Here is a 144,179-nt window from a genome sequence, read left to right as displayed (position 1 = left end):
AAAAAAGTGCTGCGCCGCCCCCTTGCCGACATAATTGGAACGGCAAGGGGGTTAATGACATGAAGAGATCTGGGACCACAGTTTCAAAGATAACTGTTGGTAGAACACTATGCTGTCATGGTTTCAAATCATGCATTGCATTGAAGGTTCCCATGCTCAAGTCATCACATGTACAGGACCATCTGAAATTTGCCAATGACCATCTGGATTATTCAGAGTATGCATTGGAGAAATTCATGTGGTCAGATGAGACCAAAGTAGAACTTTTTGGTCTAAACTTCACTCGCTATGTTTGGAGGCAGTGCTGGTCGTAATGGAAAAATCTACGCTTACGGATCATTCCGCGTAATTTTACGCTATTACGCATTACGCAATTACGGTTACGACGTAGGCAATTTTTTACGGTACATCACTGTAATTACGCGTAAACTTACGAAGTTACGCGTAAGGATACCGTAACTGTCCCATCTAACTTTGCATCTCCGCGTAGCTATCGTAGCCGTATGCGTAACATTATGCTCGCATGCGGATTTTCTTTACGCGTTACCCGTGATTGTACCGCGCATGTGCGAACTAGTTTGCCAACGATGCGTATGGTGTAGTCGGCAAGCGTAAAGCCTTCCGTATTCCCCTCTGTAAGCACTGCGCACGCGCATGCGTACTTTGCCTCCGTACGCGTACGTACACGCGTACGTCACAAGCGGAAGTTTTGATTGGCTGATGCGTAGAGACAGGAAGTTGGCCAGAGCAGGCACCGGCAAACGCGTGGAGAGGACGCATCACACGCATCAGCATTGCCATCGCACACAGCACTGTCTGCCATCAACATGCCTCCTAAGATTCCCCTCAGGATGAAAGTTATGCTAATTGAGGTAAGCAATCTATTAACAGAATGTATAGTTTTTGGCTACTGTTTCTGACTGCATTTCTCTAATCTTTATATGTCCCATGTAAAAGGATATCATAGGTGTTGTAGTAGAGAATTGTTTTTAGTTTATCTCTGTAACTTTGCATTTTGTAGCAGTACTGTTGTTAATAGTAGAGTGAGACATATTCACTACAGTGACCCGTTTTTTCTGGGTCCAACCTGGGACAAGTGAAGGTGGGGGGTGGGCTGTGGACGGCTGGGGAGGGGGTCGCAGCGCGCCGGAAAACGGGCCTGGGGGGGGCGTGTGCGCCCCGCCAAAAAATGGGCGTGGTCATGACATTGTATGGGCGGAGCGTAACCGTAACCCCAAAGCAGCAAATATAGACATTTTAGCAGAAAACAAACGCAATTTAGGCCAAATTTTAGCAGAAAACAAACGCAATTTAGGCCACATTTTAGCAGAAAACAAACGCACTTTGGGCCACATTTCAGCAGAAAATGAACGCACTTTGTGCTGCATTTCAGCAGAAAATAAACGCAATTTGGGCCACATTTCAGTCGAAAATAAACGCTATTTGGCCCACATTTCTTCAGAAAATGAACGCAATTTGGGCCACATTTCAGCAGAAAGTAAACGCAATTTGGGCCGCTCACCCCCCTGTAGCCGCCGCTCACCCCCTCCTGGCCGCCGCGTCAGACCTCGATCAGGCGGCGACCAGCCGTGCGGGCGCTAGGACCTAGCACACCGCACTGATATGCGGAAGTGACATCACTTCCGCATATAGAGCGGGTGCGTCCGGCGCCCGCACTTACTGGTCGGGTCGCCGCTGATCGAGGTCTGAAGTTGCTGCAAGGTGAGGGGGGAAGAGCGGCGGCTAGAGAGAGGGAGGGGGCACCTGTCGCTCACTGCCTAAAGGGGCTCCCTGTCACTCACTGCCTAAAGGGGTCCCTGTCACTCACTGCCTAACCTGGGGGTCCCCTGTCACTTCCTAACCTGGGGGTCTCCTGTCACTTCATAACCTGGTGGTCTCCTGTCACTACCTTACTGGGGGTCCCTGTCACTACTTTACTGGGGGGGTCCTTGTCACTTCCTAACCTGGGGGTTCCTGGCGCTACCTAAACTAGGGGACAGCATTTACTTCAACCAGCCAAGCACAGCCCAGCATCACCGCCAGCCAGGTCACAGCATCACCGCCAGCCAGCCTGGCCACAGCATCACGCAAGGCCTTTCAGCCCGCACGTCATCCCCAATCCAAGCAAAAACAGTATTGCCAGGCACAACAGCCAGTAGAGGAGAATTGAGAATCCAGGTGAGAGGTGTCTACCATATTAAGGGGGCATTCTGCCTATTTATGTGAAATCCTGTCTATTTATGTGCCTCATGACTGCTGAATTTGTCTTGTTGGGGGCCTCATGATTGCTGAATTCATCTTGTTGAAGGCCTCATGATTTTTTGGGGGCCTCAAGATTGCTGAATGTCTTGTTGGGGGCCTCATGATTTGTTGGGGGCCTCATGATTGCTGAATTTGTCTTGTTGGGGGCATCATGATTGCTGAATTTGTCTTGTTGGGGGCCTCAAGATTGCTGAATGTGTCTTGTTGGGAGCCTGTTGATTTCTTGGGGGCCTCATGATGATTGCTAAATTTGTCTTGTTGGGGGCCTCTGGGAAAAGCTGAATCATTATCCTATAAGACAATAGCATTAAACCTACATTTTTGCTTTTTAAAACGGAAAATAAAACTGTGAGGTTCTAAAAAACGAATAAATTTTTCAGGAGTAGGATGAAAGAAATTGTTTATCTTCACAGTTTATTTTCAACTTGGATTTTCAATAATTTTCATGTATGAGTTAAAACGTTTGTATGAAGTTTTAAATTGCTGTTGCCACTTTGCGATAGATAAATTGACTTTTGGGTTGCAGTTTGGGCACTCGGCCTCCAAAAGTTTCGCCACCACTGTCCTAATCTAATGTCCCACATTGCTAAGTAAAAAATTTGTCGCCACCCATGGCCACACCCACATTCTGGTCCATGGCCGCACCCATTTTTGGGGGCGGCGCGTACGTGCGCCGCACAACATAACCCTCAGGTTTTTCGGCACACACATCTTCTCTAAAATTCCCTGCCTTTTTGCACCCCCCCCCTGGAAAATTTTGTGCGGACGCCCATGGCTATGAACTGGCACAAAGTCTATAGACGCCGCGGCCAGTTCATGGAATCCATTCAATTATATATTTGCTGCTTGCTGTCACAGGATCTTCTCTGTCAGTCCAATCACACATGAAATGAAATGATGTAGTTATTATGGCTAGCAATGTCAGCAGTTATAGGTGGCACTAGTCATCGTTGATCCCTAGTATCTGCCCGAAGTCATAGTTGGTTGCTTCCCACAATTTTTGAAAACTGTCATTATGAATAATATTATAATCTTTTACATTATGCTGTAAGTAAGAAGATTCTTAATTAATGAAGGTATAATACAGTGGTCATTAAGACTGTAATATTTCTTTTCCAGGAATTTACAAGAGGCCGGTATGACCTCACCACCCCGAGGGAGAAAAGGGACGTGGTGAGAAGGGTGCAGGGGATCCTGAGGGCCGAGTACCGGCGGGACCTCACCACCAAGCAGGTCCAAATGCTTTGGAGTGACCTTAAGAGGAGGGACCAGGACCTGCTCAGGCGGGTGGTTGCCCAAATAGGATGTAAGTCAGCAAACTATTAGTTTATGTATGTCTATTTTGGGTTTTATATGCTGTATGTATTTATCCTAAAAAATAATTCCATGGGCTGAATACTATAGAGTTGTGCAGTATGTACAGTTAAAGTATATATCCGTAAGGTATTCACAGTGCAGCACTTTTCCCACATTTTGTTTTGTTAGGGGCTTATTCCAAAATGGGTTAAAACATATTATTTTGTGCTCCTGTGTGGGCATAGTGATGATATTTGTGCAATATGTACTGATTATACTGCATTCATGCAAATAAAGTTATTAAAAAAAATGGGCCCCTAGGCTTAACATTGGTTTTTGATAACCACTGATGATCAATTAACTTTTTTTTTTTTTTTTGAAAAATTTGATAGGTGCTGTCGTCCATCTGGACCCTATATCCTCTCCAGGCCCTAGGCAAGTGGCTAGGTTTGCCTTGTGGATGGTCCGGCTTTGTTGCACAGCAATTTTTTTTAAAGATCTCTCCAGAGCTATTCAATCGTATTGAAGCCTAAGCTCTTGCTGGGCCACTCAAGGACATACACAGAGTTGTCTCGGAGCCACACCATTGATATCTTGACTGTGTGCCCAGGGTCGTATTCCTACTACAAGATGAACCATTGCCCCAGTCTGCGTTCCAAGTGCTCTCTTTAAAGTGATCCTTAAGCCTGTAAAAAAAAAAGAAAAAGATTTTGACTCAACTGTGGCTTCCCTGAGCCCCCTGCAGTCGATCGGTGCCCTCGCCGCCTCGCTCAGATCCTCCTGGACCCCACGGCGACCACTTCCGGTTTCGCTGTCAGGAACCGACAGGCATTGGGAACGCGAGTGATTCTTCGTGTTCCCAGCAAAAATATCGCCCCCTATGCTACTATTACGTCCCGGAGGCCGCAATAGCCGCAAAGGATCACTTTAAAGCCTATCCTAGTTTTATTTTACTGTATTGAAGAGTCATATTCTTTCATGTATAATAAATACATTAAAGGAATAAGAATATGATTTTTTGTTCTGTGTTTAGAGTAAGGTCCTTATCAAAGTTCACTTGAAAATAGAAATAAAAGTAATTGTAGTTCAAACAATAAAGTTATTACTTTGTATCCATTTTATCATATATTTTGATTAAATTGTATTATTCATTACTCCTTACTACAGCTGCAAGTGGTGCCCGCACTGCCCGGCCCCGGGGATCCTCTGCACTCAGGCCTCCTTCTTCGTCAAGGGCCTCCTCACCTGGCCCCAGCCATCATAGCCAGAGGGCTTATGTTAGTCGAGCCAGTACACCGCTTTATGGTAAAATTCTCTTACTGTATGATTAACATTGCATACTATGGAAAAGCAAGTAAATGCTATGTTATATGTATTACATTACAGGTTCTTAATTTTAGGGATGATCAATGAGATTGAAATATGTACAAGTTGATGGATTGCTGGGTTTACCTATTTTGCACATTTTTTTCTACAGTTCCTCTATCAACATATACGAGGCTGAGGGGCCAGGTGAGGAGGCTGACGAAGACGAAGAGGAGGCATGAGCGGGAAATCCGCATACTAAAGCAGCAGATGCTGGAGATGCGCCAGCATATGGCGAATGTGGAGGAGGAGGTCCGCCAATTGAAGGGGACAGGGGGTAGGGTGGACTGAGGGTTTTTTTTGTTGTTGTTTTTTTTGTTTTTTTTGGTTGAAGATTTTTACTGCTGGCAGGTGATGTAGCTGCTGCATGGTTTTTTGGCAGTTGGAAACAGCTGTAAACAGCTATTTTCCACAATGCAGCAAGGTTCACAGGCCTGGTGTTTCACAGCATCAGAACTTTGTTTCTCTTATACAAGCCTCATTTTTAGCTGTACAGAAGAAAACTGCCCGGGCATTTTGCCCCTGAATCCGGGCAAAGCATGATGGGATTTCTGATGTTGTTGTTCTCGTTCTGCTGTTTTGGTGCAATTTTTTTTTTTTTTTAACATTTTGAATTTGACATTTGAAGCCTAGGGTGTGCAGCTGGGAGGGGTGATCAGGACACAGGACAGTTGGAACTGTGTCTCCTGCTCCCTGTCACCTCCTTTCAACCAAAAAGATGGCTGCCCCCATGACAAAGATGGCTGTCCCCATGAATCACAAACATTTGACTGTTCTTTTAAAACAGGGTGGGTAAGAGATTATATTACCTATTTATTCTAATTAACATAACTAATGTAACTTAATGACAGTATATTTGTTTAGGCTGAAGTTCCCCTTTAAAAAAAAAAAAAAAAAGAAAAGAAAAACTTTTCACAAAAAAATAAATTTTTTTCTTAAAAAAGGATAAGTTTCTTCTCTTTTGTTGTACGATCTCTGACACTGACACATTGTGTTGGACTAAATAATCGCAAAAGAAATGCAATGACATTGTTAATACAATGCATTTCAAAAACATATATTTATGCAGAATACTTAGTTGTATGTGTCACATTGCTTGTGTGATGCAATCCCTTAATTTTGTAGATCTTCTTCTGTGTCCAACACAAAGCACCAGTGTGCAAAATAGACATTTAAAGTGTAAAGAGTATATGTAGCAATTATTCATTGCTTTTTAGTTCTCTTTTACAGCGCATGCAGGTTCAGGCTACTCTACTTTCTTCCTCCCCTCCTCTCTGTGGCACGCGTCATAGTGCACGGAACTATGATGCGATGCAGAGAGTCGGAAAATAATTCGAGGAGACAGAGACTGCGCATGCGCTGTAAGGACCCACAGACATCATTTTTCATGTTTCAGCTCTACTTTCTGTAGGAGCCATGTTTTCAATAGCATTGAGAGTGGGCATACCGGGATGGAGAGGGATTAAGAGAGGAAGTGTATACACTTCATATACACTTGGGTATACTTAAAGGGAGTCCAAGATCAAATTAAACGCAAAATGTGAACTTACCCGGGCTTTGCTGTAGCCCAGTGCTGGTCTGTAGTTCCCACGACGTACCTCTGGGTCTTCTCCCAATGCCTCTTCAGAAATGGTTGGCCGGCGGATCCTGGCGACACTCGGGCCGATTGTCGGGCTCCTTCTTCCGCATACATCACGCGTAACGTCATTACGGCGTCCGGCGTCACAGTATGGCGCATGCGTGGTTTAATCGCGCATGCGCCGTACTGTCACGCCGGCCACCGTGATGACGCGAGGCGGCCGGCGTAATGACGTTACGCGTGATGTATGCGGAAGAAGGAGCCCGACACTCGGCACGAGTGTCGCCAGGATCCGCCGGCCAACTACAGACCAACACTGGGCTACAGCAAAGCCCGGGTAAGTTCACATTTTGCGTTTAATTTGATCTTGGAGTCCCTTTAAAAACATACCCTGTGCCCCTGCTCAGTGTCCCTTTCAGGGGTTCTTTCTTTAGGGTGGGGGAGAAGAATTTGGGCCTGGTTTGCAGGCATTACAAAATACTTACCGAGCCTCCAGCGGCGTTTTGTAGCCTTACTGAAGCTCCTAGCATGCTCCTATTGGCTTTCCGACGTACTCTGTTCACGGCAGCAGGCGTATCACTCGACTCTAGGCAGGTCAGGTAACACGCCGGCTTCCATGCAAGGAGGATGGCAGAAAGCCGCTAGGAGTTTCAGGAGGGCTGAAAGATGTTGCTGGAGGTTTCAGTGAATATTTTGGAGCAGGTTTGCATTTTGTTCTGCTGGTGGTTCAAGTAAGCAACCGACAAGCACATGAATACGGCTTCAAGTGATCACAGCTGGTGGGTATTGGGGACATATGTATATACAGTATATGTATAAATAATATATATATATATATCTATATATATATATATATATATATATATATATATATATATATATATATATAGATATATATATATATATAGATATATATATATATATGCATCTGATAATAAATCTCCATGCATGTATATCTGATACACATATAAATAGAGGTAGCCAGACCTCTCCATCCAGTTAAATATAGGTAGCCAGACCTAATCCCCCACCCTCCCAAGTAATTCATAGGTACCCAGACCTCTCCCATCTCCCCCCAGTAATTCATAGGTAGCCAGACCTCTCCCCTTTCCCCCCAGTAATTCATAGGTAGCCAGACCTCTCCCCTCTCCCCCCCCCCAGTGATTCATAGGTAGCCAGACCTCTACCCTCTCCCCCCAGTAATTCATAGGTACCCAGACCTCTCCCCCCAGCAATTCATACGTAGCCAGACCTCTCCCCTTTCCCCCCAGTAATTCATAGGTAGCCAGACCTCTCCCCTTTCCCCCCACTAATTCATAGGTAGCCAGACCTCTCCCCTTTCCCCCCAGTAATTCATAGGTAGCCAGACCTCTCCCCTCTCCCCCCCCCCCCCCAGTAATTCATAGGTACCCAGACCTCTCCCCCCAGTAATTCATAGGTAGCCAGACCTCTCCCCTTTCCCCCCACTAATTCATAGGTAGCCAGACCTCTCCCCTTTCCCCCCAGTAATTCATAGGTAGCCAGACCTCTCCCCTCTCCCCCCCCCCCCCCCAGTAATTCATAGGTACCCAGACCTCTCCCCTCTCCCCCCAGTAATTCATAGGTAGCCAGACCTCTCCCCTTTCCCCCCAGTAATTCATAGGTAGCCAGACCTCTCCCCTTTCCCCCCACTAATTTATAGGTAGCCAGACCTCTCCCCTTTCCCCCCAGTAATTCATAGGTAGCCAGACCTCTCCCCTCTCCCCCCCCCCAGTAATTCATAGGTACCCAGACCTCTCCCCTCTCCCCCCAGTAATTCATAGGTAGCCAGACCTCTCCCCTTTCCCCCCAGTAATTCATAGGTAGCCAGACCTCTCCCCTTCCCCCCAGTAATCCATAGGTAACCAGACCTAAACCCCTTCCACCCTCCCCCCAGTAAATCATAGGTAACCAGACCTGAACCCCTTCCACCCTCCCCCCAGAAATTCATAGGTAACCAGACCTGAACCCCTTCCACCCTCCCCCCAGTAAATCATAGGTAACCAGACCTGAACCCCTTCCACCCTCCCCCCAGAAATTCATAGGTAACCAGACCTGAACCCCTTCCACCCTCCCCCCAGTAAATCATAGGTAACCAGACCTGAACCCCTTCCACCCTCCCCCCAGAAATTCATAGGTAACCAGACCTGAACCCCTTCCACCCTCCCCCCAGTAAATCATAGGTAACCAGACCTGAACCCCTTCCACCCTCCCCCCAGTAAATCATAGGTAACCAGACCTGAACCCCTTCCACCCTCCCCCCAGTAAATCATAGGTAACCAGACCTGAACCCCTTCCACCCTCCCCCCAGAAATTCATAGGTAACCAGACCTGAACCCCTTCCACCCTCCCCCCAGTAAATCATAGGTAACCAGACCTGAACCCCTTCCACCCTCCCCCCAGAAATTCATAGGTAACCAGACCTGAACCCCTTCCACCCTCCCCCCAGTAAATCATAGGTAACCAGACCTGAACCCCTTCCACCCTCCCCCCAGAAATTCAGTTTCAGTATATTTTTTTTTTTTTTGGGAGTGCTCCATGACAGTGGGAACACTACTATCTATAATCAAAAGAAGGTGGTACATTATAATAAAAAGTGTGGAGTACCCTAACGGTGGGGACACCCAAGAAATTGAACAGGAACAGGTGATTTTTTTTTTTTTTTTTGTGGAGTGCTCCCTGACAGTGGGAACACAGCTATCTATAATCAAAAGAAGGTGGTACATTATAATAAAAAGTGTGGAGTACCCTAACGGTGGGGACACCCAGGTGATTGAACAGGAACAGGTGAGGTTTTTTTTTTTTGTTTTTGTTTTTTTTTGTGGAGTGCTCCCTGACAGTGGGAACACTGCTATCTATAATCAAAAGAAGGTGGTACATTATAATAAAAAGTGTGGAGTACCCTAACGGTGGGGACACCCAAGAAATTGAACAGGAACAGGTGATTTTTTTTTTTTTTTTTTTTTTTTTGTGGAGTGCTCCCTGACAGTGGGAACACAGCTATCTATAATCAAAAGAAGGTGGTACATTATAATAAAAAGTGTGGAGTACCCTAACGGTGGGGACACCCAAGAAATTGAACAGGAACAGGTGATTTTTTTTTTTTTTTTTTTTTTTTGTGGAGTGCTCCCTGACAGTGGGAACACAGCTATCTATAATCAAAAGAAGGTGGTACATTATAATAAAAAGTGTGGAGTACCCTAACGGTGGGGACACCCAAGAAATTGAACAGGAACAGGTGAGTTTTTTTTTTTTTTTTTTTTTTTTTGTGGAGTGCTCCCTGACAGTGGGAACACAGCTATCTATAATCAAGAGAAGGTGGTAAATTATTTAAAAAAGTGCGGTGCACCCTAACGGTGGGGACACCAAGAAACTGAACAAGAAAAAGGTGAGTTTTTTTTTTTTAAGTCAGCAGAAGCCATTTTGGTGGCAGGTAGTAGGCAAAGTCCTAGCTTGTGGCCCTGAGAGGAGCAGCGGCTCAGTCATATAGTAAGTTGACCATCACCCTCAGTAAGCCCAAGCCATTTTGGTGGCAGGTAGTAGGCAAAGTCCTAGCTTGTGGCCCTGAGAGGAGCAGCGGCTCAGTCATATAGTAAGTTGACCATCACCCTCAGTAAGCCCAAGCCATTTTGGTGGCAGGTAGTAGGCAAAGTCCTAGCTTGTGGCCCTGAGAGGAGCAGCGGCTCAGTCATATAGAGTAAGTTGACCATCACCCTCAGTAAGCCAAAGCCATTTTGGTGGCAGGTAGTAGGCAAAGTCCTAGCTTGTGGCCCTGAGAGGAGCAGCGGCTCAGTCATATAGTAAGTTGACCATCACCCTCAGTAAGCCCAAGCCATTTTGGTGGCAGGTAGTAGGCAAAGTCCTAGCTTGTGGCCCTGAGAGGAGCAGCGGCTCAGTCATATAGAGTAAGTTGACCATCACCCTCAGTAAGCCAAAGCCATTTTGGTGGCAGGTAGTAGGCAAAGTCCTAGCTTGTGGCCCTGAGAGGAGCAGCGGCTCAGTCATATAGAGTAAGTTGACCATCACCCTCAGTAAGCCAAAGCCATTTTGGTGGCAGGTAGTAGGCAAAGTCCTAGCTTGTGGCCCTGAGAGGAGCAGCGGCTCAGTCATATAGTAAGTTGACCATCACCCTCAGTAAGCCCAAGCCATTTTGGTGGCAGGTAGTAGGCAAAGTCCTAGCTTGTGGCCCTGAGAGGAGCAGCGGCTCAGTCATATAGAGTAAGTTGACCATCACCCTCAGTAAGCCAAAGCCATTTTGGTGGCAGGTAGTAGGCAAAGTCCTAGCTTGTGGCCCTGAGAGGAGCAGCGGCTCAGTCATATAGAGTAAGTTGACCATCACCCTCAGTAAGCCAAAGCCATTTTGGTGGCAGGTAGTAGGCAAAGTCACCGGAAAGGTGGAAGACCAATAAACAAAACAGCAGCAACATCAGGGACAACAGTAAACATAGCAGGACATAGCAGTGCTCCATGAGGGTAGGAACACTGAAATACTTTTGCAGCAGGAGCAGAAAAAAATGAAATTGTGCAGTGCACTGTAACGGTGTGAGCAACGATATCAATAAAAGGTTTTTTTTAGAGCTCCATAGAAGCTCATAGAGCTCCATAAAAGTGGGAAGACTGCTGTACCTTTGAATCAAATTGTGCAGTGCACAATAATGTTGGGAACACAACTGAACATTAAATATTTAATGTTATCTTATAGACACATAGGTATATCAGAGGGAGTTGAAAGCGATCTCATTCAGTTTCTGTCTCTGAGGGCAGGGGCTGAGTATTCACCATCAATCCAGGACTGATTCATTTTTAAGAAGGTCAGTCTGTTCACTGAATCTGTAGACAAACAGGATCGCTTTTCAGTAACCACCCCACCTGCCGCACTGAATGCACGCTCAGAAATGACGCTGGAAGCCGGGCATGACAGAAGTTGAAGCGCATACTGCGCCAGCTCGGGACAGGTTTCCAGTCTGGCGGACCAAAATTCCATAGGGTCCTCTGTGCGCATACTGTCAGATGCACCAAGTGACCCCATGTAATCACTGACCATGCGGCTCACCCGCTGGTGAAAACTTCCTTCTACTGTTCTTGTTGTTATTGTTGGACGCTCAGAGAAGTAAAAGTTTCTCATTGCTCCAAAAAGGTCTCCAGGAAGAATGGGTCTGCTAGGCTCAGCTACTTGCTGGGTGCGATGAGTGGGGATAGCTGTGATCTCAGACTGTGGAAAGGCCTCCTGCACATGACGTATTAGGGCCTGCTGCAGCTCCCGCATCCTCTCCTCCTGCCGGCTTGCTGGAATGAACTGACCCAGTTTCCCCTTGCATCGAGGGTCTAAAAGGGCGGCCAACCAGTAGTCATCCCTCTCCTTAATGTTTTGGATCCGGGGATCTCTGCGTAAGCATTTCAACATATGAACAGCCATGGGGAAGAGATGAGCCTGCGCCTCCAAATCATCCGGTCTGCTCAACACATCAAAATCCTCTGACTGCTGCTGCTGCTCGTCCTGCCTTCCAATGTCTACCCACCCATGAACCACAGATGCCGCACTGGCCTGCTCTCCCTCCTCACAATGGTCAGGCACCTCAAGTAAGTCCCGCGTGAAAGTAAGCTCCTCCTCCTCCTCCTCATGTGCCTGAGTTTGGGTGGCTTGGAGCAAGCTTTGTTGTTCAAGCTCATCAAGCGCATCCTCCCCAGCTGCCATCAGGCTACTCAGACTCTCGTCCAGCATGTACACGAGAGGGATCACTTCGCTGATACAGACTTGTGCCCCACTTACGAATGTTGTAGCCTGATCGAATGGGGACAAGACACGGCAGACTTGATACATCAGCCGCCACTCTTCCTGGGTGAATCGGGCAGGTGCGCCCTGGGTGCCATGTCCTCCTCGGAGGTACTCTGCAACCGCCTTTTTCTGCTCGCACAACCTATTCAGCATGCGAAGTGTGGAGTTCCAACGTGTTGCACTGTCTGCAATGAGCCTATGGGGGGGCAGGCCATGTTTCTCCTGCAATTTAGACAGCGAATCTTTGGCATTTGAAGAATAACGTAACTTCGATACAACTCTTCTTGCATGCTGCACCACATCACTCAAACCTGGGTAGGTGCGTATAAAGCGCTGCACCACCAGGTTGAGTATGTGGGCAAAACATGGCACATGGGGGATGTTGCCCTGATTCAGGGCGGCAATCAGATTTGCTGCGTTGTCACATACAACATGACCAGCCTGGAGTCTTCTTGGGGTCAGCCACTTCTGCACCTGTCCGTTGATAATGGCCAGGACATTTGGTGCAGTAAGTCTCTGCTGCTCAACGCTGACTAAGCCCAGAACCGCCTGACAGCGTCGATGTACCACTCTGCTGTGGCCAGTCCCACGGGCACGCTTACTGGGGGCCTCAGCTGTAGCGGTTGTGACATGACTAGAGGCAAGTGTGGAACTGTTCCCCTTGACACCACGGGGCGGCGCAACCAGCTCATTGGCCGCCCCAGGACTGGAACCCTCCTGTTGACATTGGAGGGTGACCCAATGTGCCGTAAAGGACATATAACGTCCCTGGCCATGACTGCTGGTCCAGCAATCCGTCGTGAGATGTACCCTGTTGCCTACAGAATAGTCAAGGGACAGGGTCACATTATCCACAGTGTGGCGATACAGGTCAGGTATTGCTGTCCTAGCAAAAAAATGGCGGCTGGGGATCCGCCATTCTGGTATGCCAAACCTCAGCAGCTCGCGAATGGCTGTACCCTCCTCTACAAGACTGTAGGGCAATAACTGCTGGACCATAGCCTGTGACAGCAGCCCATTCAGCCTCCGGATCCTGCTGTGATGGGAAGGCAGTGGCTTTGTCGACCTTATCGACTCAGTAATTAAGGGCTGGGTGCTGTGAGCCACTGACGAGAAACGTGCAATTGAGGTAGCTGACATGTGGCCTCTACTGCCAGACTGTGTTGCGGAGTGAAGGCAGGGGGAAGGGGTGCCGATGTCAGAACCTGAATGGGAAGAAGGATGGGGCACTGTGCGGGGTATTTTACCCATTGCTTCCTGAACAAGCTGATTTTCTCTCTTATGCTTTTTTATGTGGGAGAGTGGTCCACCTGTGCCCGCTCTTGACAAGTCCTTCCCTAAACGCACTTTATGACCACAAATGTTGCATATGACAATGTGGGGATCAGATTCATCAACGGTAAAGTACTTCCAAACTGGGGCTTTCTTAGATGATTTTTTAACTGTTTTTTCAGTCTCAGGCACAACAATTTGGGAGAGCGTGCTTTCAGATGCAGGCTCAGGCTGTGGCTGCTGCCTCGTTTGAAAAAGCCTACCAGAGGAGCCACTGCTTCCACTAGGTCTCACGGTATGCTGATGCAGCCTCTGCGGCTCTGAATCATCTGAGCTGGCATCATCATGATGTTCAGGCGGGTCATAGTCCCTATCCAGATCATCGTCACTACATCCCTTATAAGAACCCAGCTCATCATCATCAGGATAATTGGGAGAAAGAAGGTTGGGAGAGCACTCATCCTGGATGTTATGTTCTCCCATTGAGGACTGAGACTGATCGCGGGCATGGTACAAGTTGTCATCATGATCATCACCCGCCAATCCCTCATCGATAACATTCTGAGGTTCATTAAAAAAATTCTGGGCATCAGACTCTAGGTTTAGGTCGGACTGCGAAAGAGCTTTGTCCACAAGGTCTGCAATATGTGCAGTATATGGAAGTGAAGGCTCATTTTGGATGTTGGTGGCAGATTTTTGAGCAGGCATGGGTGTGCTGCTGGTACTGCTGCTACTCTCCAGGGCCTGAAGATTGGGGGACTGAGAACCGCTATCTCTCGTCACAAACTCCACAATATCAGCAGCCTGGCTCTCCATAATGGGGCGTCGTGGGCCCTTCATCATCCTTGAATCGCGAATAAGGTTGTAGACTTTTTTTGGAGTTACATCTTCACTCCTCACTGTGCCTGTTGAGGATTGGCCACTACCTCGCACTGATTGTCCACTACCAACTGACTGTCCCCTGCCAGTTTTGGACTGACCCCTGCCGGGTACAGTGCATCCCCTGCTTGGTGCAGAGCGTCCCCTTCCTGCTGTGAAATAGGGATGTACTTTTTGGGCTGCTGGTTCTTGATCACTGCCTGTCAAGGTGTCAAACAAACATCTTTTTGCAGTGGGTTCAATTCCTCGGCCACGGGCACGGCCTGCTCCACCTCTGCCAGACATTGTAGGGAATATGTTCAGCAAGTGCCAAACGTTATTGTTTTATTGAAATGTAGGGGAAAGTGACAAATGATAAACGTATAAAATAAAATAAAAATAAATCAAATTAAAATTTCAATGTAATGAGGGAGGAGAGGACTGGAGAGCTAGTCCAAATTATATATCAATTGCTTTTGGACAACGCACTTGAAATAAATCCCCCCACAAAAAAAATGAAAATAAAATTCAATCAAATCAAATAATCAAAATGATAAAAAAAAAAAAAACAATTCACTCTCAGCACACGATCCCTGAATCTAACTGATTTCACTCTATTACATATCACAGGCCCTCTCTTGTCTCTACAATCTACGCTTTCACTGTAAAATCACAAGCCCTATAATCAGTTTTCCCTGCCTCTAACACTAAACAACAGAATTCTAACCCTAAACAAAGCCCTAACTACAATAATCAACTTCCTAACACAGGCTTACAATCACACAGATCAAAGATCTAAGAAAATACAATAGAATTGCACTTAATATGGATGTGTAAAACTGTATCACTCTCTGTCTCACTCCTTCTCCTCAGAAAGTGAAAGCAACCCACAAAGAACACAGATCATGGCTGACAGCTTATATACTAAAGGGCGGGAGAAGATACTATTGGTTGCTTAGGATGTAGCTCCCAAACAAACTTGATAACTGATTGGCTACTCTTGGAGAAGGGGAGTTGTGCCTACGAAATTACGCGTAAAATTACGCGTAATTCACCGTAAAATTACGCATCCCTACGCTATTACGGTAGGCGGCGTAATTACAATCCCGCTTTACGGCTTACGCGTACATACTTACGCGTAAGCCGTAAATTACGCGTAGCACTTACGCGTAAAAAAACGGTAAATTACGGTGCGTAATTACGCGCATGCGTAATTTCGGCCCAGCACTGTTTGGAGGATTACTTGCATCCCAAAAAATACCATTCCTACTGTAAAGTATGGGGGGGGGGTAACATCATGCTTTGGGGGTGCTTACCTGTGAAGGGGACCGGACAACTGTACTGTATTAAGGAGAGGATGAATGGGCCATATATTGTGAGATTTTAAGCAACAACCTTCTTCCCTCAGTCGGAGCATTGAAGCTGGGTCGTGGCTGTGTCTTACAACATGACAATAACCCGAAGCACACAGTCAGGATAACCAAGGAGTGGCTCCGTAAGAAGCATATCAAAGAGTGGCCTAGCCAGTCTCCAGACCTAAATCAAAGGCTTCTATGCCAAATACTACAGGGGCACTACAGTGAAAAACTGTAAAATTTAAAATATGTGCAAACATTTTTTTCCAGAGTAAGATGAGCCATAAATTACTTATCTCCTATAATGCTGTAACTTACAGTAGGCAGTAGAAATCTGACAGAAGTGACAGGTTTTGGACTAGTCCATCTCTTCATAGGAGATTCTCAGCAAGGCTTTAATTCTTTATAAAGATATTCCATAAAAAAAAATTTAAACAATTATGCAGGCCAGTGTCCCTGCTCCCTACACAGTTTTTTGGCAGTTGGACAGAGCAACTGCCATTCACTAAGTGCTTTTGAAAATAAATATATCCCTGAGAATCCCCTATAAAGAGATGGACTAGTCCAAAACCTGTCAGATTTCTACTACCTACTGTAAGTGACAACAACATAGGAGAAAAGTAAATTATGGCTCATTTTACTCTGGGAAAAATGTACTTCTTATTTGTATATGTTTGCACATATTTTATATTTTACAGTTTTTCGCTGTAGTGCCCCTTTAACACTGATTTTCTTAGGTGTTCAAATTCTTATGTGAAGCAGGGCAATACAAATACATTCTTTCGAATTCATACAATGTGATTGCCTGATTTTTTTTTTTTAAATGCAGTCTCTCACAGTGAGAATGCACCTACAATGTGTATTTCACCCCTCCATGATTTCTAAGTGGGAGAACTTGCAAAATCACAGTGTTCAAATACTTATTGTTCCACGCTGTACCTCTCACTTCTATTTGAAGCACTGATAAACAGCTGCCCTACAAGTTCAGCACCTTGGAAAGTTCTTTGTCAACTGAGCATATATGATCAGATGGTGACATCAAATAAAAAAAGAGTGGTACTGGGATGTTACTGCAGCCACTCACTCATGAAATAAACCTTATGGTAGTTTGGTGAATCAAGCAACCAGCAATGTGCAGTATCCTTTGCTGATTAATGAAAAGCATACAACTGTACAGCTAATTATTTGTACAGTAACAGTAAGGTAGACTCTGAGTGCATTCTTTACATTGCACTTGCCATGCCAAGGCTTTGGCTATTGTATATATTTTTTTATAAAGAAGCACTATTAGCTAGATCATTCTTCATGAATCATAAAAACAGTGACCATACAATTTGTTGTCTTTTTGTTACCCAAGGAAATGTTTCTTACAGATAATGTAACTACAGCATATTCTAGTTAGAAAGAATAAAAAATCCTAATAAAAAAAAAATCTTGCACTTACTTTCAGTATCTGAAAGGTCTACAACTTTCGTAGTCACTAAAGCTTACAAGGACATGTGCTATTAGTTACTACGGTAACATGAAACAACCAGCATGTTTATGTCCTTTACAAGGCCGAGGGGCTTTATAAAATTTAATGTAAAATGTCACATTAACCTGCCTGGCCTCTCTTTAAAGAACAATAAATGATTGAATAACATTTTCTGATGACTTTTTAACCCTTGCAAGCCTAGGCGCAGAGTGACCTTACTGTGCAATAAGATGATTTCATCTTACAATTCTTTATACGTACAAACGGTTTCACGGCCAGTCTGAAGATTTTTCCTTCCTCCAAACATTTTACGTTAAGGCTGTTTTGAGAAGCTGTTTTTGGTCATTACCTGATGAAAATTCTAGCCTCCTTACTGCAATGCTGGCCCTATGGCTAGCATACTTTGAATCACTTCACCATAACAACCAATTGCCAATTAAGTGTGTCATAAAGCCTACTCTGTATCAGTGGCATAGCAATAGGGGGCGCAGAGGTTGCGACCACACCGGGCCCCATGGGCCAGACAATGGCAGTATTAACTCTTTATTGGTCCTGTGCTGGTAATAATCAGTTGTATAGATCTTTGTATAGCGGTAATAATTAACAAACTGTCACCCATCCCCTTCTTGTACCTCTAATACTGTGGTGGTCCCTGCCAGGTTTTGGTGCACCATATTAATTGTTATGTATAGAGTACTTGGGGGGCCCAATATTAAACTTGCACTGGGGCTCAAAGCTCCTTAGCTATACCACTGATATTGACAAGTGGACCACAGTGAACCAGTTAAATTTGGGTCTGCAGCTACTTTAGGCTCTGCCATTGACCACAGGACATCTATTGGGCACAAGGGATCAGCTATTATATGCATGGCCGGATTTCAGGCAAGGCCACATAGGCCATGGCCTAGGGCCCCAGGAAGCCAGGGGCAGGCTGCAGCCTGGCACACTCATGCAGTCAACCTGCCAACATGTGAACTGCAGCAGGTGGGCAAGTGTCTGGAACTCAGGGAGGGAAAGAGCAGCAAACATGGGCAGCTTATTGTCTGTGACCTGAGCTGTCACTCATCAAGAGTCCAACTCCGCCCTCCACCATTTTTAACCTATCAGAGTGGAAAGTATTGATTTGGCCCATAAATGGAATAAAAAATATTAATCATTCCGATCATTTCAGATATAATCGATCCACAAAACAGACAGATGAAACAATTGATAGTTGGTCGTTTGTAGTCAATTGGCGCCATCAACACTGTTTTGTCCAATCAATCAGAAGGTTGATCAATCAGTAAAATTGCATCGTAAATAAGCATCTTTAAATACATTGATTACTAGGGTCAATAAAAGCGTGTATGTGTGGTAGGACGCTAGCTGTTCGTTAGGGGGCGGCTCGTGTTAGTGGCCTTGGGCGGTAAAAAGTACAAATCCGGCCCTGATTATATGTGCTGGTGCACAACTATTCAATAGTTCTGCTCAGCTACAGTGGAGCTATATGTCGACTAGCAGCTGTGGAGTACAGGGTGTTTATTGTGGATGCTGGCTATGCAACAGCTGATGCCTGGCAACAGTGTAACTATCGATGCATTGTACAGCAGTTGAGCTCCAAATATTGGTTTTGAGGCTTGGCTATCATATAGTCAAGGTTTGGATCGAGGTATAAGCAGAGTTCGGTGGGTTAGTGTTAGAGGATAGGGTACGGGAGGATAGAAGTTATAGTCAGGGAGAGGAGGTTAGTGTTAGGCACTTAGGAAGGACTTTGTTTTGAAAAGGTGGTTAGTGTTAGGCAAATGAATAGAGGTTTGCTTTCAGAGGAGGTTAGGCGTCAAACAACAAGCTGCTAGTAGAAACACAACATCCCGATCTCATGCTCCGGGGCCCCTAAGTGTCCGCCCCCTTACCAGGAAAATGGTTAAAGTAGGTTATTTTTGACCTCCTACCAATTTAGAAGTAATCGTTAAAAAAAAAAAAAAAACACTTCTTAGGGAATTTTAAACAAAAATAATAATCTGTGGTCTTCTTTATTCATTTGTATATTTTCTTCTGTACCTTCACCTTCTTCTGTATACTTCTATCTTCTTCTATCTTCTTCCATCATTTTTTTCATGTGTTTAATTGTTTCTTCTATTTTAATTTTCTTTTCTTCTGCCTTCTGTCTACTGGTATCTTGATTGTAGTGTCGCCTTCCAAGCTGCTGTTCCCCATCGAAATGTTGTACCTGCACCGCTGGGACCCTTGCCACGATGCCACTCCTTGCTGCTTCCTGCAGTAACTATTACTTCCTAATAGGTAGAAGGTCAAAATAATTCCCTTTACCCATTTATTTGGTAAGGGGCAGGCATCTGGGGGTACACTTATATTAAAGGCGCTCTTAGTTACCCCCACATCCCCAAGCATGAGGTGGGGATGAGCTCCTTGCCTACGATATGGACAAGAGCTTAAGTGGGTATGTGGGTGGTTGGAATGTGGGTATGTATGCAATTGCCACTAATCAGTTGGGCGCAGGGTGAACGGAATGACGGTTCACCCTGCTGCCACTGAAATTCCTGGTGGTGTCAAATACCATTCCTCATCCAAGTCATAGCAACTCGGGATAGAGGGGGTGGGACTAATTTGGGGTACAGCTAAAGCTGGCACCCGAGGGTGCAGACTATAGGATTGCAGGCAGCTACACAGTGCCCATATCAGGAGCTGCGCAGCCACACATGTGGCATATGTATCTATTTTACTTGAGGGGAGAAGCACAGGCTTTGCCACCCCTCTCTTCTAGCGTCCCCATATGATGAATGACAGCTCACCCTGTTGCCACTGAAATTCCTAGTGGTGTCCAATACCATTCTTCCTTCAATCAGGCAGAAGAGAGGGGTGCTCTCCGCTAGAGCCTCCAATACCATGGGCAATGTGGGCTGTGTAGCTCAGTGCTCTGGTTATGCCTGTCTGCATGGGTGACAAGGGGTTAAAGTGGCATGGGATGGGAACTTCACGTTGCCTGTTTTTCTTTTGTAATAATATGTATGAAAATAATTTGGCATTTAACTGTTTAAAAATACTTTTACTATTATAACTTTAAAATAGCTTATTTCAAAAACCATAAGATCTTTTTGATTTTGTTTCACTTGTTCCTGCTACTCTCCCTAACATACCTAGCAAATTTGGTGATGACAGCATGTATGCGGGTCTTGCTAAGTCTGCCTCATTGACTTTACTGTAAAATGCAAAATTTGGTCCAAAATCAGCCAACAAATTCCCCAAAAAGTAATTAAGCATGAAAGAGCTCGGTTCGCTGCAAGACCGAGCGTGAGAGTCTCTGGACCACTCATCCCTAATGGCGTGATCAAACACTAATGGGCTATAACCTTGGACTTCCGCTTGTTGCTCTTTGGAAGTTGTCCTTGGTCCATTGTCTACCATTCTCACCATTCTTCTGCCTTTTATAGGGTTTATTTTCCTCTTAAAGCCATGTAAGAAGAGGTTTGCTACAGTTACAATGACCTTTAACTTCTTAACAAAGTTTTCAGCTATTCATTGCAACATCAAGCTGCCTAAAAACAGTGTTACAGTGTTATCATACTTGCCTACAGTTTTCTTCTTTACCTTCTCACACAACTCAGTCTTTGGCTTTCTCTATCCACATTCAGTAGGGGCACATGAGATACCAGTAACTTATTTTCCCCATTTCGTTTTAAGGTTGTTTACTGAAGGAATAAACATGACATAAAAAAGTCATTAAAACACAGCATAATGTTACCCCCCCCCCCCCCCCCTGCCGGGAGGGCGAAAATGATAGTAACACATACAACCAAAAGTAACCTTCTTTGTTGCAAACAAACCACATTTTAAAATATACAAGGGAAAAGGTAGAGAGAGGAAAGGGATGGGAGTGTAAGAAGGGAAGGGACAGGGGGTTACGATTTTCAAAAACTGCATCAGCGGACAAATTGGAGGATCTTCAGTTAGACACCAGGTGCCTCTTAGCAGTGGCCATGACATGTTGTATAAAGCGATGAGTGGGACATTTTACTCCTAGAGGTTTGTTGGCCAGAAGTATAACATATGGATCTACAGGGGAGTGTATATTGAAAATTAAGCATATTCTCTTGCACAGGGCAGTTTCTAGGCTAAAATGCACCCAGGGCAAGGTTGTAAAAATTGTGCCCCCCCCTTGCCCACAGTATAGGTTAGCCAGGTCTAGTTGCACTCAGTATAGGTAGCCAGCTATAGGTCCCCCCAGTATAGGTAGCCAGACATAGGTGCCCCAGTATAGTTGCCCCCAGTATAGGTTAGCCAGGTAGGAGCCTCCAGTATAGCAGTATAGGTAGCCGGTATAGTTGCCCCCAGTATAGGTTAAATAGGCAGGTGCCCCTGGTATAGGTTAGATAGGTAGGTGCCCTCAGTACAGGTTAGCTAGGTGGGTGCCTCTAATATAGGGAGTCAAAATAGTTGCCCCCAGCATAGGTTAGATAGGTAGGTGTCCCCAGTATAGGTTAGTTAGGTAGGTGCCTCCAATATAGGTAGCCAGTATAGTTGCCACCAGTATAGGCTAGCTAGGTAGGTAGGTGCCCCCAATACAGGTTAGATAAGTAGGTGCCCCTAGTATAGGTTAGATAGGTAGGTGCCCCCAGTATAGATTAGATAGGTAGCTGCCCCCCCCCCCCGTATAGGTTAGATTGGTAGCTGCCCCCCAGTAAAGGTTAGATTGGTAGCTACCCCCAGTATAGGTTAGATAGGTAGCTGCCCCCCAGTATAGGTTAGATAGGTAGCTGCCCCTTAGTATAGGTTAGATTAGGTAGGTGCCCCCCCAGTATAGGTTAGATTAGGTATGTGCCCTCAGTATAGGTTAGATAGGTAGCTGCCCCCAGTATAGGTTAGATTAGGTAGGTGCCCCCCAGTATAGGTTAGATAGGTAGCTGCCCCCAGTATAGGTTAGATTAGGTAGCTGTCTCCCAGTATAGGTTAGATTAGGTAGAAGCCCCCCAGTATAGGTTAGATTAGGTAACTGCCCCCAGTATAAGTTAGATTAGGTAGGTGCCCCCCAGTATAGGTTAGATAGATAGGTAGCTTCCCCCCAGTATAGGTTAGATTAGGTAGGTGCCCCCCAGTATAGGTTAGATTAGGTAGTTGCCCCCCAGTATAGGTTAGATTAGATAGCTGCCCCCAGTATAGGTTAGATAGGTAGCTGCCCCCAGTAGAGGTTAGATTCAGTAGCTGCCCCCAGTATAGGTTAGATAGGTAGCTGCCCCCCAGTATAGGTTAGATTAGGTAGCTGCCCCCAGTGTGGTTAGATTAGGTAGGTGCCCCCAATATAGGTTAGATAGGTATCTGTCCCCAGTATAGCTGTCTCCCAGTGTAGCTGTCCCACAGTACCCCTGCTCCCCCTCCGAGTCTGACTGCAGAGTGAGCGCAGGGAAGCGCTGTATACCGACAGCAACTCACCTGCCTCCTCTGCCTAGCCGCTGATGCACAGACTGCTTCCTGTTTAGCAGGAAGCAGCGTGTGTATTAGCGGCTGGGCAGAGGAGGAGACCAGCGACAAGTGAGCGGCGATTGGAACGCTGGCAGGTGAGTTGCTGTCTGTGTATAGCACTTCCCTGCGCTCACTCTGCAGTTAGACTTGGAGGGGGGAGCACGGAGGGCGGCCCGCAGAGAGGAAGAGAGGGAGAGGTCGGGCTGCCCTCCCCGCTCTATTACAGCACCCCCCCCCCACACACACACACTCCTTCTGCGCTCAGGGCGGCCGCACGGGCCACATGGCCTAGAAATGGGCCTGCTCTTCCAAATGTAGTCAGAAAATGTATGTACTTCAGGACATGACCGCCATATATGCCAGAGGTCACTGGAAGTAAAGGTAGATGGAGTAAAAATGAGTGAACCATGGCTGGTCTATAGTAGCACCTATGTAACAGTTTCAAAGAGGATTCAATTGAAGAATAGTCCAGGCTATTTTTGATAAGAGCTGTGCAACAATGTGCCAATCTCTCTTTCTCTTAGGAGGAATACTAGAACCAAATATCTCATTCCCAGTCCAGTTGGAACTTACACTTTCTGCTTGTATCTATGGACACAAAGATAGAGTACAGGCAGTACTAGTCCCAAAGGATGAATAAAGAAGGGAGTCATTATTAGTTTTTAAAGATCTCAAAACGTGATTACGATATTTTCCCCATTTTACCTGACTGAATTGCTGGCTGCACTTAATTCTAATTCAACCATCTGGATTGGAAAAAAAAATGAATCCAATCATTTATGGTATAACCTTTTTTTGGTGTACCAAAAATATATGCAGTTCATTTCAAAATAAATTTATAAAAAAAAAAATACTTTCCAGACTACTTTTCTTTTACTAAATGACAAATAATTGGCACGCAGGAAAACATAACAGCTTTTCATCTACTCACATTTCAGTACGCATAAAGGACCCTTTCAATGACCTGTAAAGTAGATTCTTCTTTTTTCATTAATGTAGGTACCAACTAATCATGGCCGGATTACTGGCAAGGCCACATATGCCATGGCCTAGGGCACCAGATAAACAAGGGGCGGCCTGCAGGAAGTGGGCTTTATGTGCACATTAAGTTTCCAAACAAATGAAAGGGGTTGGGCTAACTGCATTATTAGTACCAGCTGGCATCTGCCTGTGCTGTGCAACAGGCAGCTGCACTCAGTTAACCAAGCATGTGCGAACAGTGTGTGATTAGCAAAAAGCCAGACCTGGTCCAATGACATAGCAGCAGCTGTGTGCAGTTACGGAATGCTGGGTCAGGCACACACGTGATGTGGGGGATGACAGGACCAGGGGCAGCACCAGCAAATAGTACAGAGTACAGAAGGCATCCTATCACAGTCCCCATTTCCTAATTATTGATTGGCCAGTGCTGTTACCATGGAGACCGCAGTGGGTACAGGACTAATTTTTGTCGAACACCCATTGTCCAATTGTGAGCCACTTTTGACTGTGTGGGTGTGGTGGACGGCTCCCACCACCCCCATCACCTGTAGATCATTGTTTGATTGACCAGTTCCCCCATGTGACATGATTGATTCACTTTACGTTGCCATGGAGACCTTGGCACTAACCGCAATAGTGGACACCAGCGGCCCAAATTGGGGAGGGGGGGGGGTGGAGAGAGGTGGTAGGATACTGTTTGGTCAGGGGCGGGGACGTAGGGGCCACGGTTGCAGCAGTCACCTGTGCGACCAGACCCTGGTTTCCTGAGGGGCCCGCTTGTCCTCCCCTCATGCAGCGTGGGGGGGATGCAGTGGCACGCACCAGCAGCGCCAGAAGGAACATCAAAAACTCACTTCACAGCGATCAAGGCGCTGCATCTACAAACTTCTTCCTGTCCTGCGTTCCAGCTCACAGTAAGGACGTCCGCTAGGGTAAGAACCTTACCACCAAGAGGGACTTTACAATCCCCTCCCACTTTTACAAACCAAGAGGGACTTTACAATCCCCTCCCACTTTCCATAACCAAGAGGGACTTTACTTCCCCTCCCATTTTCTCCACCGAGAGGGACATTACATCCCCTCCCTCTTCCCACCAAGAAGGACTTTACATTCTTTCCCACTTTCCACCACCAAGAGGGACTTTACTTCCCCTCCCACATTCCACCCCGAGAGGGACATTACATTACCTCCCACTTCCCACCACCAAGAGAGACATTACATCCCCTCCCACTTCGCACCAAGAGGGACTTTACATTCTCTCTCACTTTCCACCACCAAGAGGGACATTACATCCCCCCCCCCCCACACACACACACACACACACACACACTTTCTACCAGGAGAGACTTTACATTCCTTCCCATTTTCTATTAACCAAAGCAAAACTTTCATTAATATGCCAATATTAAATAAGCATCAACAGTGGCGTAGCTAAGGAGCTGTAGGCCCCGATGCAAGTTTTGCAATGGGGCCCCCAAGCATTCTATAAATAACAATTGATATGGTGCACCAAAACCTGCCAATGGCAACTACAGTGTCAGAGGTGAAAGAAAGGGATGGGGAACAGTTTGTTAATGATTACCACTAATCAACAAAGTATCTATAGAAGCAATGATTATGAGTGCAGGACCAATAAAGAGCAAATACTGCAGTTGAGGGAGGGCCCTTTGGGGCCCCTATGGCCCAAGGGCCCCGATGTAGTCGCAATCTCTGCAACCCCTATTGTTACGCCCCTGAGCATCAATACATTAATTAAATATTAATATTATGTATCAATTATATTACACAATTCATTGCCATGCATGAATAATTAAAGAGATAATGTAACAAGAAAAATAATTACCAACTCATTATTCATGAGCTAGTAAATTTCACAGAAAAAAAAACACTATGAAGTTATACAGTACACATGATTTGCAATTCATTAATCATAAATAATTAAATATATACATTACAAACAATTCATACTTATACTTGCACTTTGCCTTGGAGATGCTCTGTCTTAACACATGCTCTGCATCGCACATTTGAATATCATTAACAGCAAAGCAAATTCAACAATTAATACATCACACTTCTGTGTTTTTACACTTACTGTACATTCACTCCATTATCCATTAATCATGTCTTCTATACTGCATAGCTTACATCCCTGAACACACATAAGCCAAACAACCACCCAACCACCTTTGCATGCACGGAAAAACAAACACCACTGACATACTCTAAGAATACAATAAAAATCAGTCCCCCACAGTTCAAAAGACACCCACATTTAAAACATTAAGATGCATCCACATATAAATTCAACCTGGCCACCCCAAAAAAATGTCAACGCAACCAATGTGCTGGACAACATCATCTCAATAAGAAATACTCAGACAGCTCATGGTGACCCAGAACCACCTGGAAGGTATAAAGGGTTTAAAGAGACCAAAAAGCCCTCTATTAAAAAGCAATGTTAAATGCAATTTTGCCTTCTTAACCTCCCTGGCAGTTCATTTCTGTCTGGATTTATGGGTCTAAAATTTTTCAACAATATTAGGCCTCCAATTCTTAAGTCATAACTCACCAAAATATGTCAGAATAAAGGTCTCGTAGACATTATAATAAAAGACTAGAACACAAAAATGTTAAAATGATAATATTTATGAATACATTTAAAAAATAGTGAAACTGTACAAATAAGGCACGAGACTATACAGTATGTACAAATATACCTAATACACCTCCCGTGTGTGGTATATTTTGAAACAGGGAAAGGCACAGAGGGCGACATCACAATCTCACAATCGGGGCAGTAGAAGATTGATTCCTTTTGGACTTTTTTTCCTTTGCCTTCTTAGGCGACAGACAGAGATTAGTCAAAATCTCGGCAGAGGGCGGTGCAGGCGGCAGGCAGAGAGTAGTCAAAATCCAGGCAGAGGTCGATACAGGCGGCAGGCAGAGAGTAGTCAAAATCCAGGCAGAGGTCGATACAGGCGGCAGGCAGAAAGTAGACAAAATCCAGGCAGAGGTTGGTACAGGCGGCAGACAGAGACTAGTCAAAATACAGGCAGAGGTCGGTGCGGGTGTGTTAAGCTTGGGGGTGTAATCTCCACAGTCAGCATACAACACATAAGCTGACGTGAAGGAGGTACACACACCAGCACAAGGGATCAGGATATCCCCAGTTTAGTGGAGGAGAGGACTGACTCCAATAGGAGATTGTGGTGCACAGAGCCGGTGCAGATCTGAACAGCCACAAACCACTTTCGTAATAACGTCTCAGCGCAAAGTAGCGCTGAGCGCATAAACCAGGACTGAGGAGATCAGGACAGGTAGACAGAATGAACGCTTGCTAGCTAGCGATTACTCAGCGACAGCAAGCGTCCAAAACCAGACAGACTGGAATGAGGCAGCCAATGCGTTGCGGCGATGGCGTGCCTCACAAAGACAGGACAGGAGAGACAGGAAATAGCAGGATCGAGATAGATGAACGTAACACAGATAAATATACAATAAGTATGTTTTCCTAGCGTATTACAATTACAGCTATCAATGAAACTATTTGTAAGGTCTGACTAACATATGTATATATCGGCAATGAACCGATATATGACATAAGCAGGAACGCTGACTAGGACTGGAGTAATACAGGGAACAGGACTCAGAAGGATTCGCTATCTCTTCGCAGAGATGAACGCAATCCACAAACAGCAACAGAACAGGATTCAGAAGGATTCGTTATCTCTTCGCAGAGATGAACGCAATCCACAAACAGGACCAGGAACAGGATAACTAGCTCAGCACGGGTGTTCACGATACGCGCAAACTACCAAAACGTGCTGGAAAACTGACTAACTGAACACAGGAAATAAACAGTTCGTGTACGTATATATCAGCAACACTGATATATCAACGTAACACGGATACAAGGAAAATAACAAAATGCGCAAGTATGCGTATATATTGGCAATGAACCAATATATGACACAAGACAAGCAAGTAACAACTTCTAGAACAAGAGCAGAACTAGGAGGACTCGCTGACCCCTTCGCAGGAGTCAGCGCAGTCCACACGGACCAGGAACGAGGTGGGGCACGAGCAGAGTAACAGATAGAGTCTGAGACTATGGTAGCCCATGAGACATTGCAGGAAGCAGTTCTTTATACTGAGGTCATCCAATGGGAGCAGACCTGCAGATTCCCACACAAGTGAATGGTAATTAATCACAGGCTGATAGCAGGAAAAGGCAGACAATGATATGCAGCCTGCAGGAAAGGGACTGCCCCTCCACTGCAGCAGACAATGTTTGTTTACACAAGAGCATGTCAAACTGTCATTAATTTCAGAGTGACTGCAGATGGAATCAGCAACTAGTTCAAGTGCAAACCAAACTATGCAAGAAAATGCATGTAATGACATCAGAACTGCTTGGGTTACAATACCACTGCAGCCAGCAATAAACGCTGCAGACATGATCATAACATTACCCCCCCCCCTTAAAAGCGGATACCAGACGCTTTTTGAAACTGAAATTCCCAACAAAACAATCTGACTGATAATTCATGATGACCGGGACAGCCCGGCAAGACCAAATTCCAGAATCAGTCCCCACAAGACTGGACCCATCAGAACCAGAACCTACAGAACCATGCCCGTCAGCACCACAAGCCTCAGTGTGATACCCATCAGAACCACGACTTCCAGAGAAAAGCCCCCAGAAACTCTCTGAGCGATACCCACCGCCTTCTCGGGACTGTCCAAAAATGCCAAAGCCTTTGCAATGCCCACCGGAACTGTCCCCACCAACACAAAACCCACCGTTGAACCAGTCCAAGGTACCAGGACAAGTTTCCTCAGAGATCTCCCAGAACACTTGGAAGCTCCAAAGAGATCCCCACAGGTCAGAACGCCCCTTAGGTTCACATGGAGAACCATCAAGAACCCCTATGGAACCCAGGGCAACTCTAGAGTCAGGGTCACAAGGACAAACATCAAGATCAGGGTTTTTAGGGACCAGAACCATCTCCGGGCATGCAGGCCAACCGGCAACATCAGAACATGTCTCCACTAGGGAAGCGTGTGAGCACGCCAACACAGACACACTTGGGCACTCTGGCATACGAAGCACATCTGGGCACACTGGCACAAGAGAGACTTCTGGGCATGTCAAGGAACTGCAAACCTCAAAGTCAGTCAAGGTAGGACCGAAACCAGGACTGGGCAAAAAAAAATCATCATGACTAGACTTCACAGTTACTGGATTGTCACTAAAAAATGCAGGATTAGACTTAGATGTCTCTGATTCCAGCAAAGTTATTAACAAATCATGTTCAGGGGCATTTACAAGACAGGACAAATCTTCTGATGTATGCACCGAACTAGACAGGGTTCCCATAACTTCTTCTGGACTAGACAGAGACTCATCAAATACACTGGATTGGAGCTCATGAAGGGCTGCAAAACAAGTCAGTAGTGCAGCAATCCCCACTGAACTAGGCAAAACTGAGTAACTCACTGGACAGGAAGGGGACTCAGGAACTTCTGCCACACCGGCCAGAGAACCAGAATTTTCCAGGGTACAGGGCTGGGTTTCAGAAACACTCATTAACCCGGACTGAAATTCTGAGATTTCTATTATTTTTTCCAGCGAGTCAGAATTATCCATGTTACAGGGCAAGACTTTTGAAACATTCAGAGGACAGGGCTGGAGTTCCTCGGCTGTTACAACACTGGAGAGGGACTCAACAACATTGGTTAAATCAGACTGTGTACAGGGCAAGGTATCTAACACACTTGCTGACGAGGACAATATTTCAATGGCTTCTGCTTTGCTGGGCAGAAATTCATCAAGTTTTATTAGAGCAGACTGTAATTCCAAAACAGCTGCTAGACAAGTGAATATTACTGCAACACCAACTGAGGTAAGCAGTGCCTCAGACTGTTCTGCTAGAGGGTTTGAAGTATCCAAAGTACTAGGTGAAGCATAAGACTCTGTGACCACAGCTTCACTGGACAGGATCACCGAACAGTCCACACTGCAGGGCAAAACCATGGAAGCACCTGCTGGACAGCATAATGATTCTGTGACCTGAGTTTCATTGGAGAGATCTACTGCACAATTCATGGTACAGGGCAAGTTCACTGGAACATTTTCTGAACACGGTAATAATTCTGCGATTTCGGACTCACATAGCAGACGCTCTGAGTTATTCATGAAACTAGAGTGAGGTGTAGAAACAGGAAGATCAAAACACAATGTTTGCGCATCTAAATCACCATTCAATTGTGAAATTGGAAAATTCAGATGCTGGGGTTCTGAGATTTCTGGACAGGATTGCTGGGACTCAGAAACTGATGTAGTGCATCTATTGGCATCTGCTGGATCAGACAGGAGTTGAACTTTATTAACACAGGTAATTTCTGCAGAAGTGTTTGCAGAGACAGGCAAGATTTTTCTGGTGTCTGTTTCACTGAACAAAGACTCATGAGTACTGGCTAGGCTGGACTCAGAAGTCAGCAGGACCTCTGGGTCCTCTGCTGAGAAATTTGTGCAGGGCAAGATTAAGGAAGTATTAGTAATTTCTGTCTTACTGGGAAGTAACACTGAGTTATCCATGGTACAGGGTGGAATTACAGGAACTTCAATTTCACACAAAAGGAGCTCTGAATCACTCGCTGAATCAGCCAAAGGTGCTGAAGCAGGCGAGTCCTCAGGAACTGAGGAAGTGGAACAATCTCCACTTGACAGTGTGTCTTCCCTGGTATCAACTGATTGAATCGCATAAAATTCGTCCAGAATCATTCTCCACACATCGATCAATGGAGCCACAAAGTCATACCCACACACACCAGTTTTTATTAGGTTATAGGCAGACTTAATGCATGCATTCAATACTAATTCACTTTTTGCACTGTAAAACTGACAAAATGAACTTGCATCTTTCTTCCATTCATAGACCAGGGCTTCCATCTCTCCCTTCTCAAATGGAGGATCCCATGCATATTTAACAGCTGAGCATTCCGGCTGATCATAGTTTGCAAATGTGTTAGTGGCAGAAACATACATTGGGTTATTTAGCAGGTGATTGGCCGATTTCTTATTCCTAAGGATCTCCAATACCTGTAGCAAGTGTTGAACTGTAGTGTATGCAAATTTCCCTTGCTGCACGAATAAATTGATCTGTTCAATACTCTGTAATATATCTTCATAATCATATTCAGATAATTCATTTAAACAAGAACTTTTATTTTCCCTGGCTAGCAATGAAAGTTCATTAGTAGTTTCATAGGTCCATTTGACTCCCCTGAATGGTGACTGAATTTCATTATCTGCTACTGGCGGAGTCTCATTACAGATCTGATGCGCAGTCGCCAAGGGCAACGACTCCGCTGATTGTAACGCTTTTCTTTTGGAGCGTTTACGTTTGGCTTTAGACCCTGCTGCCTTAGCAGAAGAAAAGTTATCAGAACAATTATCTGCTTGCTGATTATTTTTGTAGGCAGTCGAAGGAGCAGCTGATTGACAAGCTGCCAGGAGCTTATCAAAAGGGCTAGGCAAATCGGTTTTGCGCAGCCAGTTATGGATCACAAACGCTAGAAATTCCAGTGGTCTTTCTTTTAAATTGGTATGATCCAAGACATCGTAGGCCCACTGAAACAATCTTCCCTTAAATAAAACATAAACTAGCTGGGGGGCCCACGTTGAAACAGGAGTAGCCTGGAGCTCAGGATTGGCCAGGAACCTGGCACATTCAGAAAAAAACTCATTTTCTGTTTCAGAATTGAGCTTCTCAAATTTCTTAAAGGAACAGGAACCATAACAAACAGTGTCATTTTTGCTGGGAACCCCCCCCCACAATGGGGATTGGTAATGGGGCTACCATAATGTTAAGCTTGGGGGTGTAATCTCCACAGTCAGCATACAACACATAAGCTGACGTGAAGGAGGTACACACACCAGCACAAGGGATCAGGATATCCCCAGTTTAGTGGAGGAGAGGACTGACTCCAATAGGAGATTGTGGTGCACAGAGCCGGTGCAGATCTGAACAGCCACAAACCACTTTCGTAATAACGTCTCAGCGCAAAGTAGCGCTGAGCGCATAAACCAGGACTGAGGAGATCAGGACAGGTAGACAGAATGAACGCTTGCTAGCTAGCGATTACTCAGCGACAGCAAGCGTCCAAAACCAGACAGACTGGAATGAGGCAGCCAATGCGTTGCGGCGATGGCGTGCCTCACAAAGACAGGACAGGAGAGACAGGAAATAGCAGGATCGAGATAGATGAACGTAACACAGATAAATATACAATAAGTATGTTTTCCTAGCGTATTACAATTACAGCTATCAATGAAACTATTTGTAAGGTCTGACTAACATATGTATATTTCGGCAATGAACCGATATATGACATAAGCAGGAACGCTGACTAGGACTGGAGTAATACAGGGAACAGGACTCAGAAGGATTCGCTATCTCTTCGCAGAGATGAACGCAATCCACAAACAGCAACAGAACAGGATTCAGAAGGATTCGTTATCTCTTCGCAGAGATGAACGCAATCCACAAACAGGACCAGGAACAGGATAACTAGCTCAGCACGGGTGTTCACGATACGCGCAAACTACCAAAACGTGCTGGAAAACTGACTAACTGAACACAGGAAATAAACAGTTCGTGTACGTATATATCAGCAACACTGATATATCAACGTAACACGAATACAAGGAAAATAACAAAATGCGCAAGTATGCGTATATATTGGCGATGAACCAATATATGACACAAGACAAGCAAGTAACAACTTCTAGAACAAGAGCAGAACTAGGAGGACTCGCTGACCCCTTCGCAGGAGTCAGCGCAGTCCACACGGACCAGGAACGAGGTGGGGCACGAGCAGAGTAACAGATAGAGTCTGAGACTATGATAGCCCATGAGACATTGCAGGAAGCAGTTCTTTATACTGAGGTCATCCAATGGGAGCAGACCTGCAGATTCCCACACAAGTGAATGGTAATTAATCACAGGCTGATAGCAGGAAAAGGCAGACAATGATATGCAGCCTGCAGGAAAGGGACTGCCCCTCCACTGCAGCAGACAATGTTTGTTTACACAAGAGCATGTCAAACTGTCATTAATTTCAGAGTGACTGCAGATGGAATCAGCAACTAGTTCAAGTGCAAACCAAACTATGCAAGAAAATGCATGTAATGACATCAGAACTGCTTGGGTTACAATACCACTGCAGCCAGCAATAAACGCTGCAGACATGATCATAACAGGGTGGCATGCAGAGAGTAGTCAAAATCCAGGAAAAAATTGTTAACAATAAGGCATATCAGCAGAAGCACTTAGCTCAGAAGCAATTGGGAACCAAATGGCTATATTGACATCCTGTGCTTTTAAATCAGCTTATCTGCCATCTCTGCCATGGCAGTCATGTCATCAAAAGGATTGGTTAGCACACCAGCTTCTCATTAGAGCTATTTATTCTTCAATTATGTGTCCAAACACCAAATGACAATTGTTTCGGGGCCACATAGGGTCCCTTTCTTCAGAACAGTGCAGACAACCATATGATACACTTTACATACAACATATACAAGCAGAGTAATCATAGTACCACCCATAACAAGTAAGTACCTCCCTCCTCTCATTACATGTAAACACACTATGTTTCTATAGATAGACAATAACCATGCTGCTCCAAGTGTAACAACCTGCCCAGGATATCAGTCTCCTACAATAGTCATCATCCGATGATCCATATCATATCTGTTTAACAGAGGAGCTTACCGTGAAGGAGATTACTATGCTTGAATATATTGTATGTAGAAGAAGGGGACCCTATGTGTCCCCGAAACAATTGTCATTTGGTGTTTTGACACATGATTGAAGAATAAATAGCTCTAATGAGAAGCTGGTGTGCTAACCAATCATTTCGATGACATGACTGCCATGGCAGAGATGGCAGATAAGCTCATTTAAAAGCACAGGATGTCAATATGGCCATTTGGTTCCCAACTGCTTCTGAGCTAAGTGCTTCTGCTGATCTGTCTTATTGTTAACAATTTTTTCCTGGATTTTGACTATGTGGCCCCGAAACAATTGTCATTTGGTTTTTTGACACATGATTGAAGAATAAATAGCTTTAATGAGAAGCTGGTGTGCTAACCATCCTTTAGATGACTTGAAGCTTTGGGATAGTGCTACAATATCCTTGGTTATGCACCCAATCTGATACGGAAAGGTGTGCCGCTCCTCAACTCTATACCTCTGCCATGGCAGTCATGTGACACGGGGAGAGATCAAATTGCAACTTGTGATTAGAGACAAATGAGGAGGAATTAGACAGGCTAAACTCTCTACATACAGGCAGCATTTCTTTGTTTACATTTTGACCTGTGTAAGAGTTCAGGTCCAGATGGGGGGATTAGGCGGGCTAAACTCTCTACATAAATCCCGGCAGGCGGTAGCATTTCTCTGTTTTCCATCTGTCCCTTGGAAAAGTTCAGGTCCACTTTAATCTCCTGCACCGGGCCTCAATGACATCACCACGTACATTTACCATGGCAGCACCGATGTGATTGGCCGTCGGAAACCCGGAAGAAGAGACGCGGAAATGGGGATCCTTGCGGCCGGGGAGAGAAGGCTGGAGTCCCATTGCACAGCACTGATCGCGCAGGACTTGAAATTGCAAAAATAAACAGATATTTACCTACCCAGAGCTGAGCTTGGCATTACTGCTCCGGACTATTTTTTCCTACCTCAAGCTTAGCTTCGGGTTTCCACCAGGCGGGTTAATAAAGATGGTATCTGCGATAATTCAGCTGTAAACAATCCTTCCAAGTGATGTTCTGGGATCCATGTCCATGCTGTAAAAAATCTTTTCTGTCATGTGTGTTTTTACATTTTTCCTGCGTTGGCTCAAGTGCGTTTTGTATGTGTTTTCCATGCATTTCCATTTTTTTTTTGTTTACTTGTTTTTTTGTCAATGGTGTTTATTGATTTTTCAAAATAAAGACTTAAGAACATGTCCAACTTTTGAGACGTTACAAATAGCAGCAATAATACAAATGGTCACAAATGGAATCCTACATTGGTTTGTTAACTCATTCATAAACAAGTAATATAACATCACAACAAATAATTAAAAAACAGTTCTGAAAAAAAAACAATAATATCCCATTCAATCACATCTTGTAGAGTGCCTGAGATGTGTGGATAACGGGAACTACCAAAAACCTATGGGAGGGCTGTCTTCTTAAGTAGCAGATGGCGAGTAGATTGGGAGTATTGAAACAGAGACTGTCAACAGACTTCATAAGTCTCTGCCACAGAACCCAGCACCAGCTGATTACTATTCTGCAGTTCCTCGGAAGCATGGAGTGTGAGTAAGAGATCCCAATCTGCAATTAAATATTACTCAGTGGTAGGGTCTTTGTTGGTTGGAAAATTAGGTACTTCAGGACTTGAAAGAGAAATAAACGATTAACTGAGACATTGTAGACTGAAAAACAATAGCAAAGAAAGGGATTGCGTGTGGGTGTGGCTGGGGGAGGGGAAGAAGAAGTAGAGAGAAGAAGAAGGGCAAAAGAAAGCTTGAGGTAGTCTTTTTTTGAAAGTGGTGAATATTCTACACCCTAATCTGAGTTATCAGGTTATACTCATACGTAATTGTGAGCCTCCCAAGGTGTGGGGTAGTTCCTGAGAAATTCACATGATAGTGGGGGTGGGGAGCATATAGTAGTAATTTTCATGTAATGGGGACCAGTGTTTTTCAAAAATGGCTTGTTTGTCTTCTAAGATCGCCTTCATTTTGTCATTGAACATATAATGCCCCAGGCCAGCTTCTGTTTAACTGACTCAAAGCCAAGAGAGGGAGGAACCCCAAGCATAGGTCATTGCATGTTTTGTGACTGTAAGAAGGCATGCAAATGGCTGGGTAGTGTACTGGTTAAGGGCTCTGCCTCTGACACAGGAGACCTAGGTTCAAATCTCAGCTCTTCCTGTTCAGTAAGCCAACACCTATTTAGGAGGAGACCTTGGGCAAGACTCCCTGACACTGCTACTGTCCATAGAGCGCATCCTAGAGACTACAGCTCTGGTGCTTTGAGTCCACCAGGAGAAAAGCGCAATATAAATGTTATGTGTCTTGTCTTGAAAAGATATGTCAGTTGATATTGGTTAGTTGTAAGGGTTTCAGATTTTGGAGGGCAACCTCATGGGACTTAGAGATTTGGGACCCTGATACTGTATAGAACATCTGGTACACTCTTTACCAAAGTTTCTGCGCTTTAGGGCATTCTCACCAGATGTGAAGGGTGGTTTGCTTGCGCCCACATCCTCAGAAGCATTTATCTGAGCACTGTGCATTAAATTTAGCCAGTTTGTCTGGTGTGAGGTACCACCTAAGCAGGATTTTGTAGTTAATTTCAACCATGTTGGAGCATAAGGAACGTTTGGGTGTATATGTCCATATTTTCTGCTGGAATTCCAGGTCTAAGTCTAATTTTAGGTCTTTTTCCCCAGGGCGAATGTATTCTGGTTTGGTGGTCATTGTGGGAGATATCAATGTAATCATCATCGCTAGGCCTAAAGGGTCTCGATGGCATCTATGTTCAAAGCCAGTTCTTGCATGACAAGAATCAACACGTTGTGCTAATTTCAGAATTACGTTTTTTTATCAGCAGGTATCAAAATACCTGCTGATACATTGTTTCTTATCCTGGAACGTCTGAAAGGATTTCACTCTTGTATCAGTCATAAGGTCATATGCTAGCATGGCTAGGTGAAGATCATTGGCTTTCCTCCAAGTAAAGTCCTGAGTATTGTCACATGCTGGTTTAAATGAGGAGTGGCCCAGCTTGGGGGACAATGGGCCACTAATAAAGTTCCCTCTGAGTTTGATGGTTTTAGTGGTTTATGCCATTTAGGCTCCATCCATATCAGGTTATGCAGTGTTTTAGGAGCACAGGTGCTTTTTGAATGTTACACCAGACAGGGGAATTTAAGTTTTCATGCCACATGGCTAATTGTGCAATTTGGAGTGCTTGGTAATATTTAGTGATGTTTGGGACACTTAAGCCTCTTTCGTGTTTAGGTTTGTATAGGGTAAGGGCTTTCACCCTAGGTTTAGTGCTGCCCCAGATAAAGGATGCTATTAGTTTTTGCAGATATCACAGTGCATGTTGTTGGTTTAAGACTGGGAGAGTTCTGAAGATGCATAGTAGTTTAGGTAAAACTACCATTTTCATTGCTGTTGTTCAGCTCTGGTTTTATTATCTTCTACTTACGTTGGTACTTCCAACACTCTTGGCTGCAGCACGGTCTGACTCACCTGCCCAATAGTGAGCACCGGGTGCAGTATAGTGTTGGGCAAACACCTGGATGTTCGGGTTTGCGAACGTTCGCCGAACATGGCCGCGATGTTCGGGTGTTCGCGCCGAACTCCGAACATGATGGAAGTCAATGGGGACCCGAACTTTCGTGCTTTGTAAAGCCTCCTTACATGCTACATATCCCAAATTTACAGGGTATGTGCACCTTGGGAGTGGGTACAAGAGGAGAAAAAAATTAGCAAAAAGAGCTTATAGTTTTTGAGAAAATCAATTTTAAAGTTTTAAAGGGAAAACTGTCTTTAAAATGTGGGAAATGTCTGTTTTCTTTGCACAGGTAGCATGCATTTTGCCGCCATGCAGTCATAAATGTAATAAAGATAAGAGGTTCCATAAACAGGGACCGGCAACGCTAACCCAGCAGCCAGCAGCACACGTGATGGAACAGGAGGAGGCACAGGAGGAGAAGGCCACGCTTTCAGACACAACAACCCAGGCCTTGCATGAGGACAAGAAGCGTGCGGATAGCATGCTTTTTGCCGCCATGCAGTCATAAATGTAATAAAGATAAGAGGTTCCATAAACAGGGACCGGAAACGCTAACCCAGCAGCCAGCAGCACACGTGATGGAACAGGAGGAGGCGCAGGAGGAGAAGGCCACGCTTTCAGACACAACAACCCAGGCCTTGCATGAGGACAAGAAGCGTGCGAATAGCATGCATTTTGCCGCCATGCAGTCATAAATGTAATAAAGATAAGAGGTTCCATAAACAGGGACCGGAAACACTAACCCAGCAGCCAGCAGCACACGTGATGGAACAGGAGGAGGCGCAGGAGGAGAAGGCCACGCTTTCAGACACAACAACCCAGGCCTTGCATGAGGACAAGAAGCGTGCGGATAGCATGCTTTTTGCCGCCATGCAGTCATAAATGTAATAAAGATAAGAGGTTCCATAAACAGGGGCCGGAAACGCTAACCCAGCAGCACCACACGTGATGGAACAGGAGGAGGTGCAGGAGGAGAAGGCCACGCTTTCAGACACAACAACCCAGGCCTTGCATGAGGACAAGAAGCGTGCGGATAGCATGCTTTTTGCCACCATGCAGTCATAAATGTAATAAAGATAAGAGGTTCCATAAACAGGGACTGGAAACGCTAACCCAGCAGCAGCACATGTGATGGAACAGGAGGAGGCGCAGGAGGAGAAGGCCACGCTTTCAGACACAACAACCCAGGCCTTGCATGAGGACAAGAAGCGTGCGGATAGCATGCTTTTTGCCGCCATGCAGTCATAAATGTAATAAAGATAAGAGGTTCCATAAACAGGGACCGGCAACGCTAACCCATCACAGATGGTCATTGTTCATGTTACTTGGTTGGAATCCAGGAGTGTTGCATAGTCGTTTCCAATCCAGGATTGATTCATTTTAATTTGAGTCAGACGGTCTGCATTTTCTGTGGAGAGGCGGATACGCCGATCTGTGACGATGCCTCCGGCAGCACTGAAACAGCATTACGACATAACGCTGGCTGCCGGGCAAGCCAGCACCTCTATTGCGTACATTGCCAGTTCGTGCCAGGTGTCTAGCTTCGATACCCAATAGTTGAAGGGTGCAGATGGATTGTTCAACACAGCTACGCCATCTGACATGTAGTCCTTGACCATCTTCTCCAGGCGATCGGTGTTGGAGGTGGATCTGCACGCTTGCTGTTCTGTGGGCTGCTGCATGGGTGTCAGAAAATTTTCCTACTCCAAGGACACTGCCGATACCATTCCCTTTTTGGCACTAGCTGCGGCTTGTGTTGTTTGCTGCCCTCCTGGTCGTCCTGGGTTTGCGGAAGTCAGTCTGTTGGCGTACAACTGGCTAGAGGAGGGGGAGGATGTCAATCTCCTCTCTAAAGTCTCCACAAGGGCCTGCTGGTATTCTTCCATTTTGACCTGTCTGACTCTTTCTTCAAGCAGTTTTGGAACATTGTGTTTGTACCATGGATCCAGAAGGGTATAAACCCAGTAATTGGTGTTGTCCAGAATGCGCACAATGTGTGGGTCGCGTTCAATGCAGTCTAGTATGAATTGAGCCATGTGTGCCAGAGTCCTGCCAGAATCCTCATCATCCTCTTGTGAGCGTTGTGATAGTTGTTGTGATGCATCATAGTCGTCACCTTCTTCCTGGTCTGCTTCTGCTGACCATTCGCGCTGAATTGTGGAAGTCCAACGTGCACCGCTCTGGCCCTCGTCAGTGGTGGCATGAAATTCCTGCTCCAACTCCAGCTGTTCCTCCTCCTCTTCTTCGTCATAGCTGCTGGGGCCAGCGTTTCCTGAGGCGGATGGCCTGATGTTGGTACCATCACGCTGATCGTTTTCTCCTTCAGATTCCCCCAGTTGCATCATGACAGCTGTTTCCTTGATTTTCAACATTGACTTCTTCAGTAAACACAGCAGTGGTATGGTATTGCTGACTGAAGAGTTGTCACTGCTCACAAGCAACGTGGATTGCTCAAAATTTTGGAGGACTTGGCAGAGGTCCAACATGTTGGCCCAATCGGATCCACAGAAGCTTGGCAGCTGTCCGGATGCGCCTCGGTACTGCGCCGTCATGTACTGGACCACTGCACTCTTCTGCTCGCAAAAGCGGGCTAGCATGTGCAGCGTAGAATTCCAGCGCGTAGGGACATCACACAGCAAGCGATGGTGGGGGAGATTGAAGCGCTCCTGCATCTTGGCGAGTGCCCCCGAAGCAGTACTGGAATTTCTACAATGTTTGGCCACTCGTCGCACCTCCAACAGAAGATCGGCCACGCCTGGGTATGTCCTCAGGAACCGCTGAACTACTAGGTTCATCACGTGCGCCAGGCAAGGGATGTGTGTCAGCTTAGCCAACCTTAAAGCGCGAATGAGATTACTCCCATTATCACACACAACCATGCCCGGTTTCAGGTCCAGCGGTGCCAGCCACAAATCCGTCTGTTCCTTTATTCCCCTCCAAATTTCCTCCCCTGTGTGCTGCTTATCCCCAAGGCAGATCAGCTTCAGCAACGCTTGCTGACGCATGCCAACAGCTGTGCTGCACTGCTTCCACGATCCTACTGCTGCTGGGTTAGCGTTTCCGGATGAGGTACAGATTTGAGATGCGTTGGAGGAGAAGGAGTCAGAGAGGTAGGTGCTGCTGTTGTTATCCAGTGGGAGGGACGGCGGTGCAGCTGTTTGCGGCGTGGGCAACACCCGCGCCGTAGCAGGTGAGGAATCGCTGCCAGGCTCCACAAGGTTCACCCAGTGCGCGGTAAGGGAGATGTATCGACCCTGGCCGAACGCACTCGTCCAGGTGTCAGTGGTGAGGTGAACCTTGCAGGCAACGGCATTCTTCAAGCTTCGGGTTATTTTGCTGACCACGTGTTCATGCAACTCAGGCACTGCAGAGCACGCAAAGTGGTAGCGGCTGTGAACCACGTAACGTGGGATGGCCACTTACATCATGCACTTGAAGCTGTTTGTCTCCACCACTCGATATGGCAGCATTTCGCAGGCCAGAAGCTTGGCTATGCTGGCTGTTACTGCCACGGCCCGGGGGTCATTTGCTGGCAATTTCCTCTTGCGCTCAAGCATCTCCGAGACAGACAACTGAACCGTAGGGCTGCACACTGAACGGCTGTTGGTTGTTGTGTTTGATGACTGGGAAACCTCAAGAGCACTATTCCGGAAAGTGACAGTGTCAGCGTCGTCTGATGTTTGTGAATGTTGTTGTGAACCACGCAATGGCTGGGCTACTGCTGCTGCTGAGGAGGCTCTGGTGGTGAGTCTGGTGATCCCAAGGGAGGCAGTGTTGCTGCTGGTACCCTGTCCTGGCAGCCACAGAGTGGGATGTTTGGATACCATGTGGCGAGTCATGCTGGTGGTGGAGAGGTTGTTAATATGTTTCCCCCTGCTCAGGCGGGTCTTGCACACCTTGCAAATCACCATGGTACCATCCTCACTGCAGTCTTCAAAGAAAGGCCAGACTTTGGAGCACCTGCCTTGCTGGCGATTTCTGTTTGCGCCTCTTTTTTGTCTCACTTGAACTTCCACGCTTGTGGTGCCTGAAATTTCGCGCTGCCTACCTTGTGGCACAAGTCGAACTCGTGCAGCAGTGGGTTCTTCAACAGACTCATCTGTGCTGCTGCTACGACGGCGATGTTCTCCTTCACATACAAAATCTGGGTCTCTGTCAACATTGTCCATACCCTCCTCCTCATCTTACATCTCCTCAAACTCGTCATATGTGATTGTGGGCCGCTGCCGTGGAGTAGAGCTCCCCACAACAACCTCTGCGCAGCACACTCCAACGTCGTCTTCAAGATCTTCTCGGCCGACCTCCTGCAACTGAAACCCCTCCTGCCCAACTTGCTCTGGGATTTGGGATTCCGAGTCCTCCTCGGACTCCCCTTGCATTTCAGTGCGCGGTGCATTTCCCACAGTCAATGGTTGTGAATCCGGGCACAACATTTCTGGCAGTTCCATTGACCTTTGAAAGGTGGAAGTTTGTTGGGCTGGGAATAGCTCCTGCGAATACCCCATTGTGTCCTGAGGAAATTTTTCGGACTGGTTATTTGGCAGTTGTGTGCGTGGTGTCGCTGCCGGTTGTGTCTGCTTTGTGCCCACTGGATCCTTGTAACTGGCAGAGGACTCGGACCTCATGCGTGATGTGCTGGTGCTGCTTAACCTACTGCTGGACGCTTGAGAGGTCATCCAATTAATTATCTGGTCCTGTTCTTTTGGATTTGTGAGGGTTGATTTCCTGGACAACATGGGCGGTATTGAGTGGGTTTTCTTCGGTGCTCCACTGTGGCCTGTACGTGAACCGTCAGGGGGAACACCTCTTCCCTTGCCCCTCCCTCTTTCACAGGATTTCTTCTTCATTTCACTTATCCGTAAAAGTACACGCTGACTGGCAGCAGTACAGTGGCAGTACAGAAATGCTATACAGTGGCGGGTGAGCGGTGTACTACTATTCCCAGCAGCGACACAGAGCACAATGCTATACAGTGGCGGGTGAGCAGTGTACTACTATTCCCAGCAGCGACACAGAGCACAATGCTATACAGTGGTGGGTGAGCGGTGTACTACTATTCCCAGCAGCGACACAGAGCACAATGCTATACAGTGGCGGGTGAGCGGTGTACTACTATTCCCAGCAGCGACACAGAACACAATGCTATACAGTGGTGGGTGAGCGGTGTACTACTATTCCCAGCAGCGACACAGAGCACAATGCTATACAGTGGTGGGTGAGCGGTGTACTACTATTCCCAGCAGCGACACAGAGCACAATGCTTTACAGTGGTGGGTGAGCGATGTACTACTGTTCCCAGCAGCGACACAGTAAACACAATGCTATATAGTGTAGGTGAGCGGTGTACTACTATTCCCAGCAGCGACACAGAGCACAATGCTATACAGGGTGAGCGGTGTACTACTGTTCCCAGCAGACACACAGAGTGGCAGTAAACACAATGCTATATAGTGTGGCTGAGCGGTGTACTACTATTCCCAGCAGCTACACAGAGCACAATGCTATACAGGGTGAGCGGTGTACTACTGTTCCCAGCAGAGACACAGAGTGGCAGTAAACACAATGCTATATAGTGTGGCTGAGCGGTGTACTACTATTCCCAGCAGCGACACAGAGCACAATGCTATACAGGGTGAGCGGTGTACTACTGTTCCCAGCAGACACACAGAGTGGCAGTAAACACAATGCTATATAGTGTGGCTGAGCGGTGTACTACTATTCCCAGCAGCGACACAGAGCACAATGCTATACAGGGTGAGCGGTGTACTACTGTTCCCAGCAGACACACAGAGTGGCAGTAAACACAATGCTATATAGTGTGGCTGAGCGGTGTACTACTATTCCCAGCAGCGACACAGAGCACAATGCTGTACAGGGTGAGTGGTGTACTACTGTTCCCAGCAGACACACAGAGTGGCAGTAAACACAATGCTATATAGTGTGGCTGAGCGGTGTACTACTATTCCCAGCAGCGACACAGAGCACAATGCTATACAGGGTGAGCGGTGTACTACTGTTCCCAGCAGACACACAGAGTGGCAGTAAACACAATGCTATATAGTGTGGCTGAGCGGTGTACTACTATTCTCAGCAGCGACACAGAGCACAATGCTATACAGGGTGAGTGGTGTACTACTGTTCCCAGCAGACACACAGAGTGGCAGTAAACACAATGCTATATAGTGTGGCTGAGCGGTGTACTACTATTCCCAGCAGCGACACAATGACCGGGGGACCCTGGCTAGCCTGGCTGGAAAGAGAACTGCCCTGCCTGCCTACCCAAAGCTAAACCCACAGACAAATGGCGGAGAAATGACGTGGATCGGGTATTTATTTAGTTCGGCCAATCAGAGCGCGTTCGGGTCCGAACCACGTGACCCGTTCGGTCAATCACAGCGCTAGCCGAATGTTCGGGGAACGTTCGGCCATGCGCTCTTAGTTCGGCCATATGGCCGAACAGTTTGGCCGAACACCATCAGGTGTTCGGCCGAACTCAAACATCACCCGAACAGGGTGATGTTCTGCAGAACCCGAACAGTGGCGAACACTGTTCGCCCAACACTAGTGCAGTACTGTCTGGGTCACCCGCTCCTCGGGTGAATCCGCTAATCCTAATTACTGTTACACCAAACACTATCTCACATTGGTAGTCTTGTATCTGGCTATACTAGCATTATTGGTGATTCTGCAGATCACCACATAATCAGGAATAGCATCTGTATTATTGGTGATACTGCAGATCACCAATAATCAGAAAATCTGTTAGCTGACACCAATCGTTACACATAGGGTTTAGTTGGGGTTTAAATATTTGCACATGATAAAAAGCCAATTTTTGTTTTTCATCTGTATTAAATATTGAAGATATAGGAAGTGCAATGCATTTTCCAATTAACAGAAGATACTATATTGTCTTCATTCTATGAACTGGTTAAAAAAAAAAACCCTGCGAGACAAAATGATTTATAAAAAATAAATGTGTATTTTCTCTCTCAGCATTAGATTGTCAGAAATAATCTTGATGAACAGATCCTCAGCTACAAGGCTGTATGTTCTTTCTTTTATGCTTTTAAAACCAAGGTCAAACAGTAGGCAACACGAGACCTTGAGAATGTCATTGACTGGAAAAGTATAGACGATGAAGCTACTGTACTAATTATTTACTGTTCATATCGTCAGAGATGGAAAGAAAGAAATGAGACAGCAGAGTAAGTTTTGCATTCATGTTATTGCTATGGATATTATTTGTCTAGATTTTAAAAAGCAAATAAGATATTTGGAAGATTTAGAAGGTTACACTTGTATAGATTTATTCAGCCCTATTTTTCCCAATTATTATACGACAAACAAAAGTGTAGAGTGATTAAACAGCAGTTATGCCTAAAGCTGAAATCCAGTCAAAATCAAGCGCATCTGCAATAAAAGTTGAGATATCAAAGCTGCCACACATTCACACATTGATTTCGCCATTTGATTTCCTGCAGATTTGATCACTCTAATCCAACTGAGTGAAATTCAGTGGAGACAAAAGGAAAACCGAGAGCCCCAACAGTGTAATACTGTTATTAAAATCACAGACCCAAAATGAACAAATGTTACAAGTGTGGGTTGCCAATTCTAGGCAACCACTATTCTCGCATGCAGGGAATTTAGGCCTGTCCCCACTCAGGCTAAGAAGTCGCTCTCTGTAGAAAAGAAAGGGTGATCACACCCATCCAGCCAGTGGATACAGATATTCGAGACAATTACAGAGGCGCCAAAAGGATAAAACCACCATATATTAAATACCATAAAAATGGGGGGACCTGGATGACTTACCTCCCCAATGATGACAAATTCAATTGTTCAAAAATAAATACAGTTTATTCTTACTCCATAAGTACACACTGCAACGCGTTTCACGGGTCTACAGCCCGCTTCCTCAGGCAACATAAAACTGGGAGCAACTGAAATACAAACATATATAGACCACTATGTAAAAAACCATCAGTAATATCTAAGATGTTAGTGGTTGGATAGTGTAATGGTTAAGGGCTCTGCCTCTGACATGGGAGACCAGGGTTCGAATCTCGGCTCTGCCTGTTCAGTAAGCCAGAACCTATTCAGCAGGAGACCTTAGGCAAGTCTCCCTAACACTGCTACTGCCTATAAAGTGCATCCTAGTGGCTGCATCTCTCGCCTTTGAGAACACCAGGAGAAATGCGCTATATAAGTGTTTGTCTTTAAGATAAAAAATGACCAAATGTCAATAACTTCTAGATTAAAATGCCAAAAAACAACATTCACCACAGTCCTATCTGAATAATATACTATCAAAGGAGGATATTCATCCTCCTAGCTGTGCCAACTATCAAGCATAGTAAAACATCATTCATGCCTTAATTCCCTGCTAGCCATCTAGATCGAATGCTTTAAATCCTCTTATATACAGTGGCTTGCAAAAGTATTCGGCACCCTTGAAGTTTTCCACATTTTGTCACATTACTGCCACAAACATGAATCAATTTTATTGGAATTTCACTTGAAAGACCAATACAAAGTGGTGTACACGTGAGAAGTGGAACGAAAATCATACATGATTTCAAACATTTTTTACAAATCAATAACTGCAAAGTGGGGTGTGCGTAATTATTCAGCCCCCTTTGGTCTGAGTGCAGTCAGTTGCCCATAGACATTGCCTGATGAGTGCTAATGACTAAATTGAGTGCACCTGTGTGTAATCTAATGTCAGTACAAATACACCAAGAAGTCCAAAGAACACACCAGACAGGTCAGGGGTAAAGTTATTGAGAAATTTAAAGCAGGCTTAGGCTACAAAAAGATTTCCAAAGCCTTGAACATCCCACAGAGCAGTGTTTAAGCGATCATTCAGAAATGGAAGGAGTATGGCACAACTGTAAACCTACCAAGACAAGGCCGTCCACCTAAACTCTCAGGCCGAACAAGGAGAGCGCTAATCAGAAATGCAGTCAAGAGGCCTATGTGACTCTGGACGAGCTGCAGAGATCTACAGCTCAGGTGGGGGAATCTGTCCATAGGACAACTATTAGTCGTGCACTGCACAAAGTTGGCTCTTATGGAAGAGTGACAAGAGGGAAAAGCCCTTGTTAACAGAAAAGCATAAGAAGTCCCGTTTGCAGTTTGCCACAAGCCATGTGGGGGACACAGCAAACATGTTGAAGAAGGTGCTCTGGTCGGATGAGACCAAAATGGAACTTTTTGGCCAAAATGCAAAACGCTATGTGTGGCAGAAAACTAACACTGCACATCACTCAAAATACACCATCCCGACTGTCAAATATGGTGGTGGCAGCATCATGCTCTGGGGTTGCTTCTCTTCAGCAGGGACAGGGAAGCTGGTCAAAGTTGATAGGAAGATGGATGGAGCCAAATACAGGGCAATCTTGGAAGAAAACCTCTTGGAGTCTGCAAAAGACTTGAGACTGGGGCGGAGATTCACCTTCCAGCAGGACAATGACCCTTAACATAAAGCCAGGGCAACAATGGAATGGTTTAAAACAAAACATATCCATGTGTTAGAATGGCCCAGTCAAAGTCCAGATCTAAATCCAATTGAGAATCTGAGGCAAGATCTGAAAACTTCTGTTCAAAAACGCTGTCCATCTAATCTGACTGAGCTGGAGCTGTTTTGTAAAGAAGAATGGGCAAGGATTTCAGTCTCTAGATGTGCAAAGCTGGTAGAGACATACCCTAAAAGACTGGCAGCTGTAATTGCAGCAAAAGGTGGTTCTACAAAGTATTGACTCAGGGGGCCGAATGATTACGCACACCCCACTTTGCAGTTATTGATTTGTAAAAAATGTTTGGAATGATGTATGATTTTTGTTCAACTTCTCACGTGTATACCACTGTGTATTGGTCTTTCACGTGGAATTCCAATAAAATTAATTCATGTTTGTGGCAGTAATGTGACAAAATGTGGAAAACTTTAAGGGGGCCAAATACTTTTGCAAGCTACTGTACTTTGTTTGTTTGTCCAAGCTGATCAATGGTATGTGTATTCCTTATATATAAGATCAGTTGTCATAAGTTATTGCATACATTTCTTTTCTTATGCACATAGCCTATTGGATATCATCCATTGGTATCCATAAAATAGGACATGTGATACCCAAAATAGAAATTTAGTGAGTGCAGCAGCGTTATGCTGAAATCCCCTGGTGACAGCAGCCTTATACTGAAACTAGAATACCATAAAAAAAAACCAGTGACTTACCTAAACTTGTCAAAGAGCGGGTTTAGCGCCTCTGTGTGTTGCTGGTGCCAAACCTCGCTCCTAAATAGTCAAAGGATCTGCCGGGGGTAGAAGACGAAGGGCGTGAGTTCACTCCATGCCGGGAAGTGACGCGACCGCCCGTACCTATTGACTGCTTGCGTTCCAGGCTCTACCCGGCCGCCTGCGCTCCATACTGGCCTGCGCTCCAGATACCCGGAACTACGGGTTGGAATGCAAGAGGACGGTGGCTCAGCGCAAGGGGGGAATGGTGGCCGGGTGTATATGCGGCTGTTCGCCTCCTGTGGCCATTTGATTCTATTATAATTAAGGACAATGGTGGTGACAGCTCTCACTGTCCCTATTAGTGACCACCCATATTTTTGCATTAATCACCTATTTCCGGGCGGATCAGTGAATAATGCCGCACAGCGCCTATGCATAAAAATGGCGCCGTATTAAAAAGATACGCTTATCGCTATTTATCGTTAGTACTGCATTATAATGGCGCACATGGAAAAAAGAAGAAAAATGGCACACACTAACGTTATTTATCAATAGTGGCACACACTAACGTTATTTATCAATAGTGCCGTTCATTTGCGAAACAGCAGACGTTATTGTGCACAGTAACATTATTTATAAATAGCGCCCTACATAAGCCAAACTGCAGACGTTATTTAACTGCAAAACGGTGAATGGATTTAATGTAACACTGTCAAGGTTAGGGTTAGGCACCACTGGGGGGGTCTTAGGGTTAGGCACCATCAGGGGAATCTTAGGGTTAGGCACCACCAGGGGGGTCTTAGGGTTAGGCACCACCAGGGGGGTCTTAGGGTTAGGCACCACCAGGGGGGTCTTAGGGTTAGGGTTAGGCACAACCAGGGGGGTCTTAGGGTTAGGCACTACCAGGGGGGTTTAGGGGTTAGGCACCACCAGGGGGGTTTAGGGGTTAGGGATAGGTACAGAGAGGGTTCTGTGTGTTAACGCTAAATAACAATAAGGCTTTAACGTTAAATAACAATAAGGCTTTAACGTTAAATAGCGATAAGCGGCAAACGGATTAGCGGCAACACCATGCGCCATTATTCGCAGGCGCCATTTTTAGATGGATTCATTTCCGAGGGGGAAAAAAAGAAGAAGAAGAGGATGAATTCTTCCATATGTTAACTTGAGATGCAATAAACTTTGGCGATAATGACTACACTTCTGCCATAATCACACTATGATTAATCAATTGTACTATGATTACTACACCTCTAAAGGGAGAGAGAGGGGGGAAACTTTTAAGTGTAGTCTTGAGAGAGAGATATCTAAAAATGGACTGAGTGTCATTTTTGTGCTGTACAACAGGAGCATATGTTTGGCATAACCTATACATCTTTCTCATTGGTCTTTCTGCCCATCAAGTGTATATACACACGTACCCACATCTCCTTCTATATGTGCACACATGCGCACGCACTCATGTGCAGACATGTATGCCCATATGTGTGCATACAAACATAATTGCATTCCTTTTGGGGCGTGGTAGAAATCGGAAAATAAAGAAAGGGGGGGGGGAGGGAAAGAAAGGAGGGTAGAAGGGAAAGAAAGGGGGGGGAAGAGTGAGGAGTTCACATTTATCTATGTATTAAATATGCATATGCATATCAGCATAATGACCTTCAATAAAACTTCGAGTGAAGCTTAGATTGAAAATAGGACTGACAAAAAATAAATAACATAAGAATAACAATAATAATAATAATAATAATGAAAGAAGATTATATAAAGGTATAAAAAGAGCGACTGTGAGTATACAATTCAACCCCCAAGGGATGATGCAGAGGATACATGTTAGTAAGGTTCTTCCAGTTGTTCATTGAGTCCATTGGGCACTAGAGTCCTCAATGTTTGAATCCAGAAGATTTCTTTATTTTTAGAAGATTAAATGTGTGTCATGGGATTAATGGATTCTAGAGCCATGAATGTCACTAGTGTCAGATAGAGATGTAGCGAAAGGTTCACCTGCGAACGGTTCCAGGCGAACTTTAGGGGTTCGCGTTCGCCTGCACCAGGCGAACTTTTGCGGAAGTTCGATTCACCCCATAATACATGATGAGGGTCAACTTTGACCCTCTGCATCACAGTCAGCAGGCACATTGTAGCCATTCAGGCTACACTAAGCCTTGGAGCCCCATCCCCCCTTATATAAGGCAGGCTCCGGCGGCCATTAGCCTCACTGTGTGCCTGCTAGAGGCAGAGTAGGGACAGCTGCTGCAGACTTGTTCTTCTAGGGACAGATTAGTTAGGCTCTTGGCTGCTTATCTTGCTCCTGGCTGATTGTTATTGCTTTTATAGCACACCTCTTTTCAGAGCTCATCCTGTACTTTTTTTTTTTCCTGTGTGTCAAACTGACACTTTTGTTGCATGCACAGCCTTGCAATTGATAGTGTGTGTGTGCCACTGGCAGCAGCCCAGCACATTCAGTGACTACCTGTGTGTGTGACAGGGAGCTGCACATTGTACTACCCAGTACTGCATATATTGCAGTACCTGTTGTGTTTACTTAACCCACCTCATCACTGCATCTTACTACGGGTTGTGTTGAGTGAACCCACCTCACTGCATCTAAGTACCTTTACTGTTCAGTGAACCCAGCTCACTGCATCTTACTACCTGTTGTGTTGAGTGAACCCACCTCACTGCATCTAAGTATCTTGACTGTTCAGTGAACCCAGCTCACTGCATCCTACTACCTGGTGTGTTGAGTGAACCCACCTCACTGCATCTAAGTACCTTTACTGTTCAGTGAACCCAGCTCACTGCATCTAAGTACCTTTACTGTTCAGTGAACCCAGCTCACTGCATCTTACTACCTGTTGTATTCAGTGAACCCACCTCACTGCATCTAAGTACCTTTACTGTTCAGTGAACCCAGCTCACTGCATCTTACTACCTGTGGTGTTCAGTGAACCCAGCTCACTGCATCTAAGTACCTTTACTGTTCAGTGAACCCAGCTCACTGCATCTTACTACCTGTTGTATTCAGTGAACCCAGCTCACTGCATCTAAGTACCTTTACTGTTCAGTGAACCCAGCTCACTGCATCTTACTACCTGTTGTATTCAGTGAACCCAGCTCACTGCATCTAAGTACCTTTACTGTTCAGTGAACCCAGCTCACTGCATCTTACTACCTGTTGTATTCAGTGAACCCAGCTCACTGCATCTAAGTACCTTTATTGTTCAGTGAACCCAGCTCACTGCATCTTACTACCTGTTGTGTTCAGTGAACCCAGCTCACTGCATCTAAGTACCTTTACTGTTCAGTGAACCCAGCTCACTGCATCTTACTACCTGTTGTATTCAGTGAACCCACCTCACTGCATCTAAGTACCTTTACTGTTCAGTGAACCCAGCTCACTGCATCTTACTACCTGTTGTATTCAGTGAACCCAGCTCACTGCATCTAAGTACCTTTACTGTTCAGTGAACCCAGCTCACTGCATCTTACTACCTGTTGTATTCAGTGAACCCAGCTCACTGCATCTAAGTACCTTTATTGTTCAGTGAACCCAGCTCACTGCATCTTACTACCTGTTGTGTTCAGTGAACCCAGCTCACTGCATCTAAGTACCTTTACTGTTCAGTGAACCCAGCTCACTGCATCTTACTACCTGTTGTATTCAGTGAACCCACTTCACTGAATCTAAGTACCTTTACTGTTCAGTGAACCCAGCTCACTGCATCTTACTACCTGTTGTATTCAGTGAACCCAGCTCACTGCATCTAAGTACCTTTAATGTTCAGTGAACCCAACTCACTGCATCTTACTACCTGTTGTGTTGAGTGAACCCAGCTCACTGCATCTAAGTACCTTTATTGTTCAGTGACCCCCATCTCACTGCATCCAACTACCTGTTGTGTTGAGTGAACCCACCTCACTGCATCTAAGTACCTTTACTGTTCAGTGAACCCAGCTCACTGCATCTTACTACCTGTTGTGTTCAGTGAACCCACCTCACTGCATCTAAGTACCTTTATTGTTCAGTGAACCCAGCTCACTGCATCTTACTACCTGTTGTGTTCAGTGAACCCAGCTCACTGCATCTACGTACCTTTATTGTTCAGTGAACCCAGATCACTGCATCTTACTACCTGTTGTGTTCAGTGATCCCAGCTCACTGCATCTAAGTACCTTTATTGTTCAGTGAACCCAGCTCAATGCATCTTACTAGTACTATGTAACGATCGGTGTAGCACAGAGAGGCTCTGATTACCGGTGATCTGCAGTATCACTGGGAATACAGATATATACCAGATTATAGATGATCTGCAGTATCACCGATAATCCGATATACAAGCTAACCTCTGGACACCTAAGCAGAGTGTTAGGTGCAAACAGTCGTAATGAGAGGACTGGGCCTCAGAGCAGTAAGGAGTACTGCCCAATTCCTTCTGGACTCTCCCGGAGGGAGGAGTCAGGCTGAGAGAAGGAACGACAGAATGAGAGTGACACTCAAGAGGGAGTGTCACTATCAGGACTGGGAACCGCCTCTAACAGTAAGGTCGGTTCTCGAGGTCGGACAAGCCAGGTCGTAAACACACGGACAGATAAAATACAGATTCAGAAGGCAGAGGCGAAGTCTGAAGTACAGGCAGGGTTCGGCAACAGGGTATCAGAAATATCGAAGTACAAAATCAGAAGGCAGATGCAGAGTCTAAGGACGAGCCGGGATACGGCAACAGAGTATCAGAAAGACAAACTACAGGATCAGAATTCAGGAGAATGGTCAGGCAGGCAGAAGGTCATAACAGATAATCACAATCAAACTAGTACTTTAAACTATCAACAAATCTAGCTAAGTGTAGGATTACAGCTCCAGCTGGTCCCGGCACACTTTCGGATCTGACTCAGGTCTGCGTGCTACCACGTAATGATCGCAACGCCAGACAACCAGCAACTGAACAGCCAGCAGTATATATACGCAGCCACTCTCCAGCCCCTCCCTAAGTGCTGGACCAATGAGAGGGCTCAGAATTGTCAGCTGACCAGCTTGGTCAGCTGACCTACTTCTGGCTGCTATATAAGCTTTGCCTCTGTGCGCGCGCACGCGTGTCACTCTGAATCTTGGAGGACTATCAGTTCCAGCCACACCAGTACTGCCTTGCAATGTATCCAGTGAACCAAGCGTGGGAGCCGCCTCTAATGCGGATTCCGCCGCCTCCAATGCGGACTCCGCCGTTCCCAATGCGGATTCCGCCGCTCTGCCTATGCAGCATGCGGCGGTTTTTCCGTGTTGTGACGTCATGCTGGACACGGAAACAGCCGCCTCACCCTGAGAGATGGCGGCTTTTCCGCGTTTCCTCACATACTACCTGTTGTGTTCAGTGAACCCAGCTCACTGCATCTAAGTACCTTTATTGTTCAGTGAACCCAGCTCACTGCTTCTTACTACCTGCTGTGTTCAGTGAATCCAGCTCACTGCATCTTACTACCTGTTGTGTTCAGTGAACCCAGCTCACTGCATCTAAGTACCTATATTGTTCAGTGAACCCAGCTCACTGCATCTTACTACCTGTTGTGTTCAGTGAACCCAGCTCACTGCATCTAAGTACCTATATTGTTCAGTGAACCCAGCTCACTGCATCTTACTACCTGTTGTGTTCAGTGAACCCAGCTCACTGCATATACCTAGCATCCCCCCTGAGATGGACAAAATGGAAAAACCAGGTAGAGGAAGAGGTAGAGGCAGACCCAGAGGAAGGCCACCAGGCACCGGCAGGTCTGTGCGAGGTGGTGTTGCTGTGATTTCGTGCGGACCTGGCCCAAAATACAGTGCTCAGAAGAAGGCACGTGCGATCACTTCCCAAGATCAGGATGTGCTTGACTATTTAACACAGAACACCTCATCTATCGCAGCCACGAGCGCTACAACAAGCACCACATCTGCTGCATTTGACACTTCGCAGGAGTTATTTGGTGGTGGTGGTGAAATCATTGCTTCACACCCACTACTGCAACAACAAGAAGAAGGCGCAGGTACACCACCTCATACGTCTGAGTTAGGTGGCAATAGTATGGACGTAATGTGTGAGGAGGGGGATGATGAACCACCTGAAGTTGGTGCAGTTGAAGAGGTATCTGAGGAAAGCGAAGCTGGCCAGGAGGATTATGATGACGATTATACGGATAACACATATATTCCCGGTAGAGGAGATGAGCAAGGGGGCAGTTCAGAGGAGGAGTCAGAGAGGAGTAGGAGGAGATGACTCCATGATAGAAGCAGAGATAGCTCATCCTCAGAAACAGCTGGAGGCAGTGTCCGGCGCCATGTATCGCCAGCTATGGCCAGCCAGCCAACATGCCCTTCAACGTCAGCTGCTGATGCCACCGTAGCGCCATCACCCCAGGGGGGATCAGCGGTTTGGACATTTTTTCACGTGTGTGTCTCAGATCGGAGCAAAGCCATCTATTGTCTCTGCCAGCAAAAATTGAGCCGTGGAAAGGCCAACTCTCACATAGGGACAAGTGCCTTACGAAGGCACCTGGAGAGAAGGCACAAACAGCTATGGCAAGAACACCTGAGGAAAAGCAGCACCCCTCAAAAGACAAACCACCCTCCTTCTCCTCTTCCTCCTTCAGGTGCATCGTCTTCATCCACTTTCTCCCTTGCACCTTCACAGCCACCCTCCTCCACACCACCTCTTCCCTTCAGCGGTTCCTTCTCCTCTGCCCACAGCAGTACCCAGCTGTCCGTGAAGGAAGTAGTTGAGCGTAAGAAGCAAATGTCTGCCAGTCACCCTCTTGCCCGGTGTCTGACAGCTGGTGTGGCGGAACTATTAGCTCGCCAGCTATTACCATACAAGCTGGTGGAGTCAGAGGCTTTCCATAAGTTTGTGGCCATTGGTACACCGCAGTGGAAGATACCAGGCCGCAATTATTTTTCACAAAAGGCCATACCCAAACTGTACCGTGCAGTTGAGAGGCAAGTGGTGTCATCTCTGGCACACAGCGTTGGGTCAAGGGTCCACCTGACCACGGATGCCTGGTCTGCCAAGCACGGGCAGGGCCACTGCATTACATACACAGCCCATTGGGTCAACCTGGTGACCGATGGCAGCAAGCAGGGAGTACGTGGCTGCGCAGCGGACCGACTTGTCACACCTCCGAGGCTTGCAGGCAGGCCTCCAGCCACCTCCTCTCCACCTGCTACCACCTCTTCGCTGTCGTCATCCTCCTCCTCCTCCTTGGCTGGTGCCACGATCTCCTCTCCAGCTACACAGCCCCAGCACACCAGGGCCTATGCTGCATGCCAGTTACGATGGTGTCACACAGTGTTAGACATGTCTTGCCTGAAAGCGGAGAGTCACACTGGAGCAGCTCTCCTGGCTGCTCTTAACAAACAGGTGGAGCAATGGCTGACCCCGCACAAGCTTGAGATCGGCAATGTGGTGTGTGACAATGGCAGCAATCTCATTGCTGCGTTGAATTTGGGAAAGCTGACACACATACCCTGCATGGCACATGTGCTGAATCTGGTCGTGCAAAGATTTGTGTCCAAGTACCCAGGCTTAAAGGACGTCCTGAAGCAAGCCAGGAAGTTGTGTGGGAATTTCAGGCACTCTTACAAGGCCATGGCACGCTTTGCGGACATTCAGCGTAGAAACAACTTGCCGGTGAGACGCCTGATTTGCAATAGCCCGACTCGCTGGAATTCCACCCTGCTGATGTTCTCTCACCTGCTAGACCAGGAGAAAGCTGTCACCCAGTACCTGTATCATTACAGTACAAGGACACAATCTGGGAGGATGGGGATGTTGTGGCCCAACAACTGGACACGGATGCGAAATGCATGCAGGGTCATGGAGCCCTTTGAGGAGGTGACCAAACTGGTGAGTCGTGATGAGGGCACCATCAGCGACTTGATCCGCTACGCCTACTTCCTGGAGCGTGCCATGCGTAAAGTGGTGGATACAGCTGTGGAGGAGCATGAACGAGAAGAGTTACGGCAGCAGGAGTCGTGGGAGCCATTTACACCTGAACCCGATGTTCCCACAACACCTGCGGCAGCACAGAGGGGGGAGGAGGAGGAGGAGGAAGAAGAGGAGTGGTGTGGGGAAGGAGAGGAGTCAGACTCCGATGATGGTGATGATGAGGAAGGTGTTTCTGTGGAGGAGGAAGAGGTGGCGGAAGAAGAACAACCGCGGTAGCCGTCACAGGGGGCTTCTGCTGCTCCACGTTCCCGTGGTATTGTTCGTGGCTGGGGGGAGGAAGAGGAGTTGCATCCCGTCACTGAGGAAGAGCAAGAGGAGATGGAGAGTGCGTCTGCATCCAGCTTTGTGCAGATGTCCTCTTTCATGTTGTTCAGCCTGTTGAGGGACCCCCGTATCAAAAAACTCAAGGGGAATGACCTGTACTGGGTGGCCACGCTACTAGACCCTCGGTACAGGCACAAAGTGGCGGACCTGTTACCAACTCAACACAAGGCGGAAAGGATGCAGCACTTGCCGAACAAGCTGTCGATGATGCTTTACAATGCGTTTAAGGGTGATGTGGCTGCACAACACAATCAAGGTACCACTGGCAGTAACCCTCCTCCTCCCAAGTCCATGCAGGCAAGGACAGGACGCTCCAGCGATCTCAGGGTGATGCCGGACATGCGGACGTTCTTTAGTCCAACTCCTTGCCATAGTCCTTCCGGATCCACCCTCCACCAACGCCTGGACCGGCAGGTAGCTGACTACCTGGCCTTGAGTGTGGATGTAGACACTGCGAAAAGCGACGATGAACCCTTGGACTACTGGTTGCGCAGGCTTGACCTGTGGCCAGAGCTGTCCCAATTTGCCATACAACTTCTCTCTTGCCCTGCCGCAAGCGTCCTGTCAGAAAGGACCTTCAGTGCAGCTGGAGGCATAGTTACTGAGAAGAGAAGTCGCCTAAGTCACGACAGTGTTCAGTACCTGACCTTTATCAAAATGAATGAGGCATGGATCACAGAGGGCTACTGCACGACCGAAGGCTAAGTCAGTCCCCACACACAGCATCTCTGCCTGCAGGCCGCTTGCCTTCTCCGCCACCACCAACAGGGTCCAGGACTCTAGGCGGATTCCTGAATTTTTAAGGCCGCTGCTAGCAGCGGCCGCTACACTATTTTTTCTGGTGTGTGTACATGCCTGCCTAATTTTTCTAGCTGCACTGCGGGCGGCTGCAACAAAAAAACAAAAGGCATGTACATGTGCCCATTCCCCTTCGTGATCATTACCTTGCCGCGGTGAAGGGGCTTGCGTATCACAATGAAGCAATGACCGCCAGCTATTTGAGTGTCTCGGGTGGGGGTGGCACACAAAAGATAATAAGGTCGTTGCTTCATTGTGGTCAGACCAAATTTGATCAGCTGGACAGTCACTGATGTTCTATCATTGAGCTACCACAGCCCGGCGACCATATGGGCTTGAAAAACGCCACGGCCTACACTCTGGCCATGTTGCGCACCAGTCCAGCACAGCCGTCACTACGCAAACAGTTGTTTGCGGTGCATTACACAGTGAGTTTGGTGTGTCAGTGTGAAGAGAACTCTAATTACACTCCCTGATTGATGTATACCCATGCAAGATGTTTGAAAGCACTTTAGGCCTGCAATTTAGCATTCAATGTGATTTCTGCCCCTAAAACGCTGCTTTGCGTCAAATCCAGATTTGTCCCCGGGACTTTGGGCATGTATCCCACTCCGCCATGCCCCCCTCCAGGTGTTAGACCCCTTGAAACATCTTTTCCATCACTTTTGTGGCCAGCATAATTTTTTCTATTTTTCAAAGTTCGCCTCCCCATTGAAGTCTATTGCGGTTCGCGAACTTTTATGCAAACCGAACCTTCCGCGAAGGTTCACGAACTCCGTTCGCAAACTGAAAATCGGAGGTTCGCGACATCTCTAGTGTCAGATCACTATTGTGAAATGTAAAAAATGTCTCAATAAGCCATGTGTGTAGAGTCCTTTGATTATGTTCCGCTTGTGTTAGCCGATTCTTTCTCGTAGCAACTGTGTTGTACGTCCAACATATTGTTTACCACAAGGGCAGGATGCTACATAGATTATGAATCTAGATTCACAATCTATGTATCTTGTTATCGGGTATTTTATGTTGTTAGTATGGGATATGGCGTGGTCAGTTTCTGTCCGAAAATTGCAGGCCAGACAGCTCCTCTTTTTACTCATATCGGAGCCCGCCGATTGTGTGTGTTGGTTCTGTGTAGTGGTTAAAGATGGCCCAATTTTCGGTTCAAGAACCCAGTTCGCGAACCTCCCGCGAAAGTTCAGTTCACGCGAACTTTCGCGAAGTTTAATAGACTTCAATGGGGAGGCGAACTTTGAAAACTAGAAAAATTTATGCTGGCCACAAAAGTGATGGAAAAGATTTTTCAAGGGGTCTAACACCTGGAGGGGGGCATATCGGAGTGGGATGCATGCCAAAAGTCCCCAGCGTTTTAAGGGCAGAAATCACACTGAATGCTAAATTGCAGGCCTAAAGTGCTTTCAAACATCTTGCATGTGTGAACATCAATCAGGGAGTGTAATTAGAGTACTAATTCACACTCACACACCAAACTCACTGTGTAATGCACCGCAAACAGCTGTTTGCGTAGTGACGGCAGTGCTGGACTGGTGCGCACCATGGCCAGAGTGCAGGCTGTGGCGGTTTTCAAGCCCATATGATCGCCGGGCAGTGGTAGCTCAATGATACAACAACAGTGACTGTCCAGCTGATTAAATTTGGTCTGTCCACAATGAAGCAACGACCTTATTATCTTTGGTGTGCCCCCCCGAGACACTCATATAGCCGGCGGTCATTGCTTCATTGTGATACGCAAGCCCCTTCACCGCGGCAAGGTAATGATCACGAAGGGGAATGGGCACATGTACATGCCTTTTGTTTTGTTGTTGCAGCTGCAGTGCAGCCAGAAAAATTAGGCAGGCATGTACACGCACCAGAAAAATTAGTATAGCGGCTGCTGCTAGCAGCGGCCTTAAAAATTCAGGAACCGCCTGGAGTCCTGGACCCTGTTGGTGGTGGCGGAGAAGGCAAGTGGCCTGCAGGCAGAAATGCTGTGTGGGAAGTGACTTAGCGACTTAGCCTGCAGGCAGAGATGCTGTGTGTGGGGACTGACTTAATCTTCGGGCGGGCAGTAGCCCTCCGGGATCCATGCCTCATTAATTTTGATAAAGGTGAGGTACTGAACACTTTTGTGACTTAGGCACCTTCTCTTCTCAGTGACAATGCCTCCAGCTGCGCTGAAGGTCCTTTCTGACAGGACGCTTGAGGCAGGGCAAGACAGAAGTTGGATGGCAAATTGGGACAGCTCTGGCCATAGGTCAAGCCTGCGCACGCAGTAGTCCAAGGGTTCATTGCTGTTAACAGTGTCTACATCCACACTTAAGGCCAGGTAGTCGGCTACCTGCCGGTCCAGGCATTGGTGGAGGGTGGATCCGGAAGTGCTAAGGCGAGGCGTTGGACTAAAGAATGTCCGCATGTCCAACATCACCATGAGATTGCTGGAGCATCCTGTCCTTGCCTGCGTGGACATAGGAGAAGGATTACTGGCAATGCTACCTTTATTGCGTTGTACTGTGATATCACCCTAAACGCATTGTAAAGCATAGTTGCCAGCTTGTTCTGCATGTGCTGCATCCTTTCTGCCTTCTGGTAAGTTGGTAACATGTCAGGCACTTTGTGCCTATACCGAGGGTCTAGTAGCGTGGCCACCAAATACAGCTCATTCCCCTTGAGGTTTTTTTATACAGGGGTCCTTCAACAGGCTGGACATCATGAATGACGACATCTGCACAAAGTTGGATGCAGACATACTATCCATCTCCTTTTGCTCTTCCTCAGTGACGTCAGGTAAGTCCTCCTCCTCCCCCCAGCCATGAACAATACCACAGGAACGTCGAGCAACACAAGCCCCCTGCAATGCCTGCTGCGGTTGTTCTTCTGCCGCCGCCTCATCCTCCTCCAAAGAAACACTCTCCTCATCATCAGAGTCTGCCTCCTCTTCCCTACATGACTCTTCCTCCTCCTCCCCCCTCTGTGCTGCCGCAGGTGTTGAGGAAACATCTGATTCTGATGTAAATTGCTCCCACAACTGTTCCTGCCTTAACTGTTCCTCTTCATGCTCCTCCACAGCTTGATCCACCACTCTACGGATGGCACACTCCAGGAAGTAAGCGTACGGGATCAAGTCGCTGATGGTGCCTTCACTGCGACTCACCAGGTTGGTCAACTCCTCAAACGGCCGCATGAGCCTGCATGCATTTTGCATCAGTGTCCAGTTCGGGGGCCAGAACATCCCCATCTCCCCAGATTGTGTCCTTCTACTGTAATTGTACAGGTACTGGGTGATGGCTTTCTCCTGTTCTAGCAGGTGAGAGAACATGACCAGGGTCGAATTCCAGCGAGTCGGGCTATTACATATCAAGCATCTCACCAGCAAGTTGTTTCTCTGCTGAATGTCCGCAAAGCGTGCCATGGCCGTGTAAGACCGCCTGAAATGCCCACACAACTTCCTGGCCTGCTTCAGGACGTCCTCTAAGCCTGGGTACTTTGACACAAATCTATGAATGACTAGATTCAGCACATGTGCCATGCAGGGTACATGTGTCAGCTTTCCCAAATTCAACACAGAAATAAGATTGCTGCCATTGTCACACACCACGTTGCCGATCTCCAGCTGGTGCGGGGTCAGCCACTGATCCACCTGTTTGTTAAGAGCAGCCAGGAGAGCTGCTCCAGTGTGACTCTCCGCTTTGAGGCAAGACATGTCTAATATGGCGTGACACTGTCGTACCTGGCATGCAGCATAGGCCCTGAGGAGGTGGGGCTGTGTAGCTGGAGAGGAGATCTCAGCACCAGTACAGTTGAAGTGCCACTCAGCCAAGGAGGAGGAGGACGACGACAGCGAAGAGGATGTAGCAGGAGGAGAGGAGGTGGCAGGAGGCCTGCCTGCAAGCCATGGAGGTATCCGCTGCACAACCACGTGCTCCCTGCTTGCCATCTGTCACCAGGTTGACCCAATGGGCTGTGTAAGTTATGTACCTGCCCTGATCGTGCTTGGCAGACCAGGCATCCGTGGTCAGGTGGACCCTTGACCCAATGCTGTGTGCCAGAGATGACACCACTTGCCTCTCAACTGCACGGTACAGTTTGGGTATCGCCTTTTTAGAAAAATAATTGCGGCCTAGTATCTTCCACTGTGGTGTCCCAATGGCCACAAATTTACGGAAGGCCTCAGAATCCACCAGCTTGTATGGTAACAGCTGGTGAGCTAACAGTTCCCGCCACACCAGCTGTCAGACGCCGGGCAAGGAGGTGACTGGCAGAAATTGGCTTCTTCCGCTCAAAGATTTCCTTCACGGACACCTGGCTGATGTGGGCAGAGGAGCAGGAACCGCTCAAGGGCAGAGGTAGAGTGGAGGAGGGTGGCTGTGAAGGTGCAAGGGTGAAAGCGGCTGAAGATGCTGCACCTGAAGGAGGAAGAGGAGAAGGAGGGTGGCTTTTCTTTTGTGTGCTGCTTTTGCTCAGGTGCTCTTCCCATTGCAGTTTGTGCCTTTTCTCCATGTCCCTTTGTAAGGCACTTGTCCCTACGTGAGTGTTGGCCTTTCCACGGCTCAATTTTTGGAGGCAGAGAGAACAGATGGCATTGCAGACACATTAAAACATTTCCAAACCGCTGAGCCCCCTGGGGTGATGGCACTATGGTGGCATCAGCAGCTGACGTTGAAGGGCATGTTGGCTGGTTGTACATAGGTGGTCGATACATGCCGCCGGACACTGCCACCAGCTGTTTCTGATGACGAGCTCCCATGCTTCTTTCAGGAACTCGTCTCCTCCTACTCCTCTCTGACTCCTCCTCTGAACTGTCCCCTTGGTCATCTTGTCTATTAGGAACCCATGTGGGATCTGTATCATCATAATCATCATATCATCCTGCCAAGCTTCGGTTGCATCAGACACTTCCAAAACTGCACCAATAGAAGGTACTTCATCATCCTCCTCCTCCTCACACATTACGTCCATAGTGTCACCGCCTAACTCAGACATATGAGGTGGTGTAGCTTGCTTAGTGCCTTCATCTGGTTATAACAATAATAGCTGTGAATCTGTTAATTCCCCACATATTAACTCCTGCGAAGTGTCAAATGCAATGGATGTGGTGCTTGTAGTAGTGCTGGTGGCTGCGGAAGATGAGGTGTTCTGTGTTAAATAGTCAACCACGTCCTGACAATCTTGGGAGTTGATGGGACCTGCCTTCTTCTGAGCACTGTACTTTGGGCCAGGGCCACACGAAATCACATCAACACGAAATCACACAGACCTGCCGGGTGGCCTTCCTCAGGGTCTGCCTCAACCTCTGCCTGTTTTGTCTGTTGTGTCCATATCAGGGGGGATGAAGTGAAAGGTATGCACTGACTTGACTAATACAATGTGCAGTCACACAGGTATGCACGGAGTGGTATATCACACTGCCCGCACTCACGTAGGTAGGTGGGTGCACTGAACACAACAGGTAAGTATATACAGTAATGAGGTGGGTGCACTGAACACAACAGGTAGGTATATGCAGTGATGGGTATTACAATGTGCACCTGTCACACACAGACAGGTACCGGACAGGCACAGTGACACTGCATGCGCTCAACTCATGTAGGTAGGTGGGTGGGTGTACTGTGAACAACAGGTAGGTAGGTATATGCAGTGATGGGTATTACAATGTGCACCTGTCACACACAGACAGGTAGCGGACAGGCACAGTGACACTGTGTGCGCTCAACTCACGTAGGTAGGTGGGTGGGTGCACTGTAAACACCAGGTAGGTAGGTATATGCAGTGATGGGTATTACAATGTGCACCTGTCACACACAGACAGGTAGCGGACAGGCACAGTGACACTGCGTGCGCTTAACTCACGTAGGTAGGTGGGTGCACTGTGAACAACAGATAGGTAGTTATATGCAGTAATGGGTATTACAATGTGCACCTGTCACACACACAGGTAGTCACTGAATGTGCTGGGCCTGGCAGTGGCACACACACAGTATGAATTATTAAGGCTGTCTATGCAACACAAGTGTTACACACACACAAAAAAAATAGATCACAAGAACAAGATTAGCTCTCAAAAGAGCTGTTGTGGGGTGCTATTTTAGCAATAAGAATCAGCAAGGAGCAAGCTAACAAGCCTACAAGAGTCTAACTAATCTTTCCCTATGAGAGTACTGCAGGCACACGAGTGAGTAAAATGGCCGGCGATGCCTGCCTTTTATTAGGGGGGGGGAGTGGCTCCAGGAGGGAGTGTAGCCTAATTGGCTACAATGTGCCTGCTGACTGTGATGTAGAGGGTCAAAGTTGACCTAATGGTGCCGTGTGGGCAGCACGGTGGCGTAGTGGTTAGCTCTCTCGCCTTGCAGCGCTGGGACCCTGGTTCGAATCCCAGCCAGGGCACTATCTGCAAAGAGTTTGTATGTTCTCTCCGTGTCTGTGTGGGTTTCCTCCGGGCACTCCGGTTTCCTCCCACATTCCAAAAACATACGGATAAGTTGATTGGCTCCCCCTAAAATTGGCCCTAGACTACAATACTTACACTACATAATATAGACATATGGCAATGGTAGGGATTAGATTGTGAGCTCCTTGAGGGACAGTTAGTGACAAGATATATATATATATATATATATATACTGTACAGCGCTGCGTAATATGTCGACGCTATATAAATACTAAATAATAATAATTATAGGGGCAAACCGAACTTCCGCAAAAGTTTGTGGTTCTCCGCGATCGCGAACCCCCGGAAGTTCGCCGGGAACCGTTCGCTGGTGAACTGTTCGGGCCATCTCTAGTAGTGGTATTTTTCAGTTTACTGGGAGCCAGAAGGTTTTTAAGGTTCGGTGCTCTTCGAGAGGTAACCATCGGTTTCTTGGAGATGTTGTTTTTTTAGGTATGGGTCCTGCCCTAGCATGTCCCATCTGTTACTTAAAATATTCCTAATGCTTTTATTTTCTACACTGTAGTTTGTAATGAATCTCACTGTGGATCCCGATTTTGTTTGCGATCCTTCATTATTGGTTGGTGGTTTGGTTTTTAGGGACCTGGCTTTAGACCTTGCTTCTTCTATCAATATTTTGAGATATTCACGTTCCTTAAATTTGGTTGTCAATATTTTGGCCTGTTCATCATAATCTTTTAATTCTGTGCAATTTTTGTAGATCTGTTTAAATTGATTATACGGCGTATTGAGTGTCCACGGTCTGTGGTGGAAGCTCTTGAAATGTATATAACCATTAGCATCCACGGATTTGAAGTATGAAGTATGTAAGATAAAAACGAAAACATACTTCAAATCCGTGGATGCTAATGGTTATATACATTCAAGAGCTTCCACCACAGACCGTGGACACTCAATACGCTGTATAATCAATTTAAACATATCTACAAAAATTGCACAGAATTAAAAGATTATGATGAACAGGCCAAAATATTGACAACCAAATTTATGCAATGCATAAAGCAATGCTACTAGACCCTCAGTATAAGCACAAAGTGGCGGAACTGTTACCGAACTACCAGAGGTTAGAAAGGATGCAGCAGTTGCACAACAGTTTGCAAAGCATGCTGTACACTGCGTTCAAAGGTGATGTCACAACACGATGGGAGAGAGGTGCCAGTAATACTCCTCCTCCTCCCACGGGCATGCCGGCAAGGACAGGATGCTCATCCGAGGTGATGGTGATGTCGGACATGCACAGTTTTTTAGGCCGACGCATGGCCACAGCCCTTCAGGATCCACCCTCCAAAAACACCTCCACCAACAGGTAGCGGACTACCAGGCCTTAACTGCAGACTTGACCTGTGGCCTGAGCTCTCACAATTTGCCATCAAACTTCTGTCTTGCACCGCCTCAAGCATCCTGTCAGAGAGGACCTTCAGTGCAGCAGGAGGGATTGTCACTGAGAAGAAAAGTTGCCTAGGTCAAAAAAGTATTGACTACCTGACCTTCATTAAAATGAATGAGGCATGGATCCTGAAGAGTTACTGCCTGCCTGAAGACTTATAAGTCAGTCCCCATAAAGCTGTATATCATCTTTGCATGCCACATGACTTCTCCACCACCACCAACAAGGGTGACGGGTCCAGGTTAATCCAGAATTTTTAAGGCCACTGCTGCCGAGCAGCTGCTACAAAACCACATTTTTCTGGCATGTGACTGACTGTACATGCCTAATTTTTCTGGCCTCTAGTGCTACACAATGGCTGCAACAACCAAAAAAAGGCATGTCCATGATGTCAATTCCCCTTCGTGGTCGTTACCTTGTCGTGGTATCACAATGAAGCAATTACCTATATGAGTGTGTTGGGGGCATACCCAAGATGATAAGGTCGTTGCTTCATTGTGGACAGACCAAATTCGATCGGCTGGATAAGTTTTGGCAGAACCTTTTTTTATGGTCACTTCAGGCAATACTAGGCCAACACTGGGCCCACACTGCAGAATCAGTGGTTTTTAGGTCACTTTACTGTCAAGATCATCGGGAAATTGCATGCCTTTCCTGCTGCGCACCCAATCAAGCAACATCTTGCAGCATGGCCAATTGAGAATGCAACCAATTTTCATCCTGAAATTGGTTACATTGTCGGCCGGGCATGCACTTGACAGCATTGATTTTCATCCAATTTGATTATAATAATCGAATCGGATGGTCGATCGCCCACCAAGTCGCCTAATGTATGGCCACCTTAACCATTTATGCCGCGCGGACATGAAGCTGCTAGAGCCGCAGGGATGCGCTAGTCACGTGGGGGGTTTGTAGACAATCGTGCGGGCACCTGTCCCGCGATGCTGCTGCTAGCAGTGGGGATTGGCTGCAGGGGACAAAAGTCCCCTGTGCCAATCCAAGCACGTCTGTCAAAAATAAACACTGTTTTTGTTCAAAACAATGTTCCCATTCATAACCTCCATGCCAACACTGTGATTGCAGATTTCCAGTGGATTCCTGTATCACTTCCTTAGTTACAACACATTGTATCCTATGCAGTGTACAAAGTACACTAATAGTATTTTTGCTCAGCGGGGACATCTTGTGACCAAATAGTAAAATGCACCTACTGACTTGGGGGGGGGGGGGGGGGGGGGAGAGATAATATCTATGACAAGATGGCATATACTTATTAAATAATTGGCTAAACATTTGTGATGGATGTAAAACTGAAAAAATGCACCTTTATTTCCAGATAAAATATTGTCACCATACATTGTACTAGGGATCTAATTGTAATGTTGCAATAACCAGGACAAATGGCCAAATAAAATGTGTATTTTAATTATGGTAGCATGAATTATTTTTAAATTATAATGGCTGAAAACTGAAAAATATTTTTTTTTCCGCATTTTTTCCTTATTATTCCCATCATAATGCATTTAGAATCAAATAATTCTTAGCATAATGTACCACGCAAATAAAGCCTAATTGGTGGCGGAAAAAACAAGGTATAGATCATTTTGTTGTGATAAGTAGTGATAACGTTATTGAAGAATGAATGGGAGGAGCGCTGACAGGTGAAAATTCCTCTCGTCCATAAGGTGAAAAATACCCGCGGGCTGAAATGGTTAAAAGGGATACTGTAGGGGGGTCGGGGGAGTTCAACTCATTTTCCCCTGACCCCCCTACAGTATCCCTTTAAGTTATAGTGAGGTCTTCCAACACAATAACCACCATCATCTGGTTTCCACCAGCCACTATTCTTTTCAAAAGTAAAGTGCAGGTTAATTTGTTTCACTGTATGTATTTGTACTTTACACTGTACAGTACTTTGTGCTGTGTATTAAACTTTTTATATAAATGTTTTTGAACAATGAAATAAATAGTCTAAATGCCCACTAATACTTATAAGGAAATTTTCTTTGATATCCGAGTGCTTTTGATTACAAGAATTTTTGCCAAACCAAGACTCCACTGTATTTCTTTTGATGTACTGTAGACGTTTTTGTAACTTTGTTCAAGGAATCAGGAATACCAGTTATTTGGGGATTTAAGTGTTTTGCATCATATATCACCATCTAGTGGCTATTGTGTATAGTAAATCTGCTTTAGCTGTACCAAATAAACTACAGTATATTAGGCAAATCAAACTCACAGAAAAACATCTGTTTATAAAATACTTTGATTGTGTTTGTGAAGACAATGATGTGAGTCATGCAGTGATTATTACCCGCCACTCAAAATTCACCTGTCATTACTTTAGAGCCATCACAACTTTAGAAATAATTGATGGCTGTTTGGTATTGGGCACTAGTACTACACTATGTACTTTCGATTTCAAATATAAAAATGTTTGTTTCAGAAATACTCTATTTTTCACTGCAAATGTTCTTGTATTCTTTAATGCAGGTCTGCTGTCAGGAAAAAAATACTACCGAATGAAGCAGGAGAAGAGTCATGTGATAGGCTGAGCAGCCAGTGGATTAGAAGCTGATTGACAAGTCATTTTCAGGAATTATGTGACTAGAAGCTTACTCATCTACAAGTATTAGGACGTAATTTGATAATTTTTACATTTGAGTGAATCTATAGTATGTAATTACACTGGATGTAGTGTCTCGTTTGATTTACTGTATGAAGAAAGAGGAAGATTTACTTTCAAATGAATTTGTCCTCAAATATCAAATATCTGTCAAATGTAGTAAATTATCCGCAAACCTTCTAGTATACAGCTATTACTACAAATTAATATTGGAGTTCGAATTCGCTCCGAATTCACTTGAACGCCACACTTCAGTACCATTCAGCACCATTCAGCACTGAACCTGTGCATAGGGTCAGAGGGAGTTCACTTACTTGCACTTCAAAACATGTTGCATATGACTCTGATATTTCCTCCTTTTGGTTTTGAAAGGAGGAAGCATGGAGTCATGTGAAACATGCCTTGAAGCACGTGTACATTAACTTCCCCTGACCCTATCCACAGGTTCAGTGCTGAATGGTACTGAAGTAAGGTTTTTGGGTGAATATGGAATGATGCAGGGGTGTAACAATAGACCCTGCAAGGGATGCAGCGGTGTGGGGCCCCAGAAACCGCAGGGAGCCCAGAAGCTGCAGGGAGAAGTTTATTTTCTCTGTCTCGAGAGATTGACTACTAAGGGCATGGAGATAAAAAGCTTTCTGCTCTCTGCACAATTGTTCTAAAGACTACGTTTGCTCAGCCACTGATAAGGAATCATACAAAGGTCTGTAGACAAAGATTTGTAGACGGTCCATATTCAATGTGCAGCAAGGTCGTGTGTACAACGCCCTGCCCTAGCCTCTCCACACCCACCCTTGCTGTGTACTGTAGTGATGCTGGAGGAGTCTGCAGAGCCAGTTCTGCTCCATCAGAGGAGGACAGAGTGAGTGCACTAAAAAGCTGCGTCTGGGGCACACTTGTCAGTTTTCTGTGTACGTTTTTTTTTCTGTATGCGTTTTTTGCACACCATGGGCTTGATTCCCTAAACCGTGATAACCCAAATATCACACCTTATCAAAGATATCACACCTTATCAAAGTTAACATGCCTTATCAGAGTAGCATAGCGAACGCTACAAACTTATGCCTGCTAATTGGCAGGGGGGAGCTTGGGAGGGCATCCAAAGTTTCACAGGGGGGCCATGGACTTCTAGTTATGCCCCTGTTCTCCCACAATGCATCACTACTGAATATGCAAATGTGCTATACACCAGCAGTTCTGGATGCAAGCCTGACTTCAGGGGCATACATTGATAATTTTCATATTCACATTAAGCATTGCTTTTTTAGTAAGAGGGTTTTTTGGTCTCTTTTAGTCCTCCATATTTTTCTAGTAGTTTTGGGTCACCCTGAGCTGCTTGGGTATTCCATTTTACATAGAGATGGCCCGAACAGTTCGCCGGCGAACTTCCGGTGGTTCGCGTTCGCCATGCAAGACAAACTTTTCCGGAAGTTCGGTCGCCCTCATAGTGCACCATTAGGGTCAGCTTTGACCCTCTACATCACAGTCAGCAGGCACATTGTAGCCAATCAGGCTACACTCTCTCCTGGAGCCACTCCCCCCTTATATAAGGCAGGCTCCGCCGGCCATTACACTCACTCGTGTGCTTGCAATAGTGAGAGAAGGGACAGTTGTTGGCAGACTCTCATAGGAAAAGATTAGTTAGGCTGTTATAGCCTTGTTAGCTTGCTCCTGGCTGATTCTTATTGCTAAAATAGCACCCCGCTCTTTTGAGAGCTAATCTTGTTCTTGTGATCTATTTTTTTTTCTGTGTGTCCCACTGACACTTGTGTTGCATAGACAGCCTTGCTAATTCATACTATGTGTGTGCCACTGCCAGCCAGGCCCAGCACATTCACTGACTACCTGTGTGTGAGATAGGTGCACATTGTAATACCCAGTACTGCATATACCTACCTGTTGTGTTCAGTGAACCCACCTCATCACTGCATATACCTACCTGTTGTGTTCAGTGAACCCACATCATCACTCCATACTACCTGTTGTGTTCAGTGAACCCACCTCATCACTGCATATACCTACCTGTTGTGTTGAGTGCACCCACCTCATCGCTTCATATACCTTCCTGTTGTGTTGAGTGAACCCACCTCATCACTGCATATACCTACCTGTTGTGTTGAGTGAACCCACCTCATCACTGCATATACCTACCTGTTGTGTTGAGTGAACCCACCTCATCACTGTATATACCTACCTGTTGTGTTCAGTGCACCCACCTACCTAGGTGAGTGCATGCAGTGTGATATACCACTCCGTGCATACCTTTTAACTGCACCTGTGTGACTGCACATTGTATTAGTCAAGCTCCCTGATATGGACAAAATGGACAAAACAGGTAGAGGAAGGTATATGCAGTGATGGGTATTATAATGTGCACCTGTCACACACAGACAGGTACCGGACAGGCTCAGTGACACTGCGTGGGCTCACATAGGTAGGTGGGTGCACTGAAGTGAACAACAGGTAGTAGGTATATGCAGTGATGGGTATTACAATGTGCACCCGTCAAACACACAGGTAGTCACTGATTGTGCTGGGCCTGGCAGTGGCACACAGAGGAATTACCAAGGCTGTCTATGCAACACAAGCGTCAGTGGGACACACACACACACAAAAAAATAGATCACAAGAACAAGATTAGCTCTCAAAAGAGCTGTTGAGGGGTGTTTTTTTTAGCAATAACAATCAGCCAGGAGCAAGCTAACAAGCCTACAAGAGCCTAACTAAGCTTTCCCTATGAGAGTCTGCAGCAGCTCTCACTTCTCTAATTACTGCAGGCACACGAGTGAGTCCAATGCCTGTATTTTGTATATATGCTGTATGATAAGCAAATACAATTTTTTATATACAATCATATACTGAGTGCTCTGATTCATTTCAAGGTATACCGTCAATCTATAATTACTGTTATATAGGGTTCAGACCCCGCTATGCCGGATTTATATGATAGCAACGCTTTAAAGGCTGGTCCTTTACTGAGTTAGCAATCATGAAAAAGGCAAGAACCGCTCAGGTTTTTGACAACGCTGCCTGCCTTTTTTAAGGGGGGGGGGGGGGAGTGGCTCCAGGATGGAGTGTAGCCTGATTGTCTACAATATGCCTGCTGACTGTGATGTAGAGGGTCAAAGTTGACCCTAATGATGCACTATGAGGCGAATCGAACTTCCAGAAAAGTTTGCGTGCGAACCACCGAAGTTCGCCGGGAACCGTTCGGGCCATCTCTAGTCCCCAGGTGGTTAAATGCAGCTAATCCAGTCTGACTTCAGTCAGAGCACCTGACCTGCATGCTTGTTCACTTGCTGTGGCTAAACAGATTAGAGAAACAGGATCAGCAGGAGAGTCAGGCAACTGGCATTATTTTAAAAGGAAAAATCTATATCCTTCTCAGTTTAGGTTCCCTTTAAACTGATGTCAGAATTGCTTTAGGGTGCCCACTAAAGACGCAATCATTTTGTCCAATCTTATCCTAGTGGACCCTCTATGAAAAATATCCATTCAAAGTATATTCACTCAAATTACTTTCTACTGCATAGATTTGGTAAGAATGGACATAAAAAAGGTTGCATCATTAGTGGGCACCATTAAGAAGGGCCGGGACAAGGTTCTCCAGCACTAATTAGAGGCAAAGATTCAAAGTGCCCTCCCCCCCATGTGACCACCCCAGTACAGGTAGCAAATGTGGTTCCAGTATTAGGAAGAGCTCCCAGTATAAGTAGCCCCCAGAATAAGGTAGCCTCCCCCCTAGCAATAGCCAGACTTTCCCCGAGTATAAGGTAGCCCACCCCCCCAGGAATAGCCAGGTGTGCCCCAGAATAAGGTACCCCCTGTAATAGCCAGACCTGCCCCCAGAATAAAGTAGTCCTCCCACCAGCACCACCAGTAAAAGCCAAGCATCATGCTTCCAGAATAAAGTAACACCCCCTCCCCCCAGAATAAGGTAGCCCACCCCTCAGGTAATAACCAGATATGCCCCCCCCCTTCCCTAGTAATAGCCAGACTTGTGGCCAGAATACGGTAGCCCGTAGCCCCCCCCCCCCCCCCCCCCAGCCAGACATGCCATCAAAATGAGGTAGCATTCCCCCCAGCAATCCTCACCCAATAAAAGTCAGACATACTTCCAGAGTAAGGTAGCCCAAGCCTTCCACCCCCCCCCCCAGTAATAGAAGGACCCGCTCTAGAATAAGGTAGCCCCCCTCCACCCAGCAATAGCTAGATGTGCCCCCAGAATAAGAAGGCACCCCAAGTAATAGCCAGACCTGCCCCAGAATAGGGTAGCTTCCCCGCCACAGAGTACTGAGTGAATGGGCAGAAATTATTACAGCTGCAATATCTCTCACCTCCAAGCGATAGAAGTCTGTAGCCCATCTGTCTCCTCTGCCACTCTACTTCCTGTTCTGAAAGTCAGGAAGTGCAGTGTAGAGGAAACAGATGGGCTCTGGACCTCTGTTGCTTGGATCCAGGAGTAGGTGAGTCAAATTGCTGCTGTAATCCTTGCCACTCGCCCACTGTGTTTCATACTCTGTTGGGAAGGCATACACTAACAGGAAGTGACCCGAGGAGAGGGAGGAGATGTCTTGCCCCCCTCCCTGTGCCCTGACAGCAGTATGCCCAGAGGCTGGAGCTTATCCAGCCTCTACCATTAAGTAGTGCAGGTTAGGGTCAGGCACCATGAAGTGATTATAAGGGTGGAAGCATGAGAAAGTTGTTAATGTTAAGGGGAGAGAATTAGGTTAGGCATTAGGAAGAGGATGATGTTAAGTAAAAGAGGTTAGGATTAGGTAGCGGTTGGGATATCAATATGGAGATCACTGAAGGCGAGCTGAATGATGGGGAGAACTAAAGAAATACCATCACTAAGTGTATTTCACAATCCCCTGCTCACAAAGGATATGTATTCCTATGAGGGAACCCTGCCACATTGAGGCCCTGAAACATTGGTTTCAGACACCTAAAATGGAAACAAACATGATTCACAATCTGCTCAACAGTTTCAAAGCAGTGACATTGCTTGCAGGAGAGCTGAATAGGTTAACCTTCACTCTCCGACACTAGTATTTAGACTGCAAGACAGAAAAACATCCATTTTATTTTTCACATAAAAGTACTATGCTTTGTGACAGATTCTCCAATTTGTACATTACTGCTCCAGGAGCAGTATAGCCATACTTAAAACTGAAATTAATTGCATATTGCATACCAATACTCATACATGGATAGTTTAGATAGTAATGGTTTTTACTCAATTTTGCTTACTTATGAATCACCTTCCTTCTTCTACCTCCTTCACATATCAAGTTAATACTGTATATTATATTTTGTCCAGGTCCTACAATGGCATACATACAAAAAGGGTGTCTGGAAACGTGGGCATCCAAAAAAGCAGCTTGTAGAATATCAGTAGATGTAATGCTGTTATATTATTTTGCAGCTCAAATTACAATAGTAAAATATTGGTAAATGATAAACCTAACCCTATTATCTCACAAAACCCTCCCTCTACCGATACCTAACCCTAAACCGCTTCCTTTGATGCCTAAACCTAACCACCTCTCCCCCATTCCTAACTCTAACCATCCCCCTCTGATGCCTAATTTTAATCACCACCACCCTTCCCCCTGACTACCACCCTTTCCGATGCCTAACCCTTAACCTGCTGCAAAGAATGCAAACATATTGGGTGCCGCTGAAGCTTGGACGCTGCCCCCATGCCCACTATTTTCCTGGCTGCCCCCAGGCCCAAGTCTGAAATTATGCTGGAGAATAATCCAAACAGTCCTCTTCTCTGATCTAGCTCTCCACTAACTACTCCTATGCAGTGTGAATGTCTTCCTCCTTTTCTTTTCTCTACCTATTTGCCCTTTCCTGGGTAGGTGTGTGGTGGTGAAGGCACCTTATGCTGTGCTTTCTTTACAAGAGGATTTTAAATAAACAAAACGGGTACACTGACCCAACTTAAATAACCCATAAAGCTATATTAATTCAAGTTCAACAACACTATTGGAATGTGATTCAAGTTCACTACATAAATGCAACTACAACATGGGCTGCTGCAAGTTAAAATATAACTTTTATTCTTAATATATAAAATACACATATGCTATAAAAATCCCTGATTAGGGTGAACCAAGCAACGTCCTTACAGTGCTCACTGCATAATATAAATGGCGATAAAGTAATCTCCATAAAAACCTTGTTTGAGGCCTACAGACATAGGGCCTGATTCACAAAGCGGTGCTAACAGTTAGCACGCTGGTGAAAAGCCCTTTATCACGCCTAAACTCAGTTTAGGCATGATAAGTTTAGGTGTGATAAGTTTAGGCATGATAAGTTTAGGTGTGATAAGTTTAGGCGTGATAAGTTTAAGCACCAACTGGGTTAGCACCGCAGTGCACAGCCGATCAAAAGTTTTGCGCTAGCAAAGTCTGGTGCACTTTGCATAGAGTTTAATAGTGCTGCTTTGCGTGCAGGACTTTGCGCGCGATCTAAACTTATCTAAACTTAGCATGCCTAAACTTATCATGCCTAAACTTATCACGCCTAAACTTATCGCGCCTAAACTTATCACGCCTAAACTGGCTTTTCACCAGTGTGGTGCAATGGTTATCACGCCTAAAGTCTTTTAGGCGTGCTAACTGGGTAGCACCGATTTGTGAATCAGGCCCATAGTCTCTATAAGTAGCAAAATGCCATGATTTCCATCAAATAAGTCCAAAAAAATCTACAAAAATCAGAAAAAAACATCTAAGAGTTATATATCCCAATGACTACATTGAGTCACTGTTCGATATCTTGATATGTTACACAGAAAATTGATGGAATATTGTGTATCCAATAATATGATGACTATAAGTTCATAGTCACTAATCCACAATGTTTGCAGGGTGAAAATAATTTCATTCAACAACCGCTGCACAGGCATCTAAAGTTCCTATCCAGTTTACCATGAGTGCAATAGAGGAAAAGCATGAAATGGTCTCACCATATCAGTTATCTCATCCCCGTGAATTTGCTCGGTTCACACCAACGGCTAGATGCAGAGACCTCCTCTCTCCACTCCAGGCGACGTCTCGCCTTGTGGTTAATGTAGCTCTGAATCACACTCTCTGCCCCAATGGTGGAATGTGTAGTATATAGCCCCGCCGGTAACTCCAGCGGCATCGAGGGCAAAACGTCCTGTGCAGCGCGTCCTCTGTGCGTCTGTACAGGGCAATTGCACGTGTCTCCCGGTTTCACCGGGCACGCTGACTTTTTCAAGACTTGTCTTGAGAACTTGTCGTGTGAAAGCCGGCGTGCCCAGTGAAACCAGTAGACACATGCAATTGCCCTGCACAGACGCACAACGAAGGTTTTGCCCTGAAGTGGTGTGAATCGAGCAAATCCACGGAGATGAGATAACTGATATGGTCAGACCATTTCATGCTTTTCCTCTATTGCACTCATGGTAAACTGGATGGGAACTTTAGATGCCTGTGCAGCGGTTGTTGAATGAAATTATTTTCATCCTGCAAACATTGTGGATTAGTCATTAGTGCCCATGAACTTATGGTCATAATATTAGTGGATACACAATATTCCATCAATTTTCTGATTGTGCAACATATCAAGAAATGGAACAGTGATTCAAAGTTGTCATTGGGATATACTGTATATCTCTTGGATGATTTTTTTCAGATTTTTTTCAGATTTTTTCAGACTTATTTGATGGAAATCATGGAATTTTGCTACTAGAGACTAGGGGCTTGATTCACTAAGACAAATAGCATGCCTTATCAGAGATAACATGCCTTATCAAAGTTAACACTTCTTATCAGAGTAGCATAGCAAACTTATGTCTTCTAATTGGCAATGACGAGAGCTCCACTCGTGCTGCCCTGAGCCCCTGTGGGTTCGTAGCACTCGCTATGCTACTCTGATAAGGCATGTTAACTTTGATAAGGTGTGCTAACTTTGATAAGGCATGCTATTTGTCTTAGTGAATCAAGCCTTATGTCTGTAGGCCTCAAACAGGGTTTTTATGGCGATTACTTTATCGCCATTTATATTATGCAGTGCGCACTGTAAGGACGTTGCTTGGTTCATCCTATTCAGGGATTTTTTATAGCATATGTGTATTTTATATATTAAGAATAAAAGTTATATTTTAACTTGCAGCAGTCCATGTTGTAGTTGCATTTATGTAGTGAACTTGAATCACATTCCAATAGTGTTGTTGAACTTGAATTAATATAGCTTTATGGGTTATTCAAGTTGGGTCAGTGTACCCGTTTTGTTTATTTAAAATCCTCTTGTAAAGAAAGCACAGCATAAGGTGCCTTCACCACCACACACCTACCCAGGAAAGGGCAAATAGGTAGAGAAAAGAAAAGGAGGAAGACATTCACACTGCATAGGAGTAGTTAGTGGAGAGCTAGAACAGAGAAGAGGACTGTTTGGATTATTCCCCAGCATAAGTTCAGACTTGGGCCTGGGGGCAGCCAGGAAAATAGTGGGCATGGGGGCAGCGTCCAAGCTTCAGCGGCACCCAATATGTTTGCACTCTTTGCAGCAGGTTAAGGGTTAGGCATCGGAAAGGGTGGTAGTCAGGGTTGAGCATCGGAGGGGGAAGGGTGGTGGTGATTAAAATTAGGCATCAGAGGGGGATGATGAATTAATATTTATAAGAGGATTTTGTAACATTACCCTGACAAGATCAGCCACAGCAACACGGACATTTCTTTGACCTGTTCCATTTAGAGAAAATGCATGTAGCACTTCCAAGGGCATAGGTAGAGCAGTTTGAAGAAAAAAAACTGCATGGTCTAATGAAAATAAAAAAAAAAAAAGCTAAAGATTGATCAATTGAAACCATCTAATAAATGACACAGATGTGCAGGCTCGTGTAAACTGTTTACCCTCAGTATGCCTATGTATACTGTGGCCATGTATGGAAGCCGTTTCTGTGCTGTATATACATTATCCATCCTCACCTTCTACTATTTTATTTTATTTTATCAAAAGCTTCATCCTTATATAAGAGATAACATATGAATGAATTTTGAACTGTCAAGGAGTACGAGAACATGGAATTTGAAGGTGTCAGGAGATTATTGTGAAAAAGAAGGAAGAAACTAATAGCGTTGCTATGTTTCCAAGGTGAAGGGGCAGATTTGGGAGGCGTTGGAGGCGTTCATAAGCGGTGGAAGGAGACTGTGGGGTAGCTCTGAAGAAGAGGGGCGTACCCCTTGAAACGTCAGCAATCCCTGCTTGCACGCTACAGTGACGTCACTGCGACAACTCCACCACTGTGGAACGCATCTACCCATTATCCGGATGAAGGAGACTTCAGCTTAGAAGTTCCGGATTTACTTCATCAACACCCGCGTGACCTCTCCGTTTGCTAATTCACTGGCCAGAGTGAACGGATAGAGGTGGATCACGGAGACCCGCAGTGTTACAGGAACGACACGCATCACACATATCCTGACAGTTGGAAGCCAGAGCGAGGCTCCACTGTGTGCCCGGAGTGTATCCATTCGGAGGGGTAACGTATACTGCCAATAGGCAGTGGATAACTAATGCATTTATTTGCGCATATCATGTGGAGATTTTTTTCATAAGGACAACTTGCGGTCAATTATATGCGGAGATTTTGAATACAATTGAATTTTAGAAACAGATCTTGTGGACACTATACGTTGACACCAACGTCACTACCCATTATATGACCAATTTGGCTATTTATAGTTTTCAGAGGAGATTTTTTTCTGATTTTTTACTGGGATCCCCTTTTTTCACATTTTTCAGGATATCTCACTGCAGTGAGGCTGAGTGAGTGCTGTGTGTCTTGTATGGGTGTGTTTAAGGGGGAAGGTGCTTCATAGTGAGCCTGAAATCAGGAACATATCTACTGTATTGATTATTTTAATAAAGATAAAAATTATTTTAGCGCTGTGGACATTTATTACTAATTTACATTTGAGGTGTTTGAGGGTTACCTAGTCCATAACAGCTGATGCCCATCCATTAGGCGCAGATTGCAATATACTCTTTCCAAAATAAAAATCCATGGAAACAATAGCCAGTATGATTTCAGCAAGCATGTCTACACTGAAATCAGTACCTGGATGTGTGTGTGTGTGAGTGTGAGTGTGAGTGTGAGTGTGTGTGTGTGTGTGTGTGTGTGTGTGTGTGTGTGTGTGTGTGTGTGTGTGTGTGTGTGTGTGTGTGTGTGTTTGTGTACGTGTGTGTGTACGTGTGTGTGTGCGTGCGTGTGTGCGTGTGTGCGTGTGTGCGTGTGTGCGTGTGTGCGTGTGTGCGTGTGTGTGTGTGTGTGTGTGTGTGTGTGTGTGTGTAAAAATATGAGATGACATTTTGGAAATATGGTCCTTGTCTACTGTGAAGAAATTAGCTCAGTTCCTAATCTGGGCATTCATACAGAGCAGATCATTAACATGACCACTAACAAAAAATAGGGCATCCAAATATAAATCATTGTCATGGAAATATGAACTAACATATCACTCCAACAAAGACATCCATGACTACATGAAATACTGCACACAGATCATCAAATGAAGTAATAAATACATTTATTAAGGACGTATCCCAGAAAATAAGTATAAAAACAATTGTTTGGGTATGTTATAGACTTCTGCCAATAGATGGTAGCATTCTTTGGATTTTAGAGCACGGTCATTTGTGATGTTTTTTTCAGTGTTCTTTCTGCCTCAATAGGCATCTAACATTAGTCAAATTGCTTACGCATTATTTATCTTTATATTTATTATGCACATGATTTATTTAATCCTTATGGGCCGGGGGAGCTGCTGTCCACTGTGTGACATACTTGTTTGGGCGACGCCGCTCGGGACATGCGTCATTACGTACGCATGACTTAGCGACGTGGAAGGAGGCGTGGCCATGGATCCCGTCACTTCGCATACGACGGTCACCGGCATTACTTAAAGTGAACCTTAAGTCTCCTAAAAAAATGAGTTTTACTCACCTGGGGCTTCCCTCAGCCCCCTGCAGCGGATCGTGCCCTCGCCATGTCTCTGCGATGCTCCCGTCCCCGCCGGCGACCACTTCTGGTTTTGCCGTCAGGACCTGACAGGCATGGGAACGCGAGTGATTATTCGCGTTCCTAGCCACAATATCGCCCCCTATGCTGCTATTGCGGCCTCTTTGCGTGGACGCGGCGAGAGCACCGATCGGCTGCAGGGGGCAGAGGGAAGCCCCAGGTGAGTAAAACTCATTTTTTTAGGAGACTTAAGTGCCTTTTTAAGGTTCCCATTTTTAATCAATTTTTTTATCTCCGAAGAAGCACCGTGGAGGCGCGATACATGTGAGCCTCATCCCCTGCCAGATGAGCTGAGGAGTTACAGTTTGTGCACAGTGGTAAGCAGCGTTCTTGATGGCATTAATTATATACTTTCACACCGTTTAGGTTTACAATCACATCTGATCGTAGAATTTGAATACTGGAGATTGGTCCGATGGATATTCAGGCGGGTGTTCTTTTGTAGTTACTAGTACATGTGTTTGACCATTGCCTTCTGTAGATACTTAGCATTGTCTGTTTCATGTTTATATTGTGTATCCAGCTTTTTCGTGACTCACTGGGTAGATCAGACAACTCTTCTCACTAAAGAGGAAGTTGTGAAACTTTTCCTCCAGATGAATCACATGCTCATCAATGTAATACAAGGTCTGCACAGGCTTATAGCAAGAAGTTAACATGAACCTTTGTTAATACAATAGCTATTAATGGTAAGACTGCATCCTGTGTTGCACCACCTCCCCTTCTGCATTGCTCATTTTGACAAGCCTGTAGAAGGCTGTCACAGAACGTTCTGCTGCCTACACTGTTGTAGGAATATATGCAGCCCTGTAGCAGTTTTAAAAATATCATACCAATTCAGCTGGTATGATCTTTTTTTGCCTTGCTCTAACACTACCCCTGAACCTGAGGCTAGATGAGGGAGAATGCTTCACCCATGTGGCTAGGCACCTGTCTGCTGCTCACCTGCACTAGTGAGACTAATGTCAGATGGGTCCTGTTTGACAGGATATAACTAAAAATGAAACGGCGCCCACAGAAATAAATTGGCCGAAGCTGTTAGCGGGCACAAGGGTGTTATAATTTAAGTAGGCCTCAGTTATTTGGACTGAGTTTTAGGTAAAAGGCTTGTTCGCAGTCTATACCTTTAAGTAGAGTTTCTCGTAGAAGAGATGATGCAAGCCGATACCGAGAAGATGTTCCTAGTACAAGGTCTTAGGCCTACACTGCCCCAGACAGATAGACTACGGGAACAATCAACATAGGCCATATTTTTCAAACATAACATTACTGTATGTAGGGAAAAGGGATCATAGAATATTAATCAAGTAAGTGGGTATTATGACACTATGAGGGGTCTGGGCCAATAGTAGGTTTTGGGGGATGGCTCAGATGAGGTCACATTAAACTCTTTCCTGGTCAGTATTAAGGTTCATGATGGGCCAAAGGAGGGCTCTCTTATTTTCACGCTCTCTATCTACTGACTGGAACCCTAATTACTTTCCTTTATGTCTGAAATCTGATATAATGTATGCTGTACATAGGTAGTCTAGATGTAACGTAGTATAGACAGAAGATGACCTGATTACCCTTCAGCAGGAAGGTAATCAAGAAGCTGTAACGCAACGGACTTACTACAGAAGAATCTGCTTGGCTAAGGTGTAACGAACTATATCTGTATATCTGTTTACTGACTAAACTCTTTGGAACTTGCAAGATGCCTAAAGAAGTTCTATCTCCTATGCTGTGTGCTGTGATGAGTCGTATTTGCAGCTCTTACTAATGAGTTGCTGGTGCCGGGAATGAAGGTGTGTTGCCGATAGAAACATATCGTTTCTTACAAAAGGGACTGTTGGAGCAAGCCAATAGAGATCATACCAGTAGACTTGTATAATTTTTTTTTAAACTGCAGTTGATTTATTTTTATGATTCCTGTAAACCTGGACGATTCCAAAATCCCTCATCTGTTAATGGATGACAGACTATGATTTCCAAGGATATATTTGTTTTAAAGGGAACTAAGAAACTTATATACAAAAATAATTAAAACTAATTCCCCCCAAGGGAGCTACCTAAATGATGCCTACTGTGTGTGTGTGTGTGTGTGTGTGTGTGTGTGTGTGTGTGTGTGTGTGTGTGTGTGTGTGTGTGTGTGTGTGTGTGTGTGTGTGTGTGTGTGTGTGTGTGTGTGTGTGTGCGCGCGTGTGTGTGTGTGTGTGTTGGCTGGGGGAGGGGGGGGGGGGCGCATAATTTAAATTACCTATGGAGGCTGCTCCATAGCGGTTGTCTCCATGAGGGCGACCATTTAACAGCTGCCAATGCCTCATGGCCGCAGTTTAAAGTGCCCGCAAGTTCCAGGCTGCTAGCCCAGAACTTACGTGCCTGGCTGCTGGTGCATGCCTGGAGATGTGTCGTGCCCGGTCATTGGTGCATGCCCTACCCCCCCCCCCCCCCAGTAGAAATTATGATGTGCTCAAATCCCTTTAAAAATATATATTTAAACATTAAATGCAACTACTGTATTTGTTAGTATATTTCATTTAAAGAGGACATTTTCGCTTTTGTTGATCCTTTAAAGTTAATTTAATGATAAAGTACAACATTTAAAGCACCCATCTAGAGTCTCAATGGAAGAGATAGGGTTATGATATTGAAATGAGTATGCCAAATAGGTTCAAGTTCAGGAATACTAATGACACAGTTATAGGTGTGGGAAAATTGTAAATGTTACAAAAAGCAGCAAGACAAAATGACGACACCTCCTATTCCATACAAATACTACTTAAAACATATTGTGTAGTCTATAGAGTGCCTGAACAGAAAGAAAAACGCTATATAGGGGTTATGTTAATGACATTTTCCATCATTGTGGTTTCACTTCTTGACAGTTGATCGATCCAGTCACTATCTCAATTTCTGTTATTGGTACTCGTTGTTCATCATGCACTGCAATGCATTTCTAAAAGGCAAAAAGTGGAATTGAAACGGGATTAAACTGACATAGAATTGAATAAAAATGTGTTTACTACTTTTTATTACCCATACAGTTATCATTTTTGTTTTTACTTAGTATTATCGTATTACAAGTTCCCAAAGTACATTTTATTCGCTGAAAGCTGCCCATGTAATTTATTGCATAGGTGCTGTATTTATATATTATAATGTATCCAGTGAGAATTTGTATTGTTTCACTTCCTACTTGTGTTCAGCTGAAGCACTGCCAGGACTAATATTGGCTGATAAAAAAACAAAAACAAGATAATGTAAACACTTATTCAACTTCTAATATAAGCTTCAGTTGCACATCTAAGCTTCCCACTGAAGTGTTGTGTTTAATTGTTAGAATGCTGTTCTGCTGACACTTTTTTTTTTTCTGGTAGTAGGTTTTGGGCTGTAAAGAAAATTTTAACGCAAAGAAAAATGCTGAGTTTCACACCACTCTAATGGAATACATTTCATAAGATTTTGAATTATATTCTTTACCCTTTCTGTTCGTAATCATCAACCATCAAGCTATCATGGTGACTATGTGATTAAGTAAAACACAGATTTACCTGTAAAACCTTATGCACATGCTAGGTAGTTCTCAGCGAAGGCATCTCATCGGGGATAACTCTGCCAAGAATGCAGCATGTGTACAGCGGCCCGCAATCTCCATAAGTGTCTTGGTGAGCAATGTTCCTGGCAGATCAACTCGGCTGAGTGCAGGTCAAGGGCATTGTTCTTTCACTTGCTCTGCCCACTCCACATGTGTCTTGTTTTATGTATAACTATGTGACCAGCTCAGTCATCTGATTAATACTTCACTTAATGTGAAAGGCAAAATACAGAGGTCATGAAAATAAACTAACCCTGTTTCACCTGCTTGTGACATTAGGCTTGGCTGATCTCTTTGATAGAGATGGCCCGAACCTTCGATTTTCGTTTTGCCTACCGGCTTCGCGAACCGCAAAAGTTCGGTTCGCGCGAACTTTCGCGAACCACAATAGACTTCAATGGGGAGGAGCTGGTGGGTACTAACAGTACGGAGCCCCTCACCAGAGACAAGGGGCTCCCTGGTGAGAGTAGAGTGGTCAGACAATCGAGTCGGTAACAGACGGGCAGATAAGGTACAAAATTGACAGGCAAAGACAAGAAGATTAAACAGGCAGAGGTCGGCAACAAGATCAGATGGGCTAAAGTACAGAAGCGTAAAGCAGAGGGATAGTCAGAAGCGAGCCAGAGTCATACACAGACAATATATAGTAAATTTAAATAACAATCAAACAATTCCTATCTCTGTGTGAATACCCCAGTTTCCTCCCGGATCAAAGCACACCGGATCTATCTAAGGTCTGAGGGCTAACACGAAGTATTCGCAACAACAGACAGCGAGCTACTGACAGCTCAATGTCTTTATGCTGGCAGGGGACTCCCAGGCACGCCCCCGCCAGCCAGGGACGAGGAGCGCTCCCCGTGACGTCAGCCGACCCGCAGTTCAGCTGACGCGTCTCTGAGACGCCAGCGCGCGGCGGTCTGAGCTGAGCGGTGATGGCGGTGGTCATATCCCCGCTGCTCGTTACAGTACCCCCCCCCCCCCTTGAGGCGTGGACTCCGGACACGTTTTACATGGTGTAATGATCTGCTCTGCTGTCTGCACAGGCAGACAGCTTTTTGACCATTTTGTAGCTCTGAGCGTTGCAGGTCTCTGGAAAGGAGACCTGTCTTCACTCTGCCACGGTAGTGGCAGTGGTTCCTTCTGTACTCTGTCTGGGAGTGTAGGCCAGAGCTGCGGTTGCTGCTGGCTACTCCTTCTCTCTGTCTTGTCTGGTACGAATGCCTGCTGTAGGCTCGGTGAGGTAACCGTTTAGCAAGCGTTCGCGTTCTCTATTTCCTGTTTGTGTTACATTGGGTAGTTAGGGTGGCACGCTTATCACTGGGTGCCTCACGCGCGGTGATCGTGTCTTTAACGCGTTCGATGTTGCGAATGAGTGCAGAGTTCGCGTTTAGCTAGCGTTTGTTATTTTCTTTGACGTTCTGATCATTGTTATTTGCTATGTCTTTCCTGCTACACTTGTGCTCTGTCTAACTCAGTCTTGTGTCACTATTGACAATCGCCATTCTTGCGATTGCGTTCCCACTTCGTTTCCGCTGTTGTGTGTTCACCGTCGCTGGGTGGCGACTAGATTGGTGGACACACATACATTCTATCTCTGTGCTCTCTCTCTCTCTCTAAGGGCTATCTTCCCCTGCATTGCTTAAAGTCGTACAATTCCCATCTGGCATCTGTGGCAGGGCAGAGGCTGTGTTCCTTTGCACTCCACAGCTCCATCTGCTGGTAGGAATTTCCATCTACAGGTGCATAGCACCAAAGCTGGGTTCTGTTATATTACACGCTTGTGGAGGATTTCCGCATTGTCGGCACACATCTTGTGCACTGACCACGGAAATAATTCCGCAATCGTTACAGTATGACCAGCCAAACCGAAATTCCCAGTGTAGAGGGAATTTCCGATTTGTATGTTTTTGTCAAATATGGTTCTTATACCTTTAAGAGCTTTAAAAGGCTGATCTTTGAAACCAAAGAGGACTTCCTTTCTGAATGTTTAAGATTTTTGCTGAATCCTACCTCGGCTCTCCGATTAGCTTATACGCTATTGCAAGGAGATCTGTTTGTGTGGGCTTATGAGATTTTGAAAAGCAATTCCTGGAATGATAATCTGTATCAGTTTCTTACTTTGATTTTTTCCCACTGGTTTAAACTGCCTTGTTTACCACCCATTCTTAGTGAGTATGTATCTGCTAATCAGTCAGCTGTTCTATCCCTTCCATGCAAAACCATTCAGTATATTAAAGGAGTAAGAAAATCTATGCATGTTCCTGAACCCAACCCGTATGAGTGTTACCCTGATACAGGGTTGTTTGAGCCTCCATTTGCTCCATGGGAGATTGGGGCTTTGATTGAGGAGTTTGAGATTGATTGGAAGGCGTTTTGCGATTTTTACATCGCAAAAAGCGAAGAGATTCTTAATGCTTGTGTTAATTCTGTGTACACTTTGATTGGCTCTGATGAGTGTGATGAATGTTTTGTGGACCCGCTGATTTGTGTGTGGCAGACGATTTTGGATGAATTGCACACACACCAACCAATTAACTCCAATAAAGTGACACCATTATCAGATTAATGTTCCTGCCTTTCTGGGGTAAAGCAAGTGAGTTTGGACACTGTGCGATCTGATGCCTATTTCTCAGATGCTCCTGCCGATTGTGATCGGCATGAGTGTGCCAGTTTAGTCAAAGATATGTGGGATCCCTTATCGTTTAAAAACAGATCTTTTTCTCTCAGTGATTCTTTAAGATCTTCCATCTATGATCCTGCTATGGGAAAAATTCCTAAATCATGCAGCCTCAAGAGTATTGTTAATATGACTAATAAAGTTTCTCATGTTGTTGTCACAACCTCTTCTGCAAATAAATCTATGTCTCGCTCTGTTCACACCTGTAAATGCACATTGCCAGATGACAGTTGTTCCAGTGTTTCTGTCTTGAACACTTTGCAGTTTGCACTTTGCAGTCTGCTCCACAGATTGAGGAGGCTTGCGCTTTGGAAGCGTCAGTTTCACAACCTAAAGCGATCTTGGATTCGCAGATTTTGCGTTCTGACTCCTCGGATTCGACATTGTTAGCCGAGTCTAAGGGTGATACAGCGCTTTGGCTTTGCGAATCTGGTACTGAGGGATCTTTGCTTTGTACCATGAATGAAACTATGATGTCCACTCGCACTGACATTTGTGAATCCCTTTCTTGCTCTGAGGAAAGTAATGACTTTCCACCCTGTACTCTGGATGAGTCAATTTTACCTTGCAATAAAACTCCTGCAGGGAGCCCAGAGGCTCCCCTAGGTATTGCAGCTAATTTCATCTGTTGTTCTGCCATTTCAGAATTGCAGTCTGGTTTGACTGCTATGAAGGATTCTGTCTGCAGTGAAACTAATCTCAGGGAGTCAGTATTGGTTTCACTAGATATTCCTGTGCATCCTGTTCTAGATGATGAAATTCAGTCTCAGCAGATGGTAGAACCACCCCTGGGACATTTGCCTTGTCCGCAAGAGGTATTTGATGTTCAGCCCTGTAACATGGTTAGTTCAGAATCCTTGTCAGAAAACTTGGGAAATGATGCTTCTGAGGTCTTGTTTGATGTTCTGGAGGTTTCCGAGTTCCTCCTAAAAGGTGCAGAACTTTTAGGAGGTGCCTCCTGCCCCGCAGGGCCGTTTGAGGTTTTGCCCACTTCGGTAGGCATTGCTATTGTGCTGACTACTTTTGCAGCCCTTGTGGAGCTTCAGTCATGCGTAGTCAATGATGAGTTTTGGTTAGATACTATTACAGTCACAGAAACTTCTAAGTCTGAGTCCAAGTCTTCTTTTGAAAGACCAGTAACTGTGACCACTACTCGTGATGACTTTCTGCCCGGTCCTGGTTTTTGGTCTTGTCGTGACGGACTCTGATGTCGTCAGTTCCTCGACATGTCCTGAGGTTTCTCTTGTGCTAGTGTACCCCGATGTGCTCTGTGACCCAGAATGTATCTCGGTTACCAGCATGCTCAGATGCTTCCTCGGTGGCGACATGTTCTGATATTGCCTGCCTGCCTGCCTGCCTGCATGCCCAGAAGTGGTCCCTGAAAGCCCTGATCTTGATGGCTGTCTTGGTAATCCTGAAGCCGGAATTGTCATAGGTTCCATAGGGGTTCTTGGTAGTTCTCCATGTGAGCCTGGTGAGCATTCTGGCCTCTTGGGATCTCTGCGGAGCTTCAAAGTGTTCTGGGAGATTCTGGGAGAAATTTTTCTTGGTACCCTGGATGGGATCAACAGTGGCTTCTCTGTTGAAAGGGACACTTCAAATGGCTATTGTGGCAGATTTGTTATTTTCGGACGGTCCCTGGAAGGTGGTGGGTATTGCTTGGAGGGTTTCGATGGGTTCTTCTCTGGCATTCACAGTTCTAATGGGTGTTACGCTGAGACTTGTAGCACTGATGGGCATGTTTTGGTGGTTTCTGCTTCCGACGAGGTCGGTTTCGGGAAGATTGACTCTGGAATTGAGCCTTGTCGGGCTGTCCCGACCTTCATGAGTGTTCAGTCAGATATTTTTGGGAAATATCAGTCTTAAGAGACGTCTGGAAGCCATCCCTATTAGGGGGGGGGGGGGGGTACTGTAATGATCTGCTCTGCTTTCTGCACAGGCAGACAGCTTTTTGACCATTTTGTAGCTCTGAGCGTTGCAGGTCTCTGGAAAGGAGACCTGTCTTCACTCTGCAACTTGCTGAGCTGCTGTTCTGGTGAGGAATTTGCATACTCTTGGCATGCAAATTGCTTAGCTGCTTCCTTTGATGGCTTGCAGTATAAATACCATTTTCTCCCAGAATCCCTTGCTGGTCATGATGTTTTTTTTCCTGCTAACTTACCTGGAGTATCAGCCTTTGCTAACTGTTTGCTAAGATTATCTTAGAGTAATTCCTTGGGAGTGCACTAGGCATTCCTTCTAGCGTAGTCAGGTTGTATTATCTGTACTGCCTTGTATTGTCTATCTGTTGCGATTGTCTTGTCGCCAGCAGCGGTCGACAGGAAATCGTTCTGTCTGTCTGGATCGCATCCACTCTAGCGGTAGTGGCGGTGGTTCCTTCTGTGCTCTGTCTGGGAGTGTAGGCCAGAGCTGCGGTTGCTTCTGGCTACTCCTTCTCTCTGTCTTGTCTGGTACGAACGCTTGCTGTAGGCTCGGTGAGGTAACCGTTTAGCAAGCGTTCACATTCTCTATTTCGTGTTTGTGTTACATTGGGTAGTTAGGGTGGCACGCTTATCATTGGGCGCCTAACGCCTAATGAGTGCGGAGTTCGCGTCTAGCTAGCGTTTGTTATTTTCTTTGACGTTTTGATCATTGTTATTTGCTATGTCATTCTTGCTACACTTGTGCTCTGTCTAACTCGGTCTTGTGTCACTATTGGCAATCGCCATTCTTGCGACTGCGTTCCCACTTCGTTTCCGCTGTTGTGTGTTCACCGTCGCTTGGTGGCGACTAGCTTGGTGGACACACATACATTCCATCTCTGTGCTCTCTCTCTCTAAGGGCTATCTTGCCCTGCATTGCTTAAAGTCGTACAATTCCCATCTGGCATCTGTGGCAGGGCAGAGGCTGTGTTCCTCTGCACTCCACAGCTCCATCTGCCGGTGGGAATTCCCTCTACAGGTGCATAGCACCATAGCTGGGTTCTGTTAAATTACACGCTTGTGGAGGATTTCCGCAGTGTCGGCGCACATCTTGTGTGTTGACCACGGAAATAATTCCGCAATCATTACACATGGTTTCTCCGGATGTAATTTGTGAAACCTGTGTCTTAGTTCCTCCGCAGCTCCACCCCTTCCAGTGGACCATATACTGCACTGAATTCTGAACCCAACGAGAATCGAGAATCTCCTCAATCTCGTACTCCGGCTCCCCATCAATCACTACAGAGGGGGGGGGGGGGGGGGCGAGTGTAATCCCCATGCACAGCAGGTTTCAACAAAGACACATGAAAAGACATATGTCACATCATTGATCTTTTTGGAAACGGGGTACGGGCCGATAAATCTGGGGCCTAATTTTGCCGAGGGTTGTTTCAGTGCCAGATGCCGGGTCGAAACCCAAACCATGTCCCCTGGTAAAAAGTCCCATTCCACTGACAATTTCTTATCTACCTGTCTTTTCTGAGACTGGAAAGCTTTTTCCAAATTATTTTTGACCATACACCAAATTTTCTTAAAGGATCCCTGCCAATCCTCTAAAGCAGGGAAAGGAGAGGACACTACAGGCAATGGAGAGAATTTGGGAGATCTCCCTGAGACCACCTGAAAAGGAGAAAAGCCAGATGAGGCGCTTTTCAAGTTGTTGTGTGCAAATTCCGCGAATGGCAGAAACCTTGCCCATTCCAATTGGGCGTCCGCCACATAGCACCTAAGGAACTGCTCCAGAGCCTGATTAACCCTTTCTGTTTGGCCACTGGTCTGTGGGTGGTAGCCGGATGAAAACGACAGGTTCATCCACAAATGCTGGCAGAAGGCTCTCCAGAATTTGGATACGAACTGGACTCCCCTATCAGACACCACATTCTCCGGAATACCGTGTAACCGGAAAATGTGTAGACTAAAGAGATCTGCCAGTTTCTGAGCAGAGGGGAGTCCATTCAGAGGGATAAAATGAGCCATCTTGCTGAACCTGTCGACTACAAACCAAATGACCGTCTTCCCCTCAGAGCTGGGGAATTCGCCCACAAATTCCATGGACAAGTGGGTCCAAGGTTCCTCGAATACTGGTAACGACTGGAGAGTACCCGCAGGAGCCTGCCTGGATGGTTTGCTTCTGGCACAGACCGAGCAATCCTTCACGAACTCTCTACAGTCCATGGCCAGAGATGGTTACCAAACACATCTAGAAAGTAGATCCTGGGTTCTCACAAACCCAGGATGCCCTGAAATCTTATGCGCATGAAACAACTGCAAAATCTGCAACCGGAAGTGTAGAGGTACAAACAGAACCCCGTCAGGTTTCCCCTCAGGGACATCTTGTTGATAGGGGCCTAATGTACGTGACCAATCTTCCCAAGTTTCAGTGGCAGCCATCACGACCTTCTCGGGCAGGATATTTTCGGGGGTTGGTGGCTGTACTGTCTCAGGCTCAAAACATCTAGATAGTGCATCCGCTTTAATATTTTTGTTCCCTGGTTTGAAGGTAATGATAAATAGGAATCTCGAGAAGAATAAAGACCAGTGAGCCTGTCAGGGACTGAGTCTCTTGGCCCCCTCAATATATTCCAAGTTTTTATGGTCAGTGTAGACCGTAATAACATGTTCTGCCCCTTCGAGCCAATGTCGCCATTCCTCAAACGCAAGTTTGATGGCCAACAATTCCCGGTTTCCAATATCGTAATTTCTCTCGGCGGGAGAGAATTTACGTGAAAAAATGCACATGGATGTAATCTGCCTTGGAAACCAGAGTGTTGGGACAGTACAGCCCCAACCCCGATCTCTGAGGCATCCACCTCCACTATAAAGGTACAAGTGACATTCACATGTCGCAAAATAGAGGCGGAACAAAATAATTTCTTCAATGTTGAAAAAGCAGCATGTGCTTCTGGTGACCAATTGTAGGTGTCCGCCCCTCTCTTGGTAAGATCAGTGAGAGGTGATACCACAGAAGAGAACCCCTTGATAAACTTTCTATAGTAATTGGCAAAGCCCAAAAATCTCTGGAGTGCTTTTAGCCCCATGGGCTGTGGCCATTCCAAAACTGCCGAGACCTTATATATTATGTATAACAGGTTTTTTCTAAGCTTCTTTAAAACAAACTTTACATGCTCCCTGTGTTTTGTCAAGTTAGGTGAGAAAATCAGTAAATCAGTATATCGTCCAAGTACACCAGAACGAACCGTCCCAGCACCTCTCTGAAGATCTCATTGACCAACTCCTGGAAGACAGCTGGAGCATTACACAACCCGACGGGCATAACACGATACTTGTAGTGCCCGTCGGGTGTGTTAAACGCCGTCTTCCATTCGTCACCCTCCCTTATGCATACCAGGTTGTATGTCCCTTTAGAGAAGATACATGCATCAGTAACCTAGGAGAACAAATAGTCAATCAAAGGTAGTGGGTAACGATTTTTTATGGTAATTTTGTTCAGTTCTCGATAATCGATACATGGGCGAAGCCCACCATCCTTTTTCTGGACGAAAAAGAATCCTGCTCCGGCCGGAGACTTAGAAGGGCGAATGAACCCCTTGGCTAGGTTTTCTTTTATGTAATCCTGCATAACAAGTTTTTCAGGACCGTAAAGATTATACAAATGACCTCTAGGGAGCATACAACCTGGTCTTAATTCAATGGGACAATCAAAACTCCGGTGCGGAGGAAGTTTGTCTGCCGACTTGGGACAAAACACGTCAGCGAATTCCGCATATTGGGAGGTCAAGCCTTTCAACTGAACCTGGGTGGCACAAATCGCAACTCTCTATGCAATGTTGATGCAGCTTAACAACTGGCCTGAACTCCAATCTATCCGGGGAGAGTGTTTTTGTAGCCACGGCATCCCAAGAATCACGGTGGAAGTGCCCATCTTGAGCACCAAAAACTGTAAACTCTCTTTGTGTAATACTCCCACGTGACACCGGAGACTGGGTGTTTGTGAAAGGGCCTGACTGCCCTGTAATGGTGAGTCGTCGACTGCTGTAACAAAAATTTGCCTGTCTAAAGGAAGTAGAGGTATACCCCATTTTTTAACAAAATCAATAAAATTGGCGGCAGAACCCGAGTCTATAAATGCCTGGGTAGACAAAACTTGGTCTTCCCAGGTAATAGAACAAGGGAGTAATAAACGATTATCGGTTAGAGGTAAAGCTGGCTCGCCTAGGGTAATTCCCTTTAGCTACACCTAGGCGGCAAAGTTTTCCAAGTTCTTCGGGCAATCATGTGCTACATGATCCTTTTCCGCACAGTATAAGCAGTGCCTCTCCGTTCGTCTCCAATTTTTCTCTACCTCTGAAAGCTATGTCCGATCTGCATCGGCTCATCCTGAGGAGGAGAAGGAGAACAAGAGGTGGTGGGAATGGATCTCCCGGAGTATCTACCACCAGTTTGCTTTTGGTAGCGAATGCGGCGATCAATCTTAACTGCTAATGAGATGGCCTCATCAACGGTTTTAGGTTCCGGGTGACTCAGCATCACATCAAAGACAGGATAAACCAAACCCGATAAAAAACAAATAAAGCAAAGGGTCCCCATCTAGCCGACACAGACCACCTTCTGATTTCTGCGGCATAGGTTTCCACAGTGCTATGCCCCTGCCTGAGGGTCTTAAGCTTCCTTTCAGCAGTAACTGCAATGTCAGGATCGTCGCCATGGCTTTAAGAAAAACCTGTACGGAAGACAAAGCCTCATGACCAGGGGGGTAGACTATAAGCCCATGACTGAGAATCCCCTGATAACAGTGTCTTAATAAAAGTCACTCTCTGGCTCTTGGAACCGGAAGAAACGGGTCTTATTTCAAAATAAGAAAGACAGCGGTTCCTAAAATTCTGAAAATTAGATTTATGCCCAGAAAAAAAATTCTGGGTTCAACGACTTGAGGGGACTGCCCTGGTGCGCCCGCAGTCTGGAGGGTCCGCACGACCTCAGACAGCTGGTTGATCTGAGCCTGTTGGTTATTGACTGTCTAGGTTAAAGTGTTCACCGCTGTGGTCAAGGCCTCAACCTGGTTGCACAAAGCGTCCATAGACATATTGGTCTGTTGTTCTGTAACGGTGGGTGTTAGCGAGTAACCGGGTTCTGATTATTAGGTTATCTGCAGTATCACCAATAATGCAGATACTATATCTGATTATATGGTGACACAGGCGTAGGGATCGCTATAGCAACCATAGCGTTGCTATAGGGCCCGGATCCCTTCGCTTCAACTGAGGGGCCCGCCTGTTTTGCAGCCTATTTTTGTTTCGTGTTTTTTTTTTTTTTTTTAATCATGGGCCCAGGGCCCATTCAGGATTGCTGTAGTGAGCACCCTCGCCCGCCCCCCCCCCCCCCTATTGCAGCCAGGGGAGGACTGGGACCTTTTGGCCTGGGGGGAAAACACAAACTAGAGGCCCGTTTTCACGGCAGCCCCAGCCCAAATGACATCACACACGTGTCCCACGTGCTATATGCCGGTAGTCATGTGGAAAATACAGCAAGGACACTCGAGGGACAGTGTGACAGGTAAAGTATAAATGCACTGGCACCTGGAGCACATAATACATTTTGAGTTACAACGGTCGGGGTTTCTATCTCTTACACAAGTCCTGCAAGCAGCCCTTCTGGAGTCTAGGGTCTGTCTGCAAGCAGCCCTTCTGGAGTCTAGGGTCTGTCTGCAAGTAGTCCTTCTGAAGTCTAGGGACTGTCACAAACTTTTCAACTTAGATAATATCTTATGTAGCTGTGCACATGCAGTTAACAATGGTGAGAGACCAGACAGATTTTTTCCCACGGACCCTGCAGGCAAGCCTCTGCTCTGTATCATGCTGTGTATATTTACTAGCTTGCCTGCCCTGCAATTGCTCTGTAATTGGGCGTTTATTTCCCTCATTCAGCCTAGTGTTTCACATTGCCTTATACAAAAACCTGAATTCACCAGGCACAGTGCCAGCCCTAAATCATTAAATGAGAGGCAGCCTGGGGGGAAATCTCCCCCCTTCCCCCCTGGCCACTCCTCCCCTGATTGCAGCATTGCAAAGAGGCTGGCAGGTGAAATGGGACTATTTTCTACCTGCCGCCTCTCTGTATATCCCTCCGACTGCCGACATTTACTTCATAGTTTTGGCCTGGCCCGGAACACAGAAGAGCAGCGCTGGCTATGGCTCCGCCCCTCCTGTGTGTAGCCCCGCCCCTCCCATGTGTGGCTCCGCCCCCTTCCCATCTGTCTGCCCGGTCACAGCATCGGAAGACAGCATGAAAGGACTGTGAAGTGGCACTGTTAGTAACTGGCCCATGGTGTGTGTGTGTGTGTGTATGGTGTGTGTGTATGGTGTGTGTATGGTGTATGGTTGGTGTGTGTGTGTGTGTGTGTGCAGGGGTGCCACCAGGGACCTCACATTTTTAGGGGCCTCAGAGGCTCCTTGACATCATCGTGACGTCACTCTGTTGCCCGCAGGCCCCGCACTCACGCCGCGTCAGCCAGTTCACAGAGCAGGGCTACGGGAAGATAGCTGCCGCCGAAGCCCTGCTCTGGAGACTATTTGTGTCTCCAGTACAGGGCTTCGGGCGCCATCTTCCCGTAGCCCTTCTCTGCCTGAATGCCAGCGCCGGTCCGCGGGAGACTGCAGGAGGAGGAAGAGCAAGATCTCCGGGGGAGCTGCGCGTCAGAAGCCGGCCGGAAGAGAAGACTTCTGTCAGGTGAGCACATTCTTTTTTTTGTTTTTGTGGCCCAAACTCCGTTAATTATCTGATGAAATGTGGCCCAAACTGCGTAGGTTATCTGATGAAATGTGGCCCGAACTGCATTTATTATCTGATGAAATGTGGCCCGAACTGCGTTTATTATCTGATGAAATGTGGCCCGAACTGCGTTTATTATCTGATGAAATGTGGCTCGAACTGCTGTGTATGTGTGTTTTGTAACCTACTTTGTGTGTGTGTGTGTGAGCGTTCTGTAACTTGGTGTGTGTGTGTTTTGTAACCTACTTTGTGTTTTTATCTTGCTCTGTGTGTGTGTGTGTGTGTGTGTGTGTGTGTGCGTGCGTGCGTGCGTGCGTGCGTGCGTGCGTGTGTGTGTGTGTGTGTGTGTGTGTAGAAGAGGGAAGAGTGTAAATTACTGTGTGAGGAGAAGGGGTGTGTGTGCGTGTGTGCATAGTGTAATGTTGCAAGACAGAAGTGAATTTTAAAATTAAAAAAGGATACTTACCTATGGAGAGGGAAGGCTCTGGGACCTATAGAGCCTCCCCGTTCCTCTTACAGTCCCCTCGTTCCAGCGCTGTAACCCCATTTAAGGCCATGGAAGTATTCGGGAGCCTGAGTGCTCCTGAAGACGGATGGCTTTACTGCACTTGTGCGCAGGAGAGGGTGCTCATGCATGCGCAGTACAGAGCCGCCCATCTTCGTGAGCACTCAGGCTACTGAACACTTCCATGGCCTCAAACGGGGGTGACAGCGCTGGAACAAGGGGACTGTAGAAGGAACGTGGAGGCTCTATAGGTCCCAGAGCCTTCCCTCACCATAGGTAAGTATCTGTTTTTTATTCACTTTAAGGGCAACTGAAGTTAGAGAGGTGTGGAGGTTGCCATATTTATTTACTTTTAAGCAATACCAGTTGCCTGGCTGTCTTGCTGATCTTCTTCCTTTAATACTTTTAGCCATAGACCCCGAACAAGCATGCAGCAGATCAGATGTTTCTGACATTATTGTCAGATCTGAGATGATTAGCTGCATGCTTATTTCTGGTGTGATTCAGACACTGTTGTTGCCAAATAGATCAGCAGGACAGCAGGGCAACTTGTATTGTTTAAAAGGAGAGAAATATGGCAGCCACCATATACCTCTCACTTCAGTTCCCTTTTCAGTATTACTTGAAGGAAATATTAATGTCTCCACTTACTTACTTGATGCTTCTTTCAGCCCTTGAAGTCCTCCTGCTCCCTCGCCATCATTCCACGCTGCTCCGTTCCTCCGCTGTCCCGCTCTAAAAGCTGGGTGACTCAGCCAGTCGCCGTCTACGTGGCCGCACACCTCTTTAATCCTCCTCTTGTTACCGGGACCGTTCTGTGCATGTGCAGTTGCAATTTTTTACTTGCGTAAAAGCAGAATGCCTCTGGCCAAGGGGGCCAGGCATGCAACAGTTGGAGGGGGACAATGGGGGAATAGAGCAGAGCAGAACGACAGTGTGGGACCAGGAGGACTTCAGGGGGCAGGAAGAAGCCCCAGGTAAGTAACTGGCCACAACAATATTCCCGTAATACTTCCTGTAATGTGTGCGTGTTTGTGTTGGGGGAGGAAGAATTTACCCGGGGGGTGAGGGGGGCCCATGAAAACAATTTGCTATGGGGCCCAGTGATTTCTAGCTACGCCCCTGTATGGTGATCTGCAGAATCACCAATAATACAAATATAGCAAACACTAAGGAAGAACCGTGACCTTAGTCACCACTTTATTGCCCTGAGTGTAGTGTTTAGTGCAACAATAAGTACTGATAGGTTTAACAATACCTCACCAGAGGAGCTGGTGGGTACTAACAGTACGGAGCCCCTCACCAGAGACAAGGGGCTACCTGGTGAGAGCAGAGTGGTCAGACAATCGAGTCGGTAACAGACGGGCAGATAAGGTACAAAATCGACAGGCAAAGACAAGAAGATTAAAAAGGCAGAGGTCGGCAACAAGATCAGATGGGCTAAAGTACAGAAGCGTAAAGCAGAGGGATAGTCAGAAGCGAGCCAGAGTCATACACAGATAATATATAGTAAATCAAATAACAATCAAACAATTCCTATCTCTGTGTGAAATCCCTGCTTTCTTCCCAGATTAAAGCACACCGGATCTATCTAAGGTCTGAGGGCTAACACAAAGTATTCGCATCAACAGACAGCAAGCTGCTGACAGCTCGCTGTCTTTATGCTGGCAGGGGACTCCCAGGCACGCCCCCGCCAGCCCGGCCAATCAGGAACGAGGAGCGCTCCCCGTGACATCAGCCGACCCGCAGGTCAGCTGACGCGTCTCGGAGACGCGTAAAGGTCTCGCCGCTGGCCGCACGCGCGCATAGCTCTGACGCTATGCGCCGGCGACAGGCCAGCGCGCGGCGGTCTGAGCTGAGCGATGGGGACGGCGGTGGTCGTATCCCCGCTGCTCGTTACAGTTGGCCAGAAAAGTGATGGAAAAGATGTTTCAAGGGGTCTAACACCTGGAGGGGGGTATGGCGGAGTGGGATAGATGCTAAAAGTCCCCGGGAAAAATCTGGATTTGATGCAAAGCAGCATTTTAAGGGCAGAAATCACATTGAATGCTACATTGCAGGCCTAAAGTGCTTTAAAACATCTTGCATGTGTATACATCAATCAGGGAGTGTAATTAGAGTACTGCTTCACACTGAAACACCAAACTCACTGTGTAACGCACCGCAAACAGCTGTTTGTGTAGTGACGGCCATGCTGGACTGGTGCGCGCCATGGCGAGAGTGCAGTCCATGGCGGTTTTCCAGCCCATATGGTCGCCGGGCTGTGGTAGCTCAATGATAGAACAACAGTGACTGTCCAGCTGACCAAATTTGGTCTGTCCACAATGAAGCAACGACCTTATTATCTTGTGTGTGCCCCCCCCAGACACTTATATAGCCAGCGGTCATTGCTTCATTGTGATACGCAAGTTCACCACGGCAAGGTAATGTTCACGAAAGGGAATCGGCACATGTACATGCCTTTTATTTTGTTGTTGCAGCTGCAGTGCAGCCAGAAAAATTAGGCAGGCATGTACACGCACCAGAAAAATTACTATAGTAAAAAATTATGGAATCCGCCTGGAGTCCTGGACCGTGTTGGTGGTGGCGGAGAAGGCAGTCAAGCGGCTTGCGGGCAGAGGTGCTGTGTGGGGAGCGACTTAGTCTTGGGGCAGGCAGTCACACAGGTGCAGTTAACAGGTATGCAGGGAGTGGACTCACGTAGGTAGGTGGGTGAACTGAACACAACAGGTAGGTATATGCAGTGATGGGTAGTACAAATGTGCACCTGTCACACACACGTACCGTGAACAGGTACAGTGACTGGTGGTATTAAATATCACACTGTGTGCGCTCACATAGGTAGGTGGGTGCACTGAAGTGAACAACAGGTAGTAGGTATATGCAGTGATGGGTATTACAATGTGCACCTGTCACACATAGACAGGTGCCGGACAGGCACAGTGACACTGCGTGCGCTCGCGTAGGTAAGTGGGTGCACTGAAGTGAACAACAGGTATATGCAGTGATGGGCATTACAATTTGCACCTGGCACAGTAGTAATTATACCACCAAGGGGCCAAAGGCCAGCTGCCACTGACTGACAGGGCTGTATATAATGCAAGTGGGCCGCACAAAAAACAAAAAAATAGATCACAAGAACAAGAGCGGTTGAGGGGTGCTTTTTTAGCAATAACAATCAGCCAGGAGCAAGCTAACAAGCCTACAAGAGCCAAACTAAGCTTTCCCTATGAGAGTCTTCAGCAGCTATACCTGCTCTATTTACTGCAGGCACACGAGTGAGTTTAATGCCTGACGCTGCCTGCCTTTTATAAGGGGGGGGGGGGGGCTCTAGGAGGGAGTGTAGCCAGAGCAGGGACAAGGTCCTCCAGCACCCAGGGCTGAGACACCAAAGTGCGCCCCTCCATCCCTCCCACCCCAGCTGTCAAACACTGATTGCTATTAGACTAAGAGGGCCACAGGGTCCACAACCTCCCCAACACCTTAATATCTAGTTATCTGGCTTGCAGTCACTGCTTTGTATCCCCTTTTATTATTTCTTTCTGCTTCATACACAATTAGGAATGACAACTGAATGAATCCTACACTGGAGCCTCTCCAGCCTATGCCTCGGCCCGGCCCTGAGTGTAGCCTAATTGGCTACAATGTGCCTGCTGACTGTGATGTAAAAGGTCAAAGTTGACCCTCATGATGCACTATGGGGGCAAACCGAACTTCCGGAAAAGTTTGCAGTTCTCCGCGATCGCGAACCCCGGAAGTTCGCCTGGAACTGTTCGCTGGCGAACCGTTTGGGCCATCTCTACTCTATGGCTGCACTTCCAGTATTCCACAGTAGGGGTCTCTGGTTGAAATTTTAATGACTTCCAGTGAGTGACCCCCTGTTGCTTTAGGGGTCGGAGAAAAATGGTGCACAGAGCCGATGTTTAAAGATGGCGCTGCATTGAAAACATAGCCTTAACGTTATTTAGCAATATCAATGTTTAATTACGCACAGATAAAAAAACTAATTGAAAAGTTAAATTGTTAAGCGGCATTTCGCTAATTATCATTTTATTGCCTTCAACATTAATTAACCCACCATGAGGAGGGTTGCTCTGGCTGCTGGCTTATTCACTGACACAATTTTCTTATATGTGGCGGCTTCTCAAGTTTTAACACAAGCAGCAGGGGGGAAGAGTGAGGAGTGGACGGGTGGAGAGTGGACACGTTAGCCACCTTTGCCATCTAGGAAAAGCAGATTCCGGTGTAAGGATGGTTGGCACAATGCAGGGATGATGCTGGCAGGAGGAGAGTGCAGCAGCAGGAGCCGGAATGCCATGCAGGCAGCAGTGAGCTGGGTCACCCACACGGGATCGGCTGCTTGACCACTTCCAGCACAACTAGACAGCGGGCACTGCCAGCCAGCCACCAGCCTGGAGCATCATGCACAGGGTAAGAAAGTACTTTTGTGGCAGCAGCAGAGCCCTGACATTTATATTTGTATATTGTTTATTGGTGAGAATTAGAATACATTTTAGAGGAGCGAAAAGGAGGGCGTATATCCCAGAAATATCACGAAAAAAGATATATGTATTAAAATATCATAATTTTATTGATTGCATCGTACACATATTAAAAAAGGGCCTAGTGTAGTGGATCACATTACCTCACCGCTCACACACAAATCCAGTCTCACTCCAAACTCTCACTTCTCCCCCTATATATATTAATGCTCGTAGACACTGGTACCAGTAAATTGAGCCACCTTTGCTCCAATATATCTGTGATTGAGCAAATTACTGCACAGAAAAACAAGTCCTGATGCGATGAAACGAAGCCAGCGTCAATCAGGCCGCAGTATATATCACGGCAATGAGTACCATCAGTGTTAGTAGCAGTATGGTAAAGCAGATTTAGAAAAAAACACAGTCCTTGGAAGGTGCCTCTTAAAGCATCCAGCAACGGTGCACCGCAGCAATGGGTATAAGTAGTATTAGTAGTAGAGTAGCAAAGCAGGTTGGTAAAAACACAGTCTCTGGAGAGTACCCCAAAGTCATCCAGCAGGACAAGCCGACACTGTATGTAATGACAAGTCACAGCTGCATAACGTCAGCAAAACCTGGTTTGTCCATAGCACAAATGCATATAGGTTCCTCAGAGTCATCCAGCAAGGAACTGATAATAAGGGTAATTGAGGATCACAGCCGAGGACGGCCGGCACAGGCAACGCTCAACAGCAACCACAAGCCTGCAAATTGTTTATTGGTGAAATGCTGCCGCATTGTGATTTATTTCATGGGGGGGGGGGGGCGCCACAGGTTTTCTCGCCTAGAGTGACAAAATGGCTAGAAGCGCCCCTGGCTCTGTGTCCCTTCCTCGTTCCTTTCCCTGTGCTTTTATACCATACATTGTATATAGTTGTACATTACTGAAGATCCCAAGTGTCAAACTCAAGGCCACCCTTGCCATTTTATGTGGCCCACAAGAGCTTCCAATGTGCATGATTGTAAGCAATAAAAGAAAGGTGGAAATGGAGATCACAAACAGCAAATGGTAAGTTACAAAGTAGGAAAGTAGGAAAGACCAACAAGCACTTAAAGAGGAGCTGTTAGGTATAAGGTCTCAGAGAAAATAAACACATATATCAGTAGCTAAAGATTGGCTGTACTTACATTACATATGCATTTCACTGTCCACGTTTGGATTTCACAGAATTTGTATATAGTATATGCAGAGATAGATGCTCCTGACAGCTCATGGCAGGCTCCATGTTTTTCTGTCAAATGTGTCGTCATGTCCTGCCTGCTTCCTGATCACAGAAAAGCTTGTACTGAATAACACAGTGTGCAGTGAATATTAATGAGCCATGTGGCTAGGAACAATAGCTGACTCCTGCAGTGTACTCTGCCCGGAGATTTATCAGTGCTACGCGCTGGACTGATTACAAGCTGCTGTAACGTCTCATTAGCAGCCGAGGGGAGGGCCCCAGAATGCTTTGCAGTATAGTATGCGGCTTGCGTCCTCTTGGGTCTAATTAGCTTTTCTGATAAGCACACATCAAAGGTAAGAGAGATTTTTATCTTCACTAATGCTTTTCTGGCTACCTTCTAAACTGTTTAACACAGGAGAATAGAGGTTTAAATTAGCTTCTGCAGCCTGACAGTTACTCTTTAAGAAAGGGCTTCCACCTGAAATGTTGTGCTTGTCTACATTATGTACTTTTCATAATAAATGTAGTTTTCAGTTTGCATGAGTACATTTATGGGGATGCAGGAAAATCGGGCGCATATGAAAAGTGGACAAATCGGCTGCCGCCATTGACTCTAATGTTAAATGTCTGCTATTGGGTGCAAAACTGGACAAATCGGGCGCAAGTAAACCTGTTTTGTGCCTATTGTTGTTTATCATTTTTGCAATACTAAAACGGAAAATAGCGTTATAAAATTCATATTCACCAGTGATGATCATAATTGGCTAATTACGATTACGCAAATGTTTGCATACATTTTTGCAATTGCGCCTATACGTAATTATAAATTGTTAATTCAATTGATTTTGTATCAACATTCATAAGTATGCATGAATGTACGCATAATTTACGCGTAATTTAATAACAACTTTGGCGGAGAATAGCAAAGCCCCCTTACAGGCTTTTGCTATCAAAATTGCTACATATGTTAAGGAGAATAGCGGATACTAGTCAAAAAAAGTCAAACATTTTTCAAAAAGACCTTGTAATTTTTGAGAAAATTCGATTTTAAAAATGCAAAGAAAAATGTTGTTTTTTTTTTTTTTTTCAACTCAGAAAAATTACAGTTTCATTTTTCATTCAGAGGAGAACACCAATTAAATCTTAAAAGCAGTTTGGCTACAACTTAGACATAGATTTCTTCTCCTGGTGTAACTGAGTTTGATACAGGTGCTGTAGATAGTAAGCCTTGCCGTGTTTTTCTGTATTTGTTTTTGATTGCTATACTCAACCTCCCTTATTTGCAGTATTGTTCATGTTGTCTTTTATTTTCCACAATAAACATTATATTAACCTTCATTTCAGTCCTGTGTCAGGTTGCTAGTAGTTTTTAATGTGTACATGAAAAAAGGTGCCCAGAAATGTGGGCATCCAAAAAAACTGTTAATAGAATATCGGTAAATTTACCAATATTGTAGTTATAGTGAAAGTGATGGTAAAAAAAAAATACCAACAATAAATACTGAAATTTTACTATAGCAAACCATAGCCACCAATGGCTAGCCTCAACCACCCTCCCCCCACAGCTACCCTTAACCACCCCCAATGGCTAACCATCGAGTAGACCCAAATTAAAAATACAAGATTTCAGAAATAAAATCTATTTTCTAAATTATAATAATAAATAGCAGCCTTTTTTCAGCTGCATGATGACAAATATAAAATATTTTACATTTATTGGAGGAACCCCTCCCTTCCTTTCATATTGCCTGGACAAAATCCAGCAAACTGGTGGAGGAGATAAAAAACAAAAACAAAACACAGGCTGCTACTGATGATGTCACAGGGGAGATGAACTCAGCTTGTGTGAGATTTCACATAGACGATGCCCCTGTGAGGGAGGGTAGCTGATGACAAACTCACCCATAATCTAAAACCTCCTACTAAGCTCAGAAGTAATGGCTGCCACATGTATAACCCTAGTTATGAAAAGAGAAGGGGGAAAAGCATGCACTGAAATGCTCATAGGCTTGAATGAGTGTTTATTTATCTTTGTATGTGACAGAGTGGTGCAACTAAATATTTTGAATTAAAAAAATGTTTGGTTCGGGTCCACCTTAACCAACCCTTTCCCCACCGGCTAACCTTAACCACCCCCACCCAGGGCCGGGCCGAGGCAGAGGCTAGAGAGGCTCCAGCCTCAGGGCGCAGTGTAGGAGGGGACGCACAATTCATTCAGCTGTCATTCACAATTGTGTTTGAAGCAGAAAGAAATAAGAAAAGGGGATACATGACAGTGACCGCAAGCCAGATAACTAGAGATTAAGGTGTTGGGGAGGTTGGGGGCCCTGGGGCACCTATTAGTCTAATAGCAATCAGTGTGTGAAGGCTGAGTTGGGAGGGATGGAGGGGCGCACTTTGCTGTCTCAGCCTTGGGTGCTGAAGGACCTTGTCCCGTCTCTGCCCCCCCACATGCCTAACCTTAACTGCCAGACCCCCCCCCCCCCCACACACACACACACACACACTGCTGCCGCTAATGAAAAATAAAAATGCATACTGTATTTTCGGGCGCCACCATAATTTCCCACCCTTGCCAATATTTATATGAGTGCCTATGGCGGTGCCTAAACCTAATTTGGATGCTGCTAACAGGCAGGCACCCAAATTTCCTGCTTCCATAGTTAATGCCAGTGTTTATTTATTGTGTTATTTATTGTGTTATTGATTTACAGAACATTTCTGGCAAGCAGGGTGATTCATATGTTTAGTAATAGGTCTCTAAATGTATATTATCAACCAGAATGACAAATCATTAATAAGGCTACTTTTTGGTATGGTTTATGCTGAAAGATGTTAACTTTTTCCAAATACAGCTGGTCCCCTACTTACAAACAGGTTGGAGATTGCTTGTAAGTTAAATTTGTTCATAAGTCGAGACCAATGAAATGTGGATAAATGATTTACTTTTGTACATGTAGCATAAACTTTGGTTTTTGGTTATTTTCAATGTACCGTTAAAGTGTTTTGAACTACTTATAACACTTTATACAACACTAACATTTAACAACCAAAATATGTAACTAAAAAACAGTGTGGTATTTTTTTGCACATGAGGACAACTTTATTTGTATCTCTAAAACTTTATAAATCGAGTTGTTTGTAAGTAGGGACATATGGCCCAAATGCAACTACCTTTTTCTCCTGAGCTTTCTCCTATGAGATCATTTTTAATCTTTTATTTAAAATTATTTTTCAGCACTCGGCAATTGAAATTGTACCTAAAGGTAGGTGAAAAGGCACTGGAAAAATTATTCTGAATATTTTCTTGCTTGCTGGTGGTTTAAAGAGGGTTTTATTGACAAGTTGTGAACATCTCACCTTGGAAAAAACTCATTAGAAAAAGTTAATTGCATATGGGCCTTTATGTATTACAAGTCCATAGTGGAACTGAAGAAATGTAAATTAGCACAATATAAATTTACCCGTGAGTTTAAATCATCTGGTGACAGCAAATGTCTTAGTTTTTCAGGTGGACCTGGAATGGTTGCAAGAAACAATGCCTTCACACACCTGTAAACATTCAAAAGTTTGAAATATTTATTAACTTGTTTCCCAGTGTTAAGTAAGCACAGTTTGTACAGACTTCATTAAAACATGATCTAGTTCAAAAACCTTAACAGGCATAGCAGTGTTAACCAACTTCAGTAGAATCTCACTTATCTGTCACAGGCAAGGATTGCCTGATATCGGATATATTGGTTCTTGCTGGTTGCTTGAGAAGTCAAGCAACTGGTGTTATAACACTAACATTACAGGCAGAGTGGGTTCACAGTACAAATCCCTTATGAATTGTCTGGTTGCTTCTTCAATCCAGTAGCTCCCAGAGGCTTTGCGGCGTCCTCTGTGCACAGCGTCGACGTGTCATGTGACCAGATGCCGCAGAGCTGCTGGGAGCTGTAAGAGAGAAGAAGACCAGCACTTGTGTGTTATTTAAGTCACTTCCGCTGTGTACTACTCTACAAATAGTTATAGGAACACCTCTATTCTTCCCTGCCAGGCATAGTGGTTAGAGTGCCAGATGCCTAAGTTGTAGTTAACCGGGACTCTACTGTACTAATAAATACCACCAAGAAAATGGTTTGCTTTGTAGTCATTATAATTACAGATGATAAGATTTGGTAACCCATACAAGCATTTGCAGGCCCTATAGGCACTATAGGCACGTGCCTATAGGCGTCTTAGGGGGCAAAGGCGGCACTTGAAAGTCCCTCCTGCATGATCAGATAGTGATGACTAACCTAGCCCGCTCCATACCACCTGTAGCACAATGCCAGGTATCCTGAGCAATTGACAGAATCTCCGGGTGCTGCTGTGCCTCACGCAGGATGTCAGGACGCAGCACTTCAGTTGCGTGCAGGCTCTAGTAGTCATCGGGGGGTGGGCGGCGTCCACTGTCTTGGCTTTGTTTATTTTCTTATTCTGGCTGGGAGCTACTACCACCATAAAGTCTGTGGAAGAAGGGGGAGGGGGGTCTGAGAGTGGAGATAGGCTGAATACTAGAAGCTCTGTTTCTGCCCTTCCTTTTTAACATGGTGTGCAGGGCTGGAGAGTAAAGAGACAGGCAAGGGGCTGCTTCAGGGAGCGCTGTGACAAATGGCCTCAGGTCTCAGGAGAATAGCTGCACAGCGTATGGGCTACAGCTCTGCTCCCCCCTCCCTTGTCTCTATTGGTGCAATCTCTGCCCGGGACTTTTGAACATTACTGTGCCGTCCATGCCATTCCTGCTCCACTTACATCACAGGACCAGCGTGCAGTTACACGGACTACGTGGATTGCAGTCAGTTACCTGTGACAGAGTAAGTGACTGATCCCTAATGCAGAAGCTTGTAACCTTTGAACCTCCCCCTCCTTTTCATAGCGTAGACTACAATACTCCCCCTCCCCTCCTTTTGAACAGTGTCCCCTGCCCAGGCAAACCTGTCATGCTGCCCAGTGTGTCCATAGGGTGACAGGCAGCTCTCTTCAGCTGTACCTGATCAGATGTCATTGCTGCTTTGATAAGAGCAGGTGACAGCTGGTCAGTGCTGAGGTGTCCCCCTATGGAAACACTGCTGGAAGCCAGGTCCTAGGTGTCAAGTGGGGAGGGGAACCACTTGAAAGAATAAAGGGAAGCTTAATCATCAGAGGACACTGTTCAGATGTGGGGGGGGGGGGGGGGGAGTATTGTAGTCTCTCAGCTAGAGAAATGGGGAGATCAGTGAGGGTTAAAACTTTTAACTGTAAAAAAAAAAATTGACTTCTCCCAGCCTCCTGCAGCTGCCTCCTGTTCCCCGCAACGACCCTCTTGCGGCCAGGCGACTGGCAACTGCGCATCCTGTCGCCGGGAGCGTTCTGCACATGCATAGTTAAGATTTTTTTTCAAACTGCGCATGCGCAGAGCATGTGACACAGGGTCTCTGCTGGGCAACGGAGGATCGCTTTGTGACAGCATGGGTTCAGGGTGGCTGCAGAGTGCTGGTAGAAGCCCTAGGTCAGTTAAAGTCTTTTTTTTTCCGTTACGGTTCACTTTGAAGAGAACCCGAGGCAGAATTTTTAAATCTTAATAGGACCCAGAGGCATTCTCTGTGCACAATGACATGCCTCTGTGTCCTATCGCCACTGCTAGTCCCCCCCCCCCCCCCCCCGGCTCTGCTGTCCCACCTGAAAATATTGCCAGGCTAGCGACAATCTGCTTATCGCTAGCCGTCTGTTTACCTGAGGCTTGTCAATGAGGCTCCTCCGCATTACAGGCTCACCTTGCTGCTCCCCACCTCGGCTAGATTCCTCCAACCGGAAGCCAAGCCGCGATCCAAGAAGTACTTCTGATTGGAGGAAGCTAGCAGAGGCGGGGAGCGGCAGGGGAGCCTGTAATGGAGGCAGTAATGCGGAGGAGGCTGTTTGACAAGCCTTAGATAAACACAACGGCTAGTGAAAGTAGATTGTCGGTAGCCTGGCGATATTTTCAGTGGGGACAGCAGAGCCATGGGGGGCTGGCAGCGGCGATAGAAGTACACAGAGGCATGTCATTGTGCACAGAACATGCCTCTGTGTCCTATTAAGATTTAAAAATTATGCCTTGGATTCTCTTTAAGGACTGATGAGGCTCCTATTGTAATAACTGTCACCTGTAAGGATCAAGCTCAATCCTTAGCAGAGCCAGGACAAGGGGTGTGGCTTGTGGGTGTGGCCTGTGCTGATGGGCAGGGCTTAGGGCACCAGAACATCTGTGTGTATAGGCTCCTGAGCTGTAAATCTGGCCCTGAGCATATGCATTCGATCTGATGAGAAATTGAATAGTGTGTACGAGGCATTCGTGATTCGTGTATTTGTGTGTATGTTTCCTCTCAGTTGACAAATGATTGTATTTCCTGTCAGTGAGTGAGTCCCTCAGTAGAGAAGTTGCAGATAGATCAGTGTTCATCTCTCTCTCTGCTCTAGTTAAGAGACCTGCTGCTCAGCTATCAAAAGGCATCAACTAGCTGATAAGAAAATTGTAACCCATAACCCTCCATGGCAAGGATATTGAGAAAAAAAAGATGCACTCATGCTTACTGAAATGTTGATTTTATAAGGGTCAGTTCACACTTGTTTAAAAAAACGTATCTGTGGCTCCGGAGTCATGGATACCAATGTTTAAAATAGCGTCCGTCTTCACACACTTTAAAAAACGGATCTACGGGATCTGTTTTGAAAAACTGAACAGAGAGTCCGGATTTGCAGGTTTTTCACGGACCCCGGATACACGGAGGGGTAGTGAAAGGCTACACAAAAATGAATCTCCATCTACAAAGAGAACTTTTGCACACAAAACAGAGGCAAAAACTGATTGCCTACTGCCTGCTCCTCCTCTCAACACCATCTCTTATCCAATAGAAACACACATGAAGAAAGGACCATATGTTTTAACGAACTGGAAACGTAAGCTACAAAAGGACAACATTTTGAAAAACTGATCAGTTTTGCACCAGTTTTTAGAAGAACGGATCCATTTGAAACGGATCCGATCTGCCACTGGACAAGTGTGGGCCGAGCCTTACTGTGCCTTCTTTAGACTTTTACCAATTATTTTACTGATGGGTATTATGGTACAATACTCTACCTTTAAAATGAGCCAGCAAGGATTAAGCTTGAGGATGCTGTCATACATTTCTCTAGGAGGAAAAAAAAACTTATCTCTTTCTGTTTAAGATTTAGGAGTTCAGGGGGGGGGGGGGGGGGGGGAGAGAAGAAGGAATGGAGGGTTGGCTGACCATTTATACTGTCTGAAAGCTGGTGTTCTAAAGGAGAGTTTATATTCCTGTGAATGTGTGCTTATTCAGGAGTTCTGCTTCCCACAACTCTGACACGGTGGCCCTAATCACTAAAGCTTCTGTGCTGCTCATGCCCAAATTGTCCATTTTTGCTTACACATACTTGAGTTAGTCTTTTCTTAAATTTGATACAAAATGCAGTTAATACAAACCTTGTTAATAGTATTAATAGGAATAGCAGGGAAACAATTGCTACCACTGACCCAATGGCAATAATTACAATTATAATCCAGACTGCAAAAACTTCTTTGTCTAAAATATAAGAAGTAATACATATATTCTTTAGTAAGATAAATGCATATTAAGGGAAAAAAATGAATACAACAATGAATGATCTGTCTATTTGCTATGTGTCTACAGTATACTACCATATGTTCCATCTGTCATTGATTCTCTTTTTATTTGTGTCTCCTAACTCGAGTTAATGCTGGATTCAATGACATTACCTTCTTCATAAAGGGACCCTGAGCAGCGCTTGAAAATCTGTACTTGCCTAGAGCTTCCTCCAGCCCCCCTAGCCCGAGAGGTCCCTCAGCTTCCTCTGGGTCCCCTCCGTGGTCTCACTGGTGGCTCTGTTAGCCCAATGACTTTGTCCAAAGGGGTGCACAGCTGCACATGCACGGCCCATCCTTGCACGTGTGCAGTTCAGTCTTTCGACTGTACATGCACAGGAGGCTTACGGCAACAGGCTCGTGATCTAGCCGAGTGCACTTGTGCAGTTGCTTACAAATTTAGCCAAATTTGGCCATAATGGAACTGCCAGTGGGACCATGCAGAGGGACCTTGTGGGCTACGGGGGTTTGGTGAAAGCACCAGGCAAGTGAAGATTTTCATTTTCAAGCTCTGCTCAGGGCCCCTTGTGAAGTTATTGCAATGACATCAGTGATTAGCTTGACAGATTTAAACATGCAGATGCACCACAGAAAATTGACTGCTGATTTAAACACAGCGAAGATATATGATTGAGAAATGACACATATTAATTTGAGAGATACATGTATAGTGAGTAAGCCTGTGATGTACTCATGCAGGCATTTTGAGTGATATATTCAGTAAGTGGGATAATATACTTTTTCTTCATAAAATGGCACAGTAAAACAATACTATACAAATGTGGCGCAGACCACAAGCACCAATAGTTATTAGCTTCGATATTTACCACCAGTATCTTCCATTTCAAGGGGATTAGGCAAAAATCAGACAGTACAGGGAACCAATAATTTTGCAGAATCCGACATCGGCATTACCAACCATCCCTATCTATTACTGCTGCCAGGACCCACTCGCATGTAATATGTCAATGTCCAAAACTTCTGCTAGGTAGTGGCTGCCATTTTTCTTAGGTTTCTGTAGTTCTATGGCCACACCCACCTGCTTTTTTGTCACTACTACTTGCCAATTCTGGCTGCGGTAATGGAGAGCCTTGCATTGCAGACTTTCTATTTTACACTGAAAGTACTTTTTAAAGGGATCAGGTGAAAAGAGTGTCTGAGCTATCTGTGTAAAAAGGGCATCTCCATAGAGTTCAATGTTATTTTCTGCAAATCTCAGCCACAAGGTGGTGAAAAGGGCACCTGAGTTTTTGGTTCAGGTTCAAGGTTTTTGATTTCACTACTAAAGGGTAGAGTGGGACCGAACCTCCGATTTTAGGTTCGCGAACCGGGTTCGCGAACTTCCGCGTAAGGTTCGGTTCGCGTAAAAGTTCGCGAACCACAATAGACTTCAAAGGGGGTGCGAACTTTGAAAAAAAAAAATTATGCTGGCCACAAAAGTGATGGAAAAGATGTTTCAAGGGGTCTAACACCTGGACCCCCAGGTGGAGGAGTGGGATACATGCCAAAAGTCCCCGGGAAAAATCTGGATTTGATGCAAAGCAGCGTTTTAAGGGCAGAAATCACATTGAATGCTAAATGACAGGCCTAAAGTGCTTTAAAACATCTTGCATGTGTATACATCAATCAGGTAGTGTAATTAAGGTACTGCTTCACACTGACACACCAAACTCACCGTGTAACGCACCGCAAACAGCTGTTTGTGTAGTGACGGCCGTGCTGGACTGGTGCGCACCATGGCGAGAGTGCAGGTTTTGGTGGCTTTACAGCCCATATGGTCGCCTGGCTGATGTAGCTGAATGACAAATCAGTGACTGTCCAGCTGATCAAATTTGGTCTGACCACAATGAGGCAACGACCTTATTATCGTGGGTGTGCCCCCCGAGACACTCATCTAGGCGCCGGTCATTGCTTCATTGTGATACGCAAGCCCCTTCACCACGGCAAGGTAATGATCACAAGGGGAATGGGCGCATGTACATGCCTTTTCTTTTGTTGTTTCAGCTGCCCGCAGTGCAGCCAGAAAAATTAGGCAGTCATGTACACGCACCAGAAAAAATATTACAGCGGCCGCTGCTAGCAGCGGCCTAAAAATTCAGCAATCCGCCTGGAGTCCCGGACCCTGTTGGTGGTGGCGGAGAAGGTAGCCAAGGGGCCTGCAGGCAGACATGCTGTGTGGAGGGACTGGGAGCGACTTAGTCTTCTTGGGGCAGGCCAGGCAGCCAGTCACACGGCGTGCAGGCAGAGATGCTGTGTGTGCGGGGACTGACTTAGTCTTGGGGCGGGCAGCAGCCCTCCAGGATCCATGCCTCATTCATTTTGATAAAGGTGAGGTACTTAACAGTTTTGTGACTTAGGCGACTTCTCTTCTCTGTGACAATGCCTCCAGCTGCGCTGAAGGTCCTTTCTGACAGGACGCTTGCGGCAGGGCAGGAGAGAAGTTGGATGGCAAATTGGGACAGCTCCGGCCACAGGTCAAGCATGCGCACCCAGTAGTTCAAGGGTTCCTCATCGCTGTTCACAGCAGTGTCTACATCCACACTTAAGGCCAGGTAGTCGGCTACCTGCCGTTCCAGGCGTTGGTGGAGGGTGGATCCGGAAGGGCTACGGCGAGGCATTGGACTAAAGAACGTCCGCATGTCCGACATCACCATGAGATCGCTGGAGCGTCCTGTCTTTGACTGCGTGGACACGGGAGGAGGATTAGTGGCAGTGGTACCTTGCTGGCGTTGTGCTGTCACATCACCCTTAAAGGCATTGTAAAGCATAGTTGACAGCTTGTTCTGCATGTGCTGCATCCTTTCCACCTTCAGGTGAGTTGGTAACAGGTCCGCCACTTTGTGCCTGTACCGAGGGTCTAGTAGTGTGGCCACCCAGTACAGCTCATTCCCCTTGAGGTTTTTTATACGGGGGTCCCTCAACAGGCAGGACAGCATAAAAGACGACATCTGCACACAGTCGGATCCAGATGTACCATCCATCTCCTCTTGCTCTTCCTCAGTGACGTCACGTAAGTCAACCTCCTCCCCCCAGCCGCGAACAATACCACGGGAAGGTTGAGCAGCACAAGCCCCCTGCGACGCCTGTTGCGGTTGTTCTCCTGCCGCCGTCCCCTCCTCCTCCTTTCCCAAAGAAACACCTTGCTCATCATCCTCTGAGTCTGACTCGTCTTCTGCACATGACTTCTCTTCTTCCTCCTCCTCCCCCCTCTGTGCTGCCGCAGGTGTTGAGGAAACAGCTGGGTCTGATGAAAATTGGTCCCATGCCTGTTCCTGCCGTAACTGTTCCTGGTCACGCTCATTCACAGCTTCCTCCGCCACTCTACGCACAGCACGCTCCAAGAAGTAAGCGTAGGGAATCAAGTCGCTGATGGTGCCTTCACTGCGGCTCACCAGGTTGGTCACCTCCTCAAACGGCCGCATGAGCCTGCATGCATTTCTCATCAGTGTCCAGTTGTCGGGCCAGAACATCCCCATCTTCCCAGACTGTTTCATTCTACTGTAGTTGTAGAGGTACTGGGTGACGGCTTTCTCCTGTTCTAGCAGGCGGGAGAACATGAGCAGGGTCGAATTCCAGCGAGTCGGGCTATCGCAAAACAGGCGTCTCACTGGCAAGTTGTTTTTCCGCTGAATTTCCGCAAAGCGTGCCATGGCTGTGTAAGACCGCCTCAAATGCCCACAGAACTTCCTGGCCTGCTTCAGGACATCCGCTAAGCCAGGGTACTTTGACACAAATCTTTGAACAACTAGATTCATGACATGTGCCATGCAGGGTATGTGTGTCAGCTTCCCCATATGCAAAGCGGCAAGGAGATTGCTGCCGTTGTCGCACACCACGTTGCCTATCTCCAGGTGGTGCGGGGTCAGCCACTCATCCACCTGTTTCTTAAGAGCAGCCAGGAGAGCTGCTCCAGTGTGACTCTCCGCTTTGAGGCAAAACATGTCTAAGATGGAGTGACACCGTCGTACCTGACATGCAGCATAGGCCCTGCGGAGCTGGGGCTGTGTAGCTGGAGAGGAGAACTGCCACTCAGCCAAGGAGGAGGAGGACAGCGAAGAGCATGTAGCAGGAGGAGAGGAGGTGGCAGGAGGCCTGCCTGCAAGCCGTGGAGGTGTCACAATTTGGTCCGCTGCGCCCTGCTTGCCATCGTTCACCAGGTTGACCCAATGGGCTGTGTGCGTAATGTAGTGGCCCTGCCCGTGCTTGGCAGACCAGGCATCCGTGGTCAGGTGTACCCTTGACCCAACGCTCTTCGCAAGAGATGACACCACTTGCCTCTCAACTTCACGGTGCAGTTGGGGTATTCTAGAAAAATAAGTGCGGCCTGGCATCTTCCACTGCGGTGTCCCGATGGCCACAAATTTACGGAAGGCCTCAGAGTCCACCAGCCGGTATGGTAACAGCTGGCGAGCTAACAGTTCTGCCACGCCAGCTGTCAGGCGCCGGGCAAGGGGGTGACTGGCCGAAATTGGCTTCTTCCGCTCAAACATTTCCTTCACGGACACCTGACTGCTGCTGTGGGCAGAGGAGCAGGAACCGCTCAAGGGCAGAGGCGGAGTGGAGGAGGGTGCCTGTGAAGGTGCAAGGGAGAAAGCGGCAGAAGCAGATGATGCACCTGAAGGAGGAAGAGGAGAAGGAGGGTGACTTTTCTTTTGTGTGCTGCTGCTGCTTTTGCTCAGGTGGCCATCCCATTGCTGTTTGTGCCTTTTCTCCAGGTGCCTTCGTAAGGCACTTGTCCCTACGTGAGTGTTGGCCTTTCCATGGCTCAATTTTTGTTGGCAGAGCGAACAGATGGCTTTGCTCCGATCTGAGGCACACACATTAAAAAATTTCCACACCGCTGAGCCACCCTGGGATGTGGGCACTATGGGGACCTCAGCAGCTGATGCTGAAGGGCAAGTTGGCTGGCTGTACATAGGTAGCGATACATGGTGCCGGACACTGCCACCAGCTGTTTCTGACGAAGAGCTGCCCCAGCTTCTTTCAGCAACTTCTCTCCTCCTACTACTCTCTGACTCCCCCTCTGAACTGTCCCCCTCTTCATCTCCTCTATTGGGAACATACAGAGGATCCGTATCATCGTCATCATCGTAATCATCCTGCCCAGCTTCGCTTGCCTCAGAAAAATCTAAACATGCACCATCAGTAGGTCCTTCATCCTCCTCACACGTTACATCCATAGTGTTGTCGCGTAACTCATACATATGAGCTGGTGAAAATTCATCTGGCTGTAACAACAATGGTTGTGCATCAGTGATTTCACCACTAAATAATTCTTGCGAAGTGTCAAATGCAGCGGAAGTGGTGCTAGTAGTAGCGCTGGTGGCTGAGCAAGATGAGGTGTTCTGTGTCGCTAAATACTCAACCACGTCCTGACAATCTTGGGAGGTGATGGGACGTGCCTTCTTCCGAGCACTGTACTGTGGGCCAGGTCCACACAAAATTACATTTACACGACCTCGCACAGACCTGCCGGGTGGCCTTCCTCTGGCTCTGGCACTACCTCTTCCTCTACCTGTTTTGTCCATATCGGGGATGCACGGAGCGGTATATCACACTGCGTGCACTCACGTAGGAAGGTGGGTTCACTTAACTGCACAGGTATGCGCACTGATGCGGTGGGTTCACTGAACAGAACAGGTATGCAGTGGCGGGTTCACTGAACACAACAGGTATGCAGTGGCGGGTTCACAGAACAGGTATGCAGTGGCGGGTTCACTGAACAGTACAGGTATGCAGTGGCAGGTTCACTGAACAGAACAGGTTTACAGTGGCAGGTTCACTGAACAGAACAGGTATACAGTGACGGGTTCAATGAACGCAACAGGTATGCAGTGGCGGGTTAACTGAACAGGTATACAGTGGTGGGTTCACTGAACAGAACAGGTATGCAGTGGCGGGTTCACTGAACAGAACAGGTATGCAGTGGTGGGTTCACAGAACAGGTATGCAGTGGCAGGTTCACTGAACAGGTATACAGTGGCGGGTTCACTGAACTCAACAGGTATGCAGTGGCGGGTTCACTGAACAGGAATACAGTGGTGGGTTCACTGAACAGAACAGGTATGCAGTGGCGGGTTCACTGAACAGAACAGGTATGCAGTGGTGGGTTCACAGAACAGGTATGCAGTGGCAGGTTCACTGAACAGGTATACAGTGGCGGGTTCACTGAACAGAACAGGTATACAGTGGCGGGTTCACTGAACAGAACAGGTATACAGTGGCGGGTTCACAGAACAGGTATGCAGTGGCAGGTTCACTGAACAGGTATACAGTGGCGGGTTCACTGAACACAACAGGTATGCAGTGGCGGGTTCACTGAACAGGAATACAGTGGCGGGTTCACTGAACAGGTATGCAGTGGCAGGTTCACTGAACAGGTATACAGTGGCGGGTTCACTGAACACAACAGGTATGCAGTGGCGGGTTCACTGAACAGGAATACAGTGGTGGGTTCACTGAACAGAAGAGGTATGCAGTGGCGGGTTCACTGAACAGAACAGGTATGCAGTGGTGGGTTCACAGAACAGGTATGCAGTGGCAGGTTCACTGAACAGGTATACAGTGGCGGGTTCACTGAACAGAACAGGTATACAGTGGCGGCTTCACTGAACAGAACAGGTATACAGTGGCGGCTTCACTGAACAGAACAGGTATACAGTGGTGAGTTCACAGAACAGGTATGCAGTGGCAGGTTCACTGAACAGGTATACAGTGGCGGGTTCACTGAACAGAACAGGTATACAGTGGCGGGTTCACTGAACAGAACAGGTATACAGTGGCGGGTTCACTGAACAGAACAGGTATGCAGTGGTGGGTTCACTGAACAGTACAGGTATGCAGTGGCAGGTTCACTGAACAGGTATGCAGTGGTGGGTTCACTGAACAGGTATGCAGTGGTGGGTTCACTGAACAGGTATGCAGTGGTGGGTTCACAGAACAGGTATGCAGTGGCAGGTTCACTGAACAGGTATGCAGTGGTGGGTTCACTGAACAGGTATGCAGTGGTGAGTTCACAGTACAGGTATGCAGTGGTGGGTTCACAGAACAGGTATGCAGTGGCAGGTTCACTGAACAGGTATGCAGGTATCCAGTGGGCTCACTGAACAGAACAGGTATGGTGGGCTCACTGAACAGAACAGGTATGCAGCCAGGAACAAGCTAAGCCTAACTAATCTTTCCCTATGAGAGACAGTCTGCAGCAGCTCGCCCTACTCTCACTAACGCAGGCACACGAGTGAGCGTAATGGCCGCCACTGCCTGCCTTTTATTAGGGGGGGAGTGGCTCCAGGGGCTAGTGTAGCCTAATTGGCTACACTGGGCCTGCTGACTGTGATGTAGAGGGTCAAAGTTGACCCTCATGGTGCATTATGGGGCGAACCGAACTTCCGCAAAAGTTCGCCTGCGGGACGCGAACGCGAACCATTGAAGTTTGCATGGAACCGTTCGCAGGCGAACCGTTCGGCCCAACTCTACTAAAGGGCGCCTTTTATAGCCAAGATTTTAATTCTGCTACAAAAGGGCGCAATTTTATAGCTGAGATTTATTTCGGCTATACAAGTGGGTTGGATATAGCCGAGATTTTTTAGGCTATATAAATGCAACTACAACATCGTTTATATAAGCAGGTGACTAAATTAGGTTATACCAGTTAATTTGGTTACATTAGTTAATTCCATTATATCGGTTCAAAATAACATATATACTTGACATGATATGCGGCAAAGACTGGGCACCACCATCGGGATTAAGGTTAGGCACCACCAGGGAGGGTTTAAGATTAGGCAAAACCAGGGGGGTCTTAAGGTTTGGCACTAACAGGGTAGGGTTCTGTGTGAGGGTAGGGAGAAGTTAGGTCATAGTAATCACCAGGAGGATCTTAGGGTTAGGCACCACCAGGGGGTGAGTCTTAGGGTTAGGCACCACCGGGGGGAAGGGGTCATAGGGTTTGGCACCACCAGGGGGGGGTCTTAGGGTTCGGCACCACCAGGTGGATTTTAGGATTAGGCACCACCAGGGGAGAGTTCTGTGTCAGATTAGGGGGAAGTTAGCTGATAGTAATCACTTTTCTCGACTATATCACTTTTCATGGCTATATCCAGCACCCTTTTACAGCCCAACACATTTCGGCCATAACAGCATCCTTTTTTATAAACTAAAACTAGCTTTTTGGCTTTTGTAGCTGATTTTGGTATCTCGGCTACACCACGCACCATTTTTAGCCGAATTTGGCATCTCGCATTAACCAGGCACCTTTTGTAGCCGACTTTGGCACCTTGACTCCACCAGGTTTTTTTTTTCAGCTGATTTGGCATCTCGGCTACACCAGGCACCTTTTTGTAGCCGAATTTGGCATTTTGGCTACACCAGATGCCTCTTGTACCCGAATATGTTTTTTTCCATCTATATCAAATGCATACCTTTTTAAGACTCCCAACCACTATACTTATTTCTTTATTTGGCGATACAATTGTTTCAATTAATCTTTGGATTGAGCAAAATCGTATAAAACAATTGGACTTCAGTCAATGTACTTTGATCTATAATTTCAAATTATTGATGAAAACTTGAGGTCTGATATTCAAGCACTTAGGTGTCTATTGTTTCTTTGTATAGCAGTGTAAAAGGGATTGTAGAGTAGTGCCAGCCTAGTGAGTATTACACCTCTTGTATGGATTTCCACAATTTGGGTTTAGCAGGACCTTAACCTTTCTGAAGGTCTAAATGTGCTACTATTCTTACATGTCAAGGTGTTATATTTTTAACTAATTAAAGTATAGATAGCCCCTAATAATACAAGTATAGATAGCCCCTATCACTCTGAGCTCCACTTCTTGGTAGAATGTGCACTATTTACTGACCTGATGAAGTGGCTGTGCCATTTATTTTATTTTTTCTTAGTACTATTTCCTATTGTGTATTTTATTTTATGGGCACCTCTTGTGCTCTTCCCCTTTTGACATACATATTAAAAAAGTTCAGTCCCTAGAGTAACTAATTGTGTATTTTTTATGCACAATATTTATTTGAGTAAATGTGGAAGAGCGTGGGAGGTAAGGAGTTAATTTTAAAAGTATTTGTAGGTCTTTTTATTAAAATACATGTATGTAGGTGTAATTTTACTATTTGGCCATAGGATAACCTCACTCATTATTTTCCTGTTAGCGTGCTATTAGTAAGGAAACAGGCAATAATGCATGGATGGGTAACTTGTTTTTTTTTCGCTATGAACGTGGCTTCTCATTGAAGCCAGTGATCATTGATTTGGCGGGCTAGATCAATGGATGGGAACTGCGTTCCCATTCACTGATCTCCCTACTAATGGGCGGTAATGTGAGCGAGCACATGCATGAGCGAGCGGGAGTGCGGACAGCGGCGGTCACGGCAGAGATGCATATATCTACACCCCAAGCACTGAGATGAAGTCTGCCGGGGCGTAGATATACTTGTATGCGGGCGCACAAGTGGTTAAACACCTTATACATAAACCACAGAATGTTTTTATCCAAGCAGGTAGAATGCCAAGTTTGCCTAGATATGGTCATTTTTATAATTTCCAAAAGTGGAGCCTTACTTACTTAGTTTGTGTAGTAAATAGCGGGGATGGCAATGAGATGTTAATAGTTCCAAGTTGATATAAATGTTTTGCTAAATTTGTGTAAATATGTGCAGCATGAAAAAGGACCAATCAAAGGCAGGAAAACAATTCTTATGATAATTGTCTGTTTTTTTTTTTTTTGTTTGTTTGTTTGTTTGTTTTTTTACTGCTGTCCAGTAGAACAAATTTTATTGCATTTGCATCTTAACCAAGAACTTTATGTTGTATTAAGTTAAACTGTTAAAAGTTAAAGTACAGGTTAATGCAATTAATTTAAACTGTATTACTTGTTTTTTTACTTTTGAAATCCACTTTGAAACAGTCTATGTAAACAACATGCCATTGTCCTTTGCATCAATGCATGAGTTTTAACAATCCCTGTTTATATATCTATTGTTGCATTAATATTGTAAAGAGTGTGGCAAGAAAAAGGATGTGGATATTAATGAATGAGACGTTGAACTGCTTAAAGAGAATCTGTACTCTAATATTCTCACACTAAAAAGCATATTATTCTATTCCTTATTTTCTCCTGTGCCCCTCTGTGCTGTTTCTGCCACTCTCTGCTGCAATCCTGGCTTGTAATTAACAGTTTTAGGCAGTGTTTACAAACAAACTAACCAGCTTGTGATAGGCTCACATAAACAGAGTGTGTGAGTTATACAGAGTGTGCAGGGGGCCTGCAGAGGGTGTGTATCACATCTATCCAATCACAAGCAGCCCTGCACATTCCACACATTCAAGCCTTAGCCCGACAGACACGACAAAGGAAAGGAGATAAGATTTATTACAGAGACAGTGCAATTAGGAAAGGCTGCAGTAAGCCAGAACACATTAGAACAGGCATAGGAACTTATAGGATAGAAGAACTAAGGCTGAAAACTTTGTTACAGAGTCTCTTTAATGAAAAAAAAGTCCTTAACATGAAGCATAGTAAAGTATTGCAGCTTTACTTACCTGGGTCTTTTTTCAGCCCCTAGAAGTCTCTGTGTCCCTCGGACTTAGTGGCCACTTCTGTGCATGCTCTTCCATGGCTGGTAGCATTCTGTGCAGGTACAGTAGCACTGCACCTGCGCAAAATGCTGCCAGCCACAGGAGTGCGAGTGGCGCATGCAGGCACCAGTGGATGCACAGAAGCAGCCAACCTGGCCGGGTTGCCGTACACTACGGAGGGAACTGAACATACGGAGGAACACAGACACTTCTAGGGGCTGGAAGAAGCCTAAGGTAAGTAAAGCTGCAATACTTTACAACGCCTCATGTATCCTTTATAAAGCAGTGCAATAAAGATCACTTGAAAAATATCTCCTATGGATAGAATCATGTTTATTATATGATGAAAATATAATTACGTATTTATAAGACCATTCCGGTTATTCGAAAGGTGCCCATTAACGACACAATATTTTCCTCAGATGCGATAATTCAAACAGTTTTGCAGGATCATAAGTAAACTGAAGGTAATAATCATTTGTTCCGTTAAACGGATCAGTTAGGGCACTTTCTCTCTTTAAATACGATCATAAAATCAAACATTTTTATCAACAAAATTCTGTATTCTAATCAACCATAGAATCGCTTCACATTGATTTTCCCCAAATACTGTTTTTCTGTACAGTTGTATCACAAAGATCTGATATAATGATCACAGCTGAGGATAATATGCTAACGTTCATGGACACCTTTGGATTAAAGTGGCTTTATTTTGAAATATTAGTTAATGTCCTTATTGGCCCACCTAAAAGTTGACTTTGTACAGACTTACCTTTGCCAATAAATATTGGATGACTCCATTCACCCCAGTACTTGCTTTGTGTGCAGTAGATTTTCTTTGCTCTAATCTGCACCATGTACTTTTTGTCTTTTTCCAGATCAGAAATGATATATTCTCGGTTCCTAATGTCAGGATTATCCTGAAATATAAAATGAATATTAAGAAACTAATTCAAAACTAATTATTGGAATAATCTTCACTTTTGGGATGTGTAAGGGGCTACAAAGGACAAAAAAGCCCTCTTACTCAAATGTTATGCAAAACAAAAGTTTGCCTTCTTAAAACAGAAGGTATTTGCAATAATTTAGGTTGGAGCGAGCATATGATGTATCCCACAATGCATCACTGCTGAATATGCAAATCATACTTTGTTGTCCCTGTGAGCTACCGTGTTTCCTGAAAATAACACACTGTCTTAATTTTTCCTTCAAAACATGTGATAGGGCTTATTTTTGGGAAGGTCTTATATTTTGTGGGGGCCAGCTCCCACTTTAGTATATAGCCAGATTCCCCAATATGTAGCCAGATCCCCCCTAGTGTATAGCCAGATCCCCCTAGTATATACCCAGATACCCCAGTATATACCTAGGTCACCCCCAGTATATAGCCATGTCCCCCCAGTATATACCCAGGTCCCACTAGTACAGGCATGGGCAAACTCGGCCCTCCAGCTGTTATGGAACTACAAGTCCCACAATGCATTTGCCTTTATGAGTCATGACTGTGGCTGTCAGACTCCTGCAATGCACTGTGGGACTTGTAGTTTCGTAACAGCTGGAGGGCCGAGTTTGCCCATGCCTGCACTAGTATATAGCCAGATCCCCTAGTATATAGCCAGTGTAAATAGGCAGATTACCCCCCCCCCCCCCCAAAGCCAGGCTGGGCCGAGGCAGAGGCAAGAGAGGCTCCGGCCTCAGGGCACAGTGTAGGAGGGTCGCACAACTCACTCAGCTATCGTTCCCCTATTGTGTTTGAAGCAGAGAGAAATAAGAAAAGGGGATACATGACCGTGATTACAAGCCAGATAACTAGAGATTGAGGTGTTGGGGGGTGGGGGGGGTCAGGAATACAGGGAGTGATCTCTATTTACTTCCTGTATACAACGGCACTGTTACTGTACAAATTCCGCTGCCTTCACCACTGCTACTTTGTGCCTGAATGAGCCATGGGCAACTGCGTATGCACTGTCCTGGCCATGCACCTTCTTGATTATGCTCCTGAGGTCAGAAGCGTTCTGCGCATGCACAAAACTCTCCTGATCACCCTAGCACAATCGAGGAGGCATGTGACCTGCACATGCGCAGTAGCCCACAACTGGATTGGGTCGTGAACTTTAATTTGACTGACAGCAGCACAGCCGAGCAGACAGGGAAGGACACTGGGGAAGCTGAAAGACTACAGGTGGCTGAAAGAAGCCCTAGATAACTACAACTCAGTCGTAATTACCGTAGTAGCAGTTGCGCTAGTGGAGTACTGCGGTCTTGCTGCAAGCATATTGTGCAGCACTTGCGCACGCACTATGTTGATATAACCCTGCACTGTGTGCGTGCAGTAATATTAACCTGAGCTGTGTGTGCACTGTATATTTAGCACAAGTTCATCCATCAAACTGCTTGAGAGGAAGAGTAATATGTAGGAAGGCTCTCTTAAAATTACTAAGAAGGCAACTTGGTCTCCGCTCTCCAAAGTTAAAATAAGCCTTTTAATTTCACAGAAATTATTATTTATTTATTTTTTGAAATATATTTTTGAAGAGGATCTGCATGCTGCAGATTCACTGATCACTCCGCAACCAGCACACAATGGAAACTGTTCAACTGACGTGCTTTGGTTTCAGTTCAGCCATGGTGCAATGCGGCTATGTAGCAGCATTGCACTGTGTGTAGAGGAAACAGGCCTTTAGGGTTTTCTTTATTTGCAAATGCACTTATAGAACAGAAGTTGCTCAGTCCAACTACCAAAATAGTGTGCAAGGGAGAAGGCAGTCTGGCCAACAACCAGAGAAGGGACAAGGTCCTCCAGCACTCATGGCTGAGACACCAAAGTGTGCCCCTCCATCCCTCCCACCCCAGCGGTCACACACTGATTGCTATTAGACTAAAGGTAGCCATACACTGGTCGATTTGCCATCAGATTCGACCAACAGATAGATCCCTCTCTGATGGAATCTAATCAGAGAGGGATCGTATAGCTGCCTTTACTGCAAACAGATTGTGAATCGATTGCAGCATGAAATCGTTCACAATCTGTGGTGGAGGTGGTGGTGCTGCCGCCGCTCACTTCCCCCCCCCCCCCCCCCCCCGCATACATTACCTGCTCCGCCGTCGCGACTCCCCAGGTCTCCGCTGTCTTCTCCGCTCTGGTCTGGTCTAGAGCGCCCTCTACTGTTTAAACTTCCTGCCGGGACAGGAAGAAGTGAAGCATGCCGGAGACCAGACCAGGGCGGAGAAGACAGCGGAGACCTGGGGGGGTCACGCCGGCGGAGCAGGTGATGTATTGCAGCTGTATTGCGTCGGTCGTCGGGCACTCGAACGCCGCTAGCGACGCGCTCCCTACCCGCGGGCGATCGACGGTAATTTCCCGCACGGGAAATTTGTTTGTTTTTGTTTTTGCTTTTTGGCCACTAGATGCCTCCATACTATCCTGTGTACTGAACGGCACACAGGAAATAAGCTGTGAATGAGTACAAAATATTCAAAAACCGGTGCACAGGTCCCTTTAATTAGGCTTAGCTCACCTCAGAAACACTTCTGAGGGAAGGCAGGTTAATGTTCTCAACATATGCAAAAATTCAAAATATAACCGCCACTCACTGAACTGTATGCCAAAAATCACTTTATTGTAGGAAAATCATTGCAACCAACCCATTAAATATCCCCCCCAAAACCCCTAAAAACAAATAGGACCTGGACAATACACACACAGGAGTACTCCTAGTGCACACGAACACTTTTATAACCCACACACATCAGATCTGGATTGGCCGATCCTGAAATATCTAATGCTGTGGCGCTCTGATGTGAACATTCTGTATTGCGAAGCTTTAAACAAATAAGGAGGAGGACAGTCCCATGATCCAGTATACAAGCAATTGCTGTTTCTTATGTGATACAAAGTCCCTCCATATATAGTTGTAAATGTATGCTTCTCAACAGTCCTCAACCCTGGCAACGCCTCCAACACACAGCTGCATGACCTTACCGGAATCCTATTGTGCCGTGCACAGTATCCACAGAATCCGTCTCATACCGGCTATAAGGCAATAGCATACCTTCTCTTGTTATGCTGGATCATCCAGTCCACTCATTACTTTCCGCGGCGTCCCGCGGTTCACAGGTACCTGTGTGAAGGGCTGGAAGCATCAGGACTGGCCCAATCAGAGCCTGAAAGCTGAAAACTCGTGACCTGCACCAGGACGTAACTCCAGCCCAGCGTCCTAGAGTCCCGCCCACAATGGTGGTTATATTTTGAATTTTTGCATAAGCTGTGAATGAGGACGGTAACTCATTGCCAGACTCACTGCACTGGCACTGTGATCTGTGAGTACCTGTCAGTACGTGCCCAGGGGGGGCGTCATAGGAGCCATGGGGGATCACAGGGGGTTGCAGTAGACGTGGAGGGGGGTTATGGTAGATGCGGGGGAGCTGTGGCAATATTAACAGCACGATACGTGTATCTACACCCCTGGTGCTGAAATGCCGTCCACAGGGGCCTAGATACACTGTCCAGTGGTTAGGAACTGGTTAATGTGCTTCCTTATTTTATATTTTTTGCTACTGTACATTAATGAATTAAATACATGATTTAATCTGTGTAAGTTTATCAGATAAAACACTGTTGATTTATTCTATTTACCTTGAATGGTTCTGTTGTCTGGGACTGGGTATCTACAACTCTAATATGGTACTGGAAAGGACAGTTAGGGGATATCTTGTTCAAACTTGGCGGTGGACCCCATTCAAGTTTTGTGTTCCCATTTGCAGAAGATACAGAAATATTTGTTGGAGGATTCAGTAATTCTGTGGAGAAAATAATATGATTTAAAATAAAATTTCAAGCAACTCTAATAAACCATTTTTACAAATCACGACTTCTCATAATTGTAGAAAACCCTGTTCTGCAAGTGAACCTTAAAGTGGACCTGAACTTTTGCACAGGACAGAAGGAAAACATAATGGAATGCACCCTGTATGTGTTTAGAGAGTTTAGTCTATCCAATTGATCCTTCAGCTGTGTCAGCTGGCTAGTCAGTAAACACAGGATGTTAATTTCCATGAAAGCAGGAAGTAGACACACTGCAGATTTATTGCGGAATTTGTATCAGCTGTAACAAAAAAAAATAATAATAATAATAATCTGAACATTTATATAGCGCTTTTCTCCTGTTGGACTCAAAGCGCTCATGAGCTGCAGCCACTAGGACACGCTCAGGAGGCCACCCTGCAGTGTTAGGGGGTCTTGCCTTGAACTCCTTACTGAATAGGCACTGGACCTAGCCAGGATTCGAACCCTGGTCTCCCATGTCAAAGGCAGAGCCCTTAACCAGTACTCTATTAAACCACTGTTTTTTCTTTAAAAATTATTATGCTGTTGCTAATCTTTTAGAGCAGAGATGAAGTTCTGAGTTCTTGTCTGCCTTAAGTTAACATAAACTGATGAGATAAACAATTTTATCTATCAAAAGACCACAAACACTGACACTGACAGTCGAAAAAGATCCTATGTTATTCATAGGATCTATGTTATTCATAGGATCTGTTCACACTTGTCAGTCTGCAATGCAAGAATCCAACCTGCACAATTTTTCCGTACAGTGGATGGGCTTGTCACAGAAGCCTGCGGTGGAAATGCATCTGCTCCGGACTCCAATTGGACCACAATGCACCATTGGAGCGGACACTGCACTGGTCTGTTCTGGTTGGCCATTTCTGATCTGATTCAACGTGATCTGAGCCTTAATCTAGATCAGATTTTAGCAGCCTGCTAACTTAGCACTGTTTTGTGCAGTGCAAAGTTATTTGGCCACTGATCTCTCCAGACTGTTCAACCAAATTTGCCACATTCATTACACTTATTTCACAATAATTAAAAGTTTTTTGGGTGGGTGGGGGTGTGTGGTTGAGTAGGAACACACTAGGCAGAATCACATATGCGGTTTCCATAGCACGTAGTGGAAAACGCATATGCGATTCTGCCTAGTGTGTTCCTACCCTAAGAGGATCAATCTGTCCCAAATTCAGGGTGACTACATCTGCTGGGAAATCAACCCCACATATGTTTATTTTAACACGTCATCGGACGTCCTCCGTGCTCTACTGCGCATGCGCAGTAGTTCTGCGCATGCGCAGTAGAGCCCGGAGGACGTCCGATGACGTCAGAGCGCCGGCGTGGGACGCAGAAGTTCCGGGCCTTGGAGCGCAGAAGAGCCCGACCTGGCAGCCGGCCTGGCCAGGTCGGGCGCGCCACCGGAGACCACCGGGAGCCTGCGGAGCGGCGGCGAGGGCACCTCCTGCCTGCCACGGGCTGGAGGAAGCCCCAGGTAAGTGGAATTTGATTTTTATTTTTTACCCACCCTCCCTGAACCTTCCCTTTAAGGACTGAAGCAATTTTCCCCTGTCAGCGCTGCTCTCATTCATTCGCTAATAGCTTTATCACTACTCATCACACATAAATTATTTAGGTCTTGTTTTTTTCACCACAAATTTGGCTTTTGGGGGGTGACATTTGTTGTTAGTAACTACTAAAATGTCTATGTATTTTAAAGAGAAAAACGAGGGAAAAAATTAAAAAATACACTATTTCTCTAATTCCAGCCTCTATAGTTTTAAAATGAACAATGCTACTGAACATTTTACCCACACATTTTATCTGCCTATCTGTCGTGGTTATCACAAGATTTAAATTATGTCCCTAGTACATAGTATGGTGACAATATATTATTTGGAAATAAAGGTGCATTTTTTCTATGTTGTGTTTTTTGTTTTCTCATTGCACACTACCAATGATTACAAGCCTTTATTTGAAAAAAAAAAACAGTAATACATCCTCATGACATACATATTTAAAAAGCGGAGTCCCTAAGGTAACTATTTAAGTATTCACTTTTCAATTCTGTCACTTTTGGTGTTTTTTACAAGTGTATTAGTTTGGTGCAGAGTATATGAAAAAAACAATTGCATTGCTTTTCATTTCATTTGCTGCTAAAACAAAACCACATCACATATGCCTAATCTCTCAAAGACCCCAAATACTATTCTCTTGCTTGTCCCGGTGAAAATGATACCCTATACACATAATCAGATAGCTTCTTGGCCACGCAATACTCTGTTAACCATGAGCAGCACTAATGCATTTTTCAAGGCCATTTTTTGCAACAAAAGTAATACAGTCATTCTTTGTTCGCAAAGCCCCTGGAGTGTCAAAACATTTGAAACAGGTCACAAATGTCACCATTCTGAAAACTAGAGACCCAGGCCTACTGAGATACACATATTTTGAAACAATTGGACTTCTGTGGTTTTGCTAAAATTGAATCATAACTTGGAAAATATTTTTTACATATTTTTTTCACTTTGGCACTAGAAAAAAATCTGATGACTTAGGCCTCAGTCCTAAAACACACCAAAATGTTTTCTACAGCTCATCACGGTTAAAATGATACAACATATGCCTTACTTAGTAACAAATGGTTGGGTGCAGCAATCAATTATACCCAATGTGCACTATTTTTTTGCACTAATTGTTGCAGAGCTATTGTTTGTTTGCATATTCCCAGGAGAGATTGGTATCAAACAAAGACCGCACATGACACCATCATAGAAGGCTAACAACCAGGGCTATTCATCAGTAGGTATTTTGTGAGCTACCTTCTCAAAGGAACACTGCAAAAGGAATTCTCACATTGTCCTGGTTATAACAAATCCAAAATGTGGCTAATTTGAATATATCACTTCTCTTCATAGTGATTACAAATACATTGGAACTTACCATTGGATGTCTTGCAGAATTAGAGAAAAGCCAGAGGCCATAAGTCAGGGGTCAAGCAGATCCAAGAGTTAGAAGATGGGAGCAGCAGGGTCCAAAGTTCAATTTTGAACTTTGTTTGTGTTTTCTTTTTCCTCAAAAAATTAAGTTTCCTCCAACACCCCAAAAACATAGGGGTATGCCAAATGTGAGCTCCTTTGAGGGTCTGTAAGTTACATGAATATATAGGAAAGGGGAAAATGCCAGTCAAATATGTCCAGGTAAAGAAAAAAAAACACACAAAAAAAGAAGGAAAAAAAACACAAAAAAAGGAAAAAAGGAAATTAGTAATCTGCAAGTGTGTGGTATGCCCTGAAGCACTTGATAACACACAGTGCTGGGGCTGACGGTCAATCTGGGCAAAAATACCGTGACTCACACACACACTCTGCATCTTCTCAGGGGGGCTTTTTTCACTTCATTGGGGGGAATTAGTTCAGGGAAATGTCTCTCCCTCAGTCTAATTGAGCTCTCCAAATGGATAGGATCCTGTTGTGCAATTTGGCCAGGGGAATACATTAGGGACTTGTGGACTTGAATCTGGAAGTCAAGAAAGGTCATCTGTTGGCTTGTTGGTGTTGTGGCTGTTTTTAGATAGACCACAAATGCATTGTGCATGGTCATCTGCAACAAGAAGAATGTTATTTTTTGTACCATGCTTTCCTTCTTCTTCTTAATAAATAAGGCGCCAAGACTTGGTCTGATAAGTCCACTGCTACCATATTTTTATTGTAGGCGACTATGGCCTCTGGCTTTGTACGTTGTTCCGTTCTGGATGTGGCAAGAACTGTGGCCTCAGTGTGGATGGTAGATAGCATCATCACCTCCCGCTTGTCGTGGAACTTTATTGCCAGGAGCTCTTCAGATCTGAGTGCGTAAGACTCTCCTCTGCATAGTTTTTTATTTACTACCTGTGGGGGGAGGCCTTTACGGTTTGCTCTCACCGTCCCACATGCGCCAGTCTGGACTGAGAAGAGGAACTTAAACAGTGGCACACTTGTATAAAAGTTGTCCAAGTAGACGTGGTAGCCTTGGTGGAGAAGTGGATTTAATAGGTCCACCACTATTTTGCCACTGGTGCTAATGTACTCAGGGCACCCAGCTGGCTGCAGAATGGAGTCTTTGCCTTCATAGATTTTAAAAGTGAAGGTATAGCCAGTGCCACTCTCGCATGCCCTATAAATTTTCACCCCACATCTTGCCCTCTTGCTTGGGATGTACTGTTTCATGGAAAGTCTCCCATGAAACGGTACCAGGGATTCGTCCACAGCAATTTCCCGGTGTGGGGTATATACATCCATGAACACTGCACTTAGGTGGGTCAACAGGGGTCTCAACTTAAACAGTCTGTCATGGGCAGGGTTGGTATGTTCCACATCTTGAGAGTTGTCATTCAGGTGGAAAAACTTTGACAACAGCTCAAAACGCTGCCTGGGCATTATTGCTGGATAGAGGGGTGCATTGTGATAAAGGTCCCTGGACCAGTACATTTTTATCTGGGGCTTTGGGGTGATGCTCATGCTGAGCGTGAGGCCTTCATTTCGGGCACGTTGGTGGGGTGCCATTTTCTGGTGATATAGTTGGTGGGGTGGTCAGCTAAAAATTGTAGAGCAAATAAATTAGTTTGCTCTACTAAATGCTCCCACATTGCCTCTGTCATAAAAAGCTGGAAAATGTCAATTGGTGCCTGATTGACAATGGGCACTGACACACCAGCAGTGGCTGTGAAGGGTGGGATGTTGGGCGCAGCATAATTAGGGGGATCCCAGGTGCCATTTAATATATGAAGCGGTACCTCCTGCCTGCAAGGTACCTGTGGCTGCCTACCCTGTCTGCGCCTAGCTCCCCCTGGCACACTGCTGCTAGCAGCAGCGGGGTTGCCCATGGAGCCCTCTGCTGGGTTGCCCACGGAGCCCTCTGCTGGGTTGCCCACGGAGCCCTCTGCTGGGTTGCCCACGAAGCCCGAATGCTGTGTTGCCCACGGAGCCCTCTGCTGGGTTGCCCACGGAGCCCTCTGCTGGGTTGCCCACGGAGCCCTCTGCTGGGTTGCCCACGGAGCCCCCCGCTGTGGACAGTCCTGATGGTCCCTCATCAGCGGACTCAGGACTTGGGTCCCTCCTCAAGCGGCGTGATGGCGGCCCTTCAGGCTCTGAAGATTCAGATCCTGAACCAGAGCCGGACGGAGGGAGCCAATCACTACCTGACTCATCCTCGCTGCTGCTCTGCTGGAGGATGGTGGCTGCCTCCTCCACAGAATAGAGCCTCCTCGCCATTTAAAAAGGGATAAATAAAGATGAAAAATATAAAAAGACAGAAAGATTTTTTTTTTGTGACAGTTTTTTTTCTTGGGGGGGGGGGGGGGGGGGGTGTAGAGGGGGGGTGGAGACAGTAGAGTATAGGTAGTAACAGATAGGAAGAAAAAGATCACAATAGATCAGTGATCAATAGATCAGTAGGGAATAAATGGCCTAGGAGAGGGAGAATCAGGGATTCTGGGCAGTATGGGGTTAAAAATTCAGGGATGGGGGGCAAATTTTGTTAAAAGAAATTCCTACCAGCTTATCTGCCAGTCTGTCTCGCAGCTCCTGTCACCACAGAGCAGTGATTGATCTGTGTGACAGGAGCTGAGAGACAGAGAGAGGGAAACCTTTTATTTGTAAACATTATTAAGAATTCACATTGTTACTGGATGTAACTATGTGAATTCTTAACTTCCTTTGCTCTGATTGGCTCAGAGGAGCGCTGGCTCCTCTTCACCAAACAGCACGGCTTGTAAGCCGTTGGGGACGAGCGCGCACCGCGCGCACCACGCGACCATGCACGCGCACACGCGGTAGTGCGCCTGGATGTGCATTCCCGTCCAGTTAGGCTTTAGCTGCCGCTGCCTGGGCGAGCTTGCTCGTCCATTTAGGCTGAACCGGTTAAGAAGGCAAATCACACTTAGCATTGCTTTTTAGTGGCTTTTCCCTCTCTTTTAGTCCCTTTGTACTTCCCTAGTGGTTTTGGGTCACCCCGAGCTGCTTGGGTATTCTATTTTCCTTCTCCTGCTGTAGTTACTGGGCAAGCCAATCAGGTGTGATGCACAGATTAGAGAGAACAATAGATGCTGCTAGGCTACAATTCTCAGAATTAGCAATATCTCTCCCCAGCTCTGCTGGCAGCTCTATATTCTGTGTGCAGGTCTGTAGCTCATATGACTGAAATTTTTAAAGGGAATTCCTCTGAATCAAATTAGTGGTGCCCATAATGGGTCAATTACGATTATGCAAAATTTTGCATAATTTGACGCATTTAGGCATTGTGTTTTTGCAATTACGTTACGTACAGCATACTACGATTGTGAATCGTAATTACATCTGTAATTATGCAATTATACGTAATTTACGCGTACCAATACGTACCAAAAAATTGCATCTAATTGCTTTTTTTACATTAAAGTCACTGGCCGGCAAATTCAGGGGTTAATAGAAAAGCCCCCTTACATGCTTGAAACACCAAATTTGCAGGGTATGTGGAGGAGTGCAGTAGATACAAGAGGCAAAAAAAATTTAAAAAGAACTTATCATTTTTTAGAAAATCGATTTTAAAGTTCTTGTTCAGAGTGTGGAAAATGTTTCAGCAGCTGCCAAATTTAGCGGTTAATAGCATAGCCCCCGTAATTTGCAGGGTATGCACCCTGGCGTTCTATTAAGATCGCCAGGGCGGCTGCGGGAGGGTTTTTTTTAAATAAAAAAAAACTATTTCATGCAGCCAACTGAAAGTTGGCTGCATGAAAGCCCACTAGAGGGCGCTCCGGAGGCGTTCTTCTGATCACCTCCGGCGGCCAGAAGTAACACGGAAGGCTGCAATGAGCGGCCTTCCTTGTTTTGCTTACTTCGTCGCCATGGCGACGAGCGGAGTGACGTCATGGACGTCAGCCGACGTCCTGACGTCAGCCGCCTCCGATCCAGCCCTGGCCGGAACTATTTGTTCCGGCTGCGCAGGGCTCAGGCGGCTGGGGGGACCCTCTTTCGCCGCAGAGCGGCGGCGATCAGGCAGCACACGTGGATGGCAAAGTGCCGGCTGCGTGTGCTGCTTTTTATTTCATCAAAATCAGCCCAGCAGGGCCTGAGCGGCACCCTCTGGCGGTAATGGACGAGCTGAGCTCGTCCATACCGCTAAGGTGGTTAAGAACAGTCAGAAGAAAAAGACCTTATAGTTTTTGAAAAAAATGATATCGAATTTAGAAGAAAAACGTAAAGTTACTATGCTAAAATGACAGCTAATGTATTAAAATGTATTTAAATGTATTTTTTTTTATTTATGTTCAGAGTATGGGAAACATAAAAAAAATGACATGGCATCTCCCTAAAAAGCACACCCATTCACTTGCATTGATGTGTGCTTTACAGCTCAATGCATGCAACCTTACATTTTTGTAACACTGCTCAGCGCAGCACATAGATGTGAACCAGGCAAATTTAATTACATGGGAAAATCAATACCTTGCTGAACGCACAGGGCAATGTGCTGTCAAAAGCGCACAGAAACGTCCCTGATGTGAACGGGGCCTAAATGATCATTTGGCAAAATGTCCATTTTCATGCTGTCACCTGATGATCTCAGTGAAACTGACAAATAAAAACACAGCATCAGCAGCATTTCAGTTCACCTAGGGCCCTTTCACATGGCCACCCAGTGGTAGGCCGCAATTTCACATATGTGAAATTTTGCAACGAAATTTACAATTACGCATTATAATCGTAATGCGACATTTCAAAGAAAATCATAATTAATTTTGTATGTAATAGTAATATTTCATAATTTCGCATCATTGTTTGCGTAATTCTCGCGTCATTTTGCGTCATTTTCTGCCAAATTTAGCTGTCAATAGCAAAGCCCCCATACAGGCTATTGCTACCAAAATTGCTACATATGTTAACGAGAATAGTGGGTATAATGCTAGGCATAGACGGTACGTTTTTTTCTTATCAATTGAGCTGCTGATGGCTCGAAAGATAATTTCCGACGTGTCCGATTACCGCATGGATCGATTCCCGGCTCGATCCAAGTGGGAATCGATCTGCGCACACGCGCGGACGAGCGGTGACGCGCTGGCATCGAGCCGCTGGCTCGATGCTGGCGCGTAAATGTACCATCTATGCCCAGCATAAGACAAAAAAAAATGTCAAAAAGAGCTTATAGTTTTTGAAAAAAATCGATGTTAAATTTAAAAGAAAAACCAAAGTTACTACGCTAAAATGACAGATAATATAGTAACACGTATTTAAATGTATTTTTTTATTTTTTATTCTTTTATTTGGGTTTTGAGTGTGGGAAGTATATAAAAAAAATGACATGGTATCTCCCCTACCGAGTCTTTTTAACTCCTTGTCCCCATGTAGGTTGTGATAGCAAGAATGTGGAACCCCGGCTGCGTGGCATAATTTTCTGCCGACATTAGCGGTTAATAGCAAAGCCCCCATACATGCTATTGCTACCAAAATTGCTACATATGTTAAGGAGAATAGTGGGTATAAGTCAAAAAAATTTCCTTGTCGATTTTAAAAATGCAAAGAAAAATGGTTTTTACATTGTCATTTTTTTCTGAGATTAAAAATATTGTTTCTTTGCATTTTTAAAATGGATTTTCTCAAAAACTACAAGGACTTTTTGGAAAAAATGTTTAACTTGTACCCACTATTCTCCTTAACACATGTACCAATTTTGGTGACAATAGCATGTATGGGGGCTTTGCTATTCACTGCCAAAGCTGGCATGAAATTACATGAAAATTACACAAAATTTTACGTGAATTACGTATGACTATGCAAACTCAATTCAATTTACAAACTGTAATTACATATAGGCGTAATTGTGAAAATGTATGAAACATCTTGCATAATCATAATTTGCTGATTACGACCATCACTACAGGCAGTTGACAAGTGGTGAAGTCACCGCCTGGCTGTTAGCTGCTCTCCTGCAATGGCTGGGCGCTTGTCAGTGCCCGGTACCAGCACTGTACAGGTGGCTTCCCCACGGAGTGAGATCTGAGCGATGCTGCACCCACGCACAGACTCGGCATCTCACATTCCTCTGCCCCCCAGTAACGCCACAGCGTGTCAACGGTTGACACACAAGGAGTTACAAATTAAATAAAAATTTGCGCTGCCTCACAGTCCACTCATGAGCAAAAGTCCTTCACCAATTGGCCACCAGATATACTTCCACTCGTCTTCACATCCAGTGATCCTCAGAAAAGAAAAGAAACTAACGAGATCATCGCATAGACTGTCAGTCCAAGCCCGATCCTCCACCAACTAGGCCCCGTGTAATGTTTAGAGGTTGACACCTTCCTCCCGTGCTCCACCACCCGAAGGAACCGCCCTCACCTTTGGTCGTAGCTGCCCAGACCTTACAGACAGCCAACAGCGCATAAGGTAACCACCAGGTCCACGTTTCAACTTGCTTCAAATTATTCCCAATGCTCACAATGATTCCAGGTTTAGATCACAGTAAGAGAGAAAATGACATATCATTGCGTAGGCTGCTACACATATATCTCCGGGGGGGAACCACTCCCACACTGATTACCCCGTGCTTATGACTCTATGGGGGCCACCGCTTCACTCAAAGGTGATCCACCACCTAACAGGACCAAGCTCACCTTTGATACCGGCTGCCCCTCTCACAGACAGCTGTCTAGCTTATTGGTGAGCGATCCTCACAACAGTGTTTAGCCAGTGTGTAGTCCTCCAGGGCACTCAGTGTATACACAGCCCACTGCAACTGAACAGGCTTAGATAGTGTAAAACCATTTAATAAGATCACTTAAAAAAGAGTACTACTCACAAGCGTAAAATGTTTACAGGCATATCATAAAACAATTCTGAGGACGTCTCCTCTGGACACTGCCGCCTTCTGCCTGCTTAGCCTTGGGCGTGGCTAAGCAGGCAGAAGGCGGCAGTGTGCAGAGGAGACGTCCTCAGGATTGTTTTATGATATGCCTGTAAACATTTTACGCTTGTGAGTAGTACTCTTTTTTAAGTGATCTTATTAAATGGTTTTACACTATCTAAGCCTGTTCAGTTGCAGTGGGCTGTGTATACACTGAGTGCCCTGGAGGACTACACACTGGCTAAACACTGTTGTGAGGATCACTCACCAATAAGCTAGACAGCTGTCTGTGAGAGGGGCAGCCGGTATCAAAGGTGAGCTTGGTCCTGTTAGGTGGTGGATCACCTTTGAGTGAAGCGGTGGCCCCCATAGAGTCATAAGCATGGGGTAATCAGTGTGGGAGTGGTTCCCCCCCGGAGATATATGTGTAGCAGCCTACGCAATGATATGTCATTTTCTCTCTTACTGTGATCTAAACCTGGAATCATTGTGAGCATTGGGAATAATTTGAAGCAAGTTGAAACGTGGACCTGGTGGTTACCTTATGCGCTGTTGGCTGTCTGTAAGGTCTGGGCAGCTACGACCAAAGGTGAGGGCAGTTCCTTCGGGTGGTGGAGCATGGGAGGAAGGTGTCAACCTCTAAACATTACACGGGGCCTAGTTGGTGGAGGATCGGGCTTGGACTGACAGTCTATGCGATGATCTCGTTTGTTTCTTTTCTTTTCTGAGGATCACTGGATGTGAAGACGAGTGGAAGTATATCTGGTGGCCAATTGGTGAAGGACTTTTGCTCATGAGTGGACTGTGAGGCAGCGCAAATTTTTATTTAATTTGAGACTGTTGTGTTTGTGTAACATTTGAATTTGCAGCAAGCCCACAGTGAGTGAGTAGGTTAGCATAGGGGTGGAGCTCGCTAAGGTATATATATTTTTACACAAGGAGTTACACCTGCTATTCAGCTGCATACAATATTGCACCCGAATTGCACTGGTGGGCGGCAGACGATCTGTGCGCTTGCGGAGCAGTTTAGCCGTGCATCTCAAAGGGGCCTTACTCTTTTGGGGAAGCAGAATTTCCTTTTTATTTAGGCATATATCAGAATATAAAGAATTTACAGCAAAGAACATATAAAAGAACACTCACCTATCCTTTCAGTTCTGAATGTTTTTGAGAAGCTGACTAAATGGTTGGAGAACCAAACCCTGATTTTATATTGCAAAATACTGTGGTTATCAGGGTCTAAAAACAAATCCTTCATATGGCATCCAACTTTTCGCCCATGCCTCTTGAAGTAAAGCTTACAAGCCAGCGATCTGGAATTCAATCTGCATAAATCAATTGAACAACATTATTTTTAATACCACTCAATTATTATTTGTTTAAATTACTGCATAAGATCAAGGAAGTAAAACAAAGAGGTAACATACTTCAATGTAAAAAAATAGTCGATGTCATCTGGAGCATCATTTTTCCAATCCCATGTACAATTTAGATTGGTGAGATTATATACTGTACACGATACATTGCTTACATAGACTGAAAGAAAAAATAAACATATTTAACTACAGATTTAACATCAGCCATGAAAACCAAAGAGTGACACAGTTTGAAATAATATCAATACGTACACAGCAGGATGCCAATGCCATATACAGTGGGATGCGAAAGTTTGGGCAACCTTGTTAATCATCATGATTTTCCTGTATAAAGCATTGGTTGTTAAGATAAAAAAAATGTCAGCTAAATATATCATATAGGAGACACACACAGTGATATTTGAGAAGTGAAATGAAGTTTATTGGATTTACAGAGAGTATGCAATAATTGTTTAAATAGAATTAGGCAGGTGCATAAATGTGGGCACTGTTGTAATTTTATTGATTCCAGAACCTTTAGAACGAATTATTGGAACGCAAATTGGCTTGGTAAGCTCAGTGACCCCTGACCTACATACACAGGTGAATCCAATTATGAGAAAGAGTATTAAAAGACAAGAAAATATGTGCTGTCCGATTAGTACAATAAAAAAACATACCAATCAAGTCACTGTGATCTCCTGGGCCCCTCTTTGCCATTTCCGCCGCCCCCCGCCGCAATCCTGGCTTCTAATCGCCAGTTTTAAGCAGTGTTTGCAAACAAAAAACATGGCCGCTAACCAGGAAGTGATGTATATATATATATATACATATATATATATATATATATATATATATATATATATATATATATATATATATATATATATATATATATATATCATGTTACAGTATACAACAAGTTTTTATTACCAGTGCACTCCTGTCAGGGATTCTCACAGTTTCTCAGCATGACATGCTGAAACAGAGAGCAGAGGCCTGTCTGTTAAGGAATAAACAAAGCACACACACAGAGCCTGCAGGGGGCCTGCAGAGGGCATGCATAACTTCACCCTATCACAGCAGAGGCAGCATTCTTCTCTGTGTCGACAAAGCCTGACAAAGGAAAGAAGAATAGTTATAGTACAGACAGTGCAACTAGAAAAGCCTGCAGTAATCCAGAGCACATTGGAATAGGTATAGGAAATTATATGATAGAAGAAATAAGGCTAAACATTTTGTTACAGAGTCTCTTTAAGCGAGTCAATTTTAATTCTCTCCCCCCCCCCCTTTTAATTTTCTCTGAAGAGTAGCAACATGGGGGTCTCAAAACAACTCTCAAATGACAGAAACACAAAGATTGTTCACCATCATGGTTTAGAGGAAGGATACAGAAAGCTGTCTTTGAGACTTCAGCTGTCTGTTTCCACAGTTAGGAACATATTGAGGAAATGGAAGACCACAGGCTCAGTTCAAGTTAAAGCTCAAAGTGGCAGACCAAGAAAAATCTCGGATAAACAGAAGCGATGAATGGTGAGATCAGTCAGAGTCAACCCACAGACCAGCACCAAAGACCTACATCATCTTGCTGCAGACGGAGTCACTGTGCATCGTTCAACCATTCTGCGGACTTTACACAAGGAGATGCTGTATGCAAGAGTGATGCAGAGGAAGCCTTTTTCCCACCCAGAGCACAAACAGAGCTGCTTGAGGTATGCTAAAGCACATTTGGACAAGCCAGCTTCATTTTGGAATAAAGTGCTGAGGACTAAGGAAACTAAAATTGAGTTATTTGGGCATAACAAGGGGTGTTATGCATGGAGGAAACAGAACACAACATTCCAAGAAAAACAAGCATCTGCTACCTAGAGTAAAATATGGTGGTGGTTCCATCATGCTGTGGGGCTTTGTGGCCAGTGCAGGGATTGGGAATCTTGTCAAGTTGAGGGATGCATGGATTCCACTCAGTATCAGCAGATTCTGGAGACTAATGTTCAGGAATCAGTGACAAAGCAGAAGCTGGAATGGCCATCTCAGTCTCCAGACCTGAATATAATCGAAAATCTGCGGTGTGAGTTACAGAGAAGCCATCAAACCTGAATGAACTATAGATGTTTTGTAAAGAGGAATGGTTCAAAATACCTTCAACCAGAATCCAGACTCTCATTGGAACCTAAAGGAAGCATTTAGAGGCTGTAATTTCTGCAAAAGGAGGATCTACTAAATATTGATTTCATTTCTTTTTAAACAATTATTGCACACTTTCTGTAAATCCAATAAACTTCATTTCATTTCTCAAATATCACTGTGTGTGTCTCCTATATGATATATTTATTTGGGTGTTGTCTCTAGGTCAATAGTTAGATGATCAGTAAAGTGCATTTACCAATATTCAACTATTGACTTAGCAAAGATACTTTTCGTCTGGGTTTTTAATACTTCTGCTATGAGCCCTCCATCCACACAGAGAATCGGCAAATAGCAAAGCCTGCACTCCTGCCTACCAGGACTGGATTGGATGGGTCGGTGCAGGTCCAGGGGGTCTCTATCTCTCTCTCTCTCCTTCCTTCTCTCTTTCGTCTTCCCTTTCCCTCTCTTTGTCTCCCTCTCTCTTTCACTTCTCTTTCTCTTCCCTCCCTCTCTCTCTCATTCTCTCCTCTCTCTCTCTCAACCAACATCAATTAGAGTTATTGGTTAGGAGGTGTCAGTATAAAATAATTAGTGTTAGGAAAGGGCAGGAGGAGTGTAGCTTTACCCGCTAGGATTAGGATGTTAAAGTTGGGTTTTAGGAAGTGGATTCTGTCAACAAATGTAATGGGTTAACAATAAGAAGCGGAGGTTAGGAATAGCATTAAGAAAGGCTTAAGATTTAAGGAGACGTTAAAGTGGTATGACACTCAGCCTTTCCTCTTTGTTGTAAAAGATTATTTACATCATAGTCTACTACCACAAAAAAAACTGTAGCAGTACAGTATTCAAAGAATTAAACATGCCACATTGTTCTTCAGTGGAAAGCTCCTTGATTCAGTGGAAAGCTTATGGCCACATCCAAAGAGGTGTTACCATTATCTTTTGTTTACATTCATTCGACGGATATATTTAGTAAACATTAGCAGACTACGGAAACTGAGCTGTACTGAGATGAAAAGCAGATAGAGCAGAGAAGTGATCACTAGATTTTAATCTATAAATACAGCAGCTATGAAATACAATGCAATGTCAGCTTTCAGAGGATATAAACTGTACGTTGGGAATTTGTAATTCGTAAACAGACAATATTACCTGTGCAGAAAAGCAAATATGAGAATTACATGTTAAATAAAATTTAGGAAAACACATTTTCTATGAATGTCATGTCAGAGTTTTATCCCTCTTTAAGGTTAGGCATCGGGAAAGGGTATACATTATGGGGAAGGTAGGCTTAGATGTTATGAGAAAATGAACAATGAGAGGGTGGACAGTGAGGGTTAGGCATTGAGAGGATAGATTTTGTAAAATGTATCAGTAACTAGCAGTCAAATTATGGTGGAGAAATATGTAAAGCACATGTTACACAGCCAAATCTGCCCAAATGAATGGCACCCACATAAGACATGCAGTGTTTTTGTATGACAGGAGATATTGGCAGCGCTTCCAGGCTGTACCTGAGTTGACCAGCAGCATAGATGTGCAGATCCCACACACGGGCAGATTACACAACTTTCATTCAAAACATCTGCAGCAAAGGAGGACGTTCGCTTCAATGACAGCCTGTGCACAGATTGTACAATACTAGACTCTTCCACAACGATGACGTGCCCTCTCGGAAGAGACCTATTCACTAGCTAAATGTTAAAATATAGTATGAACCTGAGGCTGCTAGCCATAAATGGTCTACACATTTTCTAAAGCACAGGGGAAAAGATTGGCAGCACTCAATCAGGCTGCAACTAAAATTAAATCTATATGCAGTGTTTTCTTCACCTCTCTGAAATACCGGTACCAGTTTCATCTAACAATAACATGGTTCCATTCACTCACCTTGCGGAGCAAAATAAATAAACTCTGTTTTTTTTCCTTCAGAATAAATCATATAATTTTCACAAAGGGCTATGGAGACTGTTGCAATGAACCCCGGATGCATGCGAAGATGAACAGTTTTGTAGTTTTCATGCAATATGTCCTAGAAAATTAAAAAAAAAAATACCACTAAATTTGTCACACTAATCTGAAAAGCTACTGAGAAATGGTGTAATTGTGATATCATCATCCCCATTAATTGGAGGCTTCTGCATAATCACAGCTATGGCACCTTTCTGTTTCCAAAACCTTAACCATATACAGTATGTATAATGATTCCCAAACCTTCCTGAATAGACAGGGGCTGATGAGTCATATCGACGAAACTAGTTGGGTGGAGCCATAGGAGCGGAGCAGAAGCTGGACGAGCCCGGGAGAACTATATTTGTTATTCGAAATTGTTTGGGGAATTTGTAAGTGCACTAGCTTTTTTTAAAAGTTTTAATAAAAACGGAGTTACACTATATGTGGCCTGTTTGAGTCCAAGGCATTTTTTACACTGGAGGAACGATCATGACATGTGACTCAAACGCTCAAACGCTGATCTGTGCTGGGTGGGCCATTATATTTGGTGAGAGGCTAGAGTTTTATTCTGGTGGAGGCACAATGGGTGCTAACAGTGTGACAAAGGAGCACTGATGGGGTTGTGGATATCTGGAAAACCATACAGTGTTGCACTATTGTAATGTCATTTTCTGTTACATGTATGGAGTTATGAGGAGCGAAGGTGGAACATGTCTGGGGCAAGTTTTGCTGATCGTATTGTGACAGCCACATAATTTGGTGAGCGCAATCTTGTTTATTACTGAAGGAACTGCATAGGAAAGGGTCGCCGGCACCAAAGGAAGCTTATGTGGACTGTCAAAGTCAAATGTGGAATTGAAAGGACATTGTGTGGAATGCTAATATTGGGACTGTGAATTATATGTGACCCCTGCTTAGTTTCATAATTGTATTTGCATAATTTTATTTTATCTTATTTTAATATTTGTAGTGTTGAGCGCCCTGTTTATTCATTTATTCTAAAAAAAGGAATTTACTCACCTGACAGAAGTCTCCTCTGGCCGGCCTCTCGCGCACAGCTCCCCGGACGATCCTCCTGCAGTCTCCCGCGCTGAGAGGAATAGCAGGGCTAAGGGAAGATGGCGCCCGAAGCCCTGTACTGGAGACACAAGTAGTCTCCAGTACAGGGCTTCGGACGCCATCTTCCCATAGCCTTGCTCTGCCTGCCGGAAGACTATGCAGGCTGGAGTGGGGCTGTGGGCTTTGAACTGGCAGTACAGTACAAAATGCATAGAGTCCCCCTTTAAAACCAATAGCTCAGTCTCCCCATATGGCACAAATACACGACCTGAGGAAGGGCTATGCCTGAAACATGTCGTGTGCAATGCATGCTCTGTAACTGTATGACCTAATACAGATTACTTTAAGAAGCTTCCTGTGTGCCGTCTCCGTTTTTGTTCCTGCTCCTGTGTGCAGGAGTGGTGTACCTGCAGGAGTCTGGCATTAGCTTCCAGGCTTAGAGACTGATAGGCCTGTTAAAGGTGTGTTATAGTGTGATTGTCTACAATTTATCTATCTGGGCGAGGAAACATTATAATTAAATCTCACAGCCATTCCCCAAGACAGTTACCGTATTCCAAGTTGTTTTATCCAGAAATCGACATGAAAAATTGTAACAGATGTCACTTTCTTCCATTGCAGATGTTTCTTCTGCATCCCAGGTAAGATTTACTGCATTTGGACCATAATCAAATTTCTTAATGTTGGGCTGTTTAAGAAGAACTGTAAACAGGTAACTATATCTTTAAAAATCAACTGCATCATATGGTAATAACAACGCTAATAAATCTTGTGTTGATAATTTTCACCAAATATACTTACGTTTTTTCATGTTGTCTGTCACGTTTAACTGGTGACAAATTTGGATTAAAGCCAACAAGAGCATCCATAGTGGTGTGTGGCCTTTACAAGTCATCACTGAAACTGGCTCCTTAAAAATAAACATTAAATCATGTTATTTCTGCACTGGGTGCTATATTACAACTATGTGTTTGTCGGGACTAGTGCTGGCAGTGGTAGAATGTGCCTTTGTTTGGGTTGAGAGCCATTTTGTCAGACATGGCACAAATAAAGGTTGAGAGCAGAATACAAAGGCAATCTCCACTAAGGTGGCCACACACATTACAATTTTTTTTTTATATTGTTTTGATTCAACCAATTCAGTCCAATTTTTTACTTGACTGAGAGTTTTGAATACATTTCGGGAAAAAAAGATCATAAACAGTAAAGGAATTAGTTGGGTTGAAGAACATTTTTATCTCATCATTATCTTGTAACGATTGTGGAATTCTCTCTGTGATCAGCGCACAAGACGTGCGCTGACACTGCGGAAATCCTCCACAAGCGTATAATTTGAGGGAACCCAGCAAAAGGTGCAATGCACCTGTAGAGGGAAGTTCCTGTCGGCAGGTGGAGCTGTGGAGTGCAGAGGAACAGCTCCTCTGCCCTGCCACAGATGCCAGACAGGAATTGCACGAAGGGAAGAAATGCAGGGCAAGATAGCCCTGAAAGAGAGAGACCAAAGCGACAGAGGGTATGTGTGTCCACCAATCTAGTCACCACCCTGCGACGGCGGACACACAACCAGGAAGATAAAGTGAGAAGGCAATCGCCAGAGATGGCGGTTGCTAACAGCGGCACAAGACCGAATAAGCACAGATGAGGAATGTCTGTATGTCCACCAATCTAGCCGCCAACCTGCGACGGTGCACACACAACAGAGGAAACCAAGTGAGAACACAATCGCAAGAGAAGCGATTGCAAAAGAGAATGAGCACAGGGATAGAATGTATGTATGTGCCCCAATCTAGTCGCCAACCCGCGACGGTGCACACACAACAGCAGATATGAAGTAGGAACGCAATCGCAAGAGAGGCGATTGCCAGAGGTGACCCAAGGCTACAGCAAGGCGGAGCACGAGAGTAGCAAAGGCACAGCAAATCATACAATGAGAAGATAAGGAAAATAACAAACGCTAACTAAACGCGAACACCGCACTCATTCGCAACAGCGAACGCGTTTTCTGCGCGGCCTCCGCGTGATAAGCACAACAGAGACAAGCACGCCTAACTAACCACCGACAGACAAACATGAAACAGAGGACGCGAGCGCTTGCTTAACGGTTACCTCACCGAGCCTCCAGCAAGCGTTCGTAGCAGACAAGACAGATACACGAAAACAGGAATAAGTGAGAGATACGATCCACTGCTCTTTCCGCCAGAGCGAGTGTGATCCAAGTATAGAAACAGAGCTAGCTGGATCCACTGCTCTTTCCGCCAGAGCAAGTGCGATCCAAGTACAGCAAGAGAGATGAAGATCAGACGGATCCACAGCACTAGTGCAAGGCGAGTGCGATCCAGGCAAGACAGATCAGATGAGATAGCTGGTAGCAACCGCTGCTCCAGCTATACTCCAAGAACAAAGATCAGAACGACTTCCTGTCGACCACCGCTGGGACAGGACAATCGCAACAGACAAACAAAACAGATATGCAATCCTAACTGCACTAGGGAACCTGCCTAGTGCAGTCCCATAAATTACTCTAGGCTAATCTTCAAACAATAAGCAAGGCTGACACTCCAGGAGTGTTTCACAGGACAAACCCTTATGACCAGCCCAGGTCTGTGATATCACATGGTATTTATAGTACAAACCTCCAGAGGATGTGGCTAGGTAATTTGCATGACAAACGTATGCAAATTCCTCAGCAGCAGCAAGCTGCAAAACTGACAAAAGGTCTCTCTTCCAGAGACCTGCAGAATGCAGACCTGAAAGGTGGTCAAAAAACTGTCTGCCTGCGCAGGCAGCTGAGCGGATCATTACATATCTGCTTTGCATTACAATTACCACTATACATCACATTGCTACATAAAAAAAATCTTCTGTAATGACATAGAAGATTTTGAAAATCCAGCCCTGCTGCAAGAAGAGAGTTTCAGTGTTAATAGTGGGCTAAGTGTATGTCTGTGAAGAAGTTAGGTGAGGGTAAGGAAAGATAACATGGCCCAGTGGCTAAGAGGAGGGGTGACACAGGATGAGTAGGTGAGGGCTGAGAAGATAGGTCAAGAGTAGGTAGGTGATCATAAGGGACATGGCTGGGATTATACGGCGGTAGGGAGGCATGATTAGATAAGGATGAGGAAGGTTGAGATAATGGGTGGAAACAGTCGCTGGGGACGATCAATAGACATGGGGGGAGGGGTGTTTGACACAATCACCACAAAGGCAGGAGAGGGTCATGAGAGGGAACATGCAGGGTAAACACAATAACTTGGAAAATACCGTACATGAGTAGGCGAGGGCAAGGAAAGGTGATATAAAGGATGGACATAGCTTATAACATGGTGGGGTGGAATGTAGATATCCGCACTGTACCAAGTAAAAACTGACACTGTATAAACTGATCCATTTTCCATTTACATTGATCAGTTTGTTACATTGAGCATCCATTTTTCATCTGGCTTTCCGCTTGGTACCTGACGCTGCATTTCCTCCATCACCGCTGCCGCCATCCATTCTGGTCCCTCACGCTAGGTATACCGATCTGAGAGCCCCAGCAGAAGCATCTCAGGCTCCCATTGGTTTTCAATAGACCAAAGGGAATCGTCCCTCCCTAGTGAGAATTTTCAATGGTCCACTATGACATGCAATGGGAGCTTGAGGCACTTCTGCTGAGGCTTTGGGATTGGTATACCAGAGTTTCTTCCCTGAAGGAACCCAAATGGATAGCAGAAGCAGATGCCCCAAATGGATGGTGGCAGCCTAGTGAGAATTAACACTGCCCATTCTTATAGGCTAGTAATGATTCAGTTGCACATACCACCTATACTTGCGTTCCGCAATGCAAGTGGACTGATGTGAATGGATCCCATGGCTTTGTATAGGATCCATTTGCATCCATTTCGATCGGTTCCTTCAGTTCCATAAACATAATGTTATTTCTGGCAGTGTGAACCCAGCCTTACTCTCAGGAACCCCACATCAACAAAGGGTTAGGGCCCTTTCACACCGGGGCCGCATCCCACTGCCAGGCAATGAAAGTCTATGGAGATTTTCATACTGCCACGGTATGGCACAACGTGATGGAAATGATGTTTTCACCACAACCCTGACGCTGGTCCAGAACTACATTACCACACGGCTTTTGCAGCGACTTGCAGCGATCTGCATCAGCCCGGAAGTCATGCTAGTTTATGGTGAAGCGTAGATTTTAAAAACATTAGCGACAATGATGTTGCGTCGCGCATGCGTGGAATTGTTTTTTTACATTACGCTTCGTGCACTTCCGCATACCCGAAGCAGGAAGTGACCACAAACACGCATCGTTTCCTGCTTGGCCCAATTCCAGATGGGGAATACCGCATAGTAATGTGGTATTCCCCGAAGGCCTCTTTTTGCCAGCATGGCTGCCAGTTTACAGCGTGAAACCGGCCTTACATACAAACCCCATACAGATAGTGTCTTGGCAGGGAAAAATGTAGCTCTAGTTATGCAAAGTGAGAGTGATATTCACCTTCATCCACCCAAGATGACTTTCCCAAACCATCCTGTTAGTTGTTATAACTATTGAAGTCTCTCCACTCATAACAATTGTTCAATGGCTGTAACTGAACAAGGGGTTTCAAATGGTACAAAAAGCTTGAAATAGAATATAAAGACCAGGGGCTTAGCAATAGGGGTTGCAGAGGTTGTGACCTCCCCAAAGGCCCCTCCCTACAATACTAGCTCTCTATTGGTCCTGTGCTCATAATAATCACTTCTATAAATACTTTGAATAGTGGTAATCATTAACAAACCCTTTTTGAACCTCTGACACTGTAGTTGCTATTGGCAGGTTTTGGTGTGCAGTATCAATTGCTATGTATAGAGTGCTTGGGGGGGCCCATTGTAAAACTTGCATCGGGGCCCACAGCTCCTTAGCTATGCCACTGATAAAGACACCATAGTTTACATATCAGGTATATAACAGATCCTTTACCCATGTGGAAAAACATACTTTAAATAGTTTTGGACAAAACAGTTGACACACTGGGCTTTATGAAGCACTGACAATGAAAGAAATTCACGTTTTGAGATCACTCATGTGACATTATCAGGGATGATATTCCTTTATGTAAGTACACTCACATCACTACTCACCTGCAGATTGCCAGTGGTTCTCTGAACACATCACCAGTCACAGTTGGAACAATATCCAGGTGTGGGATTTCCATTCAGAAGCTGTACCTTTTGATTCTATAATAGTGCGATATTTGCCGAAGGGGATATCTGTGGATTTTCAGTCCAAAAGTGAATGCATGCAGAGAACAAGTTCCTTAAACCTGGCTTGTGCAATTCAAACTGAAATCACACCAAAACAAGGAAGTCAGCAAGGAGGAACTGTGTCATACATGAAAACACGGAATAAACATTGCCTGTGCTGTAGTGTTTCCCTCAACTACTCATTGTTAAGTTAAAATGATCAATTTGCATAATTTATTGCTGCATACCTTATGTTTATCAACACGTATTCATTACTTTTCTTTGCATCTATGGAAAATGTGTAACAAGATAAAGTACTACTGTGTAACCACAGTAGCAGTACTTTGTGTATGCTGTTTGGAGTACTGTTGCCACAGCACTGTCCAGAAACTCCCATTTCCTGCAGGAGTAATTAACTGCACCTTATTTATCCAGTGATTGGTGCTTATGTCTACCAGTCTGTCTACTGT

At 45.5% G+C, this 144,179-nt stretch overlaps 1 protein-coding gene across 2 annotated transcripts; it reads right to left on the bottom strand.

Annotated features, from left to right (window-relative positions):
- Positions 1-80,431: 80,431 nt before the first annotated feature.
- Positions 80,432-143,798, bottom strand: LOC137544541 (granulocyte-macrophage colony-stimulating factor receptor subunit alpha-like). Of its 2 annotated transcripts, none has more exons than XM_068265637.1 (11): positions 143,608-143,798; positions 139,291-139,399; positions 139,040-139,191; positions 137,368-137,509; positions 133,420-133,528; positions 133,136-133,317; positions 121,946-122,109; positions 118,082-118,229; positions 106,539-106,638; positions 102,520-102,607; positions 80,432-80,855 (listed from the first exon to the last, which is right to left on the bottom strand). In XM_068265637.1, exons 2-11 carry the CDS (start codon positions 139,382-139,384, stop codon positions 80,760-80,762), a joined length of 1,275 nt encoding a protein of 424 aa, XP_068121738.1. In that variant the 5' UTR covers positions 139,385-139,399; positions 143,608-143,798; the 3' UTR covers positions 80,432-80,759. The 2 variants fall into 2 exon arrangements, with proteins under 2 accessions (XP_068121738.1, XP_068121739.1); XM_068265638.1 differs by having other exon boundaries at positions 139,040-139,177.
- Between the last annotated feature and the right edge of the window lie 381 nt (positions 143,799-144,179).

This window comes from Hyperolius riggenbachi, chromosome 2 (genome assembly GCF_040937935.1).
Source record: "Hyperolius riggenbachi isolate aHypRig1 chromosome 2, aHypRig1.pri, whole genome shotgun sequence".
Lineage (NCBI taxonomy): Eukaryota > Metazoa > Chordata > Amphibia > Anura > Hyperoliidae > Hyperolius > Hyperolius riggenbachi.
The sequence above is the reverse complement of the archived record's forward strand: the minus strand, read 5'-3'. Positions and strand labels throughout refer to the sequence as shown.

Coding starts and splice junctions, on each gene's coding strand:
- LOC137544541 (XM_068265637.1), bottom strand. CDS start 139,384: ATGACTTGTAAAGGCCACACACCACTATGGATGCTCTTGTTGGCTTTA. Junction 133,529..137,367: donor TATTTATTTTGCTCCGCAAG/GTGAGTGAATGG, acceptor TTTTTCTTTCAG/TCTATGTAAGCAATGTATCG. Junction 122,110..133,135: donor ATTCAGAACTGAAAGGATAG/GTGAGTGTTCTT, acceptor TTTTCTCCACAG/AATTACTGAATCCTCCAACA.